General features: G+C 40.9%; 2 protein-coding genes across 5 annotated transcripts; both read right to left on the bottom strand.

The window, feature by feature from the left end:
• Positions 1-12,364: 12,364 nt before the first annotated feature.
• AOX1 (aldehyde oxidase 1) lies at positions 12,365-82,663 on the bottom strand. 4 transcript variants are annotated; one of them, XM_029224677.1, is made up of 35 exons: positions 82,491-82,535; positions 76,618-76,675; positions 73,851-73,947; positions 72,232-72,340; positions 70,620-70,746; positions 68,232-68,293; positions 67,147-67,236; positions 66,428-66,508; positions 65,238-65,382; positions 64,434-64,526; positions 63,433-63,584; positions 63,149-63,242; positions 61,707-61,816; positions 60,498-60,682; positions 59,383-59,545; positions 57,228-57,320; positions 52,515-52,684; positions 52,039-52,165; positions 49,710-49,832; positions 46,309-46,405; positions 43,428-43,552; positions 41,259-41,392; positions 40,126-40,213; positions 35,613-35,699; positions 34,582-34,773; positions 32,195-32,422; positions 26,962-27,057; positions 24,895-25,023; positions 24,129-24,203; positions 22,676-22,728; positions 21,343-21,457; positions 17,434-17,499; positions 15,648-15,836; positions 14,846-15,013; positions 12,365-13,885 (listed from the first exon to the last, which is right to left on the bottom strand). In XM_029224677.1, the coding sequence occupies exons 1-35, from the start codon at positions 82,533-82,535 to the stop codon at positions 13,835-13,837; spliced, it is 4,017 nt and encodes a 1,338-aa protein (XP_029080510.1). In that variant the 3' UTR covers positions 12,365-13,834. The 4 variants fall into 4 exon arrangements, 3 of the variants coding, with proteins under 3 accessions (XP_029080510.1, XP_029080512.1, XP_029080513.1); XM_029224679.1 differs by having other exon boundaries at positions 13,151-13,885; positions 14,846-14,959; positions 82,491-82,663; XR_003793856.1 differs by lacking the exons at positions 12,365-13,885; positions 21,343-21,457 and having other exon boundaries at positions 14,919-15,013; positions 82,491-82,663.
• A 4,499-nt stretch (positions 82,664-87,162) lies between these two features.
• Positions 87,163-115,901, bottom strand: SGO2 (shugoshin 2). The gene is made up of 9 exons (XM_029224537.1): positions 115,839-115,901; positions 113,068-113,202; positions 110,777-110,952; positions 109,778-109,855; positions 108,988-109,073; positions 99,724-99,932; positions 94,826-98,014; positions 92,985-93,135; positions 87,163-87,604 (listed from the first exon to the last, which is right to left on the bottom strand). The coding sequence occupies exons 2-9, from the start codon at positions 113,198-113,200 to the stop codon at positions 87,589-87,591; spliced, it is 4,038 nt and encodes a 1,345-aa protein (XP_029080370.1). The 5' UTR covers positions 113,201-113,202; positions 115,839-115,901; the 3' UTR covers positions 87,163-87,588.
• Positions 115,902-130,458: the final 14,557 nt, after the last annotated feature.

Below are 130,458 nucleotides of genomic sequence, written 5' to 3' on the forward strand. Positions count from 1 at the left end.
AGGAAATATAGCATAAAATGCCCAGGAAGCTCTCAGAAATGAAATTTGGAGGATGTAACTGTAAATGAAGAAGAAATAAGCACTGTGGGTGCGGGGGGCACTGTAACCAGATTGTTCTCTGCTAGGCAAAGACAAAGGACGTGAACAAATTATGGAAGTAATGGAGCAAACTGACGCCAAAGGCAGAAGTGTGAATCAGAGCAGTGCCAAGTTGGCTAAGTGCCAGACAGAGAGAACTTTTGTGGGAAATGCTATCGAACATAAGATGTATCAATCAAAGAACAAATATACTGCTCAATGAAGATAGAGTAATATTAACAAGTGTCAGAGAGAAGGCACAACTATTTTATTCCTAGTTTTGCTTCCGTATTTCTCACCAGAGGAATACTTGGTAAACCAAAAGCATCAGATAAGCACATTTAAAAAGATATGATGCCCACCACACGTGGAGATTTTAAGACAGCACTTAGCTTCTTTAGATCTGTTCAAGTGGTCAGATCGATCAAGGTGAACTTTGTCCCATGACCTTGAATTTATAGATGAGATTGTGAAACCATGGTCAGTAGTGTTTTGGGACATCATAGGAAACCAGAGCAGAGCTGGAGCCCGGGAGACAGGCAACCATTGATCCTGGTGTTCGAAAAAATGCACGCTGATGAGGTTGACTTTGTTCTCGGGCAACTTTCCGCATCTATTCTGGAATGGGTTATTGATGAGGGGGCCTCGAGAAGTGGTCCCTAAGAGGAGAGTGAATACTGAAGAAAACTAGCCTCTTTCCCTTTTGAGGGAAGATTTTTCTTTTTTTTTTTTTTAATAAATTTATTTATTTATTTATGGCTGCATTGGGTCTTCGTTGCTGTGCACGGGCTTCCTCTAGTTGCAGCAAGCAGGGGCTACTCTTCGTTGCGGTGCGCAGGCTTCTCATTGCTGCGGCTTCTCTTGTTGCAGAGCATGGGCTCTAGGTGCCGGGCTTCAGTAGTTGTGGCTCGTGGGCTCAGTAGTTGTGGCACGTGGGCTCAGTAGTTGTGGCTCGCGGACTCTAGAGCTCAGGCTCAGTAGTTGTGGCGCACGGGCTTAGCTGCTCCGCGGCATGTGGGATCTTCCCGGACCAGGGCTCGAACCTGTGTCCCCTGCACTGGCAGGCGGATTCTTAACCACTGCACCACCAGGGAAGTCCCTTGAGAGAAGATTTCTACACTGAGAAGCTGGTCAGTGCTGTAGACACAGTGCGCGGGGGTTTTATGAGGCATTTGATGCTGGCTGTGCTCCCTCTGTGGAGGGGATGAAGAAATGTAAATGCATGATACCCCAGAAGGGTTTGTACTTGAGTGAACAAGTCCAATGTCAACAGTGTTGATTAATTTTCTCATAGTTCTCCTCTTGGCTTATTCTATTCAGTATTTTAATCAATGACATACATACAGACAGAAGGTAATGTTTATCTGATTTGCAAATAATAGTATCAAAGTTAGAAAACAACGTGACAGGCATATATGCAATTTAATAAGAATTTAAAAGTTTCCAAAATGGCAAAAGGGGAAACACTGCTTTAAAAGTCTTAAGGCTTTTTTCGATTGAGTACAAGTTGATGAGTCATAGGGAGTTTCTTCTGATCCCCAAGAGTCTATAACTTCATAAGCATTAATAATACTTAAATAACAACTGTAGCAGCTACAGCCACAACAAAACGTAAAGCAAACAAAAGTTCATTGCTTCTTTTGGCTGACTCTAAGTACATAATTAAAAGATTTTTAAAGGCCTAATATTTCCAAACACCATTCCAATAACATTGCAACTGCATCAAAATCACCCGTGCAAAGACTGTTTCCATAAACATGTGCTTCCCAAACATACATTATGTTAAAGTGAGCAGAAACAATTGATATGATGCCAAGAATGTAACAGTCATGTGGAAAATTCACTTTACTTCTTGGCTGGCTGCCTCAGTTTCCCCTCCTGCTAAATAGGGATGGATAATATTTGCCAACACAGCTTGAGAGAAGTGGGTCACAGAGATCAACGAGTCAATCTTTGCCAAGTCCTTTGGGCTGATTCCTTGGAGGAAAATTCTTGAGTGTCCTGCTCATCTTGTCAAGGATAGTACTCCTTCTACAGTGTAGAGGTTTGGGACTCACCACCCAAGCTTCCCATTGACTGCTCTGTGGTGGGGCTCTGGGTGGTTCCTTAGGAGAGTGAAGATGCTCATCACCATGCCTGGGGTGCAGAACTCGCAATGGGTACCATGGCCTTTAGCAATCCTTTTCTAAAAGCAGAGGACACAGAGCACCCAGCCTGAAAGCTGAGGGGTAGGAAGCTCTCAGAAATGAGGCAGAGGCTCCGACTGGTGCAACTGAAGGTCGGCACAGGCCCGGCAGGTATAGGCTGGAAGTGCTGTGATTATTCACATGTAAGATGCCAAGGGATGCTTTCTGGGGAGAGAGTCCATTGATGTCGCTGGGGAGGAAGTCCTCGAAGCTAACCCGGGACATGACTTCAAGGGCACAGTTTGGATTCAACCAAGACCACAGACGTTGAGATTATCTGCTTTTATTTTGTTCTCCCTCTCATTCTGCTACCAATTGGGGAAAAAAATTGAATTCGAGGGATTTGTTGTAAAGTCTTCTGTCCATAGAGAGAGCTCCAGCTTTCCTTCTTATTTCCACTGAAGGGTTACCTGGTGTTTCATTCATTTTTGGACATTTGTACTAATGCAGCTGAGTACCTGAGTTTAAAAATCCCACACAGACTCAGCCTTGAGACGAATGCGCCCAGCTGTGTGCCTCTGATGGTGTGAGGGGCTTCGTGGGAGTAGAAGGACAAAAGGCCGCTGAGGTTCCTTCCCCCTGGCCTCTGGCTCAGTGGTCTGCCAGCGACCTTCCTGGTACACCAATGCCTTATGGTGTGGGAGGGTCATTTACACGAGACATAGCCCTTGCCCCCAAAGGGTTTATTACTTATTCAACATATATAGTCTTGACTAAAGACTATCACATAGTATGCCAAATTCAAATATCTTAGTCACAAAAGTTTTTTTTTTTTCTAAGTATTTTTTTCTGGCTAGAATTAGCAGCTTGGCCATTTACACAGAACAAACACAGAATAGGCAACCTTGTCTTTTTCATTTCGTTATAGGAAACAAGATAAATATGCATTTCCGTGTCTTTGTGCATAGGTCCCAAAACCTTCCTGCAGGAAGGATTCCTCCCTGAGGCAATTAGATGGTCTGAAGTGACTCAGAGAGTCACTCCCTCTGCACCCCTTGCCCGTACATTTTTACGGAAGCGTAATAAGCTTCAAATAATAATAAAGAAAGCCACAGAATGAAAAAAGAAATTAAGAAAAGGTTACCATTTTTTCCTATGAAAGGGACAGAGACCTTCACCTACCATATATATATTTTTTACATCTTTATTGGAGTATAATTGCTTTACAATGGTATGTTAGTTTCTGCTGTATAACAAAGTGAATCAGCTATATGTATACATATATCCCCATATCCCCTCCCTCTTGCGTCTCCCTCCCACCCTCCCTATCCCACCCCTCTAGGTGGTCACAAAGCACCGAACAGATCTCCCTGTGCTATGCAGCTGCTTCCTACTAGCTGTCTGTTTTACTTTTTCGCCTGCTATCTTTGTTCTCTAAAACCATAAGCCATGGCCCAAACAGCTAAAGGAGCCACCTAGATCCATATTTATCCTGAACTCATTAACATATGCTCTTACCTGAACTAGATCAATCCTGGTTTTGGTGCTTCCTATGACTTCTAAGATGGTGGCAGCACCCCATCGAGAGAGCAGATGGGCACCAGGCAGGCAGTGATGGAGGAGTGACCTCAGAGTTCACACAGTGAAGCTGAAAAGAATTGGCACAGTGACAGCAGCAGTTTCCAAAAAAGAAAAAGGAAAATGTATTTAGATGATTATAATAGTAATTACTTTGATATGAATACAATTAGTTGAGTATGTATCAAAGCTGGGCCATTACATAAATGATTTGGAACTTGAGTATGGAGACCTAAAAATAAATATTCTATTACTTGGAATTAAAAAAGCCATTTCCCCCTCCAAACTATCTTGTTGAAAAATATTTTTGGAGTTGAAATAGTCTCTGTTTATTCCTATGCCCTTTTCAGTTTGCCAGCTGTTATATGTCTGGTCAAATAAATTCGTTACCCTTCAGACAATCTCCAGGTTACCTGTGACCTTATAAAGACTCAGAGGATATGAGGAAGAAGTTGAGAGACCACCTTGAAGGCAAATCATTCAATAACTTCAGCAGAGTGTAAACTCCACGAGGGCAGGTAACTTTGGTTCCCAGGGCCTAGGCCAGGGGAAGCTTGATAGATACTGGTTGAATAAATGATGAGGATAATTGGGCATTTCCCCTAAATGTTCAGGCTTTTGAAAGCACATGAAATTCATTGTACCTCTCAAGAGGAGGAGAGAACTTGAGTTTGACCCTGGATATGGTCATCTGTCTACAGGAGGGTTATTAGGAAGGGTGAGAGCAGGCTTTTAGATCTCTCCTGGGGTGTCTCTCTTTTTTTCATTCACACAAAGACAGGAAAGGAGAAAGTATCTAAAAGGCACACAAACCATCGAAAATGGAAGATTTCTAATATAATTGGAGCCTCCCCAGTACCACTTCTTTTAAACAAGGAAACATAGGATAATTGGAAGAGAATGTAATACAACTTTGGGTGCTTGGCCTAAAAAAAGAAAAAGAAATCTATAGCCATCCCGCACAAAATGCCTGAACTTTCAATTCATTCATAAATCGATGATGGAATGAGTAGAGGGGATGTAGTGAATTAGAGCTGGTTTTCTGCATGGTTGTGGGACACACCCCAACGCTGTCATGACACCTTTATACAGTCACAGAATGCGAAGATGTCAAAGTGGAAAGAAGGTACACAAACAAGGTACTGCTGCCTGTTGAGTTTCTAAGGGCACTTTTCACACTTTTTTTTGGTATTGAAACAAGCAAAAAAAAATCAGTGTCTCTCAGGGTCCTTCTCTTGATGGTGGCTTTCACTTCTTGCCTGATTGCAGGTATAGATGTGTTTTCTGGTCTCCAAACCTGCCCCAAGACAAGTCTACAGGGGGCACCTGTCTTTACACTGTGATTGAAGGTTAGGAATCAGTCAGAACAGCCTCCAGGAGGCCGGACTGTCAGCCACAGTCTGGGGCTCAACTCTGGTGAATTCAGGCAGACCCCAGCTCTCCAGAGCTCTCACTGGTCAACCCTCAGTTCCATAGAGGGTCTGTGCAGACAGTGACCACGTGCTCACAGCTGACCTGGCGGCTGGCCCTGGAGACCAAGGCAGGACCCTCAGCTACATGTGATACTGACCAAGAGGCTGAGGGCCCCCATGAACTTAAGTTTCTCAGAATGAATCAGGTGTCAGGGAGTGGGGCTCAAAAACTTCCACATTTTAAACAATATCTCCAGGTAATCATTATCCTTGATTAAGTTCAGGAACCATTGTTTTATACCATTCCATTTGCAAGACAAGCCACTTACTTTAATCCTACCTACAATCGAAATGTTTGTAATGCCTATTTAGGTCTTCCGCCCATTTTTAAATTGGATTGTTTGTTTTTTTGATATTGAGCTCCATGAGCTGTTTGTATATTTTGGAGATTAATCCTTTGTCTGTTGTTTCATTTGCAAATATTTTCTCCCATTCTGAGGGTTGTCTTTTTGTCTTGTTTATGGTTTCGTTTGCTGTGCAAAAGCTTTTAAGTTTAATTAAGTCCCATTTGTTTATTTTTGTTTTTATTTCTGTTACTCTAGAAGGTGGGTCAAAAAAGATCTTGCTGTGGTTTATGTCAAAGAATGTTCTTCCTATGTTTTCCTCTAAGAGTTTTACAGTGTCTGGTCTTACATTTAAGTCTTTAATCCATCTGGAGTTTATTTTTGTGTATGGTGTTAGGTAATGTTCTAATTTCATTATAAAGATATATTTTAAAAAAGAAGAAGCTTACATTACATCTCCTAGTCAAGGCCTATCCCTGTGAATACAGATCAGCCTTATTAAGCTACGGATTAGAAGAGGGAGGAGGTGGTAGAGTCAGCTAAGCTAGGGCTGGTGTAAGTTGGCACAGTTGCCTTATTTAATATTATTTAATTGCTAAATAAACTGATTCAGTGAATCAGCCCCACAGTAAAATGATGTAACAAGCAATAAATCTGGTTTAAAAAAAATGTTTGCAATGAAGCATGGTAGGAAGAAACAGTTCTAAACTTTGCAAGAGAGATTGCAAAGTTTCCAGAGTTTCTTATTAGCTTTGATTTCCCAAACAAACAAAACGATACAGTGTTTTCTCAGGTGGAATAATAAATTTACTTCAGGATCTGAATTACTCTCAATGACCCCTGCAGAGAAAATGATTCTATAGATTGAGGCAGTTTACCTGTAGCCCGTTATTTCTGAATAATAAGAATCATTCGAACTATGCTTGTTGATCTTGTTTGCCTGAGTTGATCAAACATCACTCTTTGCAATTATAAAATTACATAACACTGTATTGTATTTGGCTTTATTTTGGCCGAATGTTTGCCTTTGTGTCAGAGGATAACCAACAAGGATTTGCATTCTAACACAACACGGGTTTCAGGAAAATAATAAAAGATTATGAAATACTGAATATTATAAACTTTTTAAATTCTTGAGTTCACAGAGTTGAGTAAAATGGTTTTAACTCTCAATACTACCTAAAAAACATACTCCTGTTTTTCACTCATATTTGCAAAGTTAAGAAAACAAGACCTTGGCAGTAGTAATCAAATAGCAGTATTTCAGCACCCACGGGAAAACATTTGCACAACTCACTTCCCGTTGGTGAAGGGATTCTAGAAGGCTTGCTACCACCTGAGGAGAGGAAACTTGGTCCAGGGGAAGCAGCACAAACTCTGGGAGCAGAAAGATGAGAAGCAATGTCCCTCTGATGCCTATTAGCTGAGTGATCTGGGGCACGTTACATAGCTGCCCTGAGCTTCCATTTCTGTACACAGCCCTACGTGGAATGGGCGCACATGGGACCATTATGCTCAGTTTCAACCACAACTGCCTCTTCTTCTCTGCCAGTGGGGCTGAGAACAACGATGCTGGGTTGTCCTTCAGGCCCAGCGTTAAAGACAGTGAAAAGCAAAGTGCACATTCCATTCGTGGATTGTGTCTTAGTTAAATCTCAAGAACTCAAAACAAAAGTGGGACCAGAAAATTATTTTGCCCTTTGTCCTAATTTAAGGACAAAGGTCTGATTTAAGCCCACTTAAAGAAGTAACAGATTAAAAGGTAAACTAACTGTAAAATTTATCCCTAGCTTTCCGGGATGACTTCTCTTCTAGTCTTGCTGGTCAAAAGTTTTATAATTAGTTGCAAATGATCTGAAGATTTTACACTTCTAATTTGTGTGTGTCGGGGGAGGGTGGCTTGGGGCAGAGGGGAGGAAGGAAGTGGGGAGGAAGAGAGAGATGGGGAAGATGGTCATAAAGAGAAATCCATGGCTAACACTTAGATGAATACAATCTAATTTGGCATGCAATTACCAAATGCAGTCTGAAGACATCAATATAATCAAGTGCTTTTCATCTAGTAGTCCTAATGCATTTTACAAGTAGATTCCACCCCCTCCTCCCAGAGACCTACAGGTTGATAGAGTGCCATGGTCACGGAGTCAATCACCAGTTCACACGCTGGTCACCTGAACCTAATACCTTCTTGCTACCATGGTTTCTTTCTCTACATAAATTTAGAAACTACAGCGTGATCAACTTACCTTCCTTCCATTCACAAAGAAAACAAGTTCATCGGACTCCTTAGAATGAGACATTACGCCAGAATAATCGGCTGAAATGTTGTGGAGTTGCCCCTAAAGCACCTGCTGTTGTGTCCACCTGAGCCAGGGGCCGGGATGCTCCCATGGGAGGGTGACCAGCAGGACAGAGGGCAGCCCCGAGGGGTGATTCTGGTCTGCTCTCTGTCTGCGTTCCTGCCATCAAATCTTGTTTGCCTGCGCTCTCAGTCGTCTTATTTCCCTACCTCCCTCTGTTACCCTCACTTTCCTCCTCCCTTAGGCCAATGTGAAAGGTCAATCTCAATCTAGTTCTTACACAATGTACACTTTTCCCTGCCCTGGGGGCGACCCACCGGAATAAAATTTCTTCTTACAGCCAGCAACAAGAACCTTCTTTAATCTGAAATGGAACTAAATCATGTAGATATAATGCGTTCAGGTGTGGTTTTAGGTGTTAATTTTTTTTTTTTTTTTTTTTTGCGGTACGCGGGCCTCTCACTGTTGTGGCCTCTCCCGTTGCGGAGCACAGGCTCCGGACGCACAGGCTCAGCGGCCATGGCTCACGGGCCCAGCCGCTCTGCGGCATGTGGGATCTTCCTGGACTGGGGCACGAACCCGTGTCCCCTGCATTGGCAGGCGGACTCCCAACCACTGCGCCACCAGGGAAGCCTGATGTATTTGTTTTTAAATTATGAAACTAACGCTTATTTTTTAAAAATCAAAACCACAAAATTGTATAAAGTAAAAGCGAAAATTCTCCTTCCCAATTTTCACTTTTCAGAGTTAACTGTTACCAGATTCCTCTGTATCCATACAGAATTTTCCCATGCATATATGAAATATATGTTCATACATGAATCTAGAAAGTGAAATCAAACTATTCATATTACTTCGAAATTTGCTTTTCTCAAGTTACTTAGGCGCTTTGTGCCTCAACTGCCTCACCTGTGAAATGGACAAAATAGTAGTATCTCTCTGGGGATTGCTGTGAGGATTCAATCAGCTAATAGGTGTGCTTAGAACAGCACCTGGCACCTAGTAAGTTCTCAATAAATGTTAACTATTTTTATTATTGTCATAATTTATTAAACTGTCCTCAGTTTACATTGTTTTCCTTTTTTCACTATTACAAGTAGGCTTTATCTTTGCACATTTGAGCAAGTATATCTGCTGCACAAATTCTGAGAACTAGAATTCCTGGGTTGGAGGGTCTGCATGCTACTAGGTCCAACTAATCTGGCTTCCAAAATGTGCAGTAATACAATGAATTGTGTATGAGATAGTGTCTGTTTCCCCATATCCTTCGCCAGCACTGAGTACCATCTACACTTGGCATTTTTCAAATATCTGGGGGGAATTTCAGTTCATAATTGGCATTTCTTCTGTTATTGTGAGATATTCCATCTTGCTATAGATTGAGTGAATATTTTTATTTATTCTTCTGTCCTCTATTTTCTATTAGGTTTTTTACTTTCTTACTAATTTGAAGAATTTTCTTACGTACAAGGGATATTAACCATAAGCTGCTGTAAATGTCCAGGTATTTTATGCCGGTTTGTGAACTGTCCACTGGAGACGTCACATATAGCCCTTTAATTGCGAGTATCCTGCATCTGGGAGGATGGAGTTCCAACCTCACAAGCCTTCCAGATGGCATGTCAGTTGTACCCTCTCTAGGTCATTCCATTGCCCAGGCGCTTCTGAGTGGTACAGATGTGATATGACCGTTGGATCCCATATCTCACACTTACCCCACCCTGCTGCAAAGCAGGTGACAGTATTTGCTGTAAATTGTTCTGAGGTGATGTTATGTGGGATCTTAAGAGAGCAGATTTAATACTAAGTAAGCCCTTAGGTAGTGGTGATGGCTGAGGTCCTGGAGGCAGGCACAGCAAACCTTCCCCCAAGATATGCGTCTCTTTCTGTTAAAATAAATCACGTCTCCTTCCAGGGTAGAAGTGTTCAATGCTGGCAGCTTGCCACCAAGTGGCGAATTGGTCTCCTGGAAGGATGCTGCTAAACTGGGGACTAGCTTTAGTCTGTTTTGGGGGCCGTTGGACATTCAGCAGCAGCTACATGGATGCACAGGGCCCACCCCTGCCCCCCTGGCCCTTCCCACATCCATTGTGTCAGCAGCGGAGTGACCAGGGACAGAGGTGTCTAATGTCAAATGCCATTTTGTCTACTTTGCCTCTTTCATGGTGGGTGTTTTCTGCTAGAACTGGAATTCCTGGGTCGAAGGGTATGTACACTGATGGGTCCAACTAAATCACCTTCCAAAATGTGTGCGGTAGTACAACCAATCAAGTATGAGATTGTCGCTACTACACATGAGTCCATGGGCCACTTGGGCCACTCAGCTTTCCACGCAAAATGGATGACCAGGTGCGCCATCCAAAGCTCTGCCCATCAGGGGAATCTGCCCTCACCACCTCTGAGTGGGGCTGTAGTGAAGACACCACCCATACCTGGCTTGTACACACATACATTTGTGTACCACCCATTTGTGAACCAAGCTGACTTTTCCTTTTCCATCGGTTTGTCCTAAAGGACCTCTCGCTCCACCGTGTAGCCACAGGGATGATTTGCGGGAGACATGCTGATGCAACAGTAGTGGGTAACGGGGTCTGGGTTACCTGCAGCTTGCTTGTTCTTTCAATTCCTTGTGTTTGATTCTGGATGTGCCACTTCCGGCTTACCTTCTTGCTTCTGGGCTTGCTTAATTGCATTTGAACAAGATCCTCAAGTTATTTGCGTGCATTTTAAAATGAGAGAAGCACTACGTAGTATCAGACAGACAAAAGGATGGGTCAAAGTGATAGTGTCTTCCAGGCAGAGGGCACACGCAAAGGTTCCAAAGTGAGAAATAGAACGGGAAGTGCTCACGGTAAAAGAGAGGGGGTTGTGAGATAATGCTGGAGAGGTAGGCAGGAGCCAGAGCACTGAGGGTACACACGCCACCTTAGGGACTTGGAACAGTATTCTGGTGGGATGAATAGGAAGCCATGGCAGGATTTGAGGCAAGATCGTAACATGATCATATTGTGTGTGTGGTGTGTGTCCATACTTGTACACGTAACTTTGGCTTTAATCTGGAGAATGGTTTGGAAGGGAAGCAAAATGAACACAGGGCAAAGATGAGGAGACTACCGCAACAGTCAAGTTAGAAATAATGATGGCTTGGGACAACAGGGGAACAAAGAGAGTGAGAGGCAGATGTAAGACTTTTCTCTGAGGTGGGATTAACAGGACTTGCGCACCTGGAGAACGGAGCATCTCGGATCACTTCCCCCTTCCCCCCAACCCCGGGCTTCGGCACAGCATCTTGTGGATGGCTGCACTGACAAGAAGATCTGTTTGGGACCCATTAAGATGGAGGTGCCTTTGAGACATCCAAGTGGCAGTGACAGGCAAGTTGGGTTTTCAGAGCTGGACTTTGAGTGAGAGAAGCCCAGGCTGCAGGCAGAGAAGCCACAGGAGTGAAGGCACCCGCCAGGGAGAGGGAGTGAGATGAGGACCCACGGCTCCCTGGGAAATCCCAGCATTTATAGACGTGGGCTGGAGGAGGGGTTGGCAAAGGGACAAAAAGAGAGGGGGAGAAAGCAGAAGAAACAGAAAACCTGGGGAAGCCAAGCTGTGAGGAGCCTAAGAATGTGCCCTCCTTTGATCTGTGTCACCACAGCATCCAGGGTGAGATTTTAAAATGGGTCAGTTCGTGTTACTTCTCTGCTCTGCCTTTCACTCAGATTAAAAGCCCACGTCCTCACAGTGGTCTCAAGGCTCTGCTTGTCTGCCCCTCCCCAGGCCTGTTCCGGGCTCACAAGCGCCATTTCTGTCCACAGAGAGGCAGGCACACTCCCCCAGTGCGGACTTTGCCCCCAGATGCTCTGACGTGCTCTTCCTCCAGGTACCTTCTTGGCTCAGACCCTCACCATCCTCATCCCCAGACCTACCAGCTGCAACCAGCTGCAGGCCTCCCTCACTCTCCGTCGCCCTAACCTGCTCTACTTGCATTGTTCCCTCAGCACTGGGCTCCATCGATCACACTCTGTAATTCAATTATATTTGTTATTTTCTGTCTGTCTCCCCTGACTAGATTATAATCTTCACAAGGGCAGGGATCTTTGTTGACTTGGTTTACTGTTATGTCCTAAGTGACTAGAACAGCACCTGGCACATAGTAGGTGCTCCATAATCATTTGTGATATGAATGAGAAAGTCTGCTCTTTAAAGGGTTTTAATGTAACCATGTGTAACCATAATAAGAATGACCTTAGTCTTTAGTCCTAGGTCATTGAAGAAGTTTTGCCGTCTTACCTGGCTCTGGGACAAGAGTCAAGAGTTGCAAGTGTGACAGGGAGAAGATATTATACTCTAGTCTCTAGTCCTTTATACATCAGTGCTGATGTTTGGAGTTTTTCAGTGATTCTGTCTTGCTGCTTTGAGGTTTCCTGTCACTAAAGGCCACTGGGATATATTTCTTATGAATCTCACAACTTCTCACTCTTTTCCTTGTTTTCTGTTTCTCACATACCATAAAATTCACTCTTTTAAAGTGTGTGTAATTCAGTGGTTTTTAGTATATACACAGGTTGTGCACCCATCATCTCTATCCAATTCCAGAACATTGCCATCAGCCTGAAAAGAAACCCTGTACCCATTAGCCATCACCGTCCCATTCCTTTTTCCCCTCAGGGCCTGGCAACCATTAATCTACTTTCTGTCTCTATGAATTTGCCTATTCTGGACATTTCATAGATGGAATCATACTATGAATATGTGGCCTTCCGTGCCTGGCTACTTTCACTCAGATAATGTTGTCAAGGTTCATCCATGTTGTAGCATGTATCAGTATTTCATTCACTGTATGGCTCAATAATATTCCCTTACATGGATAGAACACATATATCAGTTTATAGAGTTGGGCTGTTTCCAGTTTGGGCTATTATAGATAATGCTATGAACCTTGGTGTACAAGTTTTTGTGTGGACATACGTTTATCAATTCTCTTGGGTATATATGTAAGAGTGGTCATATGATAACTACGTGTTTCGCTTTCTGAGGAACTGCCAAAGTGTTTTCCAGAGGACCTGCACCATTTTCATTCTCCCCAGCAATGGATAAACGTTCCAATTGCTCCACATTCTTACCAGCACTTACTGTTGTCCATCATTTTGATTACAGCTGCCCTAGTGGGTGTGAAATGATATCTCATTGTGGTTTTGATTTGCATTTTCTTCACGACTAATGAGTTTGAGCATCTTTTCATGTGCTTATTGGCCACCTGGATGTCTTTGGAGAAATGTCTATTTAATTCCTTTGCCCATTTAAAAATTGGGTTATTTATCTTTTTATTGTTGAGTTGTAAGAGTTTAAAAATATATTCTGCACAGTAGATCTTTATCAGACATACGATTTGCAAATATTTTCAATATTTTCTCCTGTTCTGTGGTTTGTGTTTTCAATTTCTCATAGTGTCTTTTGAAGCACAAAACTTTTTAGTTTTGATTAAGTTCAATTTATCTGGTTTTTTTTCTTTGGTCCTACAGACTCTTTAGACATAGTGCCTAGATCCATTCTGACAAGAAAAAGAGGGTGTTAGCAGATGGGGACAAATGAGAAAATGACAACTTTACAGTTCATACTAATAAAGTTACTTAGAAAACCACCTTTCACTAGACAGTATAATTTCTGTTGGTGAATACAAGCCAACTATGAATTACATATAAACCATCATCTTCCATTCCATTCAGCTGGATGGATTTAAGGGACAGAATAATAAAGAATACCATTCTAGAGGAAACCAGTTAGCATTTATGCCATTTAAAATATGATTTCTAAATTGCTTAAGCATATCTATCAAATTCCAAATGGAACATTTAAAATCAGCATCCTATAAAAGCAATACTCTGTGAAATGATTTCTGAACTGTGAAAATTTGTCTTTCAGACCCATCATCCTAGAGCATTGAGACTGGATAGATTGCTTTGTTGGAAGAGCCACCCCATCTTCACCAGAGGTTTGTATTTGATTCATATGGGTACACTCCAAGGAACATAGGATCCAGGTTCATCTCTTGGAATCTGGAATAAAAGGACAAGTTTGGATGTTTGCAACTTGGAAAATGTTTGTGATGTGTGACAAATAGCAGACTATAAAATAGGATAAAAACCACCCAGAGGGTGACCAGGACAACGAGAGGTCTGGCCATGACAGTATGAGAAACGTGGAGGAATCCAGGAGGAGACCAAGGGTCGGGCGAGGCAGGACAGCTATGAGAGTCATCTCATGCTTGAAGAGGGACAAAGGAAAGGTGGAATCAGCCTCTGTGCTTCTCCAGAGTGAAGCAGCGATTCGTGGGGTTTAGGAAGAGCTATAAGGGGTACCATGAAGAGCCCTCATGAGAGGAGGTATAGGACGGGGCTCTCCCCTCAGTATAAGGAATAACTTGTTTACAGTCAGAGGAGTCACTGTCAATGGCATGACCTCCTCCCACAATGAAAAATCCCACTGGAAACGCCCAAGGAGAGCTGAGATGTTTGCTCAGCCGGAGGGGGCGGGGCGGGAGGGGGGTTGGCTTGCAGGAGGGATTCCTGCTGCTGGGGGTTGGGAAAGGGCCCATCCTACTTTGTGGTTCAAATGAGGAATGGCGCATACTCCCAGTGGTTTGGAAGGAAGTTTAGTCTGTCCTCTAAACTTCCTTCCGAGGAAGTTAGATTGTGGAGGTGGCCCAGATTCTCGGCCTGGGATTCTTGGGTTCAGGGCACAGTTCCTGAACTTTATCCCTGACTGATGTGTCCTGGGAAGGGAACAAAACTAATAAGGAGGAATATACAATTGATGAGTGAAGAAATGAAGAATGAACCTTTCTTTTTTAGTGGTGTAGAACTGAGCCCCACTGCAGGCAGGCTGCTCTCCTGCTCAGATGTCTTCAGGATTCCTGTCACCACTTCTTCCGTGGAAAACCACCACGGTGGGTTAATGAAACTTAACCACAAGGACAGGGGAAAAAAACAACTCAGACTTGCATGAGCAGAACATACCATTTTTGTGAACTTGTCTTCACAGGCCATTCTAATCTTCTCTGGGGTCAGTCGACTATTGAGCTTCAACGGTCCCAACAGCCCTCTCTCCCGTCGTGCTGCACTTACCGCGTCCTGGATGGCGAAAAACACCGAACACCCCAGGAATATCCCAGACTCTCCCAGACCCTGGAAGGGAAACAAGTCAACTAGATTATGACTCTCTCTTTCCCTCTCTGTATATATATACCTATGTATGTGTATTATGTATATGTGCATCTATAGGTACATATGTGCATGTACGGGTACATAAAATATTAAATATTACATGTACAACTTTTTCCTTTAAAAAACTAATTCACTATTTTAACCCAGTATTCCCATTCTTAGGATTCCAGCCTAAGGAAATGATCCCAAATGGAGAAAGCAGATATAGGCATTAAGGTGATTATTGGCATGAAGATGAAAAAATCAGACAACCTGATGGTAACAGTAGTTTGTGTTAGTCTCCACGATTTGGAGTATTTTTTTTAAATTGTATAATGTTGTTAAATTACTTTAAAATTAAAATGTTTTGGGAGTTCCCTGGTGGTCCAGTGTTTAGTACTCCGTGTTCCACTGCGGGGGGCACGGGTTCAATCCCTGGTTGGGGAACTGAGATCCTGTAAGCCGCATGGCGGCCAAACAAAAAAAAAATGTTTAATAGGGCTTTTTTCCCCTACAATCCTGGCAAACCCCCCAAACAACCAAGAGATGACTGTAGCCCCTCCCTCCTGGCACAGATATCACGTAAACATGCATTTATTCATAGAGCACAGCTTACCTTAGATGAATACAGGGTACTTGAGTTTTCAGACGGAGGCAACAAAGAAACATGCAACTCCGTGGGGATGTCACAGATGGCAGGAATCTTATATTGGTTTGGGCCCCGAGTGTACAGGACCCCCTGAGGAGAATAATTCAGTTCCTCTATTGTATAAAGTCCCACGCCTTGAATAAATGCACCTTCAATCTGAGGCAAAAAATAAATAAAAATAAAAATTTCCATATATGAGAAAAGACAGTCAACAGTAACATTTCACCTTCTTGCTGTTAGTCTGAATCTTAAAAATGAAGTTGAAGGGGGTTTTCAGCATGTCTTGGAGTATGTCTCCAAATGTTTACTTACAAGTTCACCTCGAAGCATGTCTGAACATCTTAGCGAACGCTAAGTTCACTCAAAGGACTTGAGTTCGAATCTCAGCTTGGCATTAAAATTGCAGCTCTGGAAGAACCCTCAGGGAGCCTGTAGCCCAAATGCCCTGACTTTTTCTGCCTACAAGGCAGATGAAACGCTCTCTGACTGGTTGGCCACAGACCCCAGCACCCCAGGAAAGACTCTCGGGGCTCCGGAACCTTAGCAGCTCCTCACTCACGAGCCTGCTGGCCTCACATCTCTAGACTCAGTTTCCTCGCTTGTAACATGAAGGGTTTGAACCGTGTGCTTGCTTAGCTTCCTTTACAGGTTTAAAATGCTCCAGTTCTTAGATGTCAGCACGTGGACAAAATTACCTTTCCACACAGACTTCTTTTTTTTTAATTTTTTTTTTGCGGTACGCGGGCCTCTCACTGTTGTGGCCTCTCCCGTTGTGGAGCACAGGTTCCGGACGCACAGGCTCAGCGGCCATGGCTCACGGGCCTAGCCGCTCCGCGGCATGTGGGATCTTCCCGGACCGGGGCACGAACCTGTGTCTCCTGCATTGGCAGGTGGACTCTCAACCACTGCGCCACCAGGGAAGGCCCACACAGACTTGTGATTTCTGAGTCTCTTCTTCCTTTTTTCCTTCCTGTGGCCATATTTTCTCCACCCATCTCCATCCTCACTTCTATCTATTAGCAGAGATGTTCTTCTCTACCACGATGTTAGAGGAAGCTTCCTAACACTCCAGACTGTTCCCCGGGCCAAGTCCCCTCCCCCTGCTAAGTGAGGTGCCTGTCTTTGGAGGCTTCCACCAGCCCGGCCCTCTTCTGCTCCCTACCTCCAGCCTCACATCCTGCTCCTGGGACATGGCTGAGCGCTGCCACCAGCCTCTCCTCACTGCCAGCCATGAACACAAGGTGTGCAGAATCTTAGCTCTCTCTTTAGGTTGATTTCCTCCACTCTCCTCCCACCCAGAACACCTCTTCCCGATCATTCTTTGACTACCTGGTCCACACCACTTCCTCCCGGAAGCCCGCTTTGACTTCTCCAACCCATACATTCTTCCCGTTCTCCAGTCAATGTCCTAATTGGAGAGTCCCTCAGACTATACGCTTCATTGCAAGTAGGGAGCTGAATGGCCCACTGGGGCTGAGGCAGGTAAAGAAAGTGAGGGAAGCTTCCAGAGAGCATGTGACTCTCTAAAGAAGCAGCCAATCAACTTTTCCTCGTGGAACTGAAACACCTTTGTCCCCTTCCCTTTTTTAAACACTAAGAGATTTGAGTTCCGTGGCTGTCCTGAATGGAAAGATTCTGAATAAAGGGATAGAATAAGAAGACGATGAACAAGCCAACGGGATGTGTTGCTGGCAGATCCCCCAGAAGTTTTGACTTTTACAAATAGGGAGTCAGGAAAGTCAGTTCCACATACCTGGCCTACGTCAAGGGCCGGATTTATACTGCAGCCAACATCCATGACAATGTCTGTTCTGATGTTCTAGTAATTAAAAAAAAAAGTAAAGACGTTTAGTTTAATGAATACAACTTGGGGAGACAAAGTCGAGAAGCAGTTCCTGTCAGGATGGCATTGGAAAAGAACCTATCTTTGGGCCACATTATATTTCAGGAGAAAGAAGCAACAAAGTTTATTATGTGTAACTTTCAAAGTTATATAAATACTCAACCAGCTTAATCAGTGATTTTTTTTTTCTTGGAAAAAATAGGAGAGAAAAATATTTACTTGACTTTGATTCCAGCTGAGTGATGTAACATATTCAGTTTAATCCACTACAACAAATAGAACATATGCCACAGAAAACAGGAAATGTCTATGGCCCTCCTGATCCTTGTTGCAAAACTCTGTGGCTACCACACAACCCCACATTCAGAGTCCAGCTGGCTGGGTGACAGTTGCTGAATCAAGAGCTCAGGGCACATCAGCAAAAAATCTGTTATATGCTATTTTACATTTTTCAGTTTTAGAGCAGAGCAGAGATTAAATCTAACATTACCACCTTGGTGACCAAAAGTTCTCTGATAACCTACAAATGAGGAGAAGGACAGCAGGCCCAGCCAGCCTGGTGGTGACACCTTTGCTCCCCAGCAGGTCTGTACCTTCTTTTCTGTGACATATGGTCTTTGTCATGACAGATTCTACTTATAATTATGAATGCAACAAAGGAAACCCAAGAATTTCCTTATTTGATCTGGGACTTTCATCTAGCATTTTTCTTAAGTAAATTAGATAGTGATCTAGAATGTTTTACTATGATAAAACTTCAGGTACCCACCCATCTTGTTTAAAGACACAGTGAAATGTAAATTTCTCTTCCACACAAGTTAGCAAGGCTGGTGGCCTCTTCTAGGAGACCAGTGGCCTCAACTGGAGGCGAGCAGGGATGCTCTCAATTCTGCAGTGCTAGTGAAGGTTTTGCTTTCAAGGCTGTGGACTTACTGCTGTCTGCATTGTCATTTGACAGGGCTGCTCTAGGCTGTGGCAGCCAGACTCCACGATGGCCCTCGATGGCCCCCACCTCCCCGTATTCACGTCCTCATGCAGCCCGCTCCCGCACTCTACCAGGGGTGGCTTGTGTGGTCAGTAGGATATGGCAGGAGTAATAGTTCATCACTCCGAGACTAGGCTGACTCTGGCTTCTGTCTTGGGTTTTATCTTAATCGCCCATACTCTCTCTCTCTCCTCTTCCTTTGGACCAATCCCTCACGGGGAACCAGCTTTCACGTCCTGAGGACACTGAAACATCATATGGAGAGGTCCATGTGGTGAGGAACGGAGACCTCTGGCCAACAGCCCGTGAGAAACTGAAGCTTCCTGCCAACAACCAGGCAATGCAGCTTGGAATCGGATTCTCCAGCTGCCACTGAGCCTTGAGATGACTGCAACCCTTGGCGGTAGTCAACAGCTTGGCGGTAACCTCATGAGGAAACCCAAGCCAGAATCACCCCAATAAGCCACTCCCAGGTTCCTGACCCTCAGAAATGGTATCAGCTGATAAATGTCTGTTAAAGCAATTCCATCAATATGAAGAGAATTTCTGAAAAACAGGCCACAGGGAGGTCCCTTAGTGGGATGTCACATTATGGCCTTTTGCCTTGGGGTGATACCTAACCTGAGCCTCAGATCTAGCTTCTATGAAGACATCTGATAAGGCTGTCTCATGCATCTCTTAGGATTGTTCAGTTAGGCTTCCCTGGTGGCGCAGTGGTTAAGAATCCACCTGCCAATGCAGAGGACACGGGTTTGAGCCCTGGTCCAGGAAGATCTCACATGCTGCCGAGCAACTAAGCCCGTGCACCATAACTACTGAGCCTGTGCTCTGGAGCCCGCGAGCCACAACTACTGAGGCCGCATGCCACAACTACTGAAGCCCTTGCACCTAGAGCCCATGCTCCGCAGCAAGAGAAGTCTCTGCCATGAGAAGGCTGCGCACTGCAATGAAAGAGTAGCCCCCGCTCGCTGCAACTAGAGAAAGCCCGTGCACAGCAACAAAGACCCAATGCAGCCAAAAATAAATAAATAAATTTATGTAAAAAAAAGATTGTTCAATAAATTATAAGAGCACACCTTAACATTTAATACCAAGGCTAATTATTACCCTGTTCTTAGATCTTAACAAGACCAAGGCATATGCAAGACACAAGGAAACCCAAATGATTACGTTTTCACCAACATTTTCTTCGAGGGAGGGGGGATGTAGAAATCAGTTAGCATCAGAGGACTTTCTACTGAACTCCCTAACACAGGACAGCTACTGTAGCATGAAAAGCATGCTTAGAGAGATCATTGTCTTGCCCCAGTCCAAGTTTCCCCAAAAGTAATCTGGTTTGAATCAGAATCCTGACAAGCTAGATACTTGAATGGGCAGATTCAATAAAGGTGTAGGTTCAATAAGGGTGTATATAATTTCAAAGATTAGGCTGACTACAGTTTAAAAACATACAGGCTGGAGACATATTAAATGAAAACATATCTGATCATAATCCAAGATGCAGTCACAAAGGATGTTTGGAAATATCAAGAACTAGAGCTTGCCTCTCGGTAGCTTTTGGGCAGATTATCACATGACAGTTGTGAGGGTATCACAGTCCCATTTAATCCATCGATGATCATTTATTGTTATTGATAGTGGCAAGGGGCTTCATTTACCCTCAAAGGCCCAGCTACAAGAGGAGAAACTCTGAGTCCTTGAAGCAGGAGTGTGTGTGTGTCTCTGTGTGTGTGTGTGTGTGTGTGTGTGTGTGAGAATCTGTGTGAGCATCTCCTCATAGCATTTCTTTTTTTTTTTTTTTTGCAGTATGCGGGCCTCTCACTGTTGTGGCCTCCCGTTGTGGAGCTCAGGCTCCAGATGCGCAGGCTCAGCGGCCATGGCTCACGGGCCCAGCCGCTCCGCGGCATGTGGCATCTTCCCGGACCGGGGCACGAACCCGTGTCCCCTGCATCAGCAGGCGGACTCTCAACCACTGCGCCACCAGGGAAGCCCCATAGCATTTCTTAAAAGCATAAGGATGCTCTTAAACTATCTAAAAAGCAGGATCTAGGTGGACAAAAGATATCAAAAGCTGGCCACTAGCTCCCCTGGGCTGGCCCTTGGTGCTTGTTAGCAGATTGTGGATGCTTATGAAATCATTCAAGAACGCCATATGGGGCTTCCCAGGTGGTGCAGGGGTTGAGAATCTGCCTGCTAATGCAGGGGACACGGGTTCGAGCCCTGGTCTGGGAGGATCCCACATGCCGCGGAGCAACTGAGCCCGTGTGCCACAACTACTGAGCCTGCGCGTCTGCAGCCTGTGCTCTGCAACAAGAGAGACCGCGATAGTGAGAGGCCTGCGCACCGCGATGAAGAGTGGCCCCCGCTTGCCACAACTAGAGAAAGCCCTCTCACAGAAACGAAAACCCAACACAGCAAAAATAAATTAATTAATAAACTCCTACCCCCAACATCTTCTTAAAAAAAAAAAAAAAAAAAGAATGCCATATGATGGCATTTCATGCACGAGGAAGCCCCCTGTAGGCTGTTTCTACATCGAAGCCCCCTGTAGGCTGTTTCTTCCTTGAAGCCCCCTGTAGGCTGTGTTTCTTCCTTGAAGTGATTTTTTTTCCTGATTCCATTTGAAAGAGCAGGGGAAATAAAGAAGAGAGGCTGCCAGTTGTTTTCCACATAAAACACTGAGGCGATTGCTGAGCTTCTATTTTCCTTGGTAAAACAGACAAATTATCCCTAGGCCGATTACATGGTGCCTCTCTGGTGCTCAGACAGATGGAATATGTGGAAAATAGATGTATCTAGAGTTCAACTTGAAGGCCTTCCCAATTGGTACTGACCTTATGAGCACCTGTCAGACAGTCTATCTCAACCTCGGAACAGGCAGCTCCATAAACAAAGTATTCGAAAGGACGGCCTTCGCCTGTCTCCCAGTTCATGTTCGACTCATAACCCCTGGAGGAAATAGAATTCTTGAGGAGCGTTGTTAAGTGATCAAGTCCCCTAATTGCAGACCACAATGATTAAACAGACCCGTTAAGAGCTGTGCTCAATTTGTATGCACAGCAAACCAGAGGAGTGCACATGTACAATGGTGTGTAGCACATAATACGTGCAATAAGTCTGCTGAATAAATAAATATTTACTTCTTACTTGCTTTGCCTGATAAAAACATGAAACCACTCCCTACCACTGACTCCTTATGCTTCGAAGTTAACTGCTGACTGTATGGATATTCATCCTATTGCTTTTGGCTAATATTGGGTCATGTAATCCTATCGTCATCAGATGTGGGGGATTCCACCTGGATTTTACACCAAACACTACATCAAAGGTGCACACTTGGCAGTTCACCCATCTGCTGGCTCTAGGATTCAGCCTTCTGTGCGAGGGATCAGGCCCCTTGGCTCTCATTCTGTGCCACTACTCTGGTCGCTCCATCAGGCACCATGGCCTGCTCTGTTCCTAACTGTTCTTTAAGAACACCAAACAAATGCCATGGTAGAAGAGAAGCATAGGCCAGCAGCTTGCCAGTACTTTCTACCCTTCTCTCCTCTGCTCCGCCCAGTCTGGAGGGGCTTATTCCTGAGAGCCAATTCCTGATAGCCTGGGACTCCCATGACAAGTGACAAAGAGACAAAATCAGGTATGACTCTCTATATCACTCTATTCTCTGATGGCTTCCACTCTCCATTAAAATAACTCGATAAATTGATAGATTCTTTTCCAAAGTGTCTGAGTTCTAGTTGTGCCACATCTTGACAACACACAGTTATTGTCAAATTCTTATATTTTGCCAATCTAGAAGGTGTGAGATGGTATTTATCTTATTATGGGTTTAATTTGCATCCCTTTTCCTTCATTTCCTAACTTAAGGGACACACTGAGTTTTCAACAAAAGGTCAACCACTGTTGTGGGTTCCAAGCACTAACCCCCAGGTTAGTACTTCCCAGTATGATCTGAATCATCGATTCAGCTGTATTTTATTTCTGTGTCTATTTTTTCCCAGGCTTTCTGGAAATTTGGATTAAGTAGCACCTAATTGTTCTTTATAACAGTGGGTTAACACAAGGTACAAAATCATTTTTTGCCAAAATGGCAAACAGAAATGAAACCTCCCCTCAAGATACCGCTGCCATTTTCCATAGCATGCGATTGAAAGGACGATTTACCTGAAGTATCCAGTAGCTGAAAGACTAATGCTTTCATCAAAAGCAGCCTGTGCCTGGGAAAGAAGAATACAACGTGATGCGATAAAGATGTTTAAAGTAAGAATCACTCGAGACTTCAGTATTAATTTTACTCTGTGTTAAATAAAGTGATCAGTAGTAAAAACTAGGAAGGACCAAGTTTAATTTATTCCTTTCAGCATTTTCCATCTCTATAGGCATTTATGGTTCACTGCTTGTAGGAATAGCATTTGTTCAATGCATATCATCATAATAAATGACTCCCATGGTATGTTACACTTATAAATTGGACTATTGGGGGCAACACATGTTCTGCTTATGAAGAATTTCACTCAGTCACCTGGAAAGACTTAGCCTATTAACACAGAACATTTCAGGAAAAAATGGGTGGTCAGACATTTAATTTTAATATCATGTATCCATAACAGACTTAGGAGAGGGGTACAATACACCAAAAGGCTTCTCCTGACTCTGCAGTGTACACAGTTGACTAAGATACAAAATGATGCCCCCAAGTCTGAGAAAGAAAAATGTGAGAAGTGCAACCATTACAGAGGAAAGTGGGCTGAATGACAGCATTTTTTGATGGTGGAGGACTGACTCTCTTGCACTGCATCTCTGTCCATCCTTCTCCAACCAGACTCTCTCAGGAAGCACTGGGCAAAGGGCAGAAATAAATATGCCCAGAAAGGATTGAGAGCTCCTATAAATATGAATTATAGAATGAATCCTAACTCTATGGAATAGCAGGAACCATTTCTAAGTAAGACTCTCCAATGTTATTTCCTCCACACCAGTGCTTTAATATGACTTGACATCCTAGAACTGTCAGCCTTCAGTGGGTATCCATTCCACACCACCTGGTACTTTAGAACCTGTTACTCTGAAAAGTTTCCTAGTTGCCTTTAGAATGTGTGTCTTCTCATCCAATTAGATTTTAGGTAGATGAAAGGAAGCAGTTGAATATTTCCATTCCATTTAGTGCCTACTACTTGCTGACTATATACCCAAATGGCTTGGTTTCCTCTGTCTAAAGGGCGCTTATATGATTTTTACTTTTATAAAAGGATTCTAGCGTTATCTTCCAATTTTAGGAACAGGGGAACCCCCCAAAAAAGAACAAATAGATGGACTGCTATTATCTAGAAAATACCTAGATTCCTTAGGAAGAAACATTAATTAATTCTTGATTAAAACAAGAGTTCTGGACACAAGAACCATCTTTTCTCTAATAGAGAATTGTCCCAGATGTAGGAGTTCCTCCATCATGCTGTGATAATATCTCCACATGCCGAGAGCCAAAGGCTTCTATTGATCATGATGTAACTGCAGTACCTTTTAATGTGCCCTTTCTACTGGTATTTGATTCACACGTCTCACTCTCCTCTCTCCTTTTTTTTCCTAACATACAACACAAAGTAACAGCGGTTCTCACCCAGTCCTTCCAAGTGCCTCCAGGATTCTTGCTGATGATGGGTTCAAGGCGTTTTAGAAGAGTTTGACAAGCGTCCTAGGGATTATTTTTTAGTTAAAATTATGACCATAATGTCACGAGAACAACAATTTCAAAAACACACTATTATGTGCTGTTATATAGGCTTATTTAAGAGGAGAAGGAAGACACCAACCCCGTAAGAGGTGGGGTGAAAGGTCTCATGGGGTTGGGGGTGAAGCATGAGCTGGTCTTAAAGACAGACCGCCTGGGATGGGGGCCGTGTAAGCCCTGCTAAGTGGTCAGGACTTAACAGAAAAGCTGTTGATAAACCACCGGTCACTGTTTTTAAGCACAGCACGGTCAGATTTATTTTGTGGGAAAGCTTTCCCTGGCTGCAGGAAGCCAGAGTGAAAGGCAATGAAGCTGGGGTGGACAGACAGAGGCTCGCGATGGCCCTGACAAGAGGCGCAAGTTTGAACCAAAGCAGCCGTGGTACTGCAACCTGGAACTGGAAAGAGACATTTCTGAGTAGAACTGATAAGGCTTGGGGACCAGTGAGCTTTCAGGAGTGAGGGAGAAAGGAGGTGGCATCTCCCGCTCAGGAGAGTGGCCAGTCCTGACACTGACTGAGCCCCCGACTGGGGGAAGGCGCAGTTTTCCCCAAGAGGGTGTGGGAAGGAGACAAGAGCTGGGTTGATTTGCAACATCTTCTGAGCTCCAGCCTTGACGGGGTTCATGATTTGGGTGCCACTGCAACGATTTTTACCTTTACTGCCAACCCATTGAGATCGGCCACCACGGAGCCTCCAGAGATGTTTGCATTAGGGACGGTTTCTGTGCTTGTTCCCCGAAGGTGGATGTTGGACAATGGCATCCTTAATTCACGACTGGCCACCTGGATTTTGGAAGAGATCTTCTTTCACTTTTCTTTGGTTAGTCATAGACCCGTGCACTTAGCATACGATAGCATGTGTGTGGAACACCCCCATGCCCAACTGGAACAAGTGGCAGGACCACGAATTCTTCCAGCCACAAGAAGTTCCTCTTGTCTAAGACCCTGTCGCTAGTCTGGCGCCCCAGCCCTGAGCACACTTTCTTGTTCTTTGACTTTCTTTTGTGCAACAGCACCAGGAAGAGGAGGTGAGGCCCCAAGCCAAGGCAGGAAGAAATGTTTCATGTTTTCATCATCATGAAATCAGCACCTTCAAGGCCCCTCCTACCTCTGCACTCTGCAAAATTCTAGCAAATCTGACTTCATCAGAGAGGAGATGCCTTATGCACATTTCTGGAGATGCTCCAGGAAGAGAGGATTTCTGAGAAAGGACAATGGCTTTGTTAAAGCAGCTGCACCAACCGGAGATGCCAGAAGTACATGGTGCCAGTGCCACTGGCCAACGTAAGGACTTAGCTGGCTGCTAGGTTCTTCCTTTGTGTTTAACGATGGGGCAAAATCATACTACTCATCTCAGCTGGTCCCACATTCTCTTTCCTGCTAGCAGTATGGCTTAGTTGAGTTTGTCCACAGTTACCACAGGGGCATACGGCATACAGAGCCCTCCCCATCACTGGCTTTCAGAAGACCGCCTACACAAAGTGCATAGGCTTAGAACAGAAAGGTTTCTGGCGGCCCAACAAGGAAAACACAGAAGTCTCACCCCAGAAAGGGGGACAGGTATGACCACACAATTCTCAAACGAGTGATAACATGAAATAAAACATATATTCAGCACCTCTATGATCAGAAAAGTGCAAATTAAAGCAATAATGAGATACTTTCCTCTATTAAATAGATAATTTAATAGAGGAAATAATTATAAGTTTTTAAATGATAAAAGCTTATATATTTTTAAATTATAATTTAAGTTTTTTTTTAAACAATCCATAATGTAAAATGTTGGGTAGTGGTGAAATGTGATGGATACTTTCTGGAAAACAATTTGGTAACGTGGCAAGTGACTTAAGATATATTCTGTGACCCAGTAATTCCATTCCTGGAATTTATTTTTTAAAAAAATCATTGGTTTGATCACAGGTTTATGGACAAAAATTTCACTGAAGTGTTCAGCAATTGGGGATGGCTAAAGAAATTATACAGACATATACATGCAGCATTAAAAATCATGATTGTAAAGAATTCTTAATGACAGGAGGAAATGGTCACTCTATATAAGGATAGGTGAAAATCCAGGATATAAAATTATATAAAAAGAATGCCAGTGATGTTTTGAAAAAGAAAAAATGTCAAAATAGAGAGACCCCAAAACAGTGATTATTGCTAAGTGGTATAATTGTGCAGGGTTTTCTAAAATAATGTTTGCCTTTCAAATGTTTTATAATCTGTAATATTACAATAACTAGCAAAATAGAAACAGTAGCTAAAAATTATTCTAAAATAATTGAGCGAAAAGAAAACTGGTAGTTCGGTTAGAAATATCAAACGTGTTTTATACTATCAGTTGTTCAGAGTCCTTACTATAAAAAGGGCAAGAAATAACGCAATACATCAGAATTTCTAAATCTTTTTATTGCCCAGCAAAGGTTCAAAAAAGACAACACACTTGTTAATATATCCAAAGGAAAGCAGCAAATGACCATACAACCTTCTTTAGCAGTAAGACAACCAGAGGCAATTCTACCACATTCTTTTAGGAGGGTCAGTTACAAGACTGGCTTGTTTACCCAGTTTCTGTGAATAGCTTAGCAGTTGAAGTAGTCAAAGCTAAAGTGTCCTATCCTTTTTATTTGGGAACAGAAGATGTACACTCCAGGTTTCTCTCTCCTACACATATCTACAAGCACACATCCGACTTAACCCAATTATCTGCATTCTTACCTGAATCATTTTAGTGTGGACCCCCTGCCCCATTTCAATTCCACCATGAGTCACCAGCACAGACCCGTCTAGATAAATGTGAACCAGGGCAGCAGCCTAAGCAAAAAAGATGAAAACAGTTGCCGCGATCTTTTTGATTGACATTATCACATATCTTGTCAATTAGAAAACCTTTTCCCTGTAAAGCATCCCCTCCCTCCTTTCCACATCTGCCAAAATAAACGCAGACCCTTTCCCCATTGCCCTGAGAGCACTGAGCAGAGCCAGGGCAAGGCAGGGACAGGTGCTGCCTCATGATCGTCCCACAAGAGGCCAGCCTGTCGCTGGATGGCTGTGAGTCTGGGGCAGGATTAGGCTGCTTACGCTATTTCCTCAGTAGAACAGCTGAGCGCCCTGGTACCTTCAAGGATCCCCCCTACCCAGGGCGGAACAATAATCTGGATTTGGGTGTTTTGGGGGAGAGGGTGTCGTCAGTTTTAAATGCAGAGTTATGTATAGATAGTTTGGGGAAGAAGGAAGACTTGTTTACATGAACACTTATCCCCATAGTTGTAGGTATGTTATAGAGAAGCAAAAATAAAAATCCAAATAAGATGGGGCAGATAGACATTACTTTTTTGCTGCAAAATGAGCTAAGCCCTCCCTCAATCATCTTGGCTCAGAGTTATAGGGCTTTAGAGTTCGAAGAGAACTTCGAAGTAATCTTACCTAACTGCACAGCTCCCACAGGAATACAGAAGGAACCAAACAGCTAACATAGAATAAAAGGCTGCTGTGGTCAGAAACACCCAGGCTCTAAGCTAAGCATGTTTTACAGTCGATAGGAATGTGCCTTCTTGCCAAGTCTGCTTGTGCTAAACTAGGGGGTATGGAGATGGGCCAGGAGACTGAGATATCCCAGGAGACTGCAGAAAATGTGAATGGCGTCTTCACTTTGAGTCTCCAGTATACGAGCAATATTAACAGCATATGGTCCTAGAGAAAAATGCTTCTACTGGTTCCACTGTGATTCAGGGGGTCTCCAAGGCACACCTCTACTGCTGCTCAACTGGGAAGTGCCAGCCTCCTAGATGTAGTCTAGGCCAGCCAGGGGTCACCAAAAGCTATCAGCTAGGTTTCTTAATATCTAAGCTTCTATGCAGAGTGGCATAATAATCTAGGATTTGTAAAGGCAGGTCTTCAGAAAATTCTGGTAACAAGCTAATTTCCATTTAATGAAGCTAAAATTTTTAAGCCTTGCTTTACTCACTTAGATTACTTATAAACAACCCTGGTCAGAAGTGAAAGTCAAAGGAACTGCATGTCAGTCACCAGATATGCCCAAGGAAAGGAGTGCATTCCTAGATCGATTCTTTGCCCACCAGAAGGAACTTTAGAGCCACCTGTGGGCCATGGGCTACACTTGGAGAGCTGCCTCTACTGGCATCCAAAGGTTCACACTACTCTAGCAAATGACACGCAGAAGCCTCTAGCATTCCAAATCAGGCACTTTGACAGTGAAAATGGGCTCTATTTACCTGGTCAGCTGGTATAAACTAGGGATGTATTGAGAAAATGGGGACATAGGAGCACTTTCTCTGAGGACAAAGGCACCTACACTCACAGCCCAAGGGAGGATCTTAGAACCTTAGGAAAGGCATCGTTGCCATAATAGTCATATCCAAGTGGGGAGTCATATCCTTGGGGAGATCCAGCAGTGCACGTTTTACACTCTGTTGACATATCAGTCCTGGTAACACTGTCTTGTGCTCCTGGTCATTTATTCTCTAAACAATAAAGGTAAGGAGTGACATCCTCTACAGAGCACCCGGGGAGGGCTGCCCAGGGGTTATGCACCAGAAGGCAGGGGATGCCAGCTGCAGCGGCTGCTCCTGGGCTCCATTCTAAGGCACCTCTTTGTCCTCTGCTGGAATGTAAGCCCCCTGAAAGGAAAGTCCATGTCCTAAGGCATCCTTTGCAAAGCAACATAGTAACTCATGAGCAGTAAGTACTCAATAAAAGTTTGATAAATGAATTGGCAACAGCATAGCCATTTAATCTGTTCCTTAAGCTTGTAGACACTCTATTTGGCCTCCTTGGCTCTGCCAGCAATTCAGAAGTTGCTTGTGGGTGAAATGTGTGACTGGCACATGTGATTGAACTACAAGTACAGTGGATTCTGCATTTCATCACGTGTGACCCCACTGGCAGCAGCGCTCTGCCTGTGTGTCTAGGGCAGCATTTCTGTCCGAGACTGCTGAGTAACTTGTCCCATGTGCTGCTGCAGTCTTCCTGGGCCACTTAAAATGTCGAATTCGGTTCAGTTAAGTGGCACCACCGGATGGCTCATTGTTAGCGCCAGAAAAGATAATTCTGCAAAGCTGCATCTACGAAATCAGCACAACTGGCACGTGGGAACAGATGGTTGTCCAATATAAACTTGGAACTTAGTCTGTGAAATTTAAGTCCTCAAGCAATGACTGCTGGTGTTGGTGAGACATGAGCTTTGACCCAACAGATTCCCAAAATGTCTCAGCCATTCAAACGTTTGAGTTCCTCTTCCGTGCCAGGTGCCGTATGAAGGCACTGGGAATACAGAGGTTCATTAGATACTGTGCGCACTTCAGTGCTCTGTCTAGGAATTAAATATAATGCAGGTGAGGCATGTTTGACACCCTCAGCTGTTGGGAGCACAGTCTTGAAGTCAAGTCCTTGTTCTACCACTCACTAGCTGGATGTCCTTCCGTAGGAGAGCACACCTCTGTGGGCTTCAGCTCCCCCTTCTATGAAACAGAATCACACCAGCCAACAGAGGGGAGATAGGGCTTAAATCAAGTGGGAAATTGCAAATCACCCAGCCTAGGGCCGTAGACGCAGAAGGTGCTCTAGCTCCCCCCTCCATCTGGTTTACTTCAGAACAGAGGCTTTCAGCGTATGGCTTCCAGGAAGCAGCCTGAGTGATCTCAAACTCCTCAATTCAACTCTGCAATTCAGCCCTAAGCAAATGTTTTAAGCACAGAAGCTGGTTTCCAGGCAAGGATGGGAGGGGATGGTGGTGGTGGGGAAGGCGTCTCAGGAGCCTTTGAGAATGAATTTGTGCTGCTGGCTGTTGTCTAGTTTCTTCCCAGCTGAGCTGAATCCCACCTCAGTTCCCCCCAGAAGGTGCTATGGGGAAGCAGCTTGATGTAACTGACAAAGCACAGCTTCTGGAGCCTCTGAGACCTGAGTTCTATCACCGGCCCCGCCTCTCACCAGCTGTGGGATTCTGGACAAGTTATTTAAGCTCTCTGAGCCTCAGTTTCTCATCATTAACATAAGGTTACAAATCTTATAGGTTGCCCTGAGGGCTGAATGAGATAAAATCTAAAAGAACTTACAACATAGTAGGTGCTCAGTAATTATCGTTAATTTTTATCTACTTTTTGAGAAATTTCTGATGAGGGAAATGGGACAGAACTAGTCTCCTGTGGAGGCCAGGTATTAAGTAATGGCAACCATTGAATAGAGACAGCCTGCCATGTCTACCCACAGCCTAACGCCCCCAAATTTCCAGAAGATTCATATACAATGGAAATTGTTTTCTGCATGATCCTGGTCGGTGTACTCAAGGACAGATGGCCCAGACTGACCTCTTTGCTGGCCGCTGGCTGATCAGTTTGCCCCAAAACTATATACAAAGAGTCACTGCTCGCTAACCCTTTTCTAGGGATAGTTTTCCCCCTTCCTTTCCTTTTTAATAACCTTGTTTTTGCCTTTATTCCTCAACCACAGCCTCTTGACTCTCTCATCTGAGTAAATTGTAGGCAGATGACTAAACAACATCTGTGCTGTTTTGCCATCGTAAACAGGAGAGGCACAGGAAGGCTGCACTCAGATCGCCACTGTGTTGTTATATGCCCCTCTGCGTTAACCCACCTACAATCAAAGCTGCATGAAAACGTTCTGGTGATTTCATCGAGGCTGAGTCAGGATAGATGGGTGAATGATGGGTGTGGAAATGGGGGAAGGGCCTTCCTGCCTGCTTTTCCTGGCCTCCGCATCACACGGCCTACACACTAGTGCTCTTCACGGCCCCACCCCCACTTATCCCTATTCTGTCAGCGCTCAAAACACACACCTGCCGTACCTTCTTCACGGTTCAGCCAAAGGCGTGAACTCTGCGAAGGGGAGGGACTACAGTTTTGAGGGCTCTGCCACCTCATCCACATGTATGTACAGATACACATACGGACACGTAAGAACATAGGGAACAGGGTTCCCACGTCCCTGCTGTACAATGAGCGACAATAAAGACCACCAGCTGTTCGGGGTAAGTCCCACTCAAGAATGAAGAGCTGGAACCTGCAAGTGAGGTTTAGCAACCGAGCAGGGAATTCATTTAATCAATTCAAGAAAGTAAACAACAAGAATAGATTTTCAGGACTTCCCTGGTGGCGCAGTGGTTAAGAATCTGCCTGCCAATGCAGGGGACACGGGTTCGAGCCCTGGGCTGGGAAGATCCCACATGCCGCGGAGCAGCTAAGCCCGTGCACCACAACTACTGAGCCCGTGTGCTGCAACTACTGAAGCCTATGCACCTAGAGCCCATGCTCTGCAACAACAGAAGCCACCGCAATGAGAAGCCCGCGCACCGCAACAGAGTAGCCTCCGCTCGCCCCAACTAGAGAAAGCCCACGTGCAGCAACAGGATCCAACACAGCCAAAAATAAATAAATAAATTTATTAAAAAAAAGAATAGATTTTCAGTCCTCCCCGTGATACCTTTAACGGCTATAAAGTGAAAAAAAACTTCTACGATTGTTTGAAAAGATATTTAAATGATTTATTTTTCTGGGTGTAATTTTCCCCAGCCCACCAAAAATGGGAGGAGCACCGAGTGCCTTGCAGCTTCCTGTTACTATTCCATTTCCTGTTTCTATCTCACAGAATCAGAGTAGCTGAAGAGGAGTCTTGGGGGTCATTGGTCCCCACCCTTATTTTATACTTAAGTGATATGGGCCCACAGTGAGCTAATTCAGCTGTTCAATTCCAAGGCCAGGAATAGGTGCTGGGTCTCCCAATTTCCCAGCAAGAATGCTTGTCACCAACCCTGGGGAAGTGGGCAAAGTAGCTCTTGTCTCCTCTGGAGAAAAACTAGCTGGACGGAGCACAGCTTTGGGGAAGTTGAACAATTAGATATTGCAACCATATGGCTAATCCACCTTAATGGAAAGTTTCCTCAACACCTTTTGATTTGTCTGTTTGGAGAACTGACCTGACCAGCAGCAACTGATCCAAGGCCGACAGGAAACTTCAGGGGGACCACTGCCAGCCCCTTCTTCTTCCAGCAATTCTCCGAGTTGAATTTTTCTACGGCTGCTTTCCTTAGGGCGTAGGAAGACATGGCCATGCATTCTTTCCAACACTGGATCAGGTTCTTGGCATTAATCTCTTGTTTGTAGGGTGTTTGATCAATTTCCTTATACATGTTTATCGTTCGGACCTACAAAAGAGAAGGAGATCAAAAGGGTTGGTGGGGCACTAGGCACATAGTCTCTCCCACCCACTGTCCTCCTAGTCAAATTCTGCTCATCACAGAAAACCCAAACTGAGTTCAATCTACTCCTTGCTGAAGCCTTTCCCAACACATAACATCTTCCTCTTCCTCTACTCAGAGCCTCTATCAAATGTGTTAGCACTTATATGCCTTCGATGCCACTCTTGTGTAAGTCCAGAGGAAGGACTCCTTTCCTCATATTTCTTATATAACTCAACAGTGCAGTCCAGGTACACTGTGGACACTTAATTCCAGTTGTACCTGTGAGTATCTGTTGAAAGGTAATGCTGAATTTAATTCCAGGCTACATGATCCGTGTGATTTCAATTTTCAGATGCTGAGGCAAGAGAAGACCACTCACTTCCAAACAGGAAACTAAGAAAGTTTGTTTAAATATAGCCCATAACTAGGATGAAAAGACAATTAAGTGATTCTATCCCAGGATGTCTGAAGCAGAGTAGAATTCTTCCTGAATTCCCAGAAATTGGTGACTAAGGCACCCAGCTGAGAACAAAAGGTCAAGTACTTCACATTCTCAGCTGAGAAAACTCTCAGCAGTTGAGGCCAGCCCTCTCCCCAAGCTGACAGGGGTCATTACAGACATATCTTCTTCCCATCTCCCCCTCCAAAAAGTCCCAGATCATTATAAAAGGATGACTGGAAATTAGTGAGCTGTGCCATTTGGGGGAAGGTGGTTTTTTTTGTTTTGGGGGGTTTTAAAAAATATTTATTTATTTATTTGGCTGTGCTGGGTCTTAGTTGTGGCACACGGGATCTTTAGTTGCGGCACGCGGGATCTTTAGTTGCGGCATGCGGCACCTAGTTCCCTGACCAGGGATCAAACCCAGATGCCCTCCATTGGGAGTGTGGATCTTAACCACTGGACCACCAGGGAAATCCCTGCTGTGGTGTTTTTTGTTTTTTGTTTTTTTTGCGGTATGCGGGCCTCTCCCGTTGCGGAGCACAGGCTCCAGACACGCAGGCTCAGTGGCCATGGCTCACGGGCCCAGCCGTTCCGCAGCATGTGGGATCTTCCTGGACCAGGGCACGAACCCATGTCCCCTGCATCAGCAGGCAGACTCTCAACCACTGCGCCATCAGGGAAGTCCCCTGCTGTGGTGTTTTGAAGGATGGCTACTCTCTCCTCCATCTTCTCTGGGGATGAAGGGAGGTCATTAGCTGATCCTCCTCCTAGTGCTACCAATGTGACAGCACATCTGGGAAAGAGGCCATGGTGAGACAGCCAGGAAGGGAGGGGGAAGGCCCCCCCCCCCAAGTTCAAGAGACATAAAGATGATGGCTCCTGTCTATGGTCACAAATTCTAGTGCTGGTGGGGGCGGGAAGGAGGTAGATGAATCAGGGACTGGGGCTTTCCATGGATGGCTGCAGCATGGGGCCAAGAGGTGTGGGCTTCAGGGGATGCTGCGTGAGGGGCCAGCTGAGGGTCAGTTGGAGATTTAATGCTTGTAGGGGACTGTCAATTTCTGAGAGGGCTGGCAGAAATGGAGCCCGGAGACAACATACTTGAAAAGTGGCTTCATCTAACCAAGAAGAGGACAGAGAGCTTGCTGGGAGAAGTCAGCTGGGGAGATGCTGTCTGTTTTCCCTGGTCCTCACGGGAGGGAGAAGGGGGCAGACGGCACACCTTCTGCCCACCCTAACTCTACTCCAGGATCCTGGGAAGGGAACCGATCTTGTTAATGAATGAAATTGGGACCAAGACTTAAAGAACAGAAAGGAGGCCATTTTAGTAACTGAAATGACTCAGATGACAGCTCCCTAAGATGTTAAGGAAGCAGAGGAAAGAAGGGTTTGACAGAACTTATTAGTAGCAGTTATACTTCTAACCCATGGAGACTTCTCACTAACAATGAATCCAGAGCTCACTTCTCAATACCCTCTGCCCCAGGATTTTTGAGGAGCCCGAGTAAGACAAGGACCCCTGAACTCTGGAGTCCTGCTCTGTGTTAACTAGTTAGCTGGGTTACCTCCAGCAAATCATGTAGCCCCTATGGACCACAAATTCCTCAACATGAAGACTCCCAGTGGCCCTCCCACCTCTAAAATTCACTGTCTTTTGTCTGTGAAACTAATTCAGTTTTACCTTCTCAGGAGACAACCCGCATTTGGCTGCAACTTCCGTGATACAGGATTCGGTGATCAGCCCTGTCTGAGGAAAGCCAAACCCTCGCAAAGCCGTGTTGGACGGAAGGTTGGTTCTGCACGCCCACGCCCGACAGCGCAGGTTGGGAAACTTGTAGGCATTTTCCATTTTCAGAAGTCCCATCTCTATCATCTGGGGAAATCCAGAGTTGATGTGATGAGACCTCATCCTTCTGCACCTGTTTTACCATCCTGAGACTTCGGACCAAAATCAGGCCAGAAATGACCTACGTCACATCAAACATGCTAACCTTGACCCATGTCTCAAATTAAATGCATTTTTACTGTAAAATGATTTTTAAAGATTTGAATAATTTTTTTTGAAATCATTACTTTTACATTTTCACATTAGGGCTAATGCATTTTTCCCCAGGTTTTAAAAATTTCCAAAAGCCTTTGAAGCATTCATAGGCCCTCTCAGTCTACAGAATGTAGACTCTCTCTCAGTTTACAGAATAAAATGTCCTGAAAAACAGGAAAAAAAATGCTGGTATTTGGCCTAATGCATTTGTTCTCAACCAGGGGCAATTTTCCCCTCTTCCTTCCTGGGACATTTGCCAATGTCTGGAGATATTTTGGGTTGTTAGGTCTGGAGGGTGGCTGTGCCACTGACACATACTGGATAGAAGCCAATGATACTGAGGGACCTCTTATAGTGTACAGGGCGGACCTACAGCAAAGAATTATCCATTTCAAAACATGAGTGGGGTCAAGGTGAAGGTCTAATCCTTGCATCTGGGAAAAGAGCTCTAAGTTTGGGAAACACAGAGATAACACACAGATGCAGACTTAGCAAGTATCTCTGGGCTCACCCTGGGGGCACCAGTAAGTAACATGAGTCTACTTGCTCCCTGCATTGCGAATCTTTACGCTTTTATAATTAAATATTATTTAACTACTGAACATTTTTCTGAATTAAATAATTTTATGTAACACTTTCCAGAATGTGAATTTGCTCATTAAAACACTTACAAGTAATGACTCATCCAGGGAGGCACCTCCATTGCTATAATGCTCCACATCCAGGGCCAAGATTCTGCCATCGTTCATGAATCCAGCCTGGGGAAAGAGAATGGACCTTTGATACTGGTTCTGGGGACCAAGTCTTTCTAAAGTTTACTCTGTCACTTGTGAACCCTCTACATATAGATGAAAAATTTTATGACATTAGATTTGACAATTTCTTGGATAAGATACCAAAAGCATAAGCAACAAAAGAAAAAATAGATAAATTGGACTATATCAAAATTTAAAACTTCCCAGTATCAAAGGATACAATCAACAGAGTGAAAAGGCAATCCAGAGAATGGGAGAAAATATTTGCAAACCATATATCTGATAAGGGGTTAATATCTGGGATGTATAAAGAACTCCTACAACTCAACAACAAAAAGCCCCAAACAACCTGATTAAAAAGTAGACAAAGGACTTGAATAGACACTTCTCCAATGAAAATATACAAAATGGGTAACAAGCACGTGAAAAGATGCTCGGCATCACTAATAATTAGGGAAATGCCAATCAAAACCGTAAGATACCACCTCACATCCATTAGAATAGCTACTATAGCAAAAAAAAAAAAAACCCCAAAAAACAGAAACAAAACCATAAGTGTTGGTGCAGATGTGGAGAAACTGGAACCCTTGTGCACTCTTGGTGGGAAGGTAAAACGGTGCAGCTGGGTATTTATCCAAAGGAATTGAAGGCAGGATCTCAGGGAGATATATGTATACCCATGTTCACAGCAGCATTATTCACAAGGGGTAGAAGCAACTCAAGTGTCCATCAATAAATGAGTGGAGAAACAAAATATGGCATATACATACGATGGAACATTATTCAGCCAAAAAAAAGGAAGGAAAAAATTCTGACACATGCTACAACATGGATGAACTTTGTGGACATCATGCTAAGTGAAATAAGTCAGTCACAAAAGGACCAACACTGTATGGTTCTATTTATGTGAGGCACCCAAAGTAGTCAAATGCACAGAGACAGACAGTAGAATGGTGGTTTCCTGGGGCTGTTGGGAGAGGAAGGAGTGGGGAGTTATTGCTTAATGGGTACAGAGTTTCAGTTTTGCAAGGTGAAAAGAATTCCAGAGATGGATGGTGATGACTGCCCACCAATGTGGCTGTACATAATAACGCCACTGAACTGTACACTTAAACACGGTTAAGATAGTAAATTTTATGTTATGTGTATTTTGCCACAAATAAAAATAATAACAATAAAAAGGAAGGATAGAGAAAGATATAAAAGCAAAACAAACACACAAAAAAACCCTCCTGTTTAATCTGTCACTACTGTTCAATCTTTTTTCTCCTCCTAAAGCAAATCAACTGCATATTTCTTGACCTCTTATGCTCACCATAAGTTCTTGAATTCTGACTCCCATCCTCATATTTCCACCAAAACCTTTTCCCCTAAAGCCAGCGATCTTCTAATCTCCAAATCTGGTGGCCTGCACATAATGGACTCTGCACATTTTTCTCATAGGGCCCAATTTCCTCACAATTCTCAGCGGCATTTGGTGTTGCTGGAGGTCTTTTAAATAAATATCTTCCTTGCTTTTAAGATGTACTCAATATTTCTGAACTTATTAAAGTTCATTTTGGGAATTCCCTGGTGCTCCAGTGGTTAGGACTCTGTGCTTTCATTGCCAGGGCCCGGGTTCGATCCCTGATCGGGGAACTAAGATCTCACAAGCCATGCAACGTAGCCAAAAAAAAAAAATAATAATAATAATAAAAGTAAAGTTTATTTTAATGATTTTTGTTGACTGGAACCAAATTCAAACCGAAGTCAAGGGCATGAACTATGAATTCAGCAGTTTAAGTCTGAGTCCTGGTTCTGCCACTTAACCCACTCTGTGATCTCGGGCAAGTCATATAACCTCTCTGACTATCTGTGACCTGGCAATAAGTAAGGTAATGCAGGGAAAATCATAAGCCAGTGACTGAAACCTAGCAAGTATCCTAAATACTACTCCTGTAAACATTATTAATATCATCTCCTGTCCTCATACTACCCTCCATCCGAACACATTATTTTCTCAAGGTTTTAATCATCACTACGCTGATGGTTTCTGTAACTTATAATCCAGTCTTTTCAATAAAGTCCCATATCGATGAAGGACATTTCCACTTCTAAATGTCCCACTGTCACTTCTTCTCCAAACACACAAATAAACTCATCCCTGTCCGTCTAGACTGTTTCCTCCTTCCAACTTGGCTCTTTCTATCAGAAACCTCCAAGGCATGTCTGTGGTTTTTATTCTCCACTATATTTTGCTAAGTTTGTCACCGAATTCTATTTTATTTTATCATAGCTCTTGGACCCATCTCTTTTTCTACATCTTCCTAGCGTAGCCAGACCCCGACTGCTTCCTGTCTGAAGGCATCAGCTGCCTCCAGGCGGTCTGCGTCCTCCCTCCTCGCTAGGTCGTCCTGCCCAGTGCCATCGTATTCTCCCCCACAAAGCGCCCATGTTTGGTTATGACACTTGACTGGTCAAGCATCTACTCAGTCTCACTGTATCTTATGAGACCAAGTTTAACCCCCCATCCTGGGATTCTCAGGCCACTCTGAGTCTGGCATCACCTAACCCAACCCATCTTATTTCCCATTACTTTCCAGTAAGCGCTCTGTGCTCTAATTCCCCTTCTCCCCTTACTCCTGCCCCTATCAAACAGGCCACGTGTATCCCACCTCTGCATTTATGTTGCTACTATTCCCACCACCTGGTATGCCTTCTTTCTGCCAATCCATTCTTGAAGGTCATTTACGTTTCACCTTCTCTAAGAAGTTTCCTGTACACACTCCAACTCATATTCATCTCTCCCCATAGTTTTACTATGTGCACCTCCTCCTTTAACCTGAGATTATTATGTTTTCATAATGACTTCATATGTGTAAGTCTTATTTCCCCATCAACGGCTAAAATGTGGTCTCCTTCAGGACAAAGTTTGCTCTAATAAGTCTATGTTGCACTAAACCCAATTCAAAATATAGCTTAGGGTGAATGTAAGTTGAAATAGATACATTCGTTATCTTCTAACAATATGTATGCAGGTACACCAGTTGTGGTAGAAACGATGTGATGTGTTCAACAAATCCTGTTTTTCATCCTGGGCATGCAGGAAGACTACATTTCCCATGCCCCCTTGCAGTTACGTGGCAAAGTTCTGGCCAATAATGTGTCGATTAAAGCAAGGACCACCACTTCCAGGCCTGGTGCTCAGAACATCTCCCACACAACACTCTGCTCCCTCTCTTTCCTTCCCTTCCCTTGTCTGCTGCCCTCTGCAGAAAATCCAGTGGAGGACAAAGAGTCTTTAGGGCAGTGCTAACCAATGGAACTTCCTGTGATGATGGCAATGTTCTCTATTTGCATGTCCTATATGGCAGCCACTAGCCACAGGTGGTTACTGAGCACTTGAAATATAGTTAATGCAACTGTGGAACTGTTTTTTTTTTGTTTTTTTTTTTTGCGGTATGCGGGCCTCTCACTGCTGTGGCCTCTCCCGTTGCGGAGCACAGGCTCCGGACGCGCAGGCCCAGCGGCCATGGCTCACGGGCCCAGCCGCTCCGCGGCATGTGGGATCCTCCCGGACCGGGGCACGAACCCGTGTCCCCTGCATCGGCAGGCGGACTCTCAACCACTGCGCCACCAGGGAAGCCCTGGAACTGAATTTTAACTTTCATTTAACTTAGTAGATTTAAATTTAAATAGCCGTATGTGCCTAGTGGCTTCCGTATTCAACAGTGCGGTCTGAGGGGAGGATGGTGGTGTTACTAGATGGAAAGAGCTTGAGTCCATGAGTGATTCTGTGTAGCAGGGTTCTCTCCTGTTCTCCGCCCACCTCCCACCCTCCTCTGATTACGCTGGGCTGTTGCTTGAGCAAGAATTAACACAAAAAAGTTTTAAGTCCCAGAGAGTTTTTAGTTGTTAGAGCAGTTAGCCCATTCTGACAAGTAAACTTATTTCTTATAAAGCAAAAGAATACTTATTTTCTGCTACAGAAACTTTTCTAGGAATTAGGAATTTCTGGTACAGAGTTTTACCAAAATACCTTTGACATATTGATAAATGAGGAAGCTGTTGGCAAGCATTTGCAATTTCGCATAACATTATTGTTACAGAAATTATTCTGTTTTTACCTCCCACGTATAAAACTGTGGGAATAGTGTGGTTATCAGATCCACTTTCATGGACGTATGTGTATATACTCACATGTTTTTCAGCTATGCACTCTGTAGCAGCCAATACCAGCTCGTACTTTTTCCACAAACTGGTATCTTTGAGGAAAGCAGAAAAGCTTCACTGAACCAGCCAGTAATCAGTTAGCACAAGGAAGAGAAAGTGTGACGCACAATTTGTTGATTTGCTCACTGTCATTCCCCAGTAGAGAGTAGCCAGATGCTGCCCTCTGCATTTCTGTAATGTTATATTTACAACATAAATCCCCCATCCTTCTACTCACTTTATACTTTCCAAGGTAAGGGTGGCGGCCTCCAGTTATTAACATGTCTTCTCCTCGTTCTAGAATGCAGCGGACTGCACGACCATGCCTAAAACAGGAAAAAAAAAAAAAATCGGGAGAGGTAAACTCTTTTACCTAACAGGTATTATCTAGGGTTTATGTAACGCCTAGTGAGAGCCTGGTGGCATCCACACACACCGCAGAACAGCAGAGTGACTCCCTGAGCCCAGGCTGTGCTGCTCTCACTGTGCCCTGACCTCCTCTTCCTTTGGGTCAGGGCACAGTGCCTGGCACTCACTACTTATGCCAGGGGGCTCTCAGGCCCAAGGCTCCGGGGTATTGCTTTGGGGTTATTTCCCACTGTGATAATCACCTCCACGATAGGCCAACAGTCCCAAGGCCACATTATAGATGGTTACAAAGGGAGGAACTCAAGTGGTGTCTGACTGCCAAGTATTCCCTGATAGGACAGGTCTGGAATGAAGGTCTTCTTGTGTCACGGGGCAGAGGAACTGACGTACATTACTTAGCAAAGAAACTAAGCCTTCTAGGTGTGCCTGTTCCAAAGACAATTTCCTATGGTTATATTCTGACACCCTTAAAGGAAAATGGTACTATAAATAAAGGTAAGCATAACAGAAGCAAATTTTCCATTTAAATTAAGGGGAAAAAATATATACACACACACACACACACACACCTTTTGAGATACACATATTTTTATCTATCTATATGTATATAAACCTTTTGAGATATGTATAGGTGTAGATATATAGATAGATATAAATGTCTAGCTCAAAAGGTTGAACTGACCTATGTAGATATACAGGTGCTAAGGACAAGTAACCCCACCCTTTCAGGATCTGCTTCTGTCTACTCCCCAGGTATTATATATTTTACTGTGGTTTTTACTCTTTTCAGTAATTGATTCTCATTTTTGTTTTTATAGTATGTAGTTTGACAATATAAAATAAAGAAGTTGTAATAAGCTGGCAGCTGGTTTGTATATTTGTATATTATATGTGATTTTAAATAACCTTGACCCAGATTCTTCCTCCTTAACCGCAATATTGAAAATATTCAATGTGACCTCATTTTATTTTTAGTCTACTTAACAGATTTTCTCCACTTACTTGTTTGCAGCAAATGCGGTGACGGCTGCCATGATGCCAGTTTTCATCACCTTCCCCCCGAAAGCCCCGCCAACACGCTTTACATGACACATGACCTTGTTAGCTGGGAGCTTCAAGGTTGAAGCAACTATGTCCTGTGAATGATAACAGTTCTCATTAATCTGACCCATGTGCAGCAAGGGAGTGGGAATAGTCCTTACACATTTTGATTCCTTAATGTTGTACGTGATACACAAATTGTGTGGTTATACTAAATAAAGGGATGATTTCCAGTAACCTAAGCATGCATCCATGCTGATCTCAGTAGTATTCAGCTGTAATGACAGCACCAAAACTATCATTAATATTAAGTAGTCCTTCCAATATCAATGAGATATTTTTGTGATAATAAAATTAAAAAAAATTTTTCCCCATGAACTACACCCAAGGTATCCTTTTCAGACTAACCCCTAGGGATATGTTTCCTGCAGCAGTGAGATTTCATGGCCTTCCAAGCCTCTCTCAGACTGGGTCTCTTCCCTGCACACCACTGTCTCCACTGGAGAACGAGCACTCCTCACCCTCCATTCAGATTCAGTTGGCTGGTGGGTCTTCCCTGGATGTAGGCCTTGCTCTTCCTTGCCATCCTAATGTTTGAGGTCATTAAGTCTTTTTTGTTGTTGTTGTTATAAATTTATTTATTTGTTCTTACTTTTATTTTTTATTTTTGGCTGCGTTGGGTCATTGTTGCTGCGCACGGGCTTTCTCTAGTTGTGGCGCGTGAGGCGCGGGGCTTGCTCTTCGTTGCGGTGCACGGGCTTCTCACTGTGGTGGCTTCTCTTGTTGCGGAGCACGGGCTCAGTAGGTGCACGGGCTCAGTAGTTGTGGTGCACGGGCTTAGTTGCTACGTGGCATGTGGGATCTTCCTGGACCAGGGCTTGAAGCCATGTCCACTGCATTAGCAGGTGGATTCTTAACCACTGCGCCACCAGGGAAGTCCAGGTCATTAAGTCTTAATAACTCATTTTTATAGGTGGGGAGCCCAAGAGGAATGAAGTGATGGGACCAATGTCACACAGGGAGTGAGAGGCACAACAGGAATGAAATGGAATTCGCCTGATCCTTCTTAGTGTTCCACCTTCTAAGAGGCCTCATTCTCCACATTCCCACATTCCTACTTGCTCTGGTAATGACACTGGCTCCTTATGACCTACTGAATCAAGACCTCAGTGTTTGTTCCCCTTACTTTCACCCTGATGCTTAAACTAGCCACCCCAGGCACATCCACCTTGGACAGTCTTCGTACTATTCCTCCTTCTTTACACACGTGCTGCCTGGCATATAGGACACAGGCAAAAAGTGTTTGCAGAAGGGACAAGTGAATGAATGAATGAACGAATGAGTGGCATTTGATCGTGGTGTGGAACTCCCTGGAAATGGCTTCTCCTCTCACCATCTAGACGAACCTCATTCCCACTGTAAATCCCAGCTTAAGACTTCATCTTCATGAGACTTCCTGGATGATTCTCGGGCTTGACAAACCTCCATTCCCTTAATTCTTCCACCTATGTAAATTCTGAGTTTGCTGGTTGCATTCTGCCCAGTACTATTTCCTAATTGCTTCATGTGAGTTAGGTGACTGTAAGTTTTGGAGGGCAGGCCTTCCTTTGTTAAATTTTAGGTTTTTTTTCAGTTTTATTGAGCAATAATTGACATACATCACTGTATGAGTTTAAGGTACACAGCATGATGGTTTGATTTACATATATTGATTACCACAGTAGGTCTAGTTAACATCCACCATCTCATATAGATACAATTAAAAGAAAAAAATTTCTCCTTGTGACAAGAACTCTTAGGATCTGTTTCTTAACAACTTTCATATATAATACAGCAGTGTTGACTATAGTCATCATTTCTTTCGTGTTCTTAACAGTGCCAAGGGTATAGAAAAAGAGACCGGCTGATCCCATAACTGATTTTAAAGTTACAGACCCACAAACAGAAGGCCATTACTTTCATAATACTATCTTAAAAGTTTTAAAGTTGTATGGTTATTAATACCCAAATGGATATGGCTATTAGTATTCCAAACTCCTTCAGTTTCTAAAATGTTCTAAATTGTTCTTGGTATATCTTGTTGACAGAAACCACTTAGCCATGTCCCCTCCATAATGGTCCCCACATTACCTGTATGTATTTGGGAAACTGTGTGGACACGTAGACATCAATTTCTTGATCCTCTCCTTTGGGAACAACGAGCATGCTTTGGGTTTCCATATAAAAATGTTCTTGACCTCCTATGTGTATTTCACCTGTTAGAGGAAAATATTCCAGAATCAAGGAGACAGTCAGATAGGACAGGTAGCACTCCTCAGGTGTTATCTCATTAAAGAGAAATTCCACCGACAGTGCTTCTGCTGGGGCAGTGGGTTACATTTCCAGTTTGTTCTTTTATATCTTCTGTTTCTTTGCTGAGATTTTCTATTTTTTTTCATTTATTCCAAGTATTTATGTATTCCAAACATAACAATATTTAGCTTTTATTATACCTGCATATTTGAATTAGAGTTCTGCAGGGGAATGTGTCATGTCTGCCAGCATGGTAGGTCTCAAAGTGATAGGGAAAGATGTGTGACTTTTCAGAGTCAAAATACTACAGCAAGGAGAATTCCAGTTCCAAGACAAGATGGAGTAGATGCATTTCTCCCTGTTCCTTCTTCTAAGTACAGCTAACAATTCTGGACATTATATGTAATAAAAGAAACATAAGAAGGTTCTGAAAAGTAGAGGAGAAGGCAAACCAGCTAGGGACTTTGGGACCCAAGGAAAGACACAATGTTGAGTTCAGTGGGTTTTGTTATTGTTTGCTTCATATATCCCAGACTTGGTGCCAGGGAAGCAGAAATCCAGAAACACCAACAGGCAAAGAGAAAAAAATCCCCCAAGAAAAGCCTACTTTCTCTAGCCAAAGGACCAGGAGAGCGGAAGCCTATCAAGACAGAAAACTTTTATGCAATACCTACTCTGCTCTAGCCAAACACTACAGAAAAAACTGCAGACCTATCTCTGTTTGCAAAAGTTGAGTGGGGAGCTTAGACTTCCACCCTTATCAAGCTGTGATGAGGTACCCCAAATCTTCCACTGGGGTGGTGTTAATGGGGACCCTACAGGGAACCTGGACTTCCATGCTCCACCTGGCAATAACAAGACATCACCCCTCGTTCCTTCCAACACAGGGTCAGAGGAGTTCTGGTAAAATAGATGATTTAAATAAGATCCAAAGTCTTACAACATAATATCCAAAGTGAACCGGATAAAATCAGAAGTCATTCATCATACCAAGAACTCAACTTGAATGAGAAAAGACAATCAACAGATGCCAACAGCAAGATGACACAGATGTAGGAACTATCTGTCAAGGATTTTAAAGCAGCCATCATAAAAATGCTTTAATTTACATAAACACTTGGGACAAATGAAAAAAAAATAGAAAATCTCAGCAAAGAAACAGAAGGTATAAAAGAACAAAATGGAAATTTTAGAACTAAGAAATACAACACTCAGAATATAAGGGGCTCAGTGGATGAGCTCAACAACAGAATAGAGAGAACAGTGGGAATCATCAGGGAACAAGAATACAGAACAATAGAAATTGCTCAACCTGAGCAATAGAGAGAATAGACTGAAAAGAAAATGAGCAGAGCCTCGGAAACAGTTGTGATTAAAATTAAAGTCTGAACATTTGTGTCATTAAAGTCGAGTATTTGAAGATGTAATACGTGAAAATTTCCCAAACTTGGTAAAAGACACCAACTTACAGATTTCAGAAGCTGAGTAAATCCCAAAGAAGATAAACCAAAGAAACTCATGCCAAGACACATCACAGTCAAACTTCTGAAAACTAAAAACAAAATATGTTGAAAGAAGAGAGAGAAAAACACTGCCTCTCCTATTGGGGAAAAATACTTCAAAAGACAGCAGATTTCTCATCAGAAACCATGGAGGCCAGAAGAACTGGTATAACATATTTCTTCGAGTGCTAAAAGACCTGTCAACTCAGAATTCTATATTCAGTGAAAATATCTTTCAAGGATAAAAAAGAAATTAAAAAGACATTCTCAGATGGGGGCTTCCCTGGTGGCGCAGTGGTTGAGGGTCCGCCTGCTGATGCAGGGGACACAGGTTCGTGCCCTGGTCTGGGAAGATCCCACATGCCGCGGAGCGCCTGGGCCTGTGAGCCATGGCCGCTAAGCATGTGAGTCCGGAGCCTGTGTTCCGCAACGGGAGAGGCCACAACAGTGAGAGGCCTGCGTACCGCAAAAAAAAACAAAACAAAGAAACAACTGTATGTTTATGTAAGATAATATCCTTGTTCTTAAAAAATGGACACTGTGGTATTTAGGAGGACAGAGGCATCAAGTCAGTAACTTACTCTCAAATGGCTCAGAAAAAAATGTGTGTGTGTGTGTGTATGTGTGTGTGTATATGTCTCTCTCTCTCTATATATATAGAGAGAGGGAGAGACAGACAGACAGGCAGAGAGACAGAGACAGAGACACACACACACACAGAATGATAAAGCAAGTGTCATGAAATGTCTATTGGGGAATCTGGGTAATTAGGAGTTTCTTTAATGTTTCTGCAACTTTTCTGAAATCTAAAACTATTTCAAAATAAAAAGTTACAAAAATTTTATTGGAAAGTTCAAATCAACTGATTTCCAAGAGGGAAATTTAATTTTCATTACATATATACATAACTAAAGGAAGTCTGCAAGGAAGTGGGGGAAGGAGACAGGGAGGGAAAGAAGAAAGGAAGGAGAAAGCAGAGATAGAGGGGGGAGGGAGAAGTCAGAAAGGATGAAACAGAAAGAAACATGGGCTTTGGAAATCCTTAAAAAAGCTATCAATCCACAGTGCTTCGTGGCTTAGTGGCTGTTGTGTGACGGTGCTCCTTAACCACTCTGAGCCTCAGTTTCCGGACCTTCAGGAAAACAGACGCCATCTGTATAACAACTGGGCAGGCCGGGGTTGCTTCCCCTCTCATCGTTCTTTTCAGATAGTTTTACCTTCAAGAATTTGATCCACCATTTTAAATGCTTCATCAATATTTCCATACTCCAGTTTCCTTTCTTGCTCGAAGAAGGACTTGTGTTGTATAGCTTCCTAGAAAGAGAACAGAAAAGTGAGGCCCCCGGGGCAAGAGACCCAGTCCTACAGCAGTAGCCACATGTGATGCTGCATTGTCTGAGTCTGCGCAGCGCTTCTCTTGCTCTGGAATCGCATGAGCTGAGCTGAGAACCAGGCTGCAGAAAGACTCCCCATGGAGCAAATGCAAATGTCCGCATCAAAAAAAAAAAAAGTATGCTCAGAAAACACGTAGCACCAGGTGGTCCCATTACGGAACTAATATTTCCAGGCAGATTATTCTTTTCATTCCACAGCCCATGTTATGCAGCCAATGTAACAAGGCACAGGGGTTTAGATTTTGGGCTCTGGACCCAGTCGGAGTTGTGTCCATTTTCTCCATTTACCAGCTGTTTGACTGTGGGTCTATTACTTCACCTCTTTGAGCCTCATCTGTAAAATGAAGGTAGAGTTGTGCACATAGCTCCAATAGGGTTGTGGAAAGAATAGAATGAAATGAGGCATGAAAGAGCTTACACTGCATATAATAAGTGCTCTGTCAGTGTTAGCTGAAGACACTCTAGTGATAAGGACATGGTGGCCTTGCCTGCCAGCCCCAAGCTCCTCTGGGGGTATGAGTACAGCATTTGCACCTGGGACCTCCAGTCCTGCAAGAAAGATTCCATTACAAGTCCAGAGTGGGTACCACAAATCCACTTATATTCTGGTTTTTAATGGCTTCTCCCAGATGCCTACTGAAAGGGGTACAGTAGTAGGTACACATAATCAGGGATGTAGCTATAATAATCTAGGCTGGTTTTCTTACCCATCCTTAGGAATTCATCTTGCTGTAATCCCTGGGTCCTTGGCAAACGTGACATGCCAGCTCCTGCCAGAATTTCTACAATGGATTATTGTCCATCTATGAAATTCCAGCCTGCTGGCGGCTAGGGATTCTCCTAACTCTGGTTCCCTCTGGCCACCAATCGGTGTCTAGACCTATCAGTATACCTTACGGGATGTTCTATTGTGATCCTGCCATTTCCTCCATTCAAAAAGTGGGTTGGTTTATTTTCTACTACCATGGGGCCAAGGGTCTTTGATAGAGTGTCTGTGGATCGCTTCTATTGCTGACCAGCTGCTGGACCTTGGGTAACTGTGTCTTTCAGTTTCTGCATCAGAATGGGGATAATAACAGTTTTTACCTCATAGGATTGCTGTGAGCATTTAGTGAGTTAATGAAGGAAACCTGCTTAGAACAAGGTAAACACACAGAGAACTCTAGGTATTAGCTATGGTCACGTTGTTGACCATGACGATTGATGAGAGATTCTGGTCGGGAGCATAGTTTTCTCACCATGGTCATCAGCCTGACCCCGTGAGCCAAGAGTTTTGATAGCATTTCCCCATTCAAACTATTAAAAATTCAAAACAGCATAAGCTAGGTTAAACAGTAGTGATAGTGATGGAGATCCATTTGTTTTTATCCTATTTTGATTGATAACACACTTCCTAATGGAATCAATTCATATGATTTTCTTATTAATCTAAGACTCAGATATTCTAGGTTCAAAACAGAAATTAAGTTTTATAAATCCAATTTTTTTTAAGTTTAATCTTTTTTCCACTTCCCTTGCTGCTTGCTCTTTGAGTAACTTGGAGCTAATTTCCTGAATATTTCTTGGTCAGCAAAGTGATAAAAAGAACTGTAATGTGTAGGGAGCAGGACATACTTCCTTGCTATACAGTTTGATTAAATCTACTTGATCTAGTTGATTAACCCTGGAGAGCTTAACCTCTGATATAAACATGAGGTAGCTCTTTTCCAGGATGTCAAAGTTTGGTATTTGATGCTGGGATTCTCTGGCAGACAATTAGAGATGTTCCGGTCCAAGTTGGGGGGGAAGGGGTGGGAAGAGAGTGGTGTCTATTTGATTATTTGGAATTTTATTTGGCTGGAAAGCGGGGTGAGGGGGAAGGGAAGATATTTAGCTACTGGAATTGGGCAAAGAATTACAAACAAGATTTTTGATAAAGTATTACAGACATAATTTCTTACTAAGAAGTAAGCCTAACTCTAAAACAAAATGTTGAGGAAGGAATGTATAAAGTAAGCAAGAAGAGCAGGCAACATATGAATGAAAAGGGTTTAAGAAGGGAACAGAATGTTTGAATTTGAAACTGGCCAGGAAAATTTGGAAAGCATAATCACTCTTTGACTCCAGCTAAACTTTTATGTTTTTGTCTCCTTGACATGATTTTATTTTAATTTCAGAACACTGAGGACATTGTCCAGAAACAAACTCTATGTTCCTTGGCATAAAGCAGCATGATAGGAAACATAACCAAGGCCAAGTTCTCCTGGAGACACTAATCTTGGCCAACTCATTTCCTTATTTTCTGCCTCAGAGCATGCTAGTCACCTAGAGCCCCATTTATTTATTATGTTGTGGAGATAATATCGTATTCCGAGATTACACTGAGTCTGTATGTGCTGAATCTTATCTATTCATGATGCTTTCCCAACCTTCATGCTTTTATTATTTAGTAAATTATAAGAACCAGTGAAATATATGCAGAAGAATACTCACATCATTTCAGGGAGATGAGTCTGAAAACCTTTATAAATTTCAAAATCCTTTTTAAAAGACAGGATAGGAAATGCAGCTCCCCAATTTGTGTAAGTTGCCAAAATAGATGTAGGCATCATAGGATCTATTTCTCATATTACTTAAGATACGCATGAAGGATCTAAAACTAGTGTCTCCAATATATGCTTCATAGAGCATCTTGTTGGTTCTCACTGTGTACCTGAAAGAGTCTGGGTGAAGGTGTATATGGAGTCCTAGGGTGTGTCCCCTCTCCTGAACATTGTTGGTTACCCATCCAGCATTCTTTTCACCTGTCCGCTTCCAAATAGTGCTCAGATTTCTGTTTAGGTCTCCATCACTCCTCCATACAGCCCATAAACCGCAAAGAAATCTGACCCCCCCGCCAGCAGTAACCACCAGTTCTTGCCAGTCATGAATCCAGAGAGGGATGTGACCTACTCGTGGGATGTTGGGACAATGGCATTCTTTCTTGCTTATTGGACGTGAACTGGAAGCTCCTGGCTGCCAACCTGTCACCACAGGAGATAAAGCCTGTACCATGGGCAGCAAGGAGGAGAGGCAGAAGATCAGCTTTCTTGCTAACACTGATAGAGTTTGAGGCCAACAAAGCCCTTGTTTTTCGGAAGCCACTTTGAGTTGGATTTTCTTTCCTGTTTCTGCAGTCAAAAGCATGTTGTTAAGTGATATGCCGCTGAAATCTGCTCTTCTGGCGCAAACTTTGAACTCATTACCTCAATGGTCAGGATCAGTGGCTCCAAATCTCGGTAGACAATCTTCACTCGTTGCGCAGCTCGCTTTGCCTGAACCTCGGAATCAGCAATCACGGCACAGACAAGCTCACCCACGCAAAATACCTACAACACAGAACAGACCTCTGTTCCCAAGGAGGGCAGGCACCAGGGCCTCTCCTTTCGTTCATTCCCCCCCTCCCTGCTAGCACAGAGCTAGACACACAGTCAATGACCCAACCGCAGTGCTGTGGTTAACGAAGGCTTCGGTAGGGAAGCACGTTTGTCAGAGTTGGCCTGCTGACCTCGGGCACTGGGAGAGTGCAGGTCTTTGCGCTACATCATTGGCAGCGGTGGCTGAAGAGGGACAGGTCTGAGGCTGCCTCATGTACAGCAGAAGAGTCAGTCCCGTGGTTTGACCTGGGGTTGCCACACCGCGAGCTGGGCCATTCTGAGAAGTGGTCTCTCCTTCATGAACCGGGAGCACAGACCATCTCACCCAGACCATCTCACCCAGAGAGGAAGGAGGGAGACAGTGCTAATGCAGCACTGCTGGTGAGCACATGTCTGCCCTGAACTGTGGTGGAGCACAGGCTTTTCACGGAGAGAAGTGACTACAGGAGCCAAGAGCGAGCCCGGAGCATTCTTCGGTTCACCAGTAGGTGGGGTAGGTAGGCGGCCTAAGGAGGTCACCCAGGGACCAGGGTAGAAAGCGGATGGGGATAAACAAGGCTAAGGCTCCAGAGAGGTAAAACAGTCAGGACTGGAAGAAGTCATACGACCCTTTGATTCTCTTTCCCACCTTTTACTGAGATCCAAATCAAAACATAATCACTCATTTTTAAGAACGACATTAGATTATTAGGTCTTTTCTACAATGAACATATAGTAGTTTTATCACCAAACAAAAATGGTAGTTAAAGAAAAGTTAAATCCAGCACACACACACAAAAGTGTGTTGGGTACGGGTGGGCAGGGGCAGTGGGGAGACACATGAAACAAAAATGGCAAGTGTTAATAATGGTTGGAGCTGGGTGATGGGCCTATGGGGATTCATTGTACTAGTCTCTATTTTTGTGTGTGTTTAAAATTTCTGCAATGAAACGATTTTTTAAAGATATAGCGTGCTAAGGACAAATGTTAAAAAAAGGAATGAAACTAACAGAGGCAATCATTCGCAACAGCTCTGTTCTCTGCTCTCCACAGACGTGGGTCTTGCCCTGTGAGCTGGTTCACAGACACGCCCCTGAGATGCTCAGAATCAACGTGCACACACCTCACGGCCCAGGAAGGCTTTGCTTGGTTAATTAACATTTACGCAAAGGCCATAGCTCTCATTGTCCTCTGCCTTGGGGGAGGTTCAACCTTGACTTCAGACTCTCAGTCACCAAACTTTCATTTTTATCAACTGTGTCTGCTAGTGAGAGCCAGAGGCAGGGACTCTTCCAAATGATAAAGCTCTTTTGGGTAAACACTGAACTGAGAATCTGGAGTTATGTAGAAAACCTTCTGGACACTGCCCTTGCTGCATCTTCTGATAACCTGAGATACAGTAGTCAATGTTTCAATCATCTGAAACGTTCAAATGGCAACAATGCTATCACGGCTCCTCTGCTCATTTACTCTTCTTTGTAGGAAGCAGTGTATGGAATATGCCGATGAACCAGACGTGGGCCCTCACTCAAGGCATTTTACTAGGTAGGAGAAATAGGTAAGACATAGACATAAACACATAAGCTCAATATAAGATAGAAAGTGCAATAAAGGTCCACTTTGCCTTCTCCTGCAGACTTTAAGTTCTGCAAGGGCAAGAACCACAGGGGTCTTGTTCACCTACGGCAGTAGGTGCTCACTTAAAAGATGCCTGTTGAACACATGGCATATGAACGAATGAGAGAGAGTTCCGAGAGGGAGAGAGAACTCCTGGATTAAAGGATAAGGAAAGACTTCATGGTGGAGCTACCCCTTGAACTTGGACGTTGGACTGAGACGGGGGCAATGGCAAGGGATTCTCAGGGAAAGTATCAGAAAATAAAAGTCATTATTCTCTTCTCATATATCCTTTCGTAAGTATGAAAGCAACACATGATCCTACTACTAGAAAATATAAAACACTCAAGTATCTTTTATATAACTAGTCAACTTCTTTACTTACGTGGAAAATGAATATTTTTGAACGAATTCACTATTAGAATATAGTGATTTATAATAAGCATTCAAAGAATACTGGAATCCTTTATGAAGTGCCAAGTTCAATGCTATCTTTTAAGAAAATACGAAGTGTCATAAACTGAGGAAGTTACTTTTAAAACAGAAAGCAAAAATGCAGTACCTCATCTGTCAATAGAAGTTTCTCAGGTACGGTTAAAAGGCGGAAGGAGTTGATGCCATGAAGATGTTCCTCAGTCAGGATGTCCACCACACCTGGCAGGCTGAGAGCTTCTGACAGATCCACAGACCTAGATGAGAACACACAGAACAGGGCTACTCAGAGCGGCCCCGCAGCCTGCAGACCACAGAGAACGTTCTTAATCGGAGAATAAGATACGAGAGAGGGAAGATACATCCAAAACCCTCCAATAGTTCCATGCCAGACAATGGGGAAAAAATTCCCGGGACGATGAAGTTATTATACGGAGGGACAAACTGTGGTGAAGTCTACACTTTGATCCCATTTCACTTCAAATCTAATACATTGGACATTGCCAACAAATAGCTTACCCTCTTCAAACCGTTACTTTTCACTAATGTGACTTGGCCAAAAAAGGCAATCATTTCTGTCTACTAGGTAAAAACCTTATCACTTACACAATCTTAGCGTGAGCTCTTGAGCTTGTTACAAAAGTCAAGAACAGCTCCCGGTCCACTGCAGGCATGTCATCACAGTAGATGGCTTCACCTGTGGCATGCTTAATACCAGACAGATGCATGACGGGATGGCCAACTGGGTCTTGAGGAAGCTGCTTTGGGTCTGCATTCTGTTTAATCAATAATCAACATATCATTTTTATAATCATATTATGCACATCTCTCATAAGAGGGGAGCTACATCATTTACATCCAAACCAGAACATTTTCGAAAATAAAAACATCACTATTAATAACACCAGGACAGTAAGCCTATTTCAATAATTCAGTAGGCAAACTGGGATGTATAGCCATGATGTTGTTCTTATTTTTTTCCCCACTATTTTGATATAGACCACAAACATCTCTAACAAATTCTATTTGTGTAAGTAAATGAATATAAATCTTTCTTCCTGACAATATAAAATGATGTCCTCTTGCAAATGCTCATGTATTTCTTTAACTTTTATTATCAAAATTATTTTACTGTTGTAGCTAAGCATGGCACATGTACTATTTTGCAGAAAAGCCTGATGACCATGTTTATAGAAAATAAGTGCATGCATTCAACCACAAGAGCTTTTTTTATTTTCTTCTTTGAGTGAGGAAGTCTAAGAAATAATTGGTAAGACTCATAACTCAGACAATCCTGATAAAGAATGAAGACAAAGGAAGCTGCATTTTGAGTAATGATTCACTAATATGACTTTTTCTTAGAGACCCACGGAGTAAAATGTCTTGCCACTGGTATACCTTAAATATGCTTCATTAACCAAAGTCGAAATTAAGAAACATAACATCTCCTCCAGTATTTTAAAATGAGAGAGTTGTTAGCTTTCTTGGTTGGGAAAAGAATTGGAGGTATGAAGAAAGAAGGGTTAAGAGACATGGTATAGACCAAGCTCAGAGACCAGGGGCAAGGCTGAGGCTGCCGAGGGGTCCGGTGATGGGACTGTGGGAGGTGGAAATTCCAGGAAAGTTGCCAGCCAAGCGGCCACTCCCAAAAGGCTCCTCTCAAAGGAGAAGGCAGCTCTGGGGCCTGGAGCTCTGCGGGAGGAGCCGCCTGCAAAGCACTGCCGAGCTGCCCCGTCCACACCTCGCGGGGTCAGTACTGCATCCGGCACCAGGGCTGAGGCCAGACCCCCTAGGCTTTCTCAGGAAGACCCGGGCAGGAGGAGGGTTGGCCAAGGTAAGGCCCGGAAAAAGCTATGGAGGCCCCCTTTCCCACCCTCTCTGCTGCTCCACACCGCTTTTCACGGCGTCACCCTGAGCCTGGGTGAGGCACAGGCTCTTTCTTGGAGATGAGGCTCACAGTGCTCCACTACATCACACAGTAGGAGGGAAGACAGAAAAGGCACCAATAGGGCTTCCCTGGTGGCGCAGTGGTTGAGGGTCCGCCTGCCGGTGCAGGGGACGCGGGTTCGTGCCCTGGTCCGGGAAAATCCCACATGCCGCAGAGCGGCTGGGCCCGTGAGCCACGGCCGCTGAGCCTGCGCGTCCGGAGCCTGTGCTCCGCAACGGGACGGGCCACAACAGTGAGAGGCCCGCGTACCGCAAAAAAAAAAAAAAGAAAAGGCACCAACAGAACACATGCTGGTTAGCACCTCTACTGAGAGGAGAAGAAGCCATAGAAGCTGACCTGTTTCCAGCTCAGCATCATGTAAGGCATCTGAGAAATTTTTAAAAAGTAAATACATTTGTATTTGATTCCTAGAATGTGCAGTTTGAGAAAGCCTACTTATTTTACATATTGATAATACATGAGATGTTTGATTCCACCTAGAGTGGTAGCTCATGTCAATCATAGCTGCAGATTTTCCAGAATCAGAGCTTCCCTTGGTTCAACGAAAGTGCTCTGAGGCTCTTGCTGCACAGAATGGAAGGGAAAGACCCTAGCTGTCTGGGATCCTACTGATCAACTGTCATGTTTTCTTCTCATGCAGGTGTTTTGCTTTCTTTGCCTTTCTGAACATTTGGATTCCATTTACCAAATACCATGAATGGAGGAAAGCCAGCATGGTTACGATGGGAACTTTACATAAAGCTATCTGTGAAAAGACACCTCCCCAAGCCCCTCTGCTGCTCACGAGACCTGGGAAGAATGGTTGTCAGTCACTGCCAACCTACTTGAGGGACTCAAAAAATAAACCTTCAGCTTGAGATAGATCAGAGGTTCTCTAGGCAGGAACCTGGAGAAACCTCTGATCTGTCAGAGGGAAAAGGAGAGTGGCACATGTAATCCAAAAATGCGTTCAGCATTTTTATTGGTTATTAGAGAAATGAGGAAAAAAACCCTATTGTTTTTATACTATAAATGACAACAAGTAAGATATCAGCCAAATTTTCCCTGACAATTAAATGTAGAAAGTAGAGTCATTTCTCAAATGAATTTGGCATAAGACATATGTGTAGGATGCTCTGAACTTATTCCTATTTCATATAAAATTTACTGTTTTACAGTAAAATATATACTTACTGATAAACATTTATTGTTTTAAAGCCCATATTTGCTTCACTTAAATGTAAACTTCAATTCTGTAGTTAGTACAAGACAATGCACCAAAAAAGGAATATTGGCTAAGCCTTTGTGTTTTGTTTTGTGGTGGTTGTGTTCATCCTGACTTTATAAACTAGAAAGCAGAAGATTATGAAGAAAAGTAATTTAGAACTTGGCCTAGGCACCGTTAAATAAAGGTGGACATTAGGCCACAAACGTAGGGGAAGGGGGGGAATGAGAGAAAATTTTACATGTTGGGGTTCAGGCAATAAGAACAGGGATTTGAATCAGCTCCAATGCACACCAGCCCCATCCTCACGGCCAAGTGCTCTCAGCAGGCTTCTTCTCCCTCTTCTCTGAGAAGCTGAGGTGGTGATCCAAAGAAAAACATGTATCCGGTCCAGTTTGTTTCAGATGGTAGGGACTGATTCCCGCTGTGAAATGCCCCCAAAGTGCTGCCCTATAATGCTGTGTTGAGTTCTCCATTTGAACAACATTTGAATGAAGAATCACCCACATCTTTTTTTTTTTTAATCCAAAGAGATTTTTTCTATCCTGAAGAGCAAAATTCCAGGTAATCCTAAGCTTAGACACTAAGGAAACATATTCACAGGTCTCTACATAGGCTCTGGGAGTTTTCTATGACATTAATACTTTTTACTATAAATACTGAAACACATCACTGCTTTGGGAAAAAAGCGTTTTGAAACCTTGCTGTGAGCCCTGCCTGCCAAAAGGTTGAAGATAAATCCCAAAATATATCTTTCATACATATATCTATAAATATAAAATTGATTAATTTAGCTGAAGCTATAACATTTTTTTTTTAAAAGTCAGTTGTGATGAACCTACTGATGAAAGAGGTTGTATTTGATTACTTGCTTGTGCTTGTTATATGGCTAAAGATACCACGGAGGAAAGAATGTTGTCTCCTCTAACTGGTGATCTCTGTCAAAAGGCTTTTAAGCAAATTAACTGATTTGGGGAAAAAAAATATTGGTCATGACTGCTGAAGTTCCTCTAGCAATGTGGGTATTTGTGTGTGTGTGTGTGTGCCCGCACGCGTGTGTGTATGTGTGAAAACCCAGAGGAAAAACAAAAATAAAACATATATGTGAGAGATACACTACTTCCAAAACTTGATCTTGCAATCTATAATAACAAACTATGTGAAGATTATCACTTTTCTTTGGATGATTTGAAAGCCCATTAATTTGTTGTTGTTCCCGTGGTTGTTGAAGTTTATTCCATGGTCAAGGCAGTGTTAGGGTATTTATAAATGAGCCAAACGTTGCAGTGGTCGTATCTTACACCGGGGAAGAGGGAAGCTATTTTTGACTTTCAAAATGATCACTTTCAACACTTTCAATGGAGTTTGGCATATTTGGATTTTGAATATATTGAACCTAAAAACTGAAGAGATATATACCAACAGGGAACTGTTTGTTATGACATACTGTAAGCTTTTATAACTAAATTCAACAATAGATCCAATGAACTGAATCTATTTAAAAAGCATCTTTAAAAAGCCTTTTCATGCTCTTGACTTAATAAAACTCTCAAGGTAAAGTTTCTTGATAACAATTTCAAGGAGAAGCACTGAATCTTATCTAGTTTACCAACAGGAGGACTTCAGGCGATACTCTTATGATGTTGTAGCTGAAAATTCTGTTTGAAAGTTATGAGGACTTGTGTTCTAATAGCCAGCTTTCATTAGGAGACCTTGAAATTAGCTCTTAGAACTTACGTTTGATTCAACTCTAAAACTCTAACTCACAGAGAAAACACTTGGAGAATGGGGACTGGGGGAGCAGAGTATCTCCACATCCAAGCAAAATAAATCAGGAGCTCTGCCTTTTGTTGTGTTCTGACTTCCACAATGCCAAGGCCAAGAGCATATGGCAAACTAGGCAGCTTGTTCATGTCAGTGGTACAAGGCCACAGAACAAAACACACAGTCCTCAAGTTGAAAACAGACATTTAAAAAAATTACCACTGCTAGCTTTATTTTTAATCACAATACTGCATTGATTTTGAAATTTTAATTAACAGTAAAGAAGGCTGCGGGTTCACCAGAAGGCGAGCTCGGGCTAATACATCTTGACAATCGCTGAGAGATAAGTGAAGAAGCTTTAGCCCAGGACCTCTGAATTAAAAAGAAGAAAAAAGCCACTAACCTGGTACTTTAATGTTCTCCAGTGATGTCTGGAATGAAGCTCTTCTAAAGCACTCTCGTACTTGTCTGTAAGGCTAGGATAGTGAACAGGGTCCTGAAAAGTAGAACCACTGTAGATATTTAAAATATGCCACGATGGTCTTGGGAGGGAGGCTAACATGGCTCTTAGCAAGCAGCTCTACTGTGAAGTCTAAATTTGTTAAGTACTTCCCTAATTCAGAATCCTGGAAGTAGAAGCAGGGTTCTCCCTGACCTCCAGGACACACACTCTGGAAGGTCCACACATATGACCACATATTATGAAGAGCCACATGAAAACAGTAGATTACTGACTCCCAATATCTTTAAGTTTCTTATGATACTTTCACATGCCTTCCTAAATGATTTGAGGACTTACAAACCAATAAAACAGGAAAGTAGAAGCTAAGTAAATGATTGGAAAGGAAGAGAGTAGTTAAACCAGGAAAAAGTCAGAGCCAAGGTACACCACTGCAAATGAGCATCAAGCTCTGCTTTGTACCACCTGGCCAATCAGGAAGAAGAGAAACTGTGGCGGGCTGCATCTCTGTCACAACCTCACAGCAGTAAGCATTCTGGGGCCCCAGGAGGAACACCTCCTAGAGCTGAGGAAAAGTGGGTCAATTTGGTCCTTAGGCAAGACTTCAAACAGTGCACCTAATGGCTATTTTTTACAATTTTAAATTTTTAACAGAAAATTAAAGCCAACAAAGGCTATTATTTTTAATAGCAGAGGAATATTAATAGAGGAAATTGAATAGAAGGTAAAAGACTACAAGATGGAAGCTGTAATTTATATCATTTGATTCATCCAATAAATTGTATTAGTTTGCTATTAATTGGAGGAGTGTATAGTTGGCTTTATTACTTTTTCTCTTTTGATTACCTAGTGACAATATGTCACTTATATATGATTTCAAGCTTCTATTCTAAAAACTTTGATACAAGTGTTCTGGCTCTTGGTTCTCACATATAATGAGAAGATACCTTCAGAAGCAATGATAAGCGAGAACTCTGCCTCTAATTTAAAGTGATCATACCAGGGCTTCCCTGGTGGCGCAGTGGTTAAGAATCTGCCTGCCAATGCAGGGGGACACGGGTTCGAGCCCTGGTCTGGGAAGATCCCATATGCCGCGGAGCAACTAAGCCCGTGTGCCACAACTACTGAGCCTGTGCTCTAGAGCCCGCAAACCACAACTACTGAGCCTGCATGCCACAACTACTGAAGCCCGTGTGCCGAGAGCCTGTGCTCCGCAACAAGAGAAGCCTCCACAGTGAGAAGCCCACGCACCGCAGCGAAAAGTAGCTCCCACTCACCACAACTAGAGAAAGCCCGCATGCAGCAACGAAGACCCAACACAGCCAAAAATAAATAAATAAATAATTTTATTAAAAAAAAAAAAAAGTGATCATACTAATTTCTATACCACATGAGGAATGTTCTTGGCTTCTAGTCTAGTTTGGTCCGCTGATTGTAGCTTGGGATTAATGAGCCAATATGGCTGAAGTTCCCTTTGGGCCTAGCAAATTTATTCCAAACTTTTTTCAGTTGTATCCTCCCTTGCCAACAGTCTTGTAACTCTAATTGTTTGTCATAAGGGAGGCCAGGTGAAAGAATGCCCGATGCTTACTACTGTGATTATGACTACCAGTAGGCAGTCTTCACCATGGTTCTCTGAAGCATTTTTCCTATGATGACCCATTTCTCAACAACCTTGTGGAGTGGCTGCCACTGCCATCTTACAAGTGAGAGAAAACAAAGCTGAACAGAGAAGAAAGCCAAACGTACAAAGGTAAGCCTCGACAGGTGGAAGAAACGCTTTCCTAAGGGAAAATATATTCAAATCATTAACAAGTTTCTGAACACCATGGAGACATACAACAGGTCAGAAACAAAATAACTGAGTGGTATTAAACCAAATCCCGCACAACTCTGTGTTCTACTTGCCATTCTTCCCCAAACACTCACTCCATCAACAGACGGCCTGCCATACGCCCAGCAAGCCCGTGAGTCTCCGATTTGGGTTGTCTTTTCTATTCTATTCTACAGCTATTTGGCAGGGAGTTGTTGCCGCCACTGTGTGTATCCCCAGAGCCCCCAAGACTGGGAAAGGTAATGCATGGTCAGTTCCACTTACCATCCTCTTCAAAATCTGTGACACTTCCAGGTAGAACTTGAAGAGGAAGCTGACGATGAGAGTCCTCCTGAACTCCACCCTCCCACCTGGGGCTGAGCCTGGGAGGGAGACTTCATCCAGAATCAGCCTGCAAGCTGTGTCCAGCATCTCTTCATTCCAGCGCCTGTGGGCGTCAAAAGAGAAGACTCCTTGCCCAACAGGACTCACTACCTCACAGGCTCAGTGAGCTTGTAAGACAAATAGCAACCGTTTAAGGCAGCAGAAAAAGAGTACAAACTCCAGAGTCAGGCAACCCAAGTTCAAATCACAGACCACCACTCTCAAGGTGTCTGGCCCGGGCCCACCAGTTCATCATCTCTGAAAGGGCAGTAATGGTAGAACACAGCTCCTGGAATGGTCGTGAGAAAGAAATGACAACTCATGTTAAGTCCTCAGCCCAGGAGTAACTGCTCCCTATATCACTAGAACATTTATTGCATGCCAGGTTCTGTTTTACGTACCTTACACGTATCCATTCATTTAATCCTCTCAACTGTCCTACGAGGTGTGATTATCTCCCTGACTGATAAGGAAACTGAGGTACTGTAAGATTAAGCGAGCTGAAAGAGATCACACAATTTATAAGAGCTGAACTGAGATTTGGATGCAGGCAGTGTGGTTCAATCAAGATCGTGGTTTTAACCGTTAGTCTACTACTTCTGAAATGTTAACTGGTACCTAGTAAATGCTCAAGAAATACTGGCAACTAGTATTACGTATAGAAATAAAAAAGTTAGGTATGCATGTGCATTTAGCAAGTTATTATAAAACAAACTCCCATAATCTATCTTTCATAATGGTAAATTATTCTCTTATGATAAAGAATGCAGATTTACTCATTTTGCTTACTGTGTCTATATACTATTGGGAGATGGGTTCACACACACACACACACACACACACACTATATGGTGTCCACTTCAGAATTCACTAAGACACATGGGAATAATCATGAGATCTTATTGGAATTCCATGTCATTAAACAGAAAAGTAGTAAGCATTTTTCTTCTTGTAATTACATGACACCACAGAAAGAGCTGCTCTATTACTTGGAGGCTAAGGACATGAATCCATACCTTCTGATGAGTTTCTGGCAGGAATTCTTTGCACAGATGGTGGTTGGACCAACGCCTCCATATGCAATGGATAACTCTCTAATGATGCCATCTCCTCCTCCAAAAAAAACTCGCATTCCCGAATTGACTATCGCTAGCGCATTCTGTTGCCGCTGGGCTTGTCGGAAGGCTGACACAAACTCCCACTGAAAGCAAAAGTGAAGTGGCACCTATAAAAGCACACTGAGGGACAACTGTGCACAAGGCAGTTTGTTTATGTTGCCTCATTTGACCCTTGCCACACTCTCTGTTATGGGCCAAATTGTGTCCCCCCTCAAAATCGATAAGTTGAAGTCCTAACTCCCAGTACCTCAGGATGTGACTGTATCAGGAGATAGGGTCTTTAAAGAGGTGATTAAGTTAAAATGAGATAATCAGGGTGGGCGATGATGCAGCATGGTGGTGTCCTCACAAGAAGAGGAAATTTGGACACGGACACAAACAGAGGGAAAGCACACGGAGACACAGGGAGAAGACAGTTATCTAAAAGCCAAGGAGAAAAGCCAAGGGAAAGCCAACCCTGCAGCACCTGGATATCACACTTCCAGCCTCCACAAGTAAGAGTGTATTTAAGCCACCCGGGCTGTGGTTCTTTGTTATGGCAGCCCTAGCAAATTCATACACCCTCCAAGGCAAGCTTGATTATTTGCATTTACAGAAGAGGCAGCTGTAATTAGGAGTGATTCAGTAATGAGCTCAGGGCCAAAGTAGGTCTAAAACTAGGATTCACTCTTGAGTCTGACTCCAAAGCCCTTCTTCTTACCATTAAGTTCTATTGCAAATTTATAGCCTCTTCAAAACCTCAAGATATAAGCAGAAGTATAGTTTTAAGTCTTATTTAGGAAAAAGCCTCACGGTACAAAGAATTTTTAAAAATCTGTAAGAAAGTAACTTTAGAGGTTGGTTTGGGTGGGGGGAAGGTGGGGAGGGAGAAAGAGACACAGAGAGTGAAAGAGAGGTGGCGGGCAGGGTTGGGAAGGAAGGTAGAGTCAAAGGTCTCCAGATTCTAGCAATGATGGGGGGTATATAACACGAGTGAAACCTAACTATTCACAAATCCTCATATTCTCCACTGCAAACGCTCAACACCTTTTCTTAACCCACCCTATGTTGGAATTAACAAGCTGTGCACTCACAAGTAAAACCAAGAAATTGAAAGGACATTCTCACCTTCCTCAAATAAGGGATGTTCACTGAGATCAAGATTTCTTCAGGCTTAAGGTCAGCACTGGGGCACTTTCTGAGGAACTGCTCATTTAAAGGAATCTGTCGTTTTCCTTCTGTGGAAAGAAATGACACTTTCCCTGGAATCTGTTCTATTAAACAATCAAACTCCCAAAACTTGGGAAATAATTCTACCAAATATCACAGGAAATTTATTGTTTGAGGAAAAAAGTGCTCTTCCTATGTTTAAAAATCTTTCACCATGAAATGGCATCTTGCAATGTTTCTTCCCATCTAGGGCCCACCTTTTTTTTTTGCCTTCCTTGCTTGATTATAAATAAAAATATCTAGCAGAGTAGACCAGAGGTCAGGTAGAGTCGGACCTTGGCACTCTTTCTGAACAGCATGATTCATTTTGAGCTTTGTAAGAAGGGAGAGGACATTAATATCCCTTTTGATATTCTAATAAAGTCATTCAACAAACATTTATTTATAACCAAGAACCCTACTTGATACAGTAGTGAATAAATAAATTGCCTTTAATGAATTTTTATACTAGTGGGATGCAGTCTTATTTGTTTATATCTTTTCTCAGCACCAAAAGAATTTCTGTTCTTTAATCAGTATATTGGGGGGAGGAACCGTTTAGAGCTATAATGAAATAGGACTTCGGGATAAAGCTAAGAAGCTTTTGATGTTCATATTTACATCACAAAACCTATTTCTCAATAAATGATTTTTTAAAGGATGTTACTTAAATTGATAACTGAATGTACACCTTCTTCCTTAAGATAATTTTGTGGTTTAGATGACATGAAGAGTAGGCATTTAACAATGCAGGTAACAGAAAGTTAGTACATATTTCTAAATGAAAAAAAAAAACAACGGATGTATAGAGGACCAATGAAAACTTCCTAATAATTGTCGACAAAGTTAAAATAAAAGAAATAACTGAAAAGTCCTGGATTTACTTTCAAAAAACAAAACTCAAGTAAATAAATATAGAATGAAGCCCAACCACTGTTCAATAGAAAAAGGTCTGCAGGCTTCCATCAATGACAGCATGAGCACATAGCATGACGTGGGTCTCACACACTCCTGTACCACCTGGAGAAAGTCTTTGACAAAGGGGCCCAATCGTTGTCAATAGCCTAGAGTTCTCTCCACTATTCAGATCACACCGGGACACTAGCCAACACTGGTCGATGTCAGGTGACCAGTATGGGAAAACATCTAGCACAAGTCCTCAGAAAGAAAGAGATGAAGACATTGGGTGTGTGTGCATTTAGGACCAGACTGACCAACTTTCCAAGCATCCAGAAAGGCAGAGGAATTATTAATATTATAAAGGAGAGTAATTTTCAAAACTGGACTTCCTGCGTCCCTAGAGAGGCAAAAGGGTAGGAGGAACAGGGTTTAATAGTCCCTAAGAAGGAGCTGTCACTTACCTTTTGATAGCAAGTTGAGGGTACAGTTGCCCACGGCCAGGAGGGGGTTCAGATCCGAATCTGGATGCCTGCTCACTATGTGGCCCCCTAAAGACTTTTTAAAATAATGGGTTATTTTCACTCCACTTATGTAATTATAATGACACAAGTGGTAAAATAAGAATCAAGCAAGACTTTGGAAAACTATTCTTTCTGTCTGTTCCAAAAGAATGAAAATGTCATGATTTATCAGGGACAGTCATTCATGGGACACATACTAGATGTTACAGTCGTCAGGTACATACAGCCATGTTCCTGATCTGGGATCCAGCCAGAGTTCCCAAATGCTTCAAGAGAGCCTGGTACATCTGTGCCTTCTCCTCCGGGAGCTTCAGGATCACATTAGCCAGGACGTCCTTCACCTGAGCCAGGCTGAGGGCAGCACCTAAGGTCAGTCCTGAAATGAAATCATTTGTAGATAATGCAATGTGATCATTGCTGACCTGGAAATGTCCATTAGATTTTAGACTACAGATATGGGATCTTTATGCTAGATACATGCTACCCTGCTTACTGGTGGTCATGGTGGTGACGGTGGGAATAGTGGTTGGTAATGGAGGTGTTAATGATGATGGTGAAGGAGGTGATGGTGCTGGTGACAGAGGCAGGGGTGAGAGTGATGGAGGTCATGGAGGCTAAATTTTCGGAATACTCACTGGGTCAAGCACTATGCTGAATGCTTCACAGAATCTTCTTGAATTCTAACAAAGCTTTGAAGTATTAATAGCCCCCCACACACTGAGATTCAGTTAAGTAACTTGACTAAGTTTTTCAGCTAATATATGACATGGTCAGGAACTGGACTCCAGAGCCAGCCTCCAAACCCACATTTCATTGCTTCTCATCATTGTCATTAAATCAATTTCCTTTATTGAAATGGAAAAGCCAGTTTGTAAGCTGCTTCATACGTAAACTTGTTTGGTTACTACTGTGCTTCTGGAGAGCAAAGACTCTCTTTATCTTCTACCCAGCACTTAGCACAGTACCCTTCACTGAAGAGCTGTTACATTTCCCTCACACAGCAGACATAAAAGTTCTTCAGTGAAAACCCGACTCTTCAGACAATTAGTATCTCGTATAATCATAGAGAATTCTTCCCTGAGCCTCCTCCAGAGTTATCACCTTACAAGGGAGTCTCTCTGTATATTCTAATTATGAATAAGACTTTTTTTGCTTGTCTGCTGAGCAAAGCAAATAAGCTGATTAATGCATTTTAACTAAGAAAATAGGGACCTTAAGAACTCACCATTATCTGTATAGTTTACAACACTCAGTTCTTCAATTCTATCAGGAGAAATTATAACTGGGTGAAAGATGCCTTTAAATTTCATGTCAGGCCCTGAAGGATTAGGAAAAAAAAATAAGCAGACTGAGATGAAGGGGGGATAACTGCCTTTTAAATTTTGAAATTGTGATTAAAACTGATGTCTTTAAATATATAAAAATTACATATCTATTGGTCTGTTTATTGCCAAATCACACACACAGAGAACGGACGGGTGGATTTTCACTAAACTTGGGGAACTCTTTGGACTCGTCAGCCTTAAAACTTGGCAGACACGTCCAAGACCACTTGTGGTATACTCAAAATTCTCCTTGGGAAGACTCTAGGAGACTCCTCAAAGAAGTAGGCAGTCAAACTGAGTTTACAATGGACACCATAGAAAGAGCCTGTCACTGCAGTTTAAGAAAACCTATTATGGCCATTGAGACACCACTGAGAGAGGAAACAGCAATTTCAAATACCAGCCCCAGATCAGTCTCTACATGGAAAGACAGGACAGCTGTCACTGGAGCTGCTGCTGCTAATTTGTCACGGAGCAGGCCTCTTGGGTACAGCTCTGTGCACTGCTCCGGTTAGGGCAACAGGAATTCACTTATGTGATGAAGTTGTAAGTCTCTTGAGCAGTGCTCAAGGGAAGTCAAGTATAAATAATTTAAAATGTTATTTCAGACTGCTTTTTCTGAGAACATGCATATATGAGGTTTTCTCCTCCCCAAAGCCCTTTTCCTCAGTTTCCTCATAAGAAGTCCCTGGGGATCTACATACCCACAGAGGTGTTCCCCATGACAACCGGGGCCTGGGGATACTTGACTTTGGCTTCTAGAAGTTCCTTCAGGGTCACTGGAGAAATCCATGTCATTCTATCACCACCAAAAATCCTGGTCCTTTGTGGTTGTTTCTCAGCCATTGTCTATTGAAAAAGCAGTAAAGATTCAAGATCGTCTCGTGATAATATTTCCACCTGTTTCTTCTCTGTCTTTACAGGAACAGAGACAGGAGATAGAGATCTTTTTAAAAAATAAAGTAGGGCCTCCCTGGTGGCGCAGTGGTTGAGAGTCCGCCTGCCGATGCGGGGGACGCGGGTTCGTGCCCCGGTCCGGGAGGATCCCACATGCCGCGGAGCGGCTGGCCCCGTGAGCCATGGCCGCTGAGCCTGCGTGTCCGGAGCCTGTGCTCCGCAACGGGAGAGGCCACGGCAGTGGGAGGCCCGCATACCGCAAAAAAATAAAAAAATAAAGTAAAAGTGGGACTTCCCTGGTGGCGCAGTGGATAAGACTCGGCGCTTCCAATGCAGGGGGTCCAGGCTCGATCCCTGGTCAGGGAACTAGATCCCACATGCCACTAGTAAGAGTTCACATGCCACAACTAAGGAGACCATGCGCTGCAAGTAAGACCCAGCTCAACCAAATAAATAAATATTAAAAAAAAATCATCATTGGAAAAAACAAAACAAAATAAAATAAAATAAAAGTCACCTAAAAGTAGAGCTTTACTAGGAATCAGAGTACAAGATAAAATGTGGCAATATTTTACTCCTTCTGGAGACTATTCCAATACATCTCCCTTTGGTGCTTTTATATCTCAAAAGAATCCATTTCAATGCTTAAAAATACTTCACATGCTTAATTTCATCAAAAAATTTAATGGAAGAATAAAACTCAGCAAAACCGGAAATAGAAAACATGTCTAAATCTACAGATGCTGTGATGTCTTTTCAGGACATTTTTTAATACATACCATCTGCTGCTTCTTACATTCAACTGTCCCCTGGTGGTGACTCCACCCTCATTCCCCCATCTCTGCCCTGATCCCATACTCTTTAGACCTTGGACTGAGAATGGCAGGTGGATATTACCTATTCGCCAATCAGCTTTCGAGAGGATCCATAAGCAAATATCCTTCCTGGCATTTCACCGTGAATTCCTCTAGGATGAGCTCAACTTTGTCTTACTTACCATTAGCTCAGGAGGAAATATCAATTCCTGAGTTGGATCCAATGGCAGAAACTCCTCTTCTGAGAAAAGTTTTAGATTTGTCTTAAGAAGAGAAAGTACCAGAAGTTATTGTCATCAGGCAATTCTCCCTACTTTAAATCCTTTTGTGGAATAAGGTCAGATGAAGATAGGCACAGAAGAGACAGACAGACAAAAAACCCCACTGGTCAGCCATGGTACCTGGGCTCTAAGCCAAGGGCTCTAACACAGACCAGGTCACCAGCATCTCAGTGCAGATGCTGGTGGGCCTCCAAAGCCCTCAGCCCCTGCACATGCTCCTTGGAGTCTGGGGGGAGCACAGGAGGCAGCAGCGTGAGACACAACTGAGAGCCAGACCACTCCCCTGAATTGCCACCCCTCTTATCACTCCCTGCCCTTCCATTTCCCTAACATCTCCACTAGAAAAAAGACTTGAAGAAGGCTTTTTTTAAACTAAGAGATCAATGTGTTCTCCCTCCTATAAGTAGTTGTATGTGACCGAGAGTAACATCAGGAGTGAGGGATGAAGTTGTCAGGTTAGATTTTTTTTTTTTTTGATAGACATGGGGTGAGAATGGGGGAGGGGACATGCTGCACACCTCAAATTAGCTACCTTACACAACCATTTAATCTTCCTAAAGGTAAGTTGGTCTCTACTCATGTCTTGAGAAAACCTTATAAAAAATTTACATTTCACTGACCTCATTTCCTTCCTCAAACTCTGGTAATCCATTTATTCCTTGATCCAAACAGCAAACCCCATTTTCTTTACTTTGATAGCAGCCAGAAGTCTAGTGGGTGAAAAAAACAAATAACCAAGAATTTATTGTTGATTCTACTAAATATTTTTTTGGCTTTATTGAGATATAATTAACAAATAAAATTGTGTATATTTAAAGTGTACAACATGACTATTTGACATGCGTATACTTTGTGAAATGATGACCACAACCAGGTTAATTAACACATCCATCACCTCACAGTTACCATTTGTGTGTATGTGTGTGTGTGTGTGTGTATGTGTGTGTGGTGATAACACTTAAGGTCTACTCTCTTCACAAATTTCAAGTACACAACACAGTATTATTACTATAGTCACCAGGCTGTAAAGATCTTATAACAAAGTCTGGCACATGGCAATAAATATTAACAATGGTTGATTTAATATTTCATTAACAAGAAATAATTTATTAATTTATTATTAATTTACTAATAAAGAAATATTAACAATAACAAGTATTATTATTATCACTCTGTTCTTATGATACACTGCTTTCATCATTTAAATTCCAAAGGGCCATCTTATGTCCCTCATTTCAACATTGTTTGTTCATCTATTCATTCAACAAGCATCGATTGAGTGCCTAATTCCATTGGTGCACAGTGACTCAGCCTCTGCGTCAAGCAGACCACATTCTGGTGAAGAGACGGAAGAGCAAATGGGCAATGACACCACCGTGTGCCCAGTGCTGTGATAGGGGTGCGGGAGCAGCGGGGCAGGGTACCCAACCCAGACAAGCAGGTCAGTTAAGACCCCTTGGAACAATGACCCACAGCCAATGTCGAAGTGCTCAGGTGCTGCCTGTGTGGCTACCAGGGCAAGCTCAATGAACCAGGGTAGGCGCCCTGCTCAAGATCAAGTAACAAACAGCAATTACGGACCTTGAGATAAGAAGTAGCCCTGCATTAGTGAAATGGGCTATTCTCCTAATCACACCTGCCAACCTGCACCATTTTGTTTCATTGAGGAAAAAATATACTCAAAAACGTGTTCCTTTCTACTCACTTTACAGAAAGTCTTGCATGCATCGATTATGGGCCTGTATCCAGTGCAACGGCACAAGTTACCTGGAGGGGAAAAACCCAACTCTGTTAATCAAGGAACCTAGAGAGAGGCACCGTCTGCCAGATGCATGCTGGAAATAAGGACCCCATCCAAGAAGGAAGCCCTGTTTGACATTTTGGTCCCCAAATCCACAAAGTCGGATTTTTTTTTTGTCAGCTACTTGGGATACTTGGTTGATAGTCTTGAGGTAGTCTAACAACTCAGCTATTTGTACTTTCTCTCTGTAAACAGTTTTTATATCCTCTGCTTGTGATAGGTGCTCAAAGAACACAATGATTTCAAGCCAAGAACTCTTGGTCTATAGGCACATTCAAGAGCTAAGCTTCACAACCCAAATGCCCATCACCAGATGATTGGGTTAAGAAGATGTAGTATATATACATATAATGGAATGTTACTGAGCCATAAAAAAAGAATAAAATACTGCCATTTGCAGCAATGTGGATGGACCCAGAGAATATTATGCTAAGTGAAATAAGTCAAAGACAAATACTGTATGATATCATTTATATGTGGAATTAAAAAAATAATACAAATATACAAAACAGAGACAGACTCACAGACATAGAAAACAAACTTGTGGTTACCATAGGGGAGAAGGAAGAGGAAAGGTAAATTAGAAGTATGGGATTAACAGATACAAACTACTATTTATAAAATAAACAACAAGGATTTACTGTATAACCCAGGGAATTTTACCCATTATCTTGTAATAACCTATAATGGAATATAATCTGCAAAAATACTGAATTACTATGCTGTACACCTGAAACTAACACAATATTGTAAATCAACTATACTTCAATAAAAAAATTTTATTTTCCATATGCAGTAAAAGACAATGTAAATAAAGCTACATTGTACATCATCTTTTTTGGTATTTAAAAAAAGAGCTAAGCTGCAGTTGATAGAAAGATCAAAGGCATTATACAGCAGCAAAGATAATTTTTAAACTCTGGAAGCGATTGGGCACACAATTTATTTACAATAAATCATTAGGCCAGTGCTCCTCCACAGTGGTCCACATCCCATGTTCTCCTCCAACCCCCAAACCTGGCATCTGTTTAAAACACAAAGCCACTGAAGCCAGCTGTCTGGGGTTGGGTCCCAGGAATCTTCATTCTTTACAAACTCCTATGTAAGTCTTAAGCACCTGAAAATTTGAGAACCCCTTGTCACTTGTTCACATCACAAACGGCCACGAGACCAAATGCATAAGACGACTTAAGGGAAATAAGGCAGAAGACAGTTTGTGTCTTATGCACCTCCCCTTTCTACTTCTGTTTAGTCCTGTCTTCCCTGGAACACTTTCGCAGAGGAGCTGAACACATGAGCTTTAGGCCCACGTAACACGGCAGAGAAATAAGGTCCCTGGGAGACAGGAGACAAGTAGAGCCATGAAGAATTTCACCAGAAATAGGATTTGGGAGGCTCTTGTTCTTTAGAATTTTTCAGAGTCTTGTTAATGAAGGCCTCCTCCAATGCGCCCCCCATCCCCCACTACACACACACACACACACACACACACACACACACACTGAGCTCCTGAACTTGATAAACTACCTCCAGATAAAGGCAGCTCTTTGAAATAAGTATCACCAGAAGATGTCAGTCTCTTTGATTTCACGTTGCATTCATCATGAGCCCTCTGGTAACTTCATATTGCCCTGCGAGCACGCACCCAATAGGAGAGAGCAGCATGTGGAGGTAACTGGACCCTTTCTAAGGGTAAATGAAAAAACTGGCTTTGTAATTATTATTAAAATAAGCAAACAATAAAAAAGGGAGGAGACTCTTATAGACTAAGAGAGACTTGAGGGTTTCCCTGGTGGCGCAGTGGTTGAGAGTCCGCCTGCTGATGCAGGGGACATGGGTTCGTGCCCCGGTCCGGGAAGATGCCACATGCCGCGGAGCGACTGGGCCCGTGAGCCATGGCCGCTGAGCCTGCGCGTCCGGAGCCTGAGCTCCACAACGGAGAGGCCGCAACAGTGAGGGGCCCACGTACCGCAAAAAAAAAAAAAAAAAAAAAAGAGAGACTTGAGAAATATATCAGCCAAGTGCAATGTGTGGATCGTGTTTGAATCCTGATTTGACTCCTCCACTTATTGGTGACATAATTTTTAGTAAATTACTCTCTTTAAACCTCAGTTTCTCCATCTATGAAATGGGGGATAATAATAATGCCTACCTTATAAAGTTAGCATAAAGAGTCAATGAGGTAATGTTTATATAGCACTTAATGCAGTGTGTGGCACCTGATAAATGGCTAATGTTAGCTATCATTATCAACATCATTTAAAAATTAAAGCACACACACATATAACCTACCACCAAGAGCATCAGTTAACTGACTCAGGGTGGGCTCTGGATGGTTCCTCAGCAGCGTGTAGATGGACATCACCATCCCAGGGGTGCAGAAGCCACACTGCGTGCCATGACACTTGGCAATCCTCTCCTGGAAGCACAGAAAGGTTGAAAGGCAGAATCTTGGGCCTGACCCGAGACCTAATGAATCAGAACCTGCATTCTAACAAGATCCCTGGGCGGTTCACATGCACATTAAAGTTGGAGAAGAAGCCCTGGAAAATCCTTCTCAGCCTTGGTGTCTCCCTTTCTTGGGCTGGGGTGGTGGTGATGACTGGTCCTCAACAGCTTTTGAGCTTCATTGAAGGTTCTCAGCTTTCAGAATCACCAGGGGAGCTTTAAAATTTCCAAGGTCCAAGCAGTACCTCAGACCATTTGACTGAGAATCTCTGGGGTGGGGCACAGACATATATTTTTTAAAGATTCCCAGGTGTTTCAATCTGTAGTCCAGAATGGGAATCACCGAGATGAAGGAAGTCCTTCAAAGAAATGAACTGAATTATATTCAAGTTGAGGGGAAAAAACCCTTTTATTTCCCAAGTGCCTTTATCTGCCCACTATTGCCCTAACACTTCAGCACACAGGAATTCTTTTACAAAGTGCCATCATTAATCCAAAAACAATCAAGAAGGAAACATTGCCTTGATTTCTCTTCCAAATCTCCCCCCAGCCCCCAGCCTGTTCTTTTTGGAGTCTAACTTCAAAGGTGCAACCCCATTTCAGAAGCCGTCATCTGTCTACACCGCAGCCAGGAGATGGGCGGCAGGTACTAAATGAAAGGGTGTCTTCATGCCTCCGAACAGCCGAGTCTCACAAGCACACCCAGGCAGAATCTGCTCCTTCTAGGTAAAGAGGTTTCATAGAAAATAAACAGAACCCAAGATTCCTTCAAGCACAGAGAATTTGAACTTTGGCCATTTTCTATGTTGCCCCTATCTTTTTCCTCTTCCACCCTCTCCTCTTAAGTGGTACTCATTAACTTAGATAAAAACAAGTAGCAACAGCATTTTTCTGGGTAATGTATACATAATTGAAAGAGTTAGGAGTCTGAGATGCCCTTCCATTGAGGCAAAGTTCTAACAAGGTGCCTCCTTAGGAGAAAAGCTTCAAAATTCATTAACAACTCCTATTATATATCTTCCGAACAAGCCCTAAATTTAACAAATCTTTTTGGTAGCTGAGATTTTCACTCAGCTTTAAAATCATGTTATTTTCCTCTTTATAGAAAAAAAAATATTAAGATTATATCCCCCAATGCACTTGGCTCTCATTTCTTTATAAGTTTGGAAAATGTAAAATGGACAGGTCCCATCTAATTAGAATACAGAAAACAACGCTAGTGATGTCAAGATTTTTTTTTTTTTTAAAGAGAAAGTTCTCTAGTCTTTCAAAAGTATTTTTCTAAGAAGTCAGTCACATGTCCCAGGTTTCACTCCTGGCCCCCAGCTTGGTGTCATCTGTTGGCTGTGACCAAGCAGCAGGGCTCATTGATCTACTGTATTAATTTCAAGAACTCATCATGTCATTAATGGTTTTCGAAGCACAGAAACCCTATGAAGAAGAGGTGCATCCTCACCTGAACAGGATGAATCCTGGTCTTGGTGCTTCCTATGCCTTCCACTGTGGTGACGGCAGCACCATACAGAGAACAGATGGGAATCAGACAGGCGTTGGCTGAATAATGTCTTCAGAATGAAAAAGAGAAGCACAAACTACATTGTAACCAGTGGGAAAGGAGCACCTCCAACATGGCAGGTTTTGTATAATGTCCTAGGCTTTGCATATACATTTTGTCCTTAGCTCATGGCCATTTTACAGAATGAGACTCTGAGGGTCAGAGTGAGTTGCTCAGGATCACAGCTGGAGTGTCAGATAGGATTCAAATTAGGCCTCCTAATTCTAACTCAAGAACAGTTTCCACTAACGTTGTTTTTTTCTCTTGATTGAGGGGCTGACATTCTCCTCTCCAGTCACTTGTGACAATCACCTAGAGCATGTTTCATCCTCCAAGCAGATGCTGGGCAAGGGGTTAGTTGGGCAATAAAGTTAAATGGATATTGTGCCTCAGAAGAAGAAATAGGCTGTGGATACAGAACTCCTCAATCCCACAAACCTACTGCTAGAAAATGTCTAACTCAAAACGACTCCTAAAATGTTCTCATTTACCAAACAAAATTACAGATGGCCAATAAATACATGAAATGAACGTTCAACCTCAAAAGCAATCAGGAGAGATTCAAATTAAGCAATGAAAAATCATTTTTATCCAAGAAAATGACAAAGATTAAAAAAATTGTAATATGCATTATTAGCAAAGGTTTGGGAAAATGGAATTCACATACTGCTGAAAAGAATGTAAACTGATAGAGCTCTTCTGAGAGACATTTTGCTGGAAGGCATAAAAACTTAAAGACGCACTCACTCTTTTATCCTCTAATTCCATCTCCATGGATCTATCATAAGGAAATTATCAGAAACACAAATATAAACATATATATACACATGAATGCTCACTCTCCTTATAATAGTGAAAACCAAAAAATAATCTAAGTGATCACTATTTGGGGGTTGGTTTTGATACACCCAAACAACAGAACATATACAGCCATTAAAATTATATTTATTATTTTGAAAAGATACTCATGAGAAGTTCAGCAAAAAATAGAGGTTTCTAAGCTGTATAGGCAGTATGCTTCCTTAAGTATACACACAAAAGAAAGACTGGAAGAATATTTTTCATTTATTAAATAAATGTAAATATTTATTGAGTGCCTACTGTGTGCCAGGTGGAGTACCAGGCACTAGGATTCATTGGTGAACAAGACAGATAAAATCCCTGCCTTTGTAGAGTATATATTCTAGTTGAGGAAGATAGACAATACATAGGTACATAGACAATACATACATACACAAACATATGGTGAGAAGTGCTATGAATACCTTAATATAGGCGAAGGGAGTAGGGAGTTGCCGAGGTGAGATGGGGCACTGCTATGGAGAAGGTGATCAGGGAGGGCTGAGAATGTAACATTTTTGCTGGAACCGGAATGATTTGATGCCCGTCAATGTATCCCCAATGCCTATCACAGTTCCTGTCACAAAGTAGGTGCTCAATGCATATTTACCAAAGGAAGAAGAAAAACAAAGTTCAAAGCTACAAAATTTCAACCATATCTGGACTTTGCAGCAAGGTACCTTATCCTCTTGGTAATGGGGTTACATCGTGATATCATCACCGTGCAGGCACCACAGTCTCCTGCTCCACAGCCGTATTTAGTTCCTGTGAGTCGGACTGGAAAAAGCACAGTTAAAGATAATGTGTTTTCCATAATTCTCTTTGTGAAATAGCTCTGACCTTAGGAGACAACACCATCAAAGACTCTTAAATGTACAGTTAAGTTTGATACTTATTTATCAAATAATGTATGTATGTCTTAGCTGCTATTATTTATAATCTTGTAAATTCTTGATTTACATTTGCATGCTATATCTAGTCTCTTCCTTTTTAAAACAACTGGACCCCAGGTTGCCAAAAATAAGGCCAAACTTAAGAAGAGGAAGAGTCTACACATATAAGGCCTTGAGGATTTGAAGGTATGAGTACACTGCATATCTGTTCTTATCCTTATCTGTGTCTTTGATGACATACAAAGTAGAATGTCAAATTGTAAATAATTCTTAGAATATTTGTGTCATGTTATACAAGTGTGCCATATTTCTCTGCTTCTCAGTGGCAGAAACTGCTGGTTGTTTCCCAATACCTTTTCCCTCATTCTTTCTTGGTAATAGAAATCTTAATTTTTGAGCTACACACATGGTTGCCCAGAATTAAAAAAATACATTTTCACAGCCTCCTCTGATGCTTGGTGGGGTCATTAACAATGTTGGCCAATGGGATGTAAGCATAAAGGCTGTTTTTGACGTCCAGGAGGGAAATGTCCTCAGAGGGAGAGGGGTGCCCCTCCTTCATCCCTTACTTCTTCCTATTTGCTGGAATTCAGATATGATGGCTGGACCTCAGTGAGTTATCTCTGACCATGAGGAGAAAGCTTCTTGCTGAGGAGGGTGAAGCAGCAAGACAGAAAGAGCTTGGTTCCTGATAATGTTGTGACAATGCTTTGCTAGCCTGGATCTACCTACCTTTGGGATTCCTTTACGTGAGTATGACAACCATGAGAATGTGCCTCAGAGACTTCCTTCAACATACAGGGCAACTGACCAAGAGAGCCAACTGCTGCACTTTGATATCCATCACCCCACTTTTCATCAAGGCTATGCCTCGCACGGGCTGCTTCCCACCAATGGCTCAGTGCTATGCAGAGGTATGGGAGTCCTTGTCAACCATTCTCAGTGGCTTTGATGAACGTGCCTTAGACTGCACAGCAGTCTGAGACCCTTCAACTCAGTCTTCTCTCCCTCTCTTCCTTACAGGTCTCAGTCTTCTATGGCTGCCTCCCTATTTCACTCAGGCATTTTTCCTAATAAAACCCTTGAATATTTAATCTCATTTTTTAGTGTATGCTTCCCAGAGAACCTGAAATAACACAATGAGAAAGAAATAAACTATCTTGTTTACTGCTATTGGGATTTTCTGTCACTCACAAGTGAACCAAATCTTAAATATCACATTGGTACCATGGATAACCAGGAAATAAGTATTAATTACTTTTATGTCCAAAAACCTCGAGGACTTCCCTGGTGGCACAGTGGTTAAGAATCCACCTGCCAATGCAGGGGACATGGGTTGTATCCCTGGTCTGGGAAGATCCCACATGCTGCGGAGCAACTAAGCCCGTGTGCCACAACTACTGAGCCCGCGTGCTGCAGCTACTGAAGCCCGTGCGCCTAGAGCCCGTGCTCTGCAACAAGAGAAGCCACTGCAGCATGAGAAGACTGTGCACCTCAACAAAGAGTAGCCCCTGCTCGCCACAACTAGAGAAAGCCCGTGCACAACAATGAAGACCCAATGCAGCCAAAAATAAATAAAATTAATAGAATAATAATAATAATAAATCCTTGAATGACTTTCAGAAGATAGCTATTGATATTTTCTGAGTTGTGTGCTCTTTTGGGAATTTCACTCTCTCTGGGGGAAAAATGTACAAATTCCCATTGTCACACAAGTTTGCATATAATGTAGTGGGGTCCACAGACCTCTGGAAGCCCACTGGAGTTCATGCGTAGCAGGATAAGAATCCATTCCTTAGATGACTTTTATTGAGAAAGTTTTTCCAAGATAACATTTTCAGGTTTAATGTCTCTATTGTTCTTTCACTTTCATTTCAGGAGATTTCTGTGCTCTCTTTTTCTTTTTTTAAATAACTTTTATTACTTGTTTATTTATTTAATTTTTATTTTTGGCTGCGTCAGGTCTTAGTTGCAGCATGCGGGATCTTTCATTGTGGTGCGCAGGCTCTTCACTGCAGTGCGTGGTCTTCTCTCTCTAGTTGTGGCTTGCATGCTCGGTAGCTGCGGCTTGCGGGCTTAGTTGTCCCGCCGCATGTGGGATCTTAGTTCCCCGACCAGGGATCAAACCGTGACCCCTGCATTGGAAGGTGCATTCTTAACCACTGAACCACCAGGGAAGTTCCTGTGCTCTCTTTTTCTAATGTGCACGATGATTAGTCCTTGAAGGTAGAATATCAATATTGTGACTCAATTCTAAAGGATGTTTAATTAAGCCATTTTAGCACCCATTGTTTTAATTCCCATTGTTAGCTTCTCCATTTTATTCAATATATTTAATGCCTAAACAGAGATTAGAAAGAACTTGGTTCTCTGATAAGCACAATTGTTCACTGCCTACAAAACTCCAATCTAGGACTTTCTTAAAGATGAACATAAAGCCCCAGTAGGGAATATGACTCATTGTGGCTCTAAAAAGATATTTGAAATAACACTTGATGAGGATATCAGGGATATACACACATACACACATATGCACACTCAAGGCAAAGGATACGCTTCTTCCTCAGATATGGTAACAGCATTGTTTCAGGATCGACATTTTTTTCTATCACCTGTACCAAAAGAAAGAGTTTAACTCACAAAGCTGAGACAACTAGAATATTTACATAGGTGATTTCATGAACATGCGCTCTTCTACTCATATTCTAAACTTGATTTAATGTTTACGGAACACCTGTGATATACAAATCACCTCTCTGAAGTGTGAAGTCTACATCTTGAGCCCCGGCCACTACTCTGCCACTGTCCTTGGTCCTGAATTATCACTGTTCTCTAAGGCGGTGGTTGTTTCTGCTAACAAAACATTACTGACTCCTGTCCAACTTCTCCTAGAAAGTCTGAGGCAAGTGAGGGTAAAGATAACAGTAGAACTGAATATAGGAGCGGGAGGAAGAGAAAGAGAGAGGTGGGGGAGGTCTCCTGGACTAGAATAGTCTCTGAGAAATTGATACAGTTTTTTTTTAAAGACTTATTTGTTCACCATGTTCAAAGAATTACAGTTTCCAGAAAGAGATCACAACCAACCATGGCTCCCAAATCTAAGAGACAAAGGATGATACAAACATGTGCAAGCAAAGACACACTTAAGAAGTAAGTTTGTGTGGGCAGCCTAGCAGCATGGCAGTTAGAACAGCAGCACCCAATGGATGGCATGACTGAAATGTCACGATTGGTTATGTTTTCCAAAGTGACCGTGTTTTCTCTTTTTTGATGACAAATTTGGATTTCTTTTACATTCACAAATAGAAGCATGATTTGCTTCACAATTTTAGAACTAGAAATCATCCTTCACCATGTTATACTAATTTTCCCTTCTGGAAAGTAGGTGACAAGGGGACACATGCTTCCTCACCCTCAATTCTAAGTGGCGATAGGCCGGGCAAAGTGAGGCACGTGCCAATTACCAAGGTCAGATCTGTGCCCTAGAGGAATGTGCAATATGGTAACAGACAAGTGATTATGTGTGTGTGTGTGTGTGTGTGTGTGTGTGTGTGTGTACATACTAGAATACAAGGAAAACTGTGGGACGTCCCCAGGCATCCCTAACTAAATTGGTCCTCAAATGGAACTCTTTATTTCCCAAACTTACTTCTTCCTTTCTTTTCCCTAACTTGTTTAATAGCCTTACCATCTGCTAGGTCACCTAAGCTTAAAAAACTGCGCTATCTGCGACATTTTCTTTCCTTCAATCCACCACAGTCAGCATCACCAAGTCCTGCCATTTAAACTTCCAAAACGATTCTCTAAACACCCTTCACTTATACTGTCACTCCCTGAAATCCACCCTTATTACCTCCAGCCTGAACAATGATAACAGTTGCCTAACAGGTCTCCTGCCTCCATTCCGGGCACCTGCAATGCCCCCCCTCTATACCACCACTGGAGCAACCTCTCTAAAATCCAAGTCTGATCATGTCCTGTATCTGCCTAAATCCAACACTGGCTCCTGGATGCCAAACTGCTCTGCTGGGAATTCCTGAATCACTCAGGGTGCTTGTTAAAATGAAACCCCTATCGAATCAGGATTTCTGGGAGAGGGAACCAGAAAATGTGCATCTTTAATGAATACACTGAGTGGGTCTTAGGTGAATTTCTAGTCAAGAGCTCCTGGAACACAAGAAGAAATTCAAACTCCTTAGCATAGCCTACAAGGCCTCTTTGAGAAACTTTCCATCATTTGTCATTCAACCCATGCATCTTGAACTCTGGTCACATGGGAGAACTGGCTGGTCCCAGCAGTGCAGGGACTTTTACCCTTAACTACATTTGCTTATAGGATTCCCTCTGTCCTGAAAGTCCTCCCTCTTTTCTCTACTTAGCAGAATTTTGTTTGCCACTCAAAGCCCTGCTCAAGTGTTCTCTCCTGTGGGATTTGCTGCCATTTAATATATCCTTCCCACTCTCTGCTCCAAGAAACAGTCCTCCTCTGTGCTCCCATGGTCAACATCTACACATCTTTCACAGAACGTGTTACTCTGCAGCATAATTAGTTGTTTATGTATAAGCCTCTCTTGATCCTGAGAGAAACCACCTTCCATTATTCTTTATGTCAAACACTGAACTAGGTGCTGGGGATACATGACAAGGACATAATAAATGTTAATTAATCTAAATGAATAACTTGATATGTACAATTTGCTATGACAACACTAAGAAAGGAGGGATGATTTCTCACAGGCTGGGACTTATAAACAGAAGAAAAGAAAGAAAAACAGAAGAACCAGTAATGGTGGCAGAAACTACTGATTGTCTATCTCAGCATGCTTTCTCCATTTCTTCCTTCCTGCTGCCTGTAATAAGGATGACGTGGCTAGAATGCCAGCAACCATTTTAGACCATAAGGCAACACATTAACGGCAACAGGGGAAAAAAAAGAAAAGAAACTTGGGTCTCCGATGACACCAAGAAGCTTCTAGACCAGCTCTGCAATGTCTACCCCCAGATACAGTATCCTTTATGTAAAAGTAAACATGAATTATATCTTTTTTGAACTACTTAGGTTTGAATTTGTGCCATTTGCAGGTGAAACTAATTCTAATTCATACATATGATGATGAATCCTCAGAAGCCCAATTTTAATGGAGAGACGGGATCTGGGTAATAAAGAGCACTTTAGGCTTGAGAGAGATTTGTATGTTCATAAGGAATTAATGGAAGAGCAGGCCTTGCTTGCTTGGGTATTTGTTCCCGGAGATGTCTCAAGAGATCGGACTTTGGCTCAAAGTGCCCCTGGCTTGAAATGTGTTTACTTTTCTCGATTTGGTGGATGGCACATTTGGAGGAGGGAAGTGGGGCAGGGATCTGGCATGTACCCTGTCCCGGCAGGTCTTGGAGTGAAACAGGGAGGTCAGGACTCAGATGGTAGCTGGCAGGGGGTGGGGAGGGAGGGAGGGAATGAGGAACAGAGTTATTCTCACTGACTCTGGTTGGGAGAAATGATGCCAGCTCTCAGCTCAGGGTCATTGCATGTTTTTGTCTCAGTAAAGCCTTGCATGTTGCAAGGGTGGCATGTGTCCCTCTGCAGACAGCACAGGACTCAAATCCACGCCTAACCATTTCCAAAGCCCACACCTTTGATCTCTACACCTCACTGCTTCATAAAACGAGTTGCTACGGTTCCTGAGATGTGTTGAGAGTGGCATCTAGGATGTAACTTATTCCTGGGCTCTGCCTCCCGCAAACTCCATGTTAACTGAGTCACCTGCTTTGGAGGCTGCTGGTGAAGCGAGTAAGATTTCAGAAATCTCTCTGCAGCTCGATCTCTGACCAACCTGCATGGCCTTAGCCCCTGCCCAACGACACCTTTTGGTGACCTGGGGGGATTCTGCAAAAAACCCAGACTGGAGGCCAATCACATCACCCAGAGTCTCCTAACGGGCTTCAAAGCTTCCTTTCAAGGGCAGGATTTTAATCCCAGAGGTTATGTTTGACTTCAAGACCCCCTCTCCTGGTGGCTTTCTTCTCTCACTTTTCTCGACATCCACTCGCCCTCTGAACCAGAGACTTTATTCTAATTCTATCCATGTGGCAATCAGGCTTGCTTGCTGGGATTGAAGCACACACCTAACAGAATTTGGAAGGGAGGGGCAGGAAAGGGAAGGGGTGACATAATTTCTTTTAACAGGGTAATTGCAAAAACTAAATCAATATTTCTAGCCTGCACTTTCCAAATGATCACAGGACTTTTGGCTCATAAATAAAACAAGCCCATAGATAAGAACCAGCTTATCTATTTTTAAAAATCAACAGAGCACGAGCTCCCCTGGTGGCGCAGTGGTTGAGAGTCCGCCTGCCGATGCAGGGGACGCGGGTTCGTGCCCCGGTCTGGGAAGATCCCACATGCCGCGAAGCGGCTCGGCCCGTGAGCCATGGCTGCTGAGCCTGCGTGTCCGGAGCCTGTGCTCCGCAACGGGAGAGGCAACAACAGTGAGAGGCCCGTGTACCGCAAAAAAAAAAAAATCAAGAGAGCACAAACTATTATTAGCCATTCTGTTAAAAGTTCCACTACAGTTTGTTTGGGAGCAGGGGAGGGAGGAGGGGGAGAAGAAGCTAGACTCAAACACCTGTTTCCTCCTTTAACCAAAACCCTTACCATCTCCTCCAAAGCCCCTGGCCACATCTCCAGCCCCACCGGCCTCCTTGCTAACCCCCCGAGCACGAAGAAATCCTCGTGTCTGAGGATCTTTGCACCTCCGCTCCCTCGGTCTGGAATGCTTTTCCCTCAGACGTCTGTTCCTCACTTCATACTGGCCACCACTCAAATGTCAGCCTCTCAGAAAGTCTTAAACATCCATCCCGCCTGAAGAACCAGCTCTCGCCACTCTCCGGCCCCTCACTCTGCTTTATTTTTTATCCTGGCATTTATCACTGCCTGGCTTGATACATTTCTATTTATTTATATGCTTGTCTTCTGTCTCCCCAGCACAACATAAACTCCGTGCAGACAGGGACTTGGTCATTTCTGTTGTGTCCCCTGAGGGCACTGGAACACTGGCATATAGCAGGCCCTTAAATAAACGGATTAAAAACTCACCATCACTCTTTGTGAAGTAGGCAGTATTATCTCTCTTTAACAGAGGAACTGAGGCTAGGTTAGGTTGTCTCCATAAGAATTGGAGCTGGAAATGAATACTTGTTTGTCCAAATATAAAGGCCAGAGCTGTGTCTACTATACCATTCAGTTATGCAAAAGAAAAAAAAAACGACATCACGCGATCACTTCAAACCCAACTCCCATCTGCCATCCTCGCCCTTATCATGGTTCACGCTCATAGCAGTCCTGCGAGGGGGTCCTAACGGCCCCCAACACAGTTCAGGAAAAACAAGCTCATCTTACCCAGGGTGGAATCCAGGCAGCAGGAACAGAGGAAGATTTTATAGGGCCTAGAACTTGCACAGTTTGGGGGAGGGAATCCTCTTTAAGAAAAATAATACAAAATCCAAATGCGAAATTAGGCTCAGGGCTTTAGAAGAGGCCTCACAAGTGAGAGGCCCTGATGCTTGACCTTCCTTAGCTTTCTGGTGAGTCCCTGTGCCAGTCAGGGAAAGTCTGCCTATCCCGGCCCAGAAGCAGGGATCACAGGGCGGCTCTGAAGGCGCCGGCGTGTGGAAAGGCCGCTATCACAGCCCTTGCTCCTTTGTCTGCTCTTAAGGAAGCCCTTTAACACTCCTGCCTCAGTTTCCCCCTTGCAAAGTGGCGGCAATATGCTGGGACAACATGAAGAGTGAGCAATCTATGGTCACGTCCGTGGGAGTGTTTTAAAGGATTCCCCGGGCGCTTTGCTGCCTCCAAACATCGGACAATCGCTGGAACTGCCCCAGAGGATCTGCAGAGCCAGCACGGCTTCTGAGAGGGCAGCTGCCGCGCCAGCAGTGGACCCACTAAGGGCCTTCGAGTCCCCAGAGGAGGGTGTCGGCTCAGTGCTGCCAGGAACTAGCTGTGACTTTGGAAACGATGGGAGTGAGAGGTCTCAATGAATTCATCTCTGTGGTCCTGTCCTGACTCCAAACCGCTCTCTGCTCATCCAAACACACCCAAGAGCTGAGGCCTAATGAAAGACGTTCCCGTTTGGGGATGGGTCTGACGGAGGGAAGATTTGGGAGTGCTGACTCTGCCGAACAAGGACAGTCATTTCTCTTCCTGTTTATGGGGTGGGGTGCGGTTGATACCGTGCGTCTTGGAAGGAGAGGAGAAAGGAACATGAGGAAGGCGGAACCCAAAGATCCAGGCAGTCCCTTAAGACGCATCCTTTCCCTGCCCCGACGCGCAGGCAAACCCACGTGCAGCCCAGGGCGCGGCGCGTGAGCAGCGCTCCAGCACCGGGGAGGCCCGGCGGAACCGGCCGGGCAGCCCCGGGGCGCGCTCACCTTGCGGCCGTTCACATAGAAGAGCAGCTCGGTCGTCCCGTCCATGGTGGCGTCCCGCGGTCCCACCGCGCAGGCCCGCGGTCCGAGGATCCCGAGGAAGAGTCGCCAGCACCTGTGACCCGACACGACGACGCAGACCTGGCTGCAGAGTCCTAAAGTCCAGCCACCGCCGAGGGATAAAGTCCCAATTAAGATCCAAAGTGCGGTGAGCGCCCGGCCAGGGAAGCTCTCCCCCCGGATATCAGGACGTCACCGCCGCGCTCCCTCCGGCCTGAGACCATTGGCTGAGACCCTCGTTCCCTCGCCTGCGGCGGTGGGCGTCTGCGCCCCACTCCCCCGCCTCTTAGCAGGTAGGGCGGGTCCTGTGACTCTCTACGGTCTCTTATATTAGTACATATTTTAATGGCTTTCCAGCTAGATTTGAAGTCCGGGAACAGTAGGGGTTATTTTTGTACCTTTCCTGCCACCACGCCTGCCTCATCCTGTACTTTTAACAGTTGATAAACAATCACATTCATTCCAGCTTTGCAGGAAAGAAACTTAAGGACAATGGATGGTTTTACAACTTTACCTCACAGTTTTACAAACAATTATTCCAGTTTTTTATATCAAGAGCTACCTTGATATAAACTATCTTTTTTAAGTTTTATCGTTATTCAGTTTATCCAGTGAATCACTATAAAGTTTATCTGATGAGTGTTAATAGTGATGTAAAACATCTCGAAAAACTTTTTAAAAATAAAACTTGGAAAATACTGAAAAGCATAAAAAGAAAAGTCACCTGTGTCCACAACTTAGAACTTACCACTGTTAACTTTCTGGGTCTATTTTTACATTTTTGAAATCTGCACTATAACAAAAGCTCAAATGGACTCACACTCTTTTCCAGACTTCTCTTAACATACCTAGAACATTTGCCATCTCATTTATGTAAACGTATACGTTATTGTGAAAATTTCTAAAATTTGTACATAAAAGAGTACAACTAGCATCCCCATACACCTGACTCACTGAGCTTTAAAAATTCGCAACATTTTGCCACACTCCCATGTCTCTTCTGGAGTATTTTAAAGCCAATGTCAAGCACATTATTTTACCCCTAAATACTTCAGTATACATTAAAAATTTTGTTTACAAAGGAAAATGCCATTATCAAATATAACAAAATGAGTATTTTAATACCTTCAAATTTCCCAGTGTCTTAAAAAAATGTCTTTTTACATTTGATTTCTACTTGATGTACGTCCTTGTCGTCTCTTCAGTCTTTTTAAATCTAGAATAGTCTCCTCATCCCCTCCTCCTTTCTAAAGCTATCAACACTCTGAAGAAGAAACCTAGGTCAGTTGTCCTACAGAATGAACCACATTTTGAATATGACTGGTTGCTTCTCCCTGGTGTTCTTTGTTCCTCCATGCTACTGACTTCTTGTACCCTGCTTACGGATCTAAAGCCTTGATTTAATTCAGGTTCAATTTTTTTTAACCATCTTGGGTTTTACAATTGTATCTCTTTTCACTTATGCCAAAAATCTTGGTTCTAAAACTTCAACATAATTGCTTTATCTTGTCCTTAGATCGATTTCAAAACAACCACATCAATACTATGGCCGCAATAAGGTTAGTGAATAGAAGTTTAAGATTTCTTTACAGTTCTTTTATTCTTAGAGTATACCCTAATAAAGATACACATTTAAAATTCTTTTTCTAAGGTCAGTTATCTCTGTGTTTGTCACCATCTTGATAGTTTTCATTTTCACTTGTTTTTCAAGTTAGCTGCTCCCTATTGCTACTTATGTTGTTCCTTTTTTGTTGTTGTTATTACAAACCATACCATAGTGAAATTTTTGTATTCTTTTCAAGAGAATTTTTGGTATAGTTTCCTAAAAGTGGGATTGCTGTGTCAAATGATTTTATACGCATATGTATTGAATAATTTTGCTAGATATTGTCAAAACCTTTTCTATAAATGTTGTATCATTTTGCATTTCCTCCAGCAATGAACAGGAACCTTCCCGGGGAAAAAAGGAAGAGGCTGGGATTATTAGAACTTGGAAACTTAAGAGGAGACCTCTGAGGGGAGAACACTGCTCAGCTGCCGTTAATACCTCAGGATGTAGGAAAAGGGCTTCCGGGGGTCAGTGGGCACTCAGATTTCACATGACTTTCCATCTCCTTCTATCGTCCCCTATTGACAGAAGCTTCAAAGTCAGCTAGCAAAGAAGAAACGTGACTTGCAGAGTTCTGGCATCACACGGCTAAGTATAGAGAGATGGGCTTAGAGTTGAGACAAGAGCTGGCCACATTAAAAAGTGGGGTTTATTCCACGAGAGCAAGAATTTGTTTCAGGATCAACAAATTAATGAATATAGTTCACTATGTGAATATATCAAAGGAGGATAATCATATCTCTCTTTTGTGCTGATTCACATTAAGCTATTATGTTTTGACTTCAAATCCACACTTCTCTACTCCACTTTAAGGCTAAGCCTTGGCAAACCACATTTCTCCTTTGCCAGGTTCCCTTCCAGTCTCTGGCGATAGGTGATAGAGGGGAACTGGAAGGATGGAGGAGAGAGACATTTGCTGTTCCTGTTTGCTTCCTGTTCCTGTCAGGGTCACCACAGAGTGGTTCATGCGGCGGGAACAACTGACTTCAGCAGCCACAGCTGGCTCCAGTTCGCAGCTTTTCCACATTATCGGACCAGTCTTGTGTAGCCCTTCAGGGAAACAGCACCAACCAGTTGCACACCCTCCCCCTAGAGTCCTCTAAGCCTTTAAAGTCTTCCTGAAAGTCTTCCTCTAAGCCTTTAAGTTTCAATACTTCCATCCTTTTCTCTGTGTTCCCTCAGCCTCAGAGATGGTGGGTGCTTCCCATAGTTACTTCCTCTATGATACTCCCCTAGTCCCTTTTGCCTTTTCAGTTCTTGTTCAGTTCTCTAGAATATGGTTAACAATTTATATCTGTGGGGGGTTTTTTGTAGTACACGGGCCCCCCACTGCTGTGGCCTCTCCCATTGCGGAGCACAGGCTCCGGACGTGCAGGCTCAGCGGCCATGGCTCACGGGCCCAGCCACTCCGCGGCATGTGGGATCTTCCCAGACCGGGGCACGAATCCGCATCCCCTGCATCGGCAGGCGGACTCTCAACCACTGCGCCACCAGGGAAGCCCAGTATATCTGTGGTTTTTATCTCTTGGCTGGACCCTAACTAATAGTCTCCATCAGCGCCAAAAGTCACTTGACAAAATTCAACATTCATTCATAATTTTTTTAAAAAGCACTCAATAAAATAATAATCAGTAGATAATAGTTTAATGTGATTATAAACATACATAACCAGCTCAAACCACAGCATCTTACTTAATGGGATAAAACCAGAGGCATTCCCATGAAAATCATGAACAAGACAAGGATACCCACTATTGTCACTGCTATTTAACATTTAACACAAGGTAGCAGCCATGCAATTAGACAAGAGAAAGCAACAAGAGGCATTAAGAATTGGGGAGAAAAAGGGAGTAAAGATAGCTTGGTTTTCAGGAGATAGATCTAGAAAATACTGCAAACAATAACAGAGTTTATTTCCCATTTATATTACCAGGAAAAAAGAGAGAATGCCTAGGCATCAAGAAATGTGGAAAACATCCATGAGGGAAACTTTGAAACTCCCACAAAGTCTCTATAATTTAGAGGATGGTAGTGGGGCATCAAAAGAAACACAGACAAGTAAAGGGAACAGAAAATTGAGAAATAAATTTAAGTGTACATGGAAATACAACATTGAAAAAGGTGGCACTTCAAATCAGTAGTGGAAAACACGGACTTTTTAATTAATGGGGAATCATTTGGAAAAAGGTCAAAATTGCATTCCTGTCTCACACCATGAAACAAAATCCATATGAATCAGAAATTTAAATGTAAAAACAAAATGAAACCATGGGTAAATGTCTTTATAATATGGGAATAGGAAATTTGTTTCTTGCTGTGACCAAATTCCGCCAACAATAAAAGAAAAGGTTTATAAGTGTGATACATACAATGAAAAATAATTTGCATGGGAACAGAAAAAAAGAAAAGACAAACCTCATGGAAAAGAGAAAAAAATAGAACTAAACAATAGGAAACATAATACCAGAGAATGACTCTAGGAGGTCTGAAGCCTTAAAGTAATAGGAGTACAGGAAAGGAACAGACTGTCAGGATGCCAAGCTCTTAACCACTGTGTAAACTGTTCCTTTAATAAAGCCTCTAGCCTCCATTCAGCCAACACTGTTGATAATGAGTAAGTTCTGTGGGACTCTGTAGTCCTACAGCAGTTTCTCGAAGTTTGGTCCTAGGACAATCTGCCCCAGAATTATCTGCGGTGTTTGTTAAAAATGCAGATTTCTGGGCCCACCCTTTTCGTTGTCGGATATTGTCTAAGAAAACTTTTCCATATAGGCAGAATAGAATTTGACTAGTCATCTGAATACAGTAAGCTATGTTCATTAATCTCAGATAGGAATAGGATTTACTACTTAAAGTTATAAAAACCAAATTCAAAAGAGCCTGAGAGGTTAACCCCTCAGCCAACCCCTCATCAGATTACATATAATGGAAGTAATACAGAAGCTGCAATTGAAGAAGTAATCTTGAAAGTTGAAGAACAAAGGGTGAAAGACAACTGGCCAGGACAGAAGGTGACTTTTAAAATCTTACAGGTGTTCACATTTACTGAATGGTTTTAAAAACAAAACAAAACAAGATAGCTTGGTGTACAACAAGGTAACCAATACAAAAGTATTTATAATACATTTTATTTGGTTAAAAGGCTAATAGCTATTGTTTACTTAAAGGTTGTTTGGTTGAAAGGAGCTTAAATGAGCAGGAAGATGTTATAGGATGACCAAAATAATTTTAAAAGGTTAGTATTACAAAATAGTTATTTTATGCATATTATCTATACATAAGAATAAACACTCCATGAAAAGGCAGAAAATGAAAAAGAAAAAAAAACCCAAAACTTTTTGTCATACGTTTCATCTTCTTGATCTTAGTTATATCCTTGTTTTGACTTGTTATGGTTTGAGAATTCAGAAAAACCAGAATGTATAAATTCACTCATCTTCTCATCTTCCTGCAAAGTAGAAAAAAAAGGAAGATTAACAATAATAACAACCTAAAGCTAATGCTTTTGCTGCAAAGTATGGAGAGGAAAATTGCTGCATCATACCAGTAGAAAGCAGTTTCCTCAAACCACAAAGCTTCGTCACATATTTAAAATACTCTATGATAATGGGAATTATAAATAAGGTTTAAGAGAAATTAATCAACATAGATTTTACACATTTCATGATTTACCATATATTTCCTTTTTATTAATGAACTTTAGCATACATATAAGAATATATAAAAATGTACAATTTTTTTTTTTTTTTTTTGGTATGCGGGCCTCTCACTGTTGTGGCCTCTCTGGTTGCGGAGCACAGGCTCTGGACGCGCAGGCTCAGCGGCCATGGCTCACGGGCCCAGCCGCTCCGCGGCATGTGGCATCTTCCTGGATCGGGGCACGAACCCATGTCCCCTGCATCGGCAGGTGGACTCTCAACCACTGCGCCACCAGGGATGCCCAAAATGTACAATTTAAAAACTCAAATAAATGCTGATACACCTACACCCAGGTTAAAAAATAAACTCTTACCACACCTCACAAGCCTCCAGTGTGCCCCTTTCCAGTGTGCTCCCTTTTGTGAGACGAGATCACAGTTCTCTCATCTCCCGAGAAGAAACCACCATTTTGAATTGAGTTCATCAATCCCTTGTTGAATAGTAGCAGAAACAGTGGGCATTCTTGCCTTGTTCCTAATTTAAATGGAAATACCTCCATTGTCTCCTCATTAAACAAGATACTGCCTTTAGGATTAAGGTATGTATATACAATTTATCATTATAAGAAAGTATCCCTCAATGTCTATCGAGTGTTTTAATCATGAGTGACTGCTGAATTTCGTCAAAGGCTTTTTTCAGCATCTATGAAAGAATCATATGCTTTAGTTTCTTAGGTTTATTAATATGGTATATGAGGATAGGTTTTCTAATACTGAACCAACATTGCATTCCTGGAATAAACCTTACTCAGTCATGGTATATGTTTTTCATAGCATGGTGTGGATATGCTTTTGTAATTGTGCCATGAACACTTGAGAGGAATATGTATTCTCTCTTATCAGAGTGTGGAGTTTGATATGTATACATAAGATTTACCCTATTCATTATGTTGTTTAGACCTTCCATCTCCTTACTTATTTTTTGCCCACTTTATTTGTTTTATACTGAGTATATTAAAACTTATTAGTGTGTTCCTATCTGTTTCCATGTATCTCCTGTAGTTTTTGCTTCATAGAAGTAGTTGTTCTGCTATTTGGTACATAAATATCATAACTATTACATACTCTTTGTGGATTAGGGCTTTTACTATTTAAAATGTCCCCTTTTGTTATATCCAGTACTTTGGGACTTAAGAGATAAAGACTTTAAAAAATATATTTGTATTACCTTCCTGGTAACTCCTGCGGCTCCTACTCTCAATGCCTGTGATGACCACTCCATAATATACTGTAAGCAGTTTCCATCAGGATTTATCTTCAGTGGGGGCCTATCAAAAGCTGTGATGTACCTGCCGCATGCCATTCCCAGTCCAAAAGGAAAAAAACAGCAGCTGGATTGTTATTACTCTTAGTTTATACTAATGTACATTGTGATATTTGCTTTTAAAAATTTTGCCAGCTGGGCTTCCCTGGTGGCGCAGTGGTTGAGAGTCCGCCTGCCGATGCAGGGCACACGGGTTCGTGCCCCGGTCCGGGAAGAACCCACATGCTGCGGAGCGGCTGGGCCCGTGAGCCATGGCCACTGAGCCTGCGCGTCCGGAGCCTGTGCTCCGCAACGGGAGAGGCCACAACAGTGAGAGGCCCGCGAGTCGCAAAAAAAAAATTTTGCCAACTAAACTGATTACCAGATAATCTGCATGCCCAGAAGATCTAAACTAAAATAGAATACTATTTCATTACAGCATTTTGCTATATTTAGTTTAGAATAGGTAGCTCTTTTAAAAGAATTAATTATTATTCAGCAGTAAAAAGGAATGAGAAAAGTCGCTACAAATTGATATGGAGTGATTTCCAGAACACACTGTTAAATGATAAGCAGCAAAGCCCAAAAAAGTAGTTAAGTATGCTACCTTTATGTAAGAAAAAGGGTGATATACATATATCTGCTCATTTGTGCAAAAGAAACACAGGGGCAATAAACCAGAAACTAAAGGAACTGATTATCCACAGGAGGTGGTGAAAATAGGATAGAAAGGAGGGGTAATGGGAGTGGGGTAGCAGGAATGAAAGTAGTTGACACTTCTCTGCATATACCACTTTGTATAGCTCTGACTTGTACAACCCAAGAAATGACTCACATACTCCAAAAGTAAATGACTAAACCCACCAAGATGTGGGAGAAGAAAATGGAATACAAACAATAACAAATGAATAACATAATTATGTTGAAGGTGGGTGGTAAGAAAAGAACTAACCTAAGACAAAAAGAACTGTACCTAAATGTTATGATCTAGTTAGTACGTTTCTCATAGGGATATGGGTCAGCAATTCTGAAACTACTTTACGTGTATGCTAGAATTGAACAAACAAATAAATAAATAAATATGTCATAGATAATGAGAGCCAGGCTACTTACCAATAGAGAAAGAAATTACAAATAAGCAAAGCTAAAATGAACCCTGTGATGTTGAACAGGAATCAGAGGTATCAGTCTAAACTCAAGGTTTTCACTATACACACAGACAGATAAATATAAAAGTATGCATATTCATGGATTAGTATAATACATACATTTCCTAGCTCTGTCTGTTGATGGGGCCTAATATCAATTGTCCCTGTGGTAGAGAGACTCTGTGGAGGACCCCGCCACGATCCCTGCCTACTGGTGTTCATGCCCTTGTATAATACCCTTTCCTTGAGTATGGACAGGAGCTGTGACTTGCATCTGACCAACAGAAATGGCAACGGTGATGGGGTGTCTCCCTTTTGAGTATATGTTTCATTATATAGCACTCCATCTTGCCAGAGGATTTGCTCTAGAGACTCTCTCTGGTTTTGAAGTAAGTGGCCATGTTGGGAGGCCCATGGGGCAAGGAGCTAATGGTGGTCTCTAGGAGCTGAGGATAGCCTCCAGCCAACAGCAAAAAAGCTGGGGCCCTCTGTCCTATAACCACAAGGAAATGAATTCTGCCAACAATCTGTGTGACCTTGGAGGCGGATTTTCCCCCAGGAGAGCCTCTGGACGAGAATCAGCCTGGATGACACTGTGATTACAGGTTTGTGAGACACTAAGCAGAGTACCCAACTTAGCTGACTAAGTGCAGATTCCTGGTCCACAGAAACCAAAAGAAAATAAATGTGTGTTGTTTTAAGCCACCAGGTTTATGATAATATTGTTCTGCAACAACAGATAATACAACACAACATAAGCAGTGAGAATACCTAGTGCCCAGATCTTGTATTGTACCAATGCTAATTTTCTAGCTTTGATAATTGTAGTATAGGTATGTAAGATGTTAGAATTGGGAAAAGCTGGGTAAGGAGCATATGAGAAACCTCTTACTATTTTTACAACTTTTTGGTAAGTATAAAATTAGTTCAAAATAAAAAGTTTAACTTACAACTCAATAGGAAAAAGATAACCCAACTGAAAAAAGGGCAAAGGATCTGAATAGACATTTCTCCAAAGAAGATATAAAAATGGCCAATAAGCACATGAAAAGATGCTCAACATCATTAGTCATTAGGGAACTGAAAACCAAAACCATAATAAGATACCACTTCACCACACTCACTAGTATGGCTAGAATCATCAAAAAGTCAAATAATAACAAGTGTGCTGGTGAGGATATAGAGAAATCAGGACCCAACAGAGTCCCACTGTTGGTGGGACTATAAGATGGTACGGCAGCTTTGGAAAACTGTCTAGCAGTTCCTCAAACGATTAAACATAGCTAACATATGACTCAGCAGTTCCATGACTAGGCAAATACCCAAGAGAAATGAAAACGTATGTACACAAAAAAACTCACAAATGTTTATAGGAGCATTATTTATAATAGCCAAAAGGTGGAAACAACTAAATGATCATCAAAAGACAAACGGATAAATAAAATGTGGTGTATATATACAATAGAATATTTTACTTAGTCATAAAAAGGAATGAAATACTACTCATTCATGCTACAACAGGGATGAACCTTGAAAACATTATGCTAAGTGAAAGAAGCCAGTCACAAAGACCACATATTATATGATTTCATTCATATGAAATGTCTGAAGAGGATGTCTATAGAGACAGAAAGTAGGTGATGGGTTGGTTGTCTAGGGCTGGGAGATACAGGAGTGACAGCTAAAGGGCATGGGGTTTCTTTTTGAAATGAAGAAACGTCCTTAAATTGACTGTGGTGATGGTGTGCGTATCTGTGAATCTACTAAAACCCACTGAATTGTACAATTTAAATGGGTGAAACATACGATATGTGAACTATAGCTCAATAAAGCTGTTTTTTAAAAAAGCCCTTGGTTAACTGGCTTCTCTTGCACCCTCTCTTGCATTGCTGCCACCTGCTGGTTATTGTTTTAAAATACCTGTCAAAAACGATCAATGTCTTTAATTTTACAGAAGCAAACACTGAAACAAATGCAAAGAGAAAATTTGAGGATATTTCTCTCTATCCTTTTGGAAATACCATCCCAAATATGATCAGGTTCTCTGAAATAGCAACTTCATTTATCCTTGTAAAAATAAGATTCTGAATAAAACATATGTAAAAGGCATTTGGACATTTTTTGAGATAATCAAGGAAATGTGAATTGGGATTTGCTATTAGATGACAGTGAGGAATTATTGATAATTTTGTTAGTTGTGATCATTGTTGTCCAGTTTTGTTAAGTTTTTATATTCTAGAGATATATACAGAAGTGTCTTAGGAATTAAATGACTCAATATTAGGGATTTGCTTTAAAGATACAACAACAAAAAACGGATAGTGGAAGTAAATATGGCAAAATATTGATAACTCTCAAAGCTGAGGGATGGATAAATGGTGGGGGGAGTACTATTCCCTCTTTGGGGGTATATGTTTGAGGTTTAAAAAAAAAAGAAAAAGGACTATTATTCTTTGAGACCAAAGGACATATAAACACTCTGAATCAATAAATGGGGGTAACAAATAATGAGGTTTGCAAATTATAGGCAACAAAAAAACACTTTTAAGCCTGTTCAAAGAATAAAAGAAGACATTTCTTCAAATCTTACCCAGATCATAGTGTGGTTGTTACATGTCAACAATACATGCTTCACTGATACTCAGAAGTGTTCAAATACTAATTCAGGCAGGAATCTTTTTGAAAGCACGTATTTTACAGTACTGCACTGAAATCGCTTTTATGTCATTGAATACTCACCCTTTGAGACTTGGCTCTTTTAAAGAGAGAGGAGTACACCTTCTTCTTCGGCTTGACAGCTCCGAAGATAGATCTTCTAACTTGTTTTCAGATTTAGCAGTGTTATTTGAAACAAAACTGGTATTTGTCAAGTCCTGTAGCATTCTAACACCTGAAAAGAGTATTGTTTTCAAAAATATTTTTAACAGTATATATAGAGATATGGAACTACACATAGGATATTTACTGGTTTGTAAATTATTGGTAGCAAATTTTTAAACTTAATAATCAAGTTATAACTTTAAATTTTACAAAAGTAGCACTGAAATTATCTGTAAATCAGTTTTTTTCTAGCAATAATGAGAGGAAAAGAGACCTACCATTTAAGACAAACTAGCAAAGTAGTAGCCTGCAATATTTTTATTCTGAAATCACATTTAGGCTGACAGAAATTCTTCATGAATTCAACTCTAGTCACCGAATCACGCAAATTACTGCACATTCATTCAACATTTGTCATCGACTGCTCAAGCTATGAAAGGCACCATGAGGAACAGAGATGAAAGACGGCTCACCAGTCTCTAAAATGTCCTGCAACTCTAGACCTTGGCACTTCTTTTGCGTCAGTATTCCCTTTACATGAAGTCTTATCCATAAAAATCCTAGTGTTCTACATACATACATTGAAATGTTAGGCTCCCAGTAGAAAACTTTAATTGATATGGGAATGTCTAATGTTGCAAAATTGCTAATAACAAAAGAATGTCAATGTTAAGGGGAAAAAGTGAGGTGAGTAATGTTATATATAGTATGATTTCAAGTATGTATTTTAAAATGCATAGATTCAAGCCTGCATGCATATGCCAAAATATTGACTGCAGTTCTTCTGGGTGATTGTTTTTTCTACTATTTTCTGATTCTCTACTTTCAATTTTCTGCAATGAGTGAGTATTATTTTAATAACTGGGGAAAATAAGAAATAAACACTAAAGGTAAAAATCCTACCCATGCTTTAGGGCTTAAAATGCTATCTATTTGATGATGCCTCTGCAGATTCCTCTAGCCAAAATTATTCCCCGTCATTACATCCCTTAACATGTGTGGTTTTATTAAAGCATTTGCCATATTTAAACACTGTACCTGTTACTTTTCCATACATGTACTCTGAGGAAAGGGAGTTGGTATTATTTTTTCAGAGACTTTTTTTTTTTTTTTTTTTTGCGGTACGCGGGCCTCTCACAGTTGTGGCCTCTCCCGCTGCGGAGCACAGGCTCCGGACGCGCAGGCTCAGCGGCCATGGCTCACGGGCCCAGCCGCTCCGCAGCGTGTGGGATCTTCCCGGACCGGGGCATGAACCCGTGTCCCCTGCATCGGCAGGCGGACTCCCAACCACTGCGCCACCAGGGAAGCCCTTGGTATTATTTTTTAATCTTCTAAAATACCTAGAATAAGTTTTGATCATATTAAATATATGCTATTGGAGAGAGTCCCAACCTTAAGAAATTTGCAATTGTCTTTGGTAAAATCAAACCAGGGCAATTCATTATTATATACATTTAAAATAGCCAATTTCCTTCAAAAATATGAAAAATGAAATTATCTGCCTAATGTCATTATCAGACAACTTTGTGCTAAAGGCCAAATACATTTTTTAGTGTATAAATGTCCAAGCCACTCTCATTGTTATCTTCTCAAAGTATTAAACTTTCTTTAAATTCCTCCATATTGCTTCTACAGATCGGGCTACACAATTATACATTGTTTTAAAATTCCATAAAAATGTTATAACAGGAAAGGCTTTACTGGTTAAATGAAAAAATATATAGAATTTTGAAACTTGATCACTTCAGGTATGGACATACCTATTTCTGATCTTTGTGTTCTTTGGTTGACTTTAAAATTCATCTTTTTCATCTTCTCATGCACATCATCACTTATTTGAAAGACGGGTGAGCTCTCCAGAGCAAAATTTTCTTTCAGGTTTTTACTAGAAGAAATACTCAAAGGTTTTGAACCCTCAGGAACACTGTTAAAGGAAGAATCTTGTCTGTTAGGTGAACATATCTGAGATAAAGATTTCAACATTTTTGTGTGAAAGTCTGGCTTAATTTTGACAATTTCCTCATTTTCCAATTTTTTTTCCTTAACAGCACATTCAGATTCAACTGATATTCCCTGAATGGTGTCAGATATTATCTCCATTAGTTCATGACTATCTGGAGAAGGATCTACGAAGGTCTTCCTTTTCTTTGATTTGGATGTCATTTTATTTATTTTTTTGACCTGGCACTCTCCTTCCTTTGTCACTTCCATGAAGGGGATATCTCTCTTTTTATTCAGCGTTGTAGTGCTTTGCTTTGGATTCTTATGTAGTTCCATTTGGTTTCCAGGGTCAGAATCTGTCTCATCAGTAGTGTGTTTTAAACCTAGTTCTAAGGAGACAGACGTCTGTGAAGAACCTGTTAAGTGCAAAATAGGTTTGTTGTTACCTTTTGCCAAAATGTTCTTTGCCTTGCCTGATGATTCTTCCCCATGCTTTTTAACTGGTTTGTAAGGATTTGAAATTTGACCACAATTTTCTTTTTCATTACTGTTGATTTCCATACAGTATCCACTAATACCTTGGCCTTCAAGCCTTTGTTTAGATTTATTTATTTTAAAATTAAGATCTTTTGTATAGCTTTCTTGGCCATGCACATCTTTATCATTATCCTCATATATTTGGTACATTTCAGAAATCCTTTCTGTCTTCCGATTTACTTTCTGCCTAAGCTTATTTATTTTTGATTCATTCTGCTGAGCGGGTTGCTTATCAGTGACATGCTTTTTCAAATCCAACATATTCTGGGTCTTATATAAACTTCTATTATTTTTGGTGGGAAGATAAATCGTTTGAAATTCATTTGTGACTTCTAGGTTTTCAGAAATGGTTTCTTTATCCTTTGGGGTTAGGGAGAAGAAGGCACCTTTTACTGTGTCATGTATACCTTTGTCGTTAAATTCATTTTTTTGGTTCATTTCCAAAATTATTTCTGTCTTCCGACTTACTTTCTGCCTGAGACTCTCATTTATTTTTGATTCATTTTGCTTCCCAGTATCAGTAGCATGCTTTTTCACACCTAAAAGGTTTTGAGTCTCATAATCACATGGATTCCTATTACCTCTGAGGGAAGGATCAGCTATCTGAAACTCATTTGCATCTTCTAGGTTTTCAGGGATGATTTCTTTATCTTTCTGAGTTAGAGAAAATAAGTTACCTTTTTCTGGGTCATGCATTCCTTTGTCATGATTCTTATATATTTGGTTGATATCAGAAATGATTTCTGTCTTCCGACATACCTTTTGCCTAAGCTTCTTATCTATTTTTGATTCATTTTGACAAGCAGGTTGTATATCATAAACATACTTTTTCACCCCCAAAACATTTTGAGTGTCATAATCATATAGGTTTCTACTACCTTTGGAAGCAAGAGCAGGTGTTTGAAACGCACTTGTGCCTTCTAGGTTTTCAGAGATAACTTCTTTATCCTGGGTTAGGAAGAAAGAGTTACCCTTTTCTGGGCAATACCCACTTCTGTTATTATCTAAAAGATTCACTTCGGAAATTATTTCTGTCTTCCGATTTACTTTCTGCCTAACATTCTTATTAATTTTTGTTTCATTCTGCTGAACAGGGTACATGTCGGTGATCTGCTTTTGCAGACCCAATACATTCTGGGTCTCACAATCACACAGGTTTCCATTATTGCTAGTGGAAACACCAGATTTTTGAAAGTCATTTGAAACTTCTAGGTTTCCAGAGATGATTTCTTTATCCTCTCGGGTTTGGAAGGAAAAGTTACCTTTTTCTGGGCCTTGCACATCTTTGGCATTATCCCCAAGTATTTGGTTCATTTCAGAAATTATTTCTGTCTTCCGATTTATTTTCTGCCTAAGCCTCTTATTTATTTTTGGTTCATTTTGCTGAATGGGTTGCCTATCAGTGACATGCTTTTTCAAATCTAACATATTTTGGGTCTCATAATCACATAACTTTCCATTATCTTTGCTGGAAAGATAAACTGTTTGAAATTCACTTGTGACTCCTAGGTTTTCAGAGGTGGTTTCTTTAACCTTTTGGTTTGGGAATAAGTTATCTTTTTCTAACGTATGAATCACAAATGTCTGTCTAGAAGTTTTACTTTTCTTATAAGCTAGAGAACTAGGACCCATATCAAATTTACTGTCCTGCTCGAATTTATCTGAACTTTGGGAGAAAGAGTATATTTCCTCTTGATCATCTGTTACATGAATTATTTTCCTCTTTTTGTTATACTGTGTACTTGGTCTGTCATCCTGATCAAAGCCATTGTGAAGGGTTATTTTCTTCGGCATGTTCAACTGAGTCAGCTGTTCAGTACTGAAAATAAAATTTGGTTCTTCTGAATCCTCTTTGCCATCCAGGACAACAGATCTTCTTTCCGGTCCATTTTTGATCTTGTCCTCAATATTCACATCTGAACTATTTTTAAATTGTCTCTTTGATCTTTCTCTCTTTTTTTCAGAGCTTGGATCTTTCACTTTTCTGAAAGTTTTCATTCCACAATCATTTGGTTTTTTATTATCTCTTTTATTTTTAGTGCCTGTTGAAACTGTAACAATTTTGCTTACTTCACTAGCAGTTAAATCCATGTCACCATCATACACAGTTTTTTGCAACTGAAAGTCATCATTACCCTGAACTGGATTCAGGCCCTCTGCAGTAGGTTCACTTGCAGACTCAGATGAGGCAGGAAGGCACATTATGTTTCTTTGCATTTTAATATTTGCTTCGTTAGTACAATCTTTTATTTCATTATTCCAATTTAATATTGGACTTGAAATCTGTTGTTGATCCAAATCTGTTACACAGGGAGTGTCTGCAGGATTATTTGATTCCAAAGATGATACATGTTTTTTCCTTTTAGTCACATTACTAGGAGATGACTTCTTTCTGTGGCTCATTGACTGGGCAGTTTTCATCTCACTCATTAGAGAACTCCTGGAACTTTGGTCTGAGTGGGAATGGCTTTCTATAAAATAAAGGGAAACAAAATTCAGAAATAAGTAGTAACAAGGAATTTATTATTTTAAACAAATGAGATTAGGAATCAAACTGTTTCAGAGAAAGGATTTCTGACAATGTTTTCTGTTCAGATACTAATATTATGAAGAATCTATGCTGATAAAAAATAAAGTAGGGGACTTCCCTGGTGGTCCAGTGGTTAAGAATCTGCCTTTCAATGCAGGGGATGAGAGTTCAATCCCTGGTCAGAGAACTAAGATCCCACATGCCGTGGAGCAACTAACCCCGCACGCTGCAACTACTGAGCAAGTGGGCCACAACTAGAGAGCCCACGTGCTGCCAACTACAGAGCCCACATGCCACAACTACACAGCCCACGCGCTCTGGAGCCTGTGTGCCACAACTAGAGAGAAGCCCGCGTGCCACAGCAGAGGATCCCACATGTCACAATGAAGATCCCGCATGCCACAACTAAGGCCCGACACAGCCAAAAATAAAAAAATATTTAACAAGTAAATAAAGTAGAAATGAATGGAGTAGTCATAAGTCACATTTTACATTTCTATCTACAAAAAATATATACTGGGAATTCACTCTGCCTTGGCCTCAGCAGTAGAGTGGAGAATAGCCAACAATAGAGCCATTAACATTAACATATGTTTCTAAGTGAGAGGAATCTGGGAAATGAACCCAAGTAACAGTGATAACTCTGATAAGGATTACTATCAAAATGTTATCAGCAGGTAGCTAAAGTTTATAAAAATTACATACACGCAGTCATATACCTTTTAGAAAGGAAAAATAATTCAAACTCCAAATTCAATATAGTTATGGTTCCATATCCCAATCTGAAATTCTATGTCAAATATATAAACCAGACTACACCACAGGATTATTATTTTAAAATACCATATAATTAAAATTTAAGTGTCATCATTTTTTCTTGCTCAACCATCACCTAGGCTCAAGTTCTTGCTTTATCACCAATTGGTTATGATCTTGAAAAAGTCACTACACGTATCTAGAACCTCAATTTTTATATGTCTGAAAAAGAGAAGATATAACTAAATAATATATCATGTCTTTCAATTCATAAGCTAAGATACCAAGAAAAGCTCTTTAGGCCAGCTCACTTCTAAATACTGTTTCCAGAGTAGTAGTATTAGGCCACTGTAGACCTGACATTTGTTGGCATATTTACTTTTTTTTGGCTGCACTGGGTCTTCGTTGCTGCGCGTGGGCTTTCTCTAGTTGTGGTGAGTGGGGGCTACTCTTCATTGCGGTGCATGGGTTTCTCATTGCAGTGGCTTCTCTAATTGTGGAGCACAGGCTCTAGGCACACAGGCTTCAGTAGCTGTGGCACACAGGCTCAGTAGTTGTGGCTCACGGGCTCTAGAGCGCAGGCTCAGCAATTGTGGCGCATGGGCTTAGTTGCTCCATGGCATGTGGGATCTTCCTGGACCAGGGACTGAACCCATGTCCCCTGCATTGGCAGGCAGATTCTTAACCACTGTACCACCAGGGAAGTCCTGGCATATTTACCTTTAAACTAATTTTTTCACCAGAAATTTTAAATAGTAGAAGTTAGGAAATCTGTAACATAAGAAGTCTAACTTATTAACTGTTTATACATGATGGCCCCCAAGAAGAAAATCCAATGAATGTTAACTATTTAATACTGACACTCAAAATGAATTAAAAAAAAAAAAATCTCACCTTTGGGAAGTATATCAACAATAGAAGAAATGTGTTTGGAATCATTTACACCACAAACATTCTGATCATTTTCTTTAAGAAATAACAATTCCAAGTTATGCTGAGTTGATACCAAAGAGGGGCTATCAGGTGATGTCTTTGACATGATATTGTCACACTGCTTTTTTTCTTTATCTTCATCATCATCATCATTTGAAGTTAATGGAACCCTAAGAGCAAGTAAGAATGAATGAGGAATTTTGTATTTTACAAAAATTATTTAGAAAATTACATGGATAGCTCTTTCTATATTCCATTTATTTAAGATCCAACCACAAACCCACCCTGATACCATTTTGTGTTCAATGAAGGCAATGATACCATTCTGTGTTCAATGAAGGTAGGAAATAGGTAGTTTCTAATAGTACAGAGGAGTGAAACAGGAATGCTTCTTATCCCCTTATCTCCAGTGACTCCAAAAGGAGATAAATGATATAATCACTGGTTGAGCTATTAGGACAATAAAATTAATGAAATGAATAAAGTTCAAACATACTTATAAATATTCGTGTATAATAGTTATAATTTTCCTGTAATTAACTCTATGGAAAACCCAAAACTCTTCCTCTGGTTTCAAACAAGTACAACTTGTATGTAAACTTTTGTGTGTAATAAAGTCTGCTATGTTTCCAAAAGGTATCCATGTAAACTAAAGCCATATTCCTAGAGTAGTTAAATCTATGGGGGGAAAAAGAAATCTATGGAAATAGACAAAATGACCTTTTTGAATTCAAAGAAGAAAGAGTAATATGCTCCAATGATAAGGATTTTGCTTTGTATGCCAAACAAGTCATAGATATTTAAAAATTATTGACAATGATAAAAATAAATACTAGAAAATATTTGTTAAAAATTTAAAGGCACCTATCAGTAGAATAGCCATTGGGAAGAAATGTCTATACCACTTGAAGAAACAGGTTAGCAAAAATTGTTTATTTTACAGAGGAGGGGTTCTGCTTCAGGTAATGGCCAAATAGCTACTATTGAATCAACCTTATCAAACATAATGAATATAAATTCTGGACAAAGTATAAAAAAAACAACTACCCAAAGTCACTGGAGAGTGAATAAAAAGCAACTAGATACAGAAGAGGGGTTGGCACTTAGAAAAAGGGTGAGCTTCTCACTGTTTACAAACCTCAGTCAGTGCGACCTTTTCTAGAAGTTAGAAATCCAGTCTTATTATTATTAGTTCAAGGTCAGAATTCAGGGCAACTACAACTGCTGTAAAGTGTGTGTGATGGGAGAAATAACAGGAAAAGTAGACAGGGAAGCCCCAAATTTTGTGCATAAACTCTCTCCAAATCTCGAGCTCATTCCTGAATCACATATATGAGAAAGATTCCAAGTGGCCCAGCTAAGGATTATAGAACTGAAATGAGATTTCATATGTTGTTCATCACAGGGAAGTAACAACAAGTCTGAGTTCAGATAAGGTAACTTATCTACTAAAATAAAACATCAAACTTGTTGGAGGAATATACCTGAATCCAGATTTTCTACAACATAGGAGTCACAATGTCAGGGGTACAATCCAATATTATTCAATATATGAAGCAACAGAAAAACATGATTCAAACTCAAGAGAAAAGATAATCAACAGAGAATGATCCAAATAAATAAATGGCCAATAAGCACATGAAAACATGCTCAGTATCATTAGTCACCCAAAAAATCCAAATCAAAACCACAGTGAGATACCACTTCATATCCACTAGGATGGCTATAATCAAAAGGATAGGTAATAACAAGTGTTAGTGAGGATATGGAGAAATTGGAACCCTAATACTTTGCTGGTGGGAATGTAAAATAGTACAGCACCTTTGGAAAACAGTTTGCCAATTCTCCCAAAAGTTAAACATAGAGTTATATGATCCAGCAATTCCACTGGTAAGGGCGCACCCAAGAAAGTGAAAAATATGTCCACACAACAACTTTTATATGGATATTCATAGTACGATTACTCATTCACAGCCTAAAAGTGGAAAGAGCACAAATGCTCATTAACAGGTAAATGGATAAACAAAACGTAGTTTATCCGTACCATAGAATATTAACCGGTCATTAAAAGGAATGAAATACTAATACGTGCTATAATATGGATGAAACTTGAAAATGTTATGCCAAGTGAAAGAAGCCAGACACAAAAGGCAACATACTGTGTGATTCCATTCATATGAAATGTCCAAAATAGGCAATCCATAGAGACAGAAAGTGGATTAGTGGTTGCTGTGGGCTGGGGAAGAAGAGATGAGAAATGACTACTAATGGATATAGGTTTTCTTTTTGGAGTGATGAAAATATCCTGGAATTGGAAAGTGGTGAACGTTGCACAACTTTATAAATATATTAAAAACCACTGCATTGTATACTTTAAAAAATAAACTTCATATTAATGAGAAATTTTATGTTATGTGAACTATATCTCATTTTTAAAAAAATAAGTAGAAAAAAGGAAATAATAAGGTGCAGACACCAAAGAAATATGAAACCGAAAAAAAATTGAGAAAAAAAAATTTAATGAAACCAAAAGCTGAGTTTTTTTAAGAGATCCGTAAAATTGACAATACTCTAACTAGTTTAATCAAACTTTACTGTCTAGATGAAATGGATAATTTTCTAAAAGGACAAATATTTTCTAAGTTGACCTGAAAAGAACAGAAAATCTGAAAAGCCCTCCATATCTATCTAAGAAATGAAATTAATAATTAAAAACTCCAGACCCACTTGTCTTATGAATTCTCTCAAATACTTAAGGAAGAAATAAATACCAATTGTACAATTTTTTTTAGAAAATGGAGGAAGAGGGAATGCTTCTTATCTCATTTTACAAAGCCAGCCTAACCATTATCAAAACCTATATAATAAGAAAATTATAGACCAATATTCCTTATGAAAATAAGTACAAAATTCTTTAAGTAATTATTAGCAAATCAAATCCATCAACACATAGAAATAATACTACACCATTATTATACACCATGACCAAGTGGAATTTATTCTAGGAATGTAAAGTTGGTTTAACATTAAACAAATCAAAGTCACATTAATAGAACAAAGGAGAAAAGTTATGATTCTCTCCACAGATACAGAAAAAACAAATTTGACAAAATTCAATACAAATTCATTATTAAAACTCTCAGCAAACCAGAATAAAAAGGAACTTCCTCAACTTGCAGAAACGGTGCCAACTTTTCAACAGTAAAGACAGAAGAAAATGAAATGATACCTTTAAATTGCTAAAATTTAATAACCTAAAGTTTTATCATTGCAAACATAATCTTTAAAAATGAAGGTGATATAAATATGTTTCCAGAAAAATAAAAGCTGAGCGGATGCATTGCTAGTACCTGAACTAAATAATAAAGGATTTCTTCAGGCAGAAGGAAAATTATTTCAGAAGGAAATAAAATGCAAGAAGCTTATTTGTGAATTTTACCTCAATAAAGCTGGAAAAACAAAAAATAAAATACAATTAAAAAGGAGCATACAATTAAAAAATGCAGGAAGCAATATGAAGAAATTGGAAATGAATATTGACTACACAAAACAGTGAAAGTAGTTAATGTGTGGGATTAAAATATATGCAGAATGAAAATACATAATAACATAAAGGCAGGACACAGGAATGTCGAGTCAAAGTGTTTGAAGATGCTAGCATCACTGAGGAATGTTAATATAATAATCAGTATTAGAGTATAATAAATCAAGGATGAGTGTTGCTATCATTAGGGTCATCATAAAGGAATAGAAGTTGATAGACAAGGAAAATTAAATTATGAAAAATGTTTTATTTCAAATGAAATAAAGAAAGGAGAGAAAAAAGGAACATAAAACAGGTGGCTCAAACAGAAAATAACTAGATGGCAGATATAAACCCAACTCTCAGGAATTATATTAAATGTAAACATAACAGCTATTCTAATTAAAAGAGATGATATTACATTAAATTCATTTTTTAAAAAAGGTAAACCTACATGCATTTTAAATATAACAGAGAGTTTGAAAGTATAGAAAAGGACATACCATGGCAATGTTATATCAGACAAGTATCAGTATCATTTCCAGTATCATTTCCAGAAATATTTCATATTGATAAAACAATTTATCAGGAAAACAAATCAATCCTAAATTTATATGCATCTAGTAACAACTTTAACATATATAAAGCAGAAAACTGACAGAACTAAAAGGAGAAATAGATAAATCCATAATCACAGTGGTAGACTTTAATGCACTTCTCTCAACAGCTGATAGACAAGAGAAGCAGGAAAGATATGGAAAGTCTGAACAATATAATCAGCAAACCTGACATAATTGACATATATAAAATACTGCATCCAACAGCCACAAAATACACATTCTTTCCATGTGTACCAAAAATATTTACCAAATTAGACCAAGCTGTGTTCTAATGCAAGTCTCAATAAATTTAAAACGACTAAAATCACTTGAACTATATTCTGTAATCACAAAGGAATTAAATTAGAAACCAACAAAAAGTAATTAGAAGAAAACACCCAGCTGCTTGGAGATTAAATAATCTTGTAAATGATCCATGAGTCAAACAATGTATCTGAACTGAAGGTAATAACTACTTTGAAATAAATGATAATAAGGATACAGCTTATCAAAAAATGTGGGATGCAGCTAAAGGAGAAAAATAGCCTTAAATGTAGGCAGCTATACCCCAACAACTTCATATTTTTGAAAAGGCTTAATTTAAAAACAATAATCTAAACCATTTTAAGAAACAAATAATTACAGTAATAATAAAACTTTTAAATTGAAAAGATAAACACAACACAGTAAATCAACTATACTTCAATAAAATTTAAAAAAGAAAAGAGATAATAAGAAGCAGAATAAATGCAATAGAAAATAAATATACTAAAAGAACGATCAACATAACCCCAAAGATGATTCATCTTTGCAAAGATGACAACATTGATAAATCTCTAGGGCAAAACTAATCAAGAAAAAAGTGAGAAAAAACAAATAGCCAATATTAAAAGAGAACATCATTATGTACCCTACAGCAGACATTAAACATGTAACTAAAGCTATTCTGAACGATTATATGCCAATAATTTGATATTTTAAATGAAATGGACAAATCTTTTTAAAAATTAACAAACCTGACAAAAGAAGAAATAGAAAAGCTGAATGTTCTTACATCTATTAAAATGGGATGTTATCAAAAATGTTTCCACAAAAAAACTTCGGGTCCAGATAACTTCTCCCAAATATTTAAAGAAAAAAAATTTTTTACTCAAATACTTCCAGAAAATAGAAAGAGGGGTATTTATCAATTCATTTACTTTGACCAGCATAATATAAATATCAAAACTTGACAAAATATATTATAATAAAGGAAAATTATACATCACCTTCATTATTAAAATACATGCAAAAATCCTTTAAAGGATTAGCAAAATAAACTTAGTGATATATATCAAAGGGATATATCATCAGGAGCAATTCATTTCAGGATTGTAAGTGATTTAACATTAAAAATATCAATTATAATTCATTACCTTAGTAGAAAAAATATAAAAAATTCATTACATTAATAGAAAAAAAAGAGAAAAATATTATCTTCTCAATAGTGACAGAAAAAGCATTTGATAAAATCCAACAGCCATTGATGAAAAAACTCTTAGCAAACTAGGAGTACAGTGGAACTACTTTAATCTGATAAGGAGAATCTATAAAAACCTAAGAGCAAACATATTAAATAATGGGAATACAATAAGAATACCCACTGTTAGTACTTTTATTCATTACTGAACAAGAAATAATCAGTCCAACAAGGTAAGAAACAAAAGATAAAAGGCCTATAAACTGGAGAGGCAGGTGAAGGGAAAACTGTTCTTATTTACAAATAATAAAATTCTATTAATATAAAATTTTTTAAAAACTATGGATAAATTATTAAAATTAATAGCAATGTCAATGTAAACAAGGTTAATATTCAAAAATTAGTTGTATTTCTATATACTATCATCAAAAAGAAAATTTGAAAACTATTAAGAATAGCACTAAAAACATCAAATAAGTAGGAATAAATGTAAGATGTGCAATAACTGTATTCTAAAAGCTCTGAAACTACATACATAATATCTAAAAAACAGAGTGATATACCATGGTCATGGAAGAAATACTCAATTTTATAAAGTGTCAATTTTCCCCAAACTGAACTATATTCTACATAATCCCAATCAAAATTCCAGGTGTGTGTGTATGTAAACTGACAAGCTGATTCTAAAATTCACATGGAAATGCAAAAGGCCAAGAATGGCCAATTAATATATATTCTTAAAGCATAAATAACTAAAATAGAGATTCAAACTATCAAATATCGAGACTTATTATAAAGTTAGTAATTAAGATAGTGTGGTTTTGACAAAAAGACTCATGTAATAGAATAGTGAGTTCAGAAATAGACCCATACATATCCAGTCACTTGATTTTTTATACAGATGACACTGCAATGAGGTGGGGAAAGGATGGTCTATTCAATAAATGGTTCAAGGTCACCAGGATTTCCACACTAAAAAAATAAATGACTCTTCTCTCACATCATACCCAAAATTCTAGGTAGACTGAAGATCTAAACATGAAAGGGAAAATAATAAAGCTTTTAAAAGAAAACATACATAGGAGAACACGTCATGACCTTGCAATTGGTAAAGGCTTTCTTAAAAGACACAGAAAGCATAACCGTAAGAGGGAGGGGGACAAATAGATATATAAATTGGGTTCATCCAAAGATACCATTAAGAGAGCAAAGAGGCAAGCCACAGAGTAACAGACAATTGTATGCACAAAGAATTTATACACAATGTATAGAAAGAACTCCTACAAATTTGCAAAAAAAAAAAAAAAGATAACCTGATAGAAAGAAAATAAACATATAAACAGATGCCTTACTTCATTAAGTATCGGGAAATTAAAACTTCAGTGTAATACTTCTACACCCCATATGGCTAAAATGAAAAAGACAGACAATAACAAGTGTTGTTGGAGATACATAACAACAGGAATTCTCATATATTGCTGTTAGAAATGTAAACTGGCATAATCCCTTTAGAAAACTGTTTAGCAGTTCCTTCCAAAGTCAAATACATGTAAACCCAGCAATTCTACTCCTAAGTATATACCCAACAGAAATGTATACATATATTAATCAAAAGGCAGATACAAGGTAGAATTATTTATAATAGACCAAACCTAGCAAAAAAACTAAAAACAGAAGAATGGATAAATTATGGAATACATACAATGGAATACTATACAGCAATGAGAATGACTGATCTACAACTACATAGGACAATATGGACGAAATCTCACAAACACAATGTTAAGCTACAGAAGCCAGAGACCAGAATCATACATCCTGTATGATTTCATTAAAGGAAATTCAAAACTAGGCAAAATTAATTAATCTACAATGTTAGTAGTCAGGATAATATTTATCCTCGGGTGGGTGATGAGTAGTGACTGGCAAGGGGCACAAGGCTATCTGAGGTACTGGTAATAATCTGTTTCTTGGTCTGGGTATTGGCTATACCATATAGTGTTCACTGTGAAAATTCACCATTCTCTAAAGATTTTTGCACTTTTCTAAAATGTACATTATACTTCAAACAAAAGTTTACTTAAGGGCTTCCCTGGTGGCGCAGTGGTTGAAAGTCTGCCTGCCAATGCAGGGGACACGGGGTCGTGCCCCGGTCCGGGAGGATCCCACATGCCGTGGAGCGGCTGGGCCCGTGAGCCATGGCTGCTGAACCTGCGCGTCCAGAGCCTGTGCTCCGCAACGAGAGAGGCCACAACAGTGAGAGCCCTGCGTACCGCGAAAAAAAAAAAGTTTACTTAAAAAAACACAATAAAATTTTCTGGAGGGCAAGTTAACACTTGATTCATACATTTACATGAAATAATGCATGCATAATGACGGCCAAGATTTTCTTGAAAAAAACCTGAGCACCTACAAGACAACAAAATGTACTATTTTAAAACTATATTAATTAAAATGTACAGGTGCAATGTGGCGCCAGTACAGAACTGACAAAACAATGGAACAAACTGGAATGAATAGAAAATGACACAGTGGATATAAGAATTTTTTTTTTACTATAGTACAGATACCACTTCAATACATAAGTGCACTTTGTACACTTAAAAAAATACATTAAACCTAAAATTTATGTAACAGAAAGAACACTGTCTAAAAGAGACAAGACAATTCTGATCAATGCTATTAATTCATTGAGTCATTTTACCTCTCTGGACCTCAGTAACTGTCTTTAAAAGTGATAGGTTTGGGCTTCCCTGGTGGCGCAGTGGTTGAGAGTCCGCCTGCCAATGCAGGGGACACGGGTTCGTGCCTCGGTCTGGGAGGATCCCACATGCCGCGGAGCGGCTGGGCCCGTGAGCCATGGCCGCTGAGCCTGCGCATCCGGAGCCTGTGCTCCGCAACGGGAGAGGCCACAGCCGTGAGAGGCCCGCGTACCGCAAAAAACAAACAAACAAACAAAAAACAGTAAAAGTGATAGGTTTGAAATAGAGTATTAACTAAGATTATAATCAAATTAATCAAGAAATGGGAATTTTGGTCAGGAGAATAGTAATGATGAAAGTTTATTTTAAAGTCTGAGTAGTATGCAAGATAATAAAGGTAGAAATAGTTATCAGATTTACCCAGCAGAAAACATGAGGCCAGTGGTGACCTGGAGGAAAAGAAAGAACTGAAGAGTAGCAGGATTCTATAGATGACCTTGGTTATTGAATTGATGGGTAAGTTTCCTTGGAGCCCTGGAAATACAACCTGTAGCAAGATACCACAAACCATCTCATTTCTACCTTAACAGGCAACTACAGGTTGATGAAACCAGAACATTGCATAACACACACAGATTATGTTGTATGAAAATCTAAGTATTCTGAACCAGTGTAATTCAAACCTATGTAACTCAAGGTCTACCTGTGCCTCTTTCTTCTCTAGAAACTATGGGAAAGCTGAATATTATTTCAAAGTTTAAAACTGAATTCTATTAGATTATATCTTCAATTTCTTTCACTGGTACAATATTGACAAGTATTTCATTATTTATTTTTAAATGTTTTTCTGTTTCAAGGAAGCAAACCAAATAAAAACTTTTCAAAGTCCAATTCAGGTAAAAGTGCACCAGTCAGTATTTAACCAAGTTTTGGAGCAATTACCTTGCAAATGGAAGACGCATCAATTTGCACTGTTTACTAACCCGTTTCTTCTTGCTACTTGGCAGAAGAAAGGGACTCTGATGGAACTATTTTTGAAAAGAACAAAGAAAATGAAAATGAATGAAATTTCTAATCTCATTAGATCATGTTTGTCATTAAAGTACCAAATTATACAAGATACTAACAGTAATAGAACAATTCTTACGTGTAGCCTTCAATAGTTTAATGAGAATAATGTGATAAGGTCAAACACAGTTCTTCCTTAATCATGCCATACAAAGATAATCACTACTAATATTTTGGTGTATAACCTCCCAAACTTTATTCTATGCCTATGAATATATACACATGTCTATACTCATGCATATACAATATTTCTACATATACATTTGACCCTTGAAGAACATGGGGATCTAGGATCTACCTCTATTTTTTTCCCCAATAGTTTTTCGATTGTGTCCATCTTTTTAAAAATAATACAAATTCTTCCCTAATTTGAAATGACTTTTCTACTAATATCTTTTATGTTTTTGAGTCTGTTTTGTCTTGTGTTCCATGAGCTGTCTAATCCTGTGTTACTTTTAATTGAAAGCTAATTTTTATATAAAAATTACAATAACCAATTATATCAAATAATAATGTGCTGTTAGCCAATTAAAATTAATATTATCTCCATTCCTTGGTACAAAGTTTAAGATACGCATCTCTAACCTTGATGCTACTTAACTAATCTGAATTATCCTCAGTAATGCTAAAAATATTACACTATTTAGACACAAATTCTACTTACCTCAGAAAGCGTGCTCATTTCAATTGCAGTTATCAAGCTATTGTTCATGAGTGCTTCTATTTCTATAAGCTTCTTATTCTGAAATAAAGAAAGAGCCTTCTAATCAACTAAGATTTGGAGTTTATTATACCATACATTTACAAATACCATCAGTTGAGAAGACTTAAAAAATAACAGATCACATTAGGCTAAAAAGGTGCTACACTGCATAGTTCAAAAAGACACAGACACATACACACACGTTTTGAATGCTTTTGAGCTATCAGTCATAAATTTTCCTACTTTTTTTTTTTGGCAGCACCACGCGGCATGTGGGATCTTAGTTCCCTGACCAGGGATCGAACTCGAGCTCCCTGCATTGGAAGCACAATGTCTTAGCCACTGAACCGCCAGGGAAGTCCCTTCCTACAGTTTTTAATCTTCTCATAATAATAATGCATCATGTGGCAACTGAACACAGTTTGTCAGCCACAGGAATTTAACCTCCAAGAAGTATAGTAAGTCATTTTTCCATTTTAAATTAATTTCTACTCATTTTGGAGTTAGAGCTATAGCTGTAGCTGTAACCTAGCTAAGCACTGGCTCTTACTGCCCTGCTGTGGACAAAGTTGGAAGTTGGAAGGAAAAGCAAGGACTACAATCTTCATTCTACTTGGCTTATAGCCAGTGGAATGTTGCCATTAAGAGAGAACACACTCAGGGAACTTCCCTCCTTTCAATTCACTGGAGGAATTATGCCCATCTTATAATATATTAATGTATCAAGTTTTGCTTATGATAAGCAATCAAATGTTGATCAAGGTATTATATTAGTTTGCAGAGCCACAAGTACACATTTAGAATGTAGATTCAAGACACCTATTTTATTACCCTGTTGTTTGTCCATTAACATGGCACACTCTTTCAATAAATTTTTTACATTAATTACAGGTCTGAAAAACATTTAGAGCTTCTAAAATAATACAGTTTTAGAATTCAAACACAATATAGTTTCCATACCAAATTATTTAGCTTTAGACGAAGAAATGTGTTCTCAAAATTCAGTTTCTCCACTTCTTTTTGCAATAGCATCTTTTCAGTTGTAATTCTTCGAGAATTCTCTTTCTCTCTGCTAAGAGCCTGAGCTAATGCCCTGTTGTTGTGCTTTAAAGAAATTTTGAAAATAGAAGAATTATCTGTAAAAAAATTTTAAGAGTTAATATTGAACATCTTAATACATTTTCATATTCCTTAATAAAACTACTTTGGACAAAACATATTTCACTTTGTTTTAGCTGAAGTTAGAAAAGAAGAGCATGACAACACAGATGGAATTTTGAAAAAAATGTACCCAGAGTTTGGAGCTGAAGAAATAAAAGCTAGATAGAAGGTGAATAAGAGCTGTGAGAAATGCAGAATGTTTGTGAATACAGAGTTAGGAATAAGAGGACTCTAGTATAGACACAGTATTCTAGATAATTAGATCAGTCACAAAAACTAAATCTTGATACTTGTTGCTCTGCCTTCCTTCCTACCTTTGACTAGGAGGTAGAATGGAGAAGCTGATCCCACAGCTATAACTAAAGATGTCCTAGAGAAATTAGGGTAGCCAATCTGTGAAAATTTTAGAGCCAGTTTCTGTGGCTCCAGAACTGAATTAATGCTCCCAAAGTCCATTTTTCAAAACCTCAAGTAGAAAGGCAGCATACTTACTGTAATGTTGGACAGATCATCTAAACCCTGTGGGATCTTCTACCTCCACCTTAGATATCCTACCGCTTATTTCTAGGCATCTATTGCAATCTAAACTTGACCCCTTCTCTTTACAAGTACTATGTAAATATAATTTAAATCAGAATGCTTCCCCGTTGTTAGCAAAAGAAATTTAATTGTGAATTCCTTGGTAACGCTCACCTTACATATAGTGTTCCCTTAGTACACCTAAAGCATAACTGTATTTTCATAATTTTGATTTACATGCCACTATTCAATAACACATCCCGTGGATTTAAAGTTATAGTATATGTAATTTTTTTTTGTTTTTTTTTTTTTTTGCGGTACGCGGGCCTCTCACTGTTGTGGCCTCTCCCGTTGCGGAGCACAGGCTCCAGACGCCCAGGCTCAGCGGCCATGGCTCACGGGCCCAGCTGTTCTGCGGTATGTGGGATCTTCCCGGACCAGGGCACGAACCCGTGTTCCCTGCATTGGCAGGCGGACTCTCAACCACTGCGCCACCAGGGAAGCCCTGTAATATGTTTTATAATAGTAATATATATTTTTATGTAATAGTATTAATAGCTATAGTAATAGTAATGGTAATAATAGTTTATAATACTAATAATATATTTTAAAATACTCAGGGAAAGCTTGGGTGTCAAAAAAAAACAGAGTCCAAAAAGTACTTTATTTTTGGCACAAAGAAAGTAGATTCAGACAGCCACCTTTGACATATCAAGTGGAAATAGACTAGAACCAGTTTAGGACTTGCAGAAGCTAAAGGTTAATAACATTTTCCTGTTGCACTCCTCAGACTCAGTGTATTCCTTCATAGCAGTGGGCGAGCAATGGTCCTGCCAAAGAGAATAGGAAACTGCCACTATAGAAACTGCTCTAATACAAAAGATGGTCCTAGAGACCTGGGTAGGAGCAACATTACGATTTAAAGACACTCAGGAGGCTGGGCTATTTCACAAGGCACAATTACTTTTCACATGTGTTGATCAACAGGAAACCTCCCCCAATCCTGCTAAGATGGAAATGAATCACTGAGATAATTTTCAGAAGTAATGAAAATTTATCTTGGGGCATTTCCCTTTCTTTTTTTTTTTTTTTTTTGCCTTGTGACATCTTAGCTCCAGAATCCATGAAACACCATCTCCAAAGAGCTCAGTGCACTCATGATGAGCTTTGGTTACATAAAATCACCCACTACAGCACACTATCTGGGCCAACCACCTCTAGATTACCCATCATCCAAATGCTGCAACATGTCAGAAGGACAATCCGTCACTTTTTTTTCAGCTCTTTTTCAGAAATGTCACGTTGGTATTTTCTTTGCAGTGTAGGAGGTAGCTGCCTTGGGCCACCCCAGCCTCACTGCTGAAAATTCAGCTGTCACCACTGACAGTAAATCATCATAACCACCCAACTAACAGGAGTTGAAGGAGATAGGAAGAATTGAATAGAGAAAGTCTCATTTAACAAAATAGTCATTTTAGTCATTTTCTATACTTGAAAAAGTATCAAATACTATATCAATTCTCCAGAAAAAAGTAAAAATGTGAGTATGCTTTAAGACTAATAACACTTACTTAGTATTTTTGTTTTGATTTTTGAAGCAAGAGAAACATTCAACTTAGCAGCCTTTGAAATTCTTTTCTCTTTCACATGTCTTTTAATTCCTGAGGTAAAAAGTGAACCAGTTTCCATCACTGGGTACTCCATCACTGAAGTAAAAAAAGAAAGCAGGAAATCACAGTATTGATTAATAAAGGGAAAAAGGATAACTGATAAATACATTCTAAGAAGTAAATCATGACTTTAATAATATACTTTGTACATAAGTATTTGCAGAACCCTTCATATAAAATCTAAAAGTATGAATATAATCAAAAGTGGTTTAAAAGTAGAATCCTAAAAAGGTAAATGACTTTGTTTTTTTGTTTAAACCTATATCATTATATCTGCCTGCCAGGAGCTAGGCTAGGCACTGAGAAAAAAAAACAGGATAAAGCTGCATAGGAATGCACAGTCATGGAATGCACAGTCCAGTGTGGGCACAGACTCTATTGTGATACAAAGTAAGAAGTGTAACCTTAGAGACATGCACAGAAGAGATGCACCTAATCCTATGGGGACTGTTCCCACTTCATCCTCGGACATACACTCCATTTCTCTGCAGCCTTTACAGCAAAACTCCTTAAAAAATTGCCTATACTCAGTTTCCAATCTTCTTGTAACCTATTTCACTCAATTCCAACAAAACTGCTTTTGCCAAGGTTTCTAATGACCTCCACACTGCTAATCTAACGGTCAGTTCTCAGTCCGCATCTAACTTGATCTAAGAGCAGCATTTAATGTGGTTAATTTCTCTTTCCTCCTCAAAAACAATATTTCCTCAGCTACCAGAACACCAAACTCCTGGGTTTTTTTTTTTTTTTTTCCCTAGCTAACTAGCTACTTCTTTCCAGTCTCTTTTACAGATTCTTCCAACCTATAATAAGTTCTCTCCTTGGATTTCTTCTCTTTATCTACCCTCAATCTTTTGGTGTATTTTATGTATTTAAGTCATGGCTTAAAATACTACCTAGATATCAAGAACCCCAAAATTTATGTCCTCTGTCTGGATCTCTTTCCTGAACTTTCCTGGATTCATATAGTTGTCTACTCCACAATTCCACTTGGATAACTGAAAGAGCATATCAAACTTAACCTGCCCAAAACTGCTTCACTCAGAGCCTTCCCCACTTCAGTTAATGGCAACTCCATCCTTCCAGTTGCTCTAGTCAAAAATCTCTCACATCCCAATTTACCTTCACAATGCATTTAGAATCTGACGACTTCTCAGTATCTCCACTGCTACCAACCTAGACTAAGGCACTAACATGTCTCACCTGAATTATTTCAATAGCCTCTTACCTCCCTACTTCCACTCCTGCCCTCACTACAGTGTATTAATCTATACTATTTAAAACTCTTCACCATCTGCTCTTCTTCCCATTTCTGTAACTTTAAACTCCTCCTTCTCTCCCCCCTAGTCCATGACTCTCAAGCCACAGTGGCCACCAAGATCTAACTGCTCCTGACATATGCCAGGCATTCTTCAGCTTCAGGTCCCTTGTATTGGAGTACCCATTCCAGGGTGACTTACCACACAGAGATTGAGGTACAGTCATTCCTTGGTATCTGCAGGGTAGTAGTTGCAGGACTCCCACAGATACCCAAATCCACTATGCTCAGGTCCGTTATATAAAATGGCATAGTATTTACATATAACCTGGGCACATCCTTCTGCATAGTTTAGATTACTTATAGTACCTAATACAATGTAAATAGTTGTAAATGCAATATAAATGTTATGTAAATAGTTGGTCGGCAATTAGCAAGTCAAACTTTGCTTTTTGGAACTTTCTGGAATTTTCCCCAATTTTTTCCTTCAGTGATTCGGTTGGTTGAAGGAGATGATTCGGAACCCGAGAGTCGGACAGGAGAGCTGACTGTATTATAAATAGTGGTTAGCCTGTGTTGGTGCCCCAGTTCTAATATTTCACAGCTACGTGATCCTAGCATCTCCAAGTCTCAATTTCCAGACTTAGAAAATTATAAAAAGTCAGAGCATCTCATTGTAGGGACTTAATGAGCCAACGCATATACAGTGCCTAGTACTGGACGTAGCACAGAGCGCTCACTAACATTACCTATGTATTATTACTCCGTAGCTCTTGTCTGGCTAGCATCTCGGCTAAAGCAGAACTACTCAATCCCACATTCAATTCTCCTGAATTGGATTCCTCATCTAGAAAACTCATAGTCCCTATTTGCCTACCGAAATCCTACCTGTGCGTCAAGACCTAGTTCTGGTTCTAAGTTCTTCCCAGTCGTCTATCACCGCTTCGCCTTCAGTCAGTCTCCCTTTTAATCGAGCACTCCAAAGGAAAGGGCTCCTCCAAGAACTTGAAAAAAGCAGTCTCTAACATTCATTCAGCCTATTTGCTGAGCGCTCACAGTGAGCCAGATACTGTTCTAAAAGCAGTAGAGCAGTCATATAGACAGAAATTCCTTCCTACAGGAGCTGGGTTTCTGCCTGGCGGCTGGCCCCCCTCACGGAGCCGAGAGCTCAAATCCCAGGGGCAAGAAGTAGTGACTTAGATCCAAACCAGGGCCTTCCTCAAGAAGCCCCTCCGAGCCAGCACTGGGCCCAGGGGCCGGGAGACCCGAGGCGGAGTGGGCGGGGCCGCGGGCCGCGCGCGGCTCGGCGGACCAGAGACCCGGGAGGGCAGCGCCGGGAGGTTCAGCTCGGGAAGGGCATGGGTCCCGCCAGACAGGGCAAGACCACGCCAAATGTCACAGATCACTGACTTACCGCTTTTTCAGCGTGGCGGGACCACCACTCAGCTCCCGGCGCTCGGGGTCAGGGCTTGGGTTTAAACTCCGTAGCCGTTAGCGGTTGCCTCGTCAGCCAATCAGGTCCCGAGAAGGCGGCGCAAAGCAGCTTGGTTACCAGGAAGTGGGAGGTGGAAGGGGCGGGACCTCGCCGCGGGCGTTCGAAGGGGACGTGGCCAGGCAAGCCAGGGGCAACTTAGCCTAGGTGCAAGGCTTTGAGCAGGTTCTGTTGCGCTGTCGCCTAATGTTTTTGACAAAGAAAACGCTCCTTTGACAAAGCTACCTTTGTCAGTCAGATGTTTAAAAGGCTTGACAACCACCTGAAGCCTGTTGGAAAGTTTTTGTTGTTTCTGACGTTACTGTGAGACTGCCCGCCCACATTTTACCAGTTCTTCTGCATCTTTGCATTATGATGCCAGCTGCGTCATTTAGTTTCCACTTAAAAGCCCTCCCCATTTTTCTTTTAACTTTTCGAGGGGAAAGCGGCAATGAAATTTCGTTGAAAATCCTGGATCTCATTAATACTTAGGTCTTATACTAATGGTTTGTTTTAGCTAAATATACAAGAATGGCATTTTCTGTGATTCAGAGCTACACAAAAATATATATTACTCACTTTATGTTACAGGTCAATTAGCTTAGTTTCCTTTCACAAGTGACTTTCATATTCCATACAAAGAATTTAGAAAAACTATACAGAGAATAAAATTTCCTCTTTGTATGCCATTAGACTGAAAACGAAAATAGCTTGTTAAATCTAGGTTTTAATAATTAATTATACAGTGATGCAGTCAACTTCATATTCTTGTCAATATTTTGTTCATTTGGGGACATTTGAGAATCACAACTTTCCATTTTACTTTACAGAATCTAGACAAATGATGCAAAACATGGTTTTGAGTTAGATCTTAAATATATTTCAAGATTGGTCTCCATAGAGATCTAGCTACGTGAGTCTTATGTAAGTAGAACAGTTTTTATTGATTGGCCGCCTGCTAAAATAAGTCTATACTACAGTAAAAACTTCAATAATAGTGGTTTAAAATGAAATATGTCGATTATAGAAACTTCTGGTTATCAAGGGGTTAACTAGCTCTCTATCTTGTGTACCCAGCCTGACACATTAAATGCTCAATATAATATGTACTTTATTTCAGAGCAGTTCAGGGAATTTCATGAACCAAATGCCTGTAAATTATAAAAAGCTCTTGAAAATGTAAGTTCTTATCATACAAAATCATAAACCTAAAAAGTGTAATTGACTGGGCTGAATTTAACCTGACCTCAGCTTGCTTTTAGGTCATTTGCCTCTTGGGTGGAGGCAAATGGATAGAGCCAAAAGCCCTGGGCTACGAGTGTGAAGATACAGTTAGCTGTATCTTGAACACACATTACCTTTGGGTTCTTTGTTCCAAGCTCCTTATCTATAAATTAAATGAGCTCACAGTTGTGTTGGGATACTCTCCTGCACAGGGCGCTGATTTTGCTCCTCTCCATCTCCTTAATTTTCGTACTCATTAGTTACCTAATTTTCTCTACCTAGGAGTAGATTCCAGTCAATTAAAATTTGAATGTCCTGACCCACACCCCAAACACACACCAAAAAAAGAGGAAGGAGGGCAAGGGAGAAGAGGGAAAGCTTCCTGCCAAACAACAATAAGAATGAACAATCCTCTTTACCATCTCAGCACTACTAAAACAAAAATCATCCAAGAAAAACAGTCCCTGAACAGGAGCCACATAGAAGCACACTGCAAATCAATAAGCCAATAAAACAAAGTAGAAATAGTGTACGTATATTTTATTAAACCATCTGATCTGATAATCCATATCAGTCTGGCAGGTTGAAAATTAGCCCAAGAAAAATTAACCTAATCTGATAGAAGCAGAAAAGGACACTGGGTTATTTAAAGGATTTCTGGAGAGTATAGAGATACAGGCTTGGAAAACAGGCAGGAACAGGGGCTCTGGCAGCGGACAAGGACCCAGCCACAGTCACAGCCTGTGAAGATGCTGCTGATCCTGCACAGCCAGCAGTGGCTTTGAATGCTGCTGTTGGGACCATCACTGCTGCTACCTCTGGGAAAAGTGGGCATACTGTATGTCAGTGCCCTACACCCCTGCCACTTGGCATCACTAGCCTCTGTTGCTAGGCCTGGGTTGGGTGTGCCTGACTGGTCAAGCCTGGATCACAGGCTACAAACCCTAGCTGCAAGGGAGTCCTGAACATTCAGCCTGTATCTGGCTTTATCAGATTCTTAGTGAGAGGCCATCTCTGCCTCCCACCTAGACTCAGGAAGCGCATTTTGAGCTGGGCAGCCAAAAGAATGACAAAGGTTGTTTCAGTATTTGATGCTACCTTACTACAACCATTATTTCTATTCTCATTAATGAGAAGACTTCCTGCTATGCCCGGTGAGGGACAGGTAATAATTATAATTGCAACAGATAACATTTATCAAGTGCTTACCATTTCCTAAGCCCTGTGTCAGGCCCTTTATATAGCTTTTAAGTTGTCACAACGATCCTATGTGGTAGGTACTATTATTTCCTTCTTATGGTTGAGGAAACTGAGGCACAGAATATTTGAGTAACTTCTGCAAAGTTTAGTAAGCAGCATAGCTGGGATTTAAAACCAGGCAGTCTGGCCTGGGCCTCTTTGAAAGAGGATAAGTGACTTGTCATCTGCCACTTCGGTTTCGAGGCTTCCCAGCCTCCTCTTTTTCTTCAGTATACATTTTTGGGGAGTCCCTTTTGGCATTATGCTAGAGGTGAAGATCAATGAGGCTGACAGGCAAACTATCCATTCCCATACATTTCTATTAAGTAGAGACTGGAGGTGATTTGACACTGTTTCTTTGATTTATGCAAGGACAGGGAAGATGTAATAGGGACACCAAGCATTCTTCTCTCTGCTCTAGGTATATGTATGTGTGGAAGGAGGCTTCTCTGGGGAAGGATAAAATAATCAGGAGTCTTGGTCTATCATTTGTCTGGCCGCATAACCTCTAGCAGTAGTTCTCATTGCAGCTGTTTCACCTACACGACACTAGTTCACGTGCTGGACTATATTGAGAGAGAGGGAGGGGGTGGGGACAGTGTCTATTTCCCAACCTCTACTCTGTGCCTCCACAGGGAATTCCAAAAAGACTTAAGCATTTCTTTCCTCAAGATTTCCAGTGATAAGATTCAAACCATACAAGCTGGAAGCTTGGGGAGGGATTGCAAAGTCAGCTGTTGTGCTCACTAGCTTTACTAAGGGGCTTACATTTACATGCACCATCCAACAACGCAAGGCCCTGAAGCCCACATCTCCAGAGTTCTCTCCCAGAGGACATTCCCCTGGCTGTTGGAGAGGGTCCCAAGAGGTCTCTGTCCACACCCTTCCTTATCACATATCCCGTCTCCCTTCTACCCCTCACTGCAAATGCAAAGGAATAGCAGCTGTGGATAATAATGAATTCTGCTGTTTTGAAGTCCCTTTGGGATGTGTGGGAGGTAACGTCCAACAGACACACAGGTATAAAACATGGAGCTCAAAAGAGATGTCTGGACTTGGGTGTCAGCAGTGAACAGTAACAGAAATCAAGGGAATCAATTAAGTTAAGGAGGGAGAGTGTTTAGAAGCACAGGGAGAGTAGAAGGTAGAACCCTGGTAAGCATCAGTGCAGGGAGGAAAGATGAAAGGGCAGCAAGAAAGGCAGTGAGAGGGAGGAGGAGACATAGGCTTCACACAGGCCAAGAGAGGAGCTCATTTCAATGAGGAGACAGCCAACTTTGTCTTAAGAAGCTGGAGATGTGAGCACAAACAGCTCCGGGGTCAACAGTTAGGATGCAGCAGAGAGGATGCAAAGATGAGAGAGCAGACAATTCGTTGAAGATGAAAAGAGAAGTGACAATAGCTCCGGGGCATCCAGGTGGAAGGAGGGTTTGTATTCTTTGCATAGGCTGGAGGAAGGGTTGGTAGAAAAGGAGAATGGATGATACAGGATGGTGGAGCAGAGTTCCATGGATGCAGAGGTTGGAACAAGGGCTAAGCCATGGGCTGAAGGGTTGCCTCTTCCTCTGAGGCAGGAAGAAAAGATAAAAGACCAGATGTAGACATAGATGAGTTTAAAAACAAAAGTGCTGCTTTGTAAGCTTTCAAAGTCGTACGAATATAAGACTATTACCTATCATTTTATTTAGAACAGTTGCTTCCTTAAAAAGCCATCTCTACATTTAAAACATCTTGATGCTTTAATTTAGTAAAAACTAAGGTCAGGGACATTATTTAGACAAGAACCAAAACTTCCCCATCTCTGTAAACCGTTTCTCTAACAGAATGAAAGGAAATAATTAGTTTGTGCCTAAAACTCTCAGCTGCTATCATATCAATCACTATACAAGGTTAGGACTAACTGGAGATACAGTTAGTCATGGAAAGAAATATAAAAAGCACTGGGTTCAAACTCAGTTGCGTGCTGACTAAAACACTGTGGAATTTGAGAGGGAAAAGATAAATACGCTAGATTGCAGATTTCTCCCAAAGTAAAAATTTAGACGATGAGTATAAATAAACTCAAACAAATAGGGTCATCAAATCAAACTTTTCTCAGCCAAGGCAGGAGCCTATAAGTAGCTAAATATTTATCGTAACAGTTGGCTGTAGAAATCTTTGCTACATTCACCGTTAAAGCAAATGTGAAGTACTTTTCTCAATTAAAGGACAACTCATAATTTTTTAAACTCACAAAACATCATGTATCTTCTCTATCATCCTAATTTTATTAGGGTTGATGACATAGGTGGTTTTCTTAAGATCATATTTGCCATTTTAATGTGTAAGTAATGCACTATATAGAGAGTGGTAGAAGTTAGAAAAAAGGATAAACAGCTAATAGAAAAAAGGATAAACAGCTAATAGGTGCTAGGTCCTATGAGGTTATAATGATGGAAAGTTTGAGCTGTCAAAGAATTTTAGAGACAACCAGATCTGACACATACAATGATAACAACACAAGGTGGTCCAGGCTCATTGCCACGACAGTAGCAAAGGAAAAAATGATTCCTATTTGGTTGTAGATCCAGGAAGCCACACAGGGGACAGTTCATGTGACCTGGGGGTTGTGGTAGGTTGAAAAAATCCCCCCCCCAAAGATATATTAACTTCCTAATCCCTGGAACTTGTGAATGTTACCTTATAAGGCAAAATCATGGATGTTACCTTATTTTGCAAAAGAGTCCTTGAAGATTTAAGGATTTTGAGATGAGGAGATTATCCTGGATTATCAGATGAGCCCTAAATCTCACCACAAGTGTCCTTATGAGAGACAGGCAGAGAGAAATTTGACACACAAACTCACATGCAGAGAAGGATGGAACAGAAAGAGCTGCAGTCACAATCAGCAATGCCAACAGTCACCAGAAGCTGGAAGAGGCAAGAAACAGATTCCCCTAGAGCCTTCAGAGGGAGTGCAGATATGCTGACCCCCTGATTTTGGACTCTTGGCTGCCAGAATTGTGAGAGAATAAATTTCTGTTGCTCTAAGCCACCCCGTTTGTGGGAATCTGTTATAGTAGCCACAGGAAACTAATACAGGGGTCTTGAAGGATGAGGAGGGTTTCACCAGATGAGAACTACAGCGTGTGGAAAGGGGCAGTTTATTTTGAGAGAAGGGTAGGATAAAGGCAATAATATGGATAAAAATGAGTAAATTTTCTAACGAATAGTTCAGCTCAGGTATGATGTAAATATAGAGGGCTAGGTAGGAAAAGAAAGATGGGGCAGTTATTTTGCAATAAGGACACAGGTACATTTTTGAGCAGAAAAAGGACATAATCAGCGCTATGCAGAAGATATACTTCTATCAGCTTGCAGAAAGGTTTCTGGACTTGTTAGAATAATTTACAGACAGTCTATATAACATGGAATTATATTTACATTTTTTAACCTTTTATTTTGAAATAAACTTGTATTTTTATTATGATACTTTTTATTCTGACAATTTCACTCTATAGACGCCTTTAATCTGGAAAAGTTACAAATTCTTATTTTGTCTTTCATGACCTTGACATTTTTAAGAGTACAGGCCAACTAAATTATAATGTCATTCTATCTGGGATTGTCTGATATTTCCTCAGGATTAAATTCTGGTTCTTATTGGGCAAAAGTAGCATGGAAGTGATGTTGAGTTCTCAGTATATATCAAGAGCACATAATGTTGGTTTGCAACGTTACCTTGATCATTTGATTTAAGTACTGTCTGCCAGGTTTCTCCACTGTAGACTTGCTATTATTTATGATTAATAAGAATCTGGTAGGGAGACATGTTGAGTGTATATAACTATTCTGCTACTAATCAAAATTTTCACTCACTAGTTTTAACATCTACTGATGTATCTTGCCTGAATCAAGTATTTCTGTGATAGTTGCCAAATGGTGATTTTTCTAATTTTATTATTTCTTTTGCTGATTGGCAAGAGATTTCCTCTCCACCCCTATCTGTCTGTATACCTATCCATCCAACAATATGGGCTCATCTATCAGTATTTATCACCACCTATCAGTATTTATCAGTATGGACTCATGGATTCTTATTTTATTCAATAGATTATAATCTATTACTATCATAATTAATTTTCACAAGCCAATGGTCCCATATTTGGCCAGTAGCCCTTCAAGATGATTCCTGTGTCCCTTTGACAGCCCCCATCATTCACTGAACACTCTTACTTTCTGAAACAGCAGGATATTTCTGCCTCATTTTGTACTTTCTCAGTCCCAGCCTCAGTCAATCAACCATTTCACCAAGAAGCTCTGTTTCCTTTTACTGGAGAATGGGGCAGAATGAATTTAGAAACCAAAATCTAGGTACTCGATATGCCCATTGCTACTGGAGTGTCATTGGTTCTAGGTTCACTCAGGGGAGAGAGCTTGAAAATCTATATACATTTGTATATACATACATGCATGAATATAAACATATCCACATTTCTTTCTTCCTATCTATCTATCCACCTATCCATCATCTATTTGAAAACCCATGCATTCACACCAATACTTTCCATTCCAAATAAAAACCACAGGGTTCATTCTAGCATTTTCCTTTTTAATGTATATAACTACTTTTCTAACAGTGAGAAATATGGTTCCTATTATTTACAATATATTACTTTTTGCTCAGTCCTAGAATACATAGAAAGTAACTTCAGAGTTGCTACCCCATACCTCTGTGAAAACTTAACTAGACTTGAAAATTTATTTACTGTTCTTTTTAAAGTCTTAAGTTTAAGGGTATGTCATCAAATACAGTGATCTAAAGTTACTTGGATTCATTAGTTTTCCCCCTCGCTTCAGCGTGACTACGCTATTCATTTGAATTATGGTTAGGTTTACTTAGGTCTACTTGTATATAGTTTTAGAGTTTTTCCCTATCTTTATGTGCACGTATGTTTATTTTCTTATGTTTTAGTATGCGAAACATTAACTAGTTTCAAAAGCCAGAACTTTATAAATAGGTGTATTCAAAAGTGTCACTCTCTTCCTTTCTTCTTTCTGTTTCTCACTCCTAATTCCTTACCACCTGTGTTAGTTTCCTATTGCTGCTGTAACAAATTACCACAAACTTAGTAGTTTAAAACAACAGAAATTTATTCTTTGATAGTTCTGGAGGCCAGAAGTTTGAAAGGAGTCTTATGGGGCTAAAATCAAGGTGACAGCAGGAGCAAGCTCCCATGGAAGCTCTAGGGGAGAATCTGTTTCCTTCCCTTTTCTGGTGTCTAGAGCTGCATTCCTTACATTCCTCAACTCCATTTTCAGAACCAACAGCATAACATCTTCTGACTCTTCTTCCCTCTGTTTCCATCATAAGACTTTCTCATCTGCCTGTAGTCAAATCTCCCTCTGCCTGCCTCTTATAAGGATACTTGTGATTACATTTAGGACCTACCTGGATAATCCCAGATAATCTCTCCATCTCAAGATACCTTATTTATTTGTTTATTTATTTATTTTTTGGCCGTGCCACAGGGCATGTGGGACCTTAGTTCCCCTACCAGGGAATGAACCCTTGCACCCTGCACTGGAAGTGCGGAGCCCTAACCACTGCACTGCCAGGGAATTCCCTCAAGATACCTAATTTAATGATATCTACAAAGACTCTTTTTCCATATAAGGTAACATTCACAGGTTCCAGGGTGGCCATTTTTGGTGGCCACTACTTAGCCAACTATAGGTATCTAATCTTAATAGTATCTTGTTTATGCTTCCTGTGTTTCTATTTGTACAAATGATTAGATACATGTGTGTTTTCTCATTTCCCATTCTTTCTTACACAAAAGGTGACATAGTATAAAAACGCTTGCATTTTGCCTTTTTCACTTAACAAAATATCCTGGAAATCACTCTACATTAGTTCACAGAAAATGACCTCATTCTTTTTACACCTTCAGAGTACTCTGTTGTATGGATGTACCACAGTTTATTCACACACTCTCCTATGTATAGGGATTTAGGTTTTTTCTGATATTTTGCAATTACAAATAATACTACAGTGACTAACTTTGTGTACAGAATTTTCATACTGTTGGAGTTGTAGCATCGGGGTAGATCTAATTTGCATTTCACTTATAATGAGTGATTTTTTTTTTTTTTTTGCGTTACACGGGCCTCTCGCTGCTGCGGCCCCTCCCGTCGCGGGGCACAGGCTCCGGACGCGCAGGCTCAGCGGCCACGGCCCACGGGCCCAGCCGCTCCGCGGCACGTGGGACCCTCCCAGACCAGGGCACGAACCCGCGTCCCCTGCATCGGCAGGCGGACTCCCAACCACTGTGCCACCAGGGAAGCCCATAGTGAGTGATTTTTGAAGATATTTTCATATTTTTGAGAAATGTGTATGTGCAAATTGTCTCCCTGTTAGTAATGTCTCTTACCATTATTTTTTGTTGTTCAAAAGTTTTTTTTTAACATAGTCAAATGTATCAATTTTATTTTTTATTGCATCTGAATTTCAAGTCATAGTTAGAAAGTCTTTTCCTACATCCAGGCTATAGAGAAAATCATACATGGTTTCTTCTAGTACTTACAAGGTTTCATCTTGGACATTTATATCCCTGGTCCATTTGGAGTTTATTCTTGATTATAATGTGAGACTTGGTTCTAATTTTATCTTTCTCCAAATAGCAAACCAGTTGTCCCACCAGTATTTATTAAAATGTCCATCTTTTCCCAAGTGATTTGAGATACCATGTTTGTCACATACTAAATTTCCATATGTATTTGAATCTATTTCTGGGACTTCCTATTTTATTACACTGGTCTATTTGTCAATTTATGCACCAGTACCATGAGTAGATAAACAAACCAGATTTATAGTGTATTTTAACAACTGGTAGGGCTAGTATCCCTCATAAACTTTTCTTTTTCAGTGTTTTCCTGGCTATTTTTTCATGCTTATTTTTCCACATAAACTTTAATAACTTGTCTAACTCCATAAAAATCTTATTGGTACTTGTTAAATTTATAAAGTAACTTAGATAAAACTGGTATCTTTATGACATTAAGGAATGTCTTTCATTTGTTTCAAGTCTGTTTTTGTATCTTTCAGGAGTGCTTTAAAATTTTTCTCATATAAGATTTGCACATTTCTTGATAACTTAATTCTAAAACATTTTATCTTCTGTTACTACTGTATTCTCTACTTTCTGGGTCCAAAGTAAAAATATCCATAAGATCTACCTTATTAATTATGCTATTTACATCTATATTTCTTTCCCTCACTTATTTTTTGTTTACTTGGTCTGCATGTACTGAAAGTGGCATATTAAAAGTTTCCTGCTACTAACATATTTCTCTCCATGTTTCTTTGCATGTCCTATGATTTTTGCTTTATAAATGTGTTGCTGAGTTATTTGGTGAATAGAATTTATAACTGTTATATATTCATTGTGAATTGGGACATTAAAACATGTCCTTCATTGTCTAATTTAATGCATTTTGGTTTAAATTCTACTTTATTTATTTTTTTTGTTGGTACGCAAACCTCTCACTGCCATGGCCTCTCCTGTTGCGGAGCACAGGCCCCGGACGCGCAGGCTCAGCAGCCATGGCTCACGGGCCCAGCCGCTCTGTGCCACGTGGGATCCTCCCGGACCGGGGCACGAACCCGTGTCCCCTGCATCGGCAGGCGGACTCTCAACCACTGCGCCACCAGGGAAGCCCTAAATTCTACTTTGGTATCTGGATCATAACCTCCACTTACTTATCATTTCCAGTTGCCTAGTAAACCTTTGCCCATTCTTTTAGTTTTAGACTTTCTGACATTCTGATTTAGGCATGTCTCATTTTCAGCAGCTTTCTTTGTGAATCAAATTGAAAATCTTTTTTCTTTTAATAAGTTAAACCTATCCATATTTATTAATATGGCATATATTTAGTCCCACTGTCATATTATTTTATGTTTAAATTATTTTATCTAATATTAATGACATTAATATTGTTATAGTTGTTATATTTCTTTCTGTACATAATGCTTTTTCCTTGTTCTTTTGATTTTTAAAGTTTCTTTTTGTATTTAGGAAAGTTTGTAGTGTTATTCTAGTGGTTATCTTTGTCCTCATACTTTTTATAAAGCCCTTAGTTGTCTTTCTAACTTAACCTTTTATTATCTGATTGGTCAATTTTAATATTATCCTTTAACCCCCACCTACTGCTATATCACAATCAATGAACTTATTCTACTTTCCTCTTTCTCTCTCCCTCCTCCCATTTTTACTTGCATTATTTCTGCTATGTTAGAACCGGTTACACATTACATATAACATTATTCTTTGAGCTTTGTTCTCACCTGGTTTTAGTTTTAGGTCTACGTTAAATATACTGAATGATTGCCATCACGTCTTTTGATGAAGTTTTGCTACTTGGTTGAATGGAAATCACTTTTTCAAAGATTCTTCAAGAAAGGCTCATGTATACAAAATTCCCTGAATTTTTCATGTTAAAAACTCATTTTGGGGCTCCCCTGGTGGCACAGTGGTTGAGAGTCCGCCTGCCGATGCAGGAGACACGGGTTCGTGCCCCCGTCCAGGAAGATCCCACATGCCGTGGAGCGGCTAGACCCGTGAGCCATGGCCGCAGAGCCTGCGCGTCCGGAGCCTGTGCTCCACAACGGGAAAGGCCACAACAGTAACAGGCCCGCGTACCGCAAAAAAAACAAAAAACAAAAAACTCATTTTCTATTGCCTTGATACTTGAAGGACAGGTTGACTGAATATCCTTGATTTACACTTTTTTTTCTTTGTGTTTTTATAAAAATGCTATTCCACTGCTGCCTTTCTTGTATGTTATTTTTGAGCAGGCTGGTCCCAGTTTAATTCTCTTGTCCTTGGCATTTCTTATCTTTTTTGTTTCAAGGCTTAGGTATTTTTTCTTTACCTTTGAAGTCCAATAGCTTTACTTGCATATGTTTGGGAGCTGACAATTCTGGTTTAATTTCCTCATGTAATTTATGGGTATATAGAATTATCAATATATCTTCTTTCACATTCTGAACATTTTTTGGATTTTAAATATAGTTCTGTTTCATCATTTTGTTTAGGCAGTTTAGGGACTGCCATTATTTGTATGTTTTTTTCTTCTTTCTCTTTCATTTCAACCACTTCTCTCTGATCCTAATTACTTTAACTTTGTATCTCATTTTCATTATCTTGGTTATTTTTCTGCCTTTTTCAATTTCCCTTATTAAATTTTCACTTGATCTTATTTTCCCCCAGAATCTTTGCAATTTATTCTTCACTTCTGTGATAATTTTTGTCTTTTACTCCTATTTTCTTTCCTGCATTCAACCTATTCCCTTCTCATTTCTTCCTGTTTCTTTTTTTGTTTGTTTGTTTCTATTTTTGAATTTTTGAATTTCTGGTTCAAGGTGGTTTTTCATATTCCCAAAGTGGATATTTAATTCACTTTGGAGTTTGTGTTGTAGTTTGTTTTTTTTTTTCTGCTTTGGGTTAGTTTTTTTGGGGGGAAGCACTTTTTATCAGCTGAAGTTGTCTCGTTTTCTGTTTTCTTCTTATAATAGCTTTGTGTATATTTACTCTGTTTTCATCTACTCATTTCAAAGATTTTTGAATGGTTTATAAGATTTCAGGTTCAAGGGTGTCCTCTTCTGCAGTGAAATACTTTCTTAATGGATGATTCTTGTGTGTTTACGTGTATGTATGTATGTGTGTGTGTGAGTGATATGGGCTAAAGATTGCATATTTTCACAGCTTTGGATCTCGTTTTTCTTACTTGACCCTAAATTTCCTTTTACTTCTTTTCCTCTTCACCAGGTTCCAAAATGTGCCTCTCCATTCCTTTTTTCCCCTTCGATACCAGAAGCAATGGTTTTCACACACTGTCACCTTGAATTATGTGCAGCTTTAATTTTTAAAAATACATAGTAAGTGCTTTGATCTACGAGGGTTCTTTACCAGTATGTTAGCACAAAAGCAGACTTTCTCTTTTTTGTGGTTATCTTAGATCAATCATAGGTCCACCAAGAGCCTTCTTCTTTTTTTGTGGCGGGAGAATGGGACACAGCTTGCCAAGATTTGGTTTTTATGTTTTCTACTTCCAGATAATTTGAAGTTTGGGCATTCTTAGTTATGCAGATGGCATGAGTTTTGTGCAGTTTTATTTGTTATCTATTCTGTATTCAGCTTTTTGGAGAATGATTTGGGAGATTCAGATTTATGCCGTGATGTCTGCTATTATGTTGGCTACCCAGGAATTCCACCCCTAGTGTTATTTTGATGAAAAATAACACTCTGCACAAGGAATTTTTAAAAGAAAAACAATGCAGCTCATCCAGGTTTTGCGAGTAAAGGGGCAACCAGACACCTCATTCTCTTTCTGATACCTTGTCCTGGGTTGGAAGGAGGGGGCTGCTTATGGTTTGGGAATCTTTTCCTAAAGGATGAACATAAAGTTATTTACTCCTCCTCAACATGACAAGTCCCTATCTTTCCCATTCCAGGAAGAACCAGAAGAGGAGGGTAGTCTTGAGTCTGATCAGGTCTATGACTCAGGCTCTGATTTATCTGGTGCGTCCTATCTCCCTTCCCCTCAAGTTCCTATGCATCAGAGTTAGGATTATCTTTTACTTCTGCGAGAGCTGGTGGAGGGAATAGTCACCCAAAGGCTTCCTTAATGCTTGGGTTCCTTATAAGACCTGTACATTCACTCAGTTTACCATAGAATTGGGAGCAGCCAGAGGGTGAGGTGACCCAATACTACTGAGCTAAATACCTGGGTTTTGGCTTCAACTTTGCACTAATAGAACATTAGGACTGTTCGCATCATGACTTGGATCCCTGTTTACCTTAATCACCCCAATAGTTCCAAACCTTCAAGTTGTCCACTGTTATCTGGGGTCCTATTCCCATATTGCCAGTATGTCTGCCCCTCTGAGCCAATCCCCCATTCTTCCTATTCCTCTCGAACACTTCCTCTGAGCCCTTTAAAATTCCCTTTTTTAAATGTCTCATCTTTCTTTTAATGCACGTCCTCTGCTCCTGGAGGACCTACTTACTTCCTCTGTAGCCTGTAGCCCTCTCAAGAATTGACTGCTTTTCCGTCCACTCCCCACATATTTCAGGGCCAGGGTTGGTGTCCTCTCTTCTCCCATCACTGCTAACAAACAATTTTTCCTCCTTCCTTTTTCTAAGCCCTAGCTGATCTGAACTGTAGCCATCTGGACACAGTATCTCTCTTTGTTTCTGCAATGTAGCCTGCTAAGGTTCTTCTAATCATCCATTATTGATGACATTAGCTTCTGTTTCATCATCTTTCTCTCTACACCTGCTCCACTCTTGTGGACATTGCTATTTATGGGGAAACTCATCTAATAATAATCATTCATTAAACTTCTCACCTCCATTAACTTTTCTTCCACCCCATCTCAGCCTGGAACCTTGGCATTATGGTCATTGAATGACCTCCAAAATCTTGAATTCAAGTGTGATATTCTTTGACTACTGCCTCCAATTCTTCCAGCTCACTTACTCTTGTACTCCTATTTAAATAATTCCTCAATTTCTCTGAGATCTCCAATCCATTAACTTCAGTACTTTTTCACTATCCATCATCACCATTATACAGTTATTTCCCTCCTTATCCAGCTTAGAGTCCATGGTCCTCCATGGGACTCAATCACTTACAAACATCCTCAACTCTCACCCCTCTCTCCTTGTATTACATCACTTGATTAAATCTCAACATTAGCTGAGTCCAATGATCTACTTCCTCAGCAGCACCTACACTGAAGCTGTTGAGTGTTGCTGGGTAAAAGTCACATAACTCTCACCCTAAAACTCCATCCCTTGACTTTGTCTCCCACCTCAACCACAGCACTATTTCTCTCCTTCTCTTTCTTCTCTACAGTTATATCCAGTCTGCCATCTCACATTCACGCTTCAACCCACTTTCCTCTGGGCTTGCATCGTTATCAGCGCACTGAAACTGCTCTTGTCAAGGTCACCAAGAACTCCTATATTATCAAATCTGGTGGACTCTTGATCTCCTAGCAGCATTTGACATAAATGACACTTTACTTTCTTGGTTCCTGTAGCTTCATACTCTC

The sequence above is a fragment of the Monodon monoceros genome, unplaced genomic scaffold (assembly GCF_005190385.1).
Source record: "Monodon monoceros isolate NGI ecotype Baffin Bay Population unplaced genomic scaffold, NGI_Narwhal_1 Super_Scaffold_16, whole genome shotgun sequence".
In the NCBI taxonomy this organism is placed as follows: Eukaryota; Metazoa; Chordata; class Mammalia; order Artiodactyla; family Monodontidae; genus Monodon; species Monodon monoceros.

Coding starts and splice junctions, on each gene's coding strand:
- AOX1 (XM_029224677.1), bottom strand. CDS start 82,535: ATGGACGGGACGACCGAGCTGCTCTTCTATGTGAACGGCCGCAAG. Junction 68,294..70,619: donor GTTAACTGATGCTCTTGGTG/GTAGGTTATATG, acceptor TTTCCCCTCCAG/GTAACTTGTGCCGTTGCACT. Junction 57,321..59,382: donor CACAGATTTTGAAGAGGATG/GTAAGTGGAACT, acceptor TCTACTTTTCAG/GACCCTGTTCACTATCCTAG.
- SGO2 (XM_029224537.1), bottom strand. CDS start 113,200: ATGGAGTACCCAGTGATGGAAACTGGTTCACTTTTTACCTCAGGAATT. Junction 99,933..108,987: donor ATGCGTCTTCCATTTGCAAG/GTAATTGCTCCA, acceptor ACTTGCTCTTAG/GGTTCCATTAACTTCAAATG. Junction 93,136..94,825: donor AACACAAAGATCAGAAATAG/GTATGTCCATAC, acceptor TACTCTTTTCAG/GTGTTAGAATGCTACAGGAC.